Source organism: Carica papaya, chromosome 9 (assembly GCF_054855325.1).
Source record: "Carica papaya isolate Zhongbai chromosome 9, ASM5485532v1, whole genome shotgun sequence".
Classification (NCBI taxonomy): Eukaryota; Viridiplantae; Streptophyta; class Magnoliopsida; order Brassicales; family Caricaceae; genus Carica; species Carica papaya.
Window position 1 is genome coordinate 31878818 of NC_142317.1, and position 144179 is coordinate 32022996.

General features: G+C 35.4%; 6 protein-coding genes and 1 long non-coding RNA gene across 10 annotated transcripts; 4 read left to right on the forward strand and 3 right to left on the reverse strand.

Annotated features, from left to right (window-relative positions):
* Positions 1–31168: 31168 nt before the first annotated feature.
* Positions 31169–36061, reverse strand: LOC110819798 (cytochrome P450 81Q32-like). 2 transcript variants are annotated; one of them, XM_088211898.1, is made up of 4 exons: positions 35783–36061; positions 35180–35505; positions 34953–35102; positions 31169–31859 (listed from the first exon to the last, which is right to left on the reverse strand). In XM_088211898.1, exons 1-4 carry the CDS (start codon positions 35808–35810, stop codon positions 31224–31226), a joined length of 1140 nt encoding a protein of 379 aa, XP_088068024.1. In that variant the 5' UTR covers positions 35811–36061; the 3' UTR covers positions 31169–31223. The 2 variants fall into 2 exon arrangements, with proteins under 2 accessions (XP_088068024.1, XP_088068023.1); XM_088211897.1 differs by lacking the exons at positions 34953–35102; positions 35180–35505; positions 35783–36061 and adding an exon at positions 31979–34937.
* A 498-nt stretch (positions 36062–36559) lies between these two features.
* LOC110819626 (ent-kaurenoic acid oxidase 1-like) lies at positions 36560–44846 on the reverse strand. The gene is made up of 16 exons (XM_088211714.1): positions 44487–44846; positions 44036–44360; positions 43667–43816; positions 42978–43235; positions 42696–42776; positions 42438–42516; positions 42217–42323; positions 41951–42069; positions 38953–39277; positions 38725–38874; positions 38383–38637; positions 38126–38212; positions 37354–37432; positions 37125–37231; positions 36909–37030; positions 36560–36791 (listed from the first exon to the last, which is right to left on the reverse strand). The coding sequence occupies exons 1-16, from the start codon at positions 44729–44731 to the stop codon at positions 36701–36703; spliced, it is 2580 nt and encodes an 859-aa protein (XP_088067840.1). The 5' UTR covers positions 44732–44846; the 3' UTR covers positions 36560–36700.
* A 342-nt stretch (positions 44847–45188) lies between these two features.
* On the reverse strand, positions 45189–50016 carry LOC110819739 (pentatricopeptide repeat-containing protein At1g74750). Of its 2 annotated transcripts, none has more exons than XM_088211158.1 (2): positions 49789–50016; positions 45189–47938 (listed from the first exon to the last, which is right to left on the reverse strand). In XM_088211158.1, exon 2 carries the CDS (start codon positions 47933–47935, stop codon positions 45311–45313), a length of 2625 nt encoding a protein of 874 aa, XP_088067284.1. In that variant the 5' UTR covers positions 47936–47938; positions 49789–50016; the 3' UTR covers positions 45189–45310. The 2 variants fall into 2 exon arrangements, with proteins under 2 accessions (XP_088067284.1, XP_021904738.2); XM_022049046.2 differs by having other exon boundaries at positions 49836–50015.
* An 11131-nt stretch (positions 50017–61147) lies between these two features.
* On the forward strand, positions 61148–68684 carry CDPK1 (calcium-dependent protein kinase 1). Its single transcript, XM_022048936.2, has 7 exons — positions 61148–61991; positions 62450–62593; positions 62715–62867; positions 66817–66932; positions 67033–67200; positions 67722–67952; positions 68111–68684. The coding sequence occupies exons 1-7, from the start codon at positions 61334–61336 to the stop codon at positions 68282–68284; spliced, it is 1644 nt and encodes a 547-aa protein (XP_021904628.1). The 5' UTR covers positions 61148–61333; the 3' UTR covers positions 68285–68684.
* Positions 68685–92411: 23727 nt separating this feature from the next.
* Positions 92412–97316, forward strand: LOC110819812 (DNAJ heat shock family protein). Its single transcript, XM_088211207.1, has 2 exons — positions 92412–93235; positions 96609–97316. The coding sequence occupies exons 1-2, from the start codon at positions 92601–92603 to the stop codon at positions 97051–97053; spliced, it is 1080 nt and encodes a 359-aa protein (XP_088067333.1). The 5' UTR covers positions 92412–92600; the 3' UTR covers positions 97054–97316.
* A 15486-nt stretch (positions 97317–112802) lies between these two features.
* HA4 (H[+]-ATPase 4) lies at positions 112803–119861 on the forward strand. Of its 2 annotated transcripts, XM_022048902.2 has the most exons (23): positions 112803–113317; positions 113425–113519; positions 113678–113797; positions 113923–114021; positions 114108–114245; positions 114465–114599; positions 114767–114946; positions 115039–115245; positions 115338–115457; positions 115549–115668; positions 115783–115905; positions 115990–116094; positions 116226–116370; positions 117021–117185; positions 117335–117573; positions 117739–117771; positions 117954–118035; positions 118167–118327; positions 118519–118704; positions 118800–118982; positions 119080–119258; positions 119373–119505; positions 119601–119861. In XM_022048902.2, exons 2-22 carry the CDS (start codon positions 113466–113468, stop codon positions 119467–119469), a joined length of 2871 nt encoding a protein of 956 aa, XP_021904594.1. In that variant the 5' UTR covers positions 112803–113317; positions 113425–113465; the 3' UTR covers positions 119470–119505; positions 119601–119861. The 2 variants fall into 2 exon arrangements, with proteins under 2 accessions (XP_021904594.1, XP_021904592.1); XM_022048900.2 differs by having other exon boundaries at positions 119373–119861.
* Positions 119862–134595: 14734 nt separating this feature from the next.
* Positions 134596–135611, forward strand: LOC148240259 (uncharacterized). Its single transcript, XR_015816555.1, has 3 exons — positions 134596–135031; positions 135242–135312; positions 135534–135611. It is a non-coding gene; the product is annotated as an uncharacterized LOC148240259 (long non-coding RNA).
* The last annotated feature ends 8568 nt before the right edge of the window (positions 135612–144179 follow it).

The following is a 144179-nucleotide window of genomic DNA, read 5'->3' on the forward strand; positions in this document are numbered from 1 at the left end:
GTGGTTTAACTAGTTAGTAGTTGTTATTTCAATATTTATAGTTATGTATAGTTGGTTTGTTAGATTGTTGTACTGTGTGTGAGTTGTTGAGATGGAATATCAGTAACCGTTTTTCGTCTTCTCTTTTCTGTATATAAAGAACACTTGTCCAGACTCCGTTTTCAAGAATAAAGATAATTTTCTTCTTCTTCTTCATCATCTGATATTGAATTTATCATGGTATCAGAGTGGTTGATCCAGCTCTATTGAATTTTTTTTGAATTTCTTTTTTGATTACTTGTTTTTGATAACTTGCTTCTATAATGGAAGAAAATAGAATGCAAGATTTGAATACTAATGCTGGAATTGAGGGAGTAACCGAAAATAAAAATAATGAAAAATGAGTTCGAAATCCTTTGGTGTTGCAAAACTTAGAGAATCCAGGGATGATTTTGGTTACTAATCCACTTACAGGTAACAATTATTTCACTTGGACACGAGCTATGAAGATTGCTTTAGGTGCAAAGAATAAACTAGGTTTCATTAATGGTAGACATGTAATGCCTAAGGTTGATTCAATAGATTATGAGAAATGGATTCGAGTAGATTATATGGTGACCTCATAGATTTTGAATTATATTTCAAAAGATATAATTGAATCTTTCCTTTACACTAGTTCAGCTAGGGAATTATGGTTGGTGTTGAAAGAAAGATTTGGAGAATATAATGGTCCCTTATTGTATCAACTATAAAAGAAAATTGCTTATATAAATTAGGATAATATGTCTGTGGTGCAATACTTTACAAAGTGGAAAAAATTATGGGATAAATTGAATGTGTTAATGCTAATTCCATAATGCATATGTGGTGTTTCAAAGGCTGTTGCTGATATTACCACATCAAATAGATTTACTAAGTTCTTGACGGGACTCAATGACTCTTATGACAATATCAGAAACCAAATATTAGTTATGAACCCTTTACTTACAATCAACAAGGCTTATTCGATGGTATTAAGAGTGGAAAAGTAAAGGGAAGTTCATAGCAGTTATTCAGAACCTATGGAACAGAATGCAATGCTTGCAAGAACATAAAATTATAAAAGAGATAGAAATGCTAGTAAATCAGGCAGATGAGGTAGAGGTTCATTCAAGAAAATATCAGACTTACATTGTGATCACTGTATTCATGATAGTCACAAAAAGGATAATTATTTTAAACTGCAAAGATATCCTGATTAGCATAAAGAAAAAAAGAGCAAAGAGCACAAAGACGCAAGAACTATGTAAATCCAGTTGATTCGCCATTGGATATGAATAAAGGATTAGTAAATGAAGAATGAAGTGTAAAATTTGCTGAAATGATGTAGGAGGAAATAGCAAAGTTCATGAAAGGAAAGGTTGTGCAGTATGATATAATAAACTTCGCTCATTTCAAAGATTTTACAGGTAATGTTATTCTTCATGCACTGAATTCAATTAAACATTTTAAATTAGGAACCTGGATAGTAACACTGGTGTATCTAGTCATATGTGTGTGGATATAAATTTGATAACCTCACTTATTCCAGTAACCAAACCTACACCAGTTTGCTTGTCATATGCTTCCATTGAACTTGTTCATCATATAGGAACTGTGCCTTTAACTGAAAATCTTGCCTTAACTGATGTTCTTCATACACATAGCTTCAAATTTAACATGTTATCTATGAATAAATTATCTTAAACAGATTGGATAAAATTTGTTTTTTATCCAAAATATTGTATTTTACAATACCTGAAAAATGATGAAATCTTGACTGTGGGAAGAGTGATGTCCAGACTTTACATTTTAGACAGATAATCTTTCTATCTAGAGACTATTAAATCTTTTTTACTTTCTATGATTAAAATTAATAAAACTCTTTTTTATACTCCTGTTGATCATTCTGTTGCTAGTTCTGTTACAAATAATTTCTTCTTATGGCATTATAGATTAGCACACACCTCTACTACTGTCATAAATCACTTGCCTTTTGTAATAAAAGATCAAAGGAGAAATAAAGCTTGTGATATATGTTTAATGTCTAAACAGTAAAAACTTCCTTTTCCTATTAGTACTAGTTCTTCAACAAAATTTTTAAGCTTTGCATGTAGATATTTGGGGTCCTTATATAACAGTTTCTATATCTGATGTACATTTTGTTTTAACAGTTGTTGATGATTTTAGTAAAACTAAATGCACTTTTTTAATGAATGATAAAACTCAAACAATTGGAATTTTACAAAAAAAAAAAAATTACATGATTAAAACAAAATTTTTAACAAATAAGAACAGATAATGGAGTTGAATTTTTGAGTCATAAATGTCAAATATTGTTTTAAAACTCAAGAATTGTGCATCAGAAATCATGTGTTTATACTCCACAACAGAACGATGTTGTAGAGAGGAAACACAGATATTTATTACAAGTTGCAAATTCATTGATGTTTCAATCAGCTTTACCAATTAAGTTTTGGGTTATGCTATTCTTACAGCTACATATATCATAAACAGATTGCTAAGTACAGTTTTAATGTGCAAAACACCATTTGAAATGCTTTTTCAAAAACTTCTAGATTACACACATCTAAAATGTTTTTGTTGCTTGTGTTATGTTACTAACACTCATCCAAGAAAAGATAAATTTGTAAAAAGAGCCTTTAAATGTATATTCATTAGCTATGCTCCTAGACATATGGCATTTAAGGTCTATGACATGGATAGTAAACAAGTTTTTATCTCCAGAGATTTAATTTTTCATGAATATGAATTTTCTTTCCGTACTTGTCCTTCTTATCTTGTTGATACTCCATTACCAAACATTCCTTGTGCCATTGATGATTCATATACATACACTCTTAATGAGCATATACATACTTCTACTGCTTCTTTAATGATACTAATTCATATTCTTCCTTGACTCCACAAACCAAACTTGAAACTATTCTTAGAAGAAGCACCATAAATTGTATACAACTAACCTGAACGAATGATTATGTCCCAAATGTGGTGAATGAATAAAATTTGACTCATGCTAAGAAGCAGTCTAATTATGATCCTATAAATCATTTTACCTTTAGTTCTCTATATACACCTAATACCTTTCCTTATCATATAAACATATGTTTTGCATCCACATACATTGCTTTCTTGGCCAATATTACACATGTTAAGGAGCTTGATTTTTATGATCAAGCGAAAACCAGTGTGGAATAGATAGCTACCATAAAACATGAATTGAAGGCACTTGAAAAGAATCATACTTGGGATGCTGTTGACATACCTATAGGAAAGAAACCCATAGGATATAAATGGGTTTATAAAATAAAGTTGAAACAAGATGGTATAATTGACCATTATGAAGCTAGATTGGTAGCCAAAGGCTACAATCAGCTTGAAAGAGTTGGTTACATTGAAAGTTTTTCACCAGTAGCTAAGATTGTAACTATTTGTTTATTTCTTGCAGTTAAAGCCTCTCATTCATGGTCCTTATATCAATTAGATATTAACAATGTATTTTTGCATGGTTACACTGATGAAGAATTATACATGATGCCACCTAGTGGCTATTCTAAGACTGGTCCTGGTCAAGTTTGTAGACTTAAACGCTCATTGTATGGTTTGAAGCAATTATATCATTGGAATTATGAGCTCACGGTCCAATTGTTACAATATGGTTTTACTTAGTTAGCTAATGATGCATGTCTATTCATTAAGTTTTAGCCACTAATTTTCTTGCTCTTTTGGTATATGTTGATGATGTTCCTATTACTGAAACATTAGAGGTTGTTATACATGATGTTAAATGATTTTACATGATAAGTTTATTATCAAAGATATGGGGCATGCACAATATTTTTGGGACTGGAGATTGCTCGTTCAACTGAAGATATCTACATTAATAAAAAAAAAAATGCTCTTCATCTCTTAACAGATGCAGGTCTTTTAGGTGCAAAAACAGTTGTTACTCTATTTCTTAATGCTCTCAAATTATCACATAAAGATGCTGGTGAAGTACTTACTACCTGATTCAGACAAGTATAAAAGATTAGTAGGTAGACTTCTGTAGTTGGGCTTCACCAGGCTTGATATTGCATACAGTGTTTAACAGTTGAGTAAGTTTGTCAATCGCTCATGCCAGCAACACTGGGAAGCTGTTGTTCATGTGCTTAAATACTTGAAGAGTTGTCATTCAAAAGGTCTATTCTATCCATAAAATAATAAGACATCTCTTGAAGCTTTTTGTGATGCAGACTGGGTATCCTATGTAGACAACAGATGTTCTTTGATTTGTTATTTAGTATTTTTTGGAGCTTCATTAATTTTCTAGAAGACCAAGAAACAATCCATTATTTTTAGGTCATCTGTTGAAGCTGAATATAGGAGTTTGACATTAATAGTATGTGAACTTAAATGGATTGCCTCCTTGCTGTGTGATTTTCACATTTCCATTCCTTTGCCCATTCCTCTTTGGTGTGATAATCAAGCTGCATTACACATTACCGTTAATCATATTTTTCATGAACGAATAAAACATATTGAGATAGATTGTCATTTAGTTCGGGATTAGTTTAAAGTAGGTTTTGTTGCTCTTAGTCATGTTTCTTCCAAGCACCAGGTTGCAGACATCTTTATTAAGTCATTGCCAACAACATTATTTCAGCATTTTATTTCCAAGCTGGGCTTGATTGATCTTCATCAAGCTCCAACTTGAGGGGAGAATGAAGATTATTCATGCTAATGTGGCTTAGCTAGTTAATAGCTATTATTTCAGTATGTATAGTTATGTATAGTTAGTTTGTTGGCTCCTGGTCATCTTCTCTTAGTCACCCTGCGGCTCTATAGCTTCCAAACCTGCACACACACACACACATGAATACCCGTTTGGTCAAAAACACACACTGAAAGAGGAAAATGAATCCACATGGCTCGGGTACGATGCTCGAAAACCTGAACAGCCTTGGTTTTGGATTCCACCGTCACATAGTGGTCCTTGGTCGCAATTTCCTTTCTTTCCCTTCCTTTCAACTTTCTGTCTTCGAGATTCTCTCTCTTCTCCTCTCCCCTTGCGCGGTCGTTCTCTGTTTTCCTCCTTTTCCCACTCGACCACACTCTTTTTCTTCCCTTCCTTTATTTTCTTCTCCCTTTCCCTCTTCGTTTTTGAAGTCTCTCTTCTTTCCTCTCTCTTTTCCCTCTCTCGGCTTCCCCGCGCGACACCCTATCTTCTTTATCTCCCTAATCGCTCATATCTTTTTCTCCCTATCTTTTTTTCGGCTTTTGTCCCAAATGAAGAAAACCTAATCTCTTTCTGTTTTATACACGTTCCCCCAGCCGTTGGATCTCACAAGCTCGATCTGGGATATCCATTTTCTTTTAAATCTTCTCCATCCAATCTCCTCCAACGGTTCGATCTGGGCCATCCATTTTTTTTTTATTTTTCCCCCCTTTCCACTTCCCCTTATTTATGTTTTTACCCTTTTTTTCTCATTTGTTTTCATTTAAGTTCTTCAATTTAAATAAACCTCCAAAATTCTTAAAACTCTTTCATTTAAATCTAATTTCCAATTTTTATTCATTTTTGTAGAAGCCCAAAAACTAAAAGAAAAGAGTTTATTGTGTAAATACAAAAGTGAACAATAAAGTTAGGGTTTACATTCCTTACACAGTAAATTTGAATGCTCAATAGGGATAGGAGAATATTCCTTCTACATTAATTCATTAAGAAAGATAAACGATAATCATAACAAATAATAGATATTATAGGGGATTAATCTCCACTAACACTTAAAGGGGAGTCCGAGATGTGAACTACTCACAATCCTCTTGCTAATTGGGATCTAGATCTTAGTCTTCTTGATATGAAATGATTAATAAAAGAGTGAGCTACACTAGCCTAATAAGAATATCACACTAATCATTGATACGAAAAATCAAAGTTTAATAAAAATCACAAAATAACTAATGGAGCCCTTGATTTAATAAATACATTTAACTTTAAAACGTTTTATTTCATACTTACAGTTATAGATTTTTCCAAAGTCAACCTATAAAGATAAGTAACCAAATGACATTTTAATTTCATATATAAACTTAGTAATTCTTCATTTTTAACCTACTTACTGGGACCCCTGGGGGTCTATAGGGATATCTCTCTACTTGTGAACTTAGTATCTCGATTTGATAATTAACCCGACCACCCCCATACCTCGTCCGGTAATTGGCGCCAACATCTCATCCCCTCGATACCCCATCCGGTATGATGTAAACTATCTTTTTCAAACCCTTCCAGTATGGAATTTCTTAGCCCTGTCCGATTGAGGTAATGTCCACAGTAGGGTTTCTTATATACCGGGTCCGTCCATCATTTTCCAAAGCACCCAATAGGCTTTCATATATATATATATATAGATTCTCGTCGTCCAAACAACCACCAATCGTATATTACACATTCATAGATTAATTTAAACGACATCTAAGCAAACGATACAATTTACATAATCGAATAACCAAGTAACCAGATAACTAAATAATCAGTACAAGAGAACCCAAATAAACCAAATAACTGAGAACACAATTTAAACTAGCAATTTAATGCACATAATGCAATTGTAACCATCTTAAGCAACACATGAGAAAATGAATAGTAAACCAGGGCAATCGTATACTGACAAGTTCTGCCTCCATTAGTGACCTGTAATAATTGTTAGATTTTTTTTTAATTTTTACAAAATATGAGATTATTGATTATTAAGCCTCAATTTACCGTAACAGAGAATAAGGTGAAAGATTCTTACCTAGATCAATGTTTCAAAACATTGTACTACTCACTACGCCTCCTGATATGGCCCGAGTTTCATAAATTTTTCTTATAGAAATTAAAATACTCATCATGTACCCAAAAATCTAAAATCAGTGTCGAAAACACTTTCTGACAAATTTTAGGGTTCCGACATAGAGATGTCACCTTGCTCCTGCACCAACTCCGTTGCCGACGGTAGTGGTTTGCCTCAGCCTGGCCGGTTTTGGCCGATTTTACATGTATCCTTAAAAAAAACACATTAGGAAGCTTCAGTTGGTCAGAAAAACCAAAAAATCGAACCCACGGGCAGGGAAGGTCTTCGGTGCAGCAACTCCGTCGGTTCTCTTTTGCGGCTAGGGTTTCTTCTTTGGCTAACTTGCACAAAAAGGGACGGTGAACACAATGGTTAAAAACTGTGTGAAACGAGAAACGAGAAGGGGGTCATTAGAGAGGGTTTAGGGTTTTGGCCACGGCGGCTTTGCCGAGTTTTTCTCGCCGTCCCATTTACTTTGATATGGCCACAGACAAACTCAAAATCAAATTCCAAGCAAGAAAGAGAAAATTTTACCTCTTTTGACGGTTAACGGTGGCTCCAGTGCAGCAGCGGCCAATGGTCGGCCTCCTTCTCCGGCGTCTGGTTCTTCTTCTCTGACAAGGGCAAGACGGCTAGAGTTAGGATTTCTTGGAATGCGATGCTTAAATACCCATCCTGTGTCGATCTGGGTCATTCGTTTGGGGAGACGTCATCCTCTCTCATTCGTTGGATCTATCCTATTTGGAGAATGAATCTGGGCTGTACAATCATATTGAATCTGATCGTTCGATCACGTCTAAAGAGGGAACGCATCTAGGCCTCATGCGCGGGGAATGAGATTTGAGCCGTCGGATCGCTGGGCACGCGAATCACTCGGGTGGTGCCAATGTTAGCAGGGTTGGCACGCGACGTGTTCTGGTTTGTCAGGGCTGTTGACTAGACTATCCTACGTGGTAAAAATTTCTCTTTTTGCGTTTTAACCCACTGTTTTTAAATTTTCTTTCAAAAACATCTCCCGAATTCAAAATTTCACCCGTTTTTCCCAAAATTATTTCAATTCCATCCCTAATTCATTTTTCTCAAAAAATTCAATAAAATTAAATTAAAATAAATAAAATTACTTATTAAAATATTTTTTTTAAATAAGAAAAATTATTCCAGGCTAATTTTCGGGCCCTGTATCACAATTTTTCTCATTTTCTTATTTATTTAGGAGTGGATGTTACATAAAAATTATTAGAAATAATAATTTTAAATTAAGGAAACTATTTATTTTACAAAGATTTCAAAATAATAATTGGTAAATTAAGGGAATTTTTTATCTTAAAAAGAGTTGAAAACAATAATTAACAAATTAAGGAGACTTTTTGTCTTATTAAATATTTAAGACTTAATATGTCTCTTTCGAGATGGTTATGATTTATGACTTAAACCTTATTAAATATGTGTTTTGAGTTTTCTTATTTGGTTATGATTTATGACTTAAACTTCAATACATATTTTTTGAGTTTTTTTAGGTAGTCATGTGTTTGGAATTAAATTTTGTGTTAGTACCTGTAACAACTCAAACCTCACTGTTAGTGGGTGCAGATGCTACCATACTATTTTAAACTACTAAAATCAATAAATATTATATATAGTGCGGAACTACATGTTAATATACATCCCTTATAATGGAATAATTATTTATTCATAAATGTATGAGACACCAACATTAATTACAAATTTAAAACGAAAACTAATAAGGTTTTCTCTTATCGATCTTGAGACCTGTGGATTATGGATCTACAACTGAATGAACTCTTTCACTATCTCCTATTTTAGAATATTTTAATCATTTTAGTCCTTTTTAATTTTTAGGAAGCCCCTACAATTTTAATTTCATTTTATTTAGGTCCCTAAACCATTAATTTACGATTTTTCTAGTTTAATTTAATTTATTAACTCCGTTTCGAATTTATAAAAAATTTCGAGTGTTACAGTGCCTATATATACTTATGTACTTAAAATTTATTTATAACAATAATAAAAATTGAGTATTTTTATTAGTCTCATATTATTCTTTCTTTTATTTTCAATAAAATATTATAAAAAATTAGCCTATCTCTTAAATTTTTTTTTATTTTTATTAAAATTGAATGAATTTAGAAGTTGAATTTGAATTTGTCCTACAATTAAATCGATAATCAGCTTGGCTTGAATTCTATATCGTGTAATTTTTTTGAACCTTTTCGCTTTTGTGAAACTTCTATATTGCGCTCGCGCGCCCACACACACATATATATATTAATACGAGAGATACCCAACAAATATTTATTTCTTCTGATCTACTTGTCTTATTCAATTACATAAAAAATTAACGGGTTACAATAAACATTTATTTGAAGAACTAAATTGCAGTTTTGCCTCCATCTCTTAGCACTGGTTGAGATGTATAGATTATCTTCTCATCTCTGTTGAGTATTTCCCATCTGCAATTTCACATATATTATATATATGTAACAAAAGAAAATCATTATGTAATTACTAAATATAAAGTTAAAAAGAAAAACAGTATCATATTTACTTGTAGCCCGCAACCAAATGATGGAGAAAGACTGCAATTTGCTGAATATTGCTAACAAAAACAAGTTTAATTATAATTAATGATAAAATTATTTAGTTAATTTCAATCAATTCAGATGATCATAGAAATAATCTTTCTTACATCCCATTTATTTGGATTAAAAGTCATTGCATCTTCGAAGTATTCCGAGATCTCATGAGCATGTCGGATCCATTGAATTACCTTCCAACCCTTTGGTATTAAGTAGCCTGTAATTTAACATCCTTTGCAATGACATTTCAGAATTAATCATACACAAATTAGCAATTATAGTGATAAACTTAAATTGATACAATGAATACAAGAAAGTAAAGAATGGGTGCCTTTGTATTCAACATTTTGATCACCAGCTCTGAAAATGAAGCTAGTCGTTTTTTTCCAATCTTGCTAATTCTTCGAACACCTACTGTAACGACCCCGGAAATATGAAAATGAAATGAGTATTTAAACACATAAAATGCGGAAGCGATATCAAAATTTCAGTTAACATCCCTTACACGAAAACCAAAAACGTACTTAAAATATAAAAGATTAAACTAACTAAAAGAGAAACTCGAAAATAGAACTATGAGTATGACTACAGAATCTCTAAGCATCCCCTTCGTCATCCTCCTGCGGAACGGGCTCGGGAACCATGTCTTCCTGATCTGAAATGGTTAAATAAGGAGTGAGCTACACTAGCCTAGTAAGAACATCACGATATCTCACCGTCACGGCGGTAAAGGTGGGTAGAAAAACACAAAAGACCAATGGAGCATGATTTACAACAAATTTTTTTATTTATGATAAAACCTTTACCATCCACTTACCTCGGTGGAATTCATGAAACAATATAAGAAAAACAATGACATTATCACAATCATGGAATAATATAAGTTGTAAAACATAGCACTTATCACGCCTTTTGTAATTCAATCATTATATCACATATCCTTTTCTCATTTTCCAGCCTACTAGTATCCATGGGGGTCCCTAGGGGTCCCGCTACCCGTTAACCTTTAACATTCATAATCAGTTTCCAGGGCCGTCCCCATACCCCGTCCGGTATGGGCGCCAAAACCATAAACCTCAATACCCCGTCCGGTATGAGGGTGAAACGGGCCGTCCCCATACCCCGTCCGGTATGGGCGCCAAAACACATAAACCTCAATACCCCGTCCGGTATGAGGGTGAAATGGGCCGTCCCCATACCTCGTCCGGTATGGGCGCCAAAACACATAAGATCTCTATGCCCCGTCTGGCATGTGAGACCACAATCCCGGTAGGGTTCCCTACGGACCCGGTCCGTCCACCATCTCCCAGGATATCTAGTCAGGCTGACCCCATAATACAATCATCAGTCTACACAATCTTTTATTTTTCTTTTCCTCAGTCAGCATCATCAATTTACCTTTAAACAAGCAAATCGTAATTCATGCCAAACAGACAACATACAGTATCAATTTTTCAGTCATTCAACCCATAATTAATAAAAACATAGTATATGCACACAAATCTGTAAAATGAACACATCAAACCTCATTTTGCATTTAAAGCTGTAAACAGGCCAAATAACAGTAAATCACCAATCACACTAGACTCGGGCTCCATTAGCAACCTTAAGCAATTTTACACATTCGTTAATTCAAGAAATACCGTTTTATCATTTTGAACTTTAATACCGTGATAGGAAATAGGGTGAGGGGTCCTTACTTGTTTTCGGGATCCGAATACGATTCACAGTGCGCCTACAGGCCGTTCCTAATTTTTCCCTGAATTTTTTCCGGGGAACTGAAACACACTAACGGTACCTGCACGTGTTCCAAAAAAAAACCCAAATTAGGCCCAGGGCCTCTTTCGGCCCAAATCGCAACTCCGGCACGGCGGCTCCGCCGTGCTCCGGCGACGGCGCCGCCGCTGGCGGCGGCGAGTCGCCTCGGGTTGGCTGTTTTCGGCCGAATTCGGCCACACTCGCATCGGCCCCTGTGAGAAAACAACCCTAGGGCCCTCGGGGGGCCAAAAAATCACGGAAAAACGGAGCTTACCGGCGGCGGCGCTCTCGGGTGCGGCGGCTCTCCGGCGAGGTTCGTGTTTTGGTGATTCGGCTCCGGTCAACCTGTAGAGAAAAGAATGGTGATCACGGTGATATAAAAATTGCATCAAACGGAGGCCGGGAAGGGCCTCGTCGGAGGCAAAAACCGAGAGGGGGCGCGGCGGCGCCGCTGGTCTTTGGCCGCGTATTCCGGCCGTTTGGTCAGGATTTTGGCTTCGATTTGGCCATAGGAGGAATCAGCGTGGAAAAACGAGTCGGGGGTATGAAATTTACCTCGATCGGCGGTCGGAAATTTCCCCGGTGCGGCGGCGGGTGGCGGCAGTCGGCCTCTGGTTCGTCTTCTCCGGCGAGCGGCAGGCGGCTAGGGTTTGTGGTCTGGTGTGGGGGTTCTATTTATAACCCCTTGCCCTTTGATCTCAGCCGTCCATTTTGTTTTAATCTAGGCCGTCCGTTTTTGATTAAATCTGGGCCGTCCGATCGCGCCCACGCGGATCGCCAACGTGGCCCGTTCAGGAGCGACGTGGTCTTGCCACGTGGCAGGCCCCGGTTGGCCGGGACTGCTGACCGGGCCTGCTGACGTGGCTGCCGACGTGGCTTTTTTTTTTTTCCTCGGTCCGGGCGCTACAACTCTCCCCCCCATAAAGAAATTTGGTCCCCAAATTTGCCTCATTACTCTTGATCAAACAGATGGGGATATTGGGCCCTAAATTCTGATTCCAGTTCCCAAGTCGCCTCCCTGGGCGTGTGGTTCTGCCACATGACTTTCACAAATGATATTTCCCGGTTGCGGAGTATTCTGCTTTCTCGGTCCGTGATACTGACCGGTACTTCTTCATAAGACAAGTCCTCTCGGAGTGGAAGCGGTTCGTGAGCCAAGACATGAGAAGGATTCGGATTGTACTTACGTAGCATAGATACATGAAACACATTATGAACCCGGGAGAGCTCAGGAGGCAGTGCAAGTCTGTAGGCAGTGGTACCAATCTTGTCTAAGATTTCAAAGGGTCCAATATATCTGGGGTTTAATTTTCCCCTCCTGCCGAACCTGCTAATTCCCTTGAAGGGGGTGACTTTAAGGAACACCCGGTCGCCTTTCTCAAAGGCCAGGTCCCTTCTCCGGGTATCGGCATAACTATTCTGCCTACTCTGAGCTGTCTGGATGTTCTTCTTGATCTTAACTATCTTGGACGTGGTTTCTTCTACCAAATCCGGGCCAAACAATCTTCTATCGCCCACTTCCTCCCAACAGATCGGCGACCTGCACGGACGCCCGTATAGCGCCTCGTATGGGGCCATGCCGATGCTTGCTTGGTAGCTGTTGTTGTAAGCAAACTCTATCAGGGGTAGGTGGTCGTCCCAATGGCCCCCGGAGTCAAGGACACAGGCTCGGAGCATATCCTCCAGCGTACGAATTGTCATCTCTGATTGTCCATCGGTTTGGGGGTGGAAGGCAGTACTAAGAGACAGCTTTGTTCCCATAGCTTGCTGGAAACTATTCCAAAACCGAGAAGTGAATCTGGGATCCCTGTCGGATACCACTGTTACTGGAACTCCATGTAGTCTGACTACCTCCCGGATGTACATCCTTGCCAACTTGTCCAAGGGATCAGTCATTTTGATGGCCAGGAAGTGGGAAGACTTAGTGAGTCGGTCAACAATTACCCATATAGCATCATGTCCCGATCGTGCCTTGGGTAGTCCCGATACGAAGTCCATGGTGATATGTTCCCACTTCCACTCCGGAATCGGTAAAGGCTGAAGTAACCCGCCCGGGCGTTGATGTTCTGCTTTGACCTGCTGACATACCAAACATTTAGATACAAAGTCGGCTATATCTCTCTTCATCTCATTCCACCAGAACCGAGGTCGCATAGTTTGGTACATTTTCGTACTTCCTGGATGCATGGCGAACCTTGAACTATGGGATTCTGTCATGATGTCTCTTCTTAACTCACTGTCGTCTGGGACACACACTCTGTCCCTGAAACGAATCAATCCGTCGGTAGAGATCTGAAATTCTGAGTTCACTCCCTGTTCTGCATCCTTCTTGCGGGTTACTAGGGCGGGGTCGATTGACTGGGCTTCCTTTATTCTTTGGATTAACTCGGGTTGGACTGCTAGGTGGCTCAAACATGTGGCCCTCTTCAGATCTCGCAGTCGAACCTGCTGCGTGGCCCCAATGGACCTGCATTCTGAAACCATCAGATGGGCTAGGGTGCCTGCACTTTTCCTGCTGAGGGCATCGGCTACTACGTTGCCCTTACCTGGATGGTATAGGATGTCACAATCATAGTCCTTGAGGAGTTCCATCCACCTTCTCTGATGCATGTTGAGATCCTTCTGAGTGAAGATGTGCTTCAAACTCTTATGATCGGTGTAGATCTGAAAGGTCTCTCCATACAAATAATGGCGCCAGATTTTCAGGGCGTGTATGATTGCGACAAGCTCCAAGTCATGGGTAGGATAGTTCTTTTCATGATTCTTTAGCTGTCTAGACCCATATGCTATAACCTTTCCATGCTGCATCAGGACACAACCCAGGCCCAGATAGGAGGCATCACTATAAACTGTATACCCTCCTGATCCACTCGGTAGAGCCAGCACGGGTGCAGTAGTCAGTCGCTTCTTCAATTCTGAAAAACTCCTTTCGCAGTTCTCATTCCAATCAAACCTTGCATTCTTCTTTGTGAGTCGGGTTAGAGGAGCCGCTAGACTGGAGAACCCTTCGACAAACCGGCGGTAATAACCTGCCATCCCTAGGAAACTGCGAATTTCCTTAACTGTTGTCAGCCTTTCCCAACCAAGTACCGCTTCAACCTTTTCGGGGTTCACTGACACCCCTTCCTTCGATATAACATGTCCTAGGAAGGCGGTTTGCTCGAGCCAAAATCCACACTTGCTCAACTTCGCATACAACTTCTTTTCCCTGAGTACCTGTAGGACTTGGGCAAGATGACGAGCATGTTCTTCTCTACTTTTTGAGTAGACTAAGATATCATCGATGAACACGATGACAAATTGATCCAAGAACTCTCTGAAGATTCTGTTCATTAGATCCATAAAGATGGCCGGGGCGTTGGTTAGCCCAAACGGCATAACCAGGAACTCGTAGTGTCCGTACCTGGTTCGGAATGCCGTCTTGGGGATATCCTCCGCTCTTACCTTTACCTGATGGTAACCTGATCGTAGATCTATTTTAGAAAAGATCTGTGCACCCTGCAACTGATCGAAAAGGTCATCAATCCGAGGAAGAGGATATTTGTTCTTGATTGTTACCTTGTTTATCCTTCTGTAATCAATGCACAGTCTCAACGTTCCATCTCCCTTCCTTGCAAAAGTAACCCCGGCACCCCATGGGGAAACACTGTGCCTAATGAAGCCACTGTCTTGTAGCTCAGTGATCTGTTTCCTTAGTTCTTCCATCTCGATGCGACTCATTCGGTAAGGAGCTACTGAGATGGGCTGGGTACCTGGCTGTAAGTCTATGGTGAACTCGACCTCCCTGTCCCTTGGTAGGCCGGGCAGTTCATCCGGAAATACGTCTGGAAAGTCTCGGACTACTGGAATCTCTTGGATACAAACTTCTTTCTTGGGTTTACCTAGTTAGAGAAAATACAAGATTAAGGCACTCGAAAATCAAGAAGAACTTGCCATTCGGGAAATCAGTACTGGATAATTTTATTTACTTGTAAAAGGCTCCTCGTTGGGAGGATTAAATACAATCTTTTTATTAAAGCAGTCTATGGTGGCGTGATACACCGCTAGCCAATCCATTCCTAGGATTACATCAAAATTCCCTGTGTCTAACCCTATAAGGTCTACCCTCAATTTCCTATCTGCTATCTCCACGGCACATGCCCTGTAGACAACCTCTCCTAGCAATGTCTCCCCCCCAGCGGTAGATACAAGCAATAATGAATCAAGTCTATCAGGTGATACACAAATTTTGGAAGCAAGAACATGTGAAATAAAAGAATGTGATGCACCAGTATCAAACAAAATATGAGCAATGTGGCCAGAGATAGTATACATACCATGTACCACGTCTGGGTCTACGTCGGCATCCTTCTGGGTAAGATTGTAAACTCTGCCCTGGATTGGAGGCCTCCATTGATTCTGGTTTCTAGGGCACTCCCTCGCATAGTGCTGGGCACTGCCGCATATGCGACAGGTGTTGTTGAGGTGGTAGCAGGGTCGGTCCCCATGATCCCTGCCGCAGTACTGGCAGATCTTCCCACGTGCTGCCCCCATAGCCTGAGGAGGGGCCTGAACGGCAGGCCTGGGCCTCTTACTGGGTTGGACAGGCATGGTAGGCGCTGGCCTGCGGAGCGGGGCTGAGGGTCGGGAACTTCCCGCTAGCTGAGGGCGGGTGTCGAAGCTCCTTTCTATGATCTGCGCCTTTGCCAGGACTGCCGAATATGTCTCGAGCTCCATCACCAATAAGTGCTGTCTGATCGCCGGGCGGAGGCCCCACTGGAATTTCCTGGCCTTTCGGCCCTCATCCAACAATGTCTCCGGGGCATGTCGGCCCAGCTCTTGGAACTTGTGGGCATACTCCGACACTGTCATATTACCCTGGACCAATTGAGCAAATTCCAATTCCTTTAAATGTTGGATGTGTTTAGGGAGATACTCCGCATGGAAGGCCGCTAGGAACTGCTCCCAAGTAACTGGTACAGGCAGGGTGGCCCGCTTGAGCTCCCACCAGCGTACCGCTTCCCCTACCAGCATGTAGGAGGCAATGGCAGTCCTTTGCTCAGGAATTACTCCCAAGGTCTCGAAAGCTCTCTCAGTCTCTGCCAGCCAGTATTGGGCTTCTTCGAACGAGGATCCCCCTGAGAAGGTAGAAGGGTTCAGTCTCCTGTACCTCTCTATGAAGCCGGGGTCGATCAAGGAAGGAGCAGGGTCCCGGGGCAGAGGGACTGGGACCGGCTGAGGGTGAACTGGGGGACCCTGTGGTGGAACCTGCTGATGTGGTGGGGGCACTGAAAAGTGCTGTGGCGGCGCCTGCTGGTACTGTGGCTGTGGTGCCGGGTCGTACCGCGGCTGTGGTGCCGGTTGGTACTATGGAGGAATAGGCTCCTGCCGGGGTGGTACGGGATCAGCCTGCTGTAGCGGGGGCTCAACCTGCGCTAGCGGAGGAGGTCCCGGTAACTCCCTTCTCTCCTCTTGCCTTCGCTGGGCAGCTACGAGAGCCTCCACCATCTCATACAGTCTGTCAAGATCCTCCCGAAGCGAATTATCCTGAGCCGCTCGGTTTAGTGGGGGCCTTCCTCTCCTCATTCCCGTGTACCTGCATTCACGAGGAATGATTGAGTAACGATATATCGGTGAGTATTTATCTAAGGCACTATCGTGTAAGGGATGTGTCCGAGGAAATGCGGCTCTGATACCAACTGTAACGACCCCGGAAATATGAAAATGAAATGAGTATTTAAACACATAAAATGCGAAAGCGAGATCAAAATTTCAGTTAACATTCCTTACACGAAAACCAAAAACGTACTTAAAATATAAAAGATTAAACTAACTAAAAGAGAAACTCGAAAATAGAACTATGAGTATGGCTACAGAATCTCTAAGCATCCCCTTCGTCGTCCTCCTGCGGAACGGGCTCGGGAACCATGTCTTCCTGATCTGAAATGGTTAAATAAGGAGTGAGCTACACTAGCCCAGTAAGAACATCACGATATCTCACCGTCACGGCGGTAAAGGTGGGTAGAAAAACACAAAAGACCAATGGAGCATGATTTACAACAAATTTTTTTATTTATGATAAAACCTTTACCATCCACTTACCTCGGTGGAATTCATGAAACAATATAAGAAAAACAATGACATTATCACAATCATGGAATAATATAAGTTGTAAAACATAGCACTTATCACGCCTTTTGTAATTCAATCATTATATCACATATCCTTTTCTCATTTTCCAGCCTACTAGTATCCATGGGGGTCCCTAGGGGTCCCGCTACCCGTTAACCTTTAACATTCATAATCAGTTTCTAGGGCCGTCCCCATACCCCGTCCGGTATGGGCGCCAAAACCATAAACCTCAATACCCCGTCCGGTATGAGGGTGAAACGGGCCGTCCCCATACCCCGTCCGGTATGGGCGCCAAAACACATAAACCTCAATACCCCGTCCGGTATGAGGGTGAAACGGGCCGTCCCCATACCCCGTCCGGTATGGGCGCCAAAACACATAAGATCTCCATGCCCCGTCCGGCATGTGAGACCACAATCCCGGTAGGGTTCCCTACGGACCCGGTCCGTCCACCATCTCCCAGGATATCTAGTCAGGCTGACCCCATAATACAATCATCAGTCTACACAATCTTTTATTTTTCTTTTCCTCAGTCAGCATCATCAATTTACCTTTAAACAAGCAAATCGTAATTCATGCCAAACAGACAACATACAGTATCAATTTTTCAGTCATTCAACCCATAATTAATAAAAACATAGTATATGCACACAAATCTGTAAAATGAACACATCAAACCTCATTTTGCATTTAAAGCTGTAAACAGGCCAAATAACAGTAAATCACCAATCACACTAGACTCGGGCTCCATTAGCAACCTTAAGCAATTTTACACATTCGTTAATTCAAGAAATACCGTTTTATCATTTTGAACTTTAATACCGTGATAGGAAATAGGGTGAGGGGTCCTTACTTGTTTTTGGGATCCGAATACGATTCACAGTGCGCCTACAAACCGTTCCTAATTTTTCCCTGAATTTTTCCCGGGGAACTGAAACACACTAACGGTACCTGCACGTGTTTCAAAAAAAAACCCAAATTAGGCCCAGGGCCTCTTTCGGCCCAAATCGCAACTCCGGCACGGTGGCTCCGCCGTGCTCCGGCAACGGCGCCGCCGCTGGCGGCAGCGAGTCACCTCGGGTTGGCTGTTTTCGGCCGTTTTCGGCCGAATTCAGCCACACTCGCATCGGCCCCTGTGAGAAAACAACCCTAGGGCCCTCGGGGGGCCAAAAAATCACGGAAAAACGGAGCTTACCGGCGGCGGCGCTCTCGGGTGCGGCGGCTCTCCGGCGAGGTTCGTGTTTTGGTGATTCGGCTCCGGTCAACCTGTAGAGAAAAGAATGGTGATCACGGTGATATAAAAATTGCATCAAACGGAGGCCGGGAAGGGCCTCGTCGGAGGCAAAAACCGAGAGGGGGCGCAGCGGCGCCGCTGGTCTTCGGCCGCGTATTCCGGCCGTTTGGCTGGGATTTTGGCTTCGATTTGGCCATAGGAGGAATCAGCGTTGAAAAACGAGTCGGGGGTATGAAATTTACCTCGATCGGCGGTCGAAAATTTCCCCGGTGCGGCGGCGGTCGGCCTCTGGTTCGTCTTCTTCGGCGAGCGGCAGGCGGCTAGGGTTTGTGGTCTGGTGTGGGGGTTCTATTTATAACCCCTTGCCCTTTGATCTCAGCCGTCCATTTTGTTTTAATCTGGGCCGTCTGTGCGATTGTATCTGGGCCGTCCGATCGCGTCCACGCGGATCGCCAACGTGGCCCGTTCAGGAGCGACGTGGTCTTGCCACGTGGCAGGCCCCGGTTGGCCGGGACTGCTGACCGGGCCTGCTGACGTGGCTGCCGACGTGGCTTTTTTTTTTTCCTCGGTCCGGGCGCTACACCTACTACCAAGTATATTATTTACAAGTGTCATATGTAATACCGAGGCCCAAAAAAGTAGCTCATGATAAATTTTTTTTAATTTAGAGATATATAAAAAAAATACATTTTATAAATTAATTTAATGTAATTTTTTTTATATTTGGGAAAAAAATAAATTAGGGATGAGATTGAAAATAATTTTAGTAAAAAGGGGTAGAAATTTGGGTTTTATGGGTGTTTTTAAAAGAAAAATTAGAACGGAGGGTCAGAGTGCAAATAAAAAAAATTTAGCCAAGTAAGACCGCTCAATCAGCCTCCTCGACAAATCGGAGCGCCTGCATCGCAAGGCACGCTGACTCGGTGCCATGTGAGAGGCCATATTAGAGATCTCCGTGCCCCGCAATCAGATGACCCAGGAGCGATCTCGCACACGTGGATGGTTTGGATCCATTTTTTCTTTAGGCGCAATTGGACGATCGAGATCAAACGCAATGAATGATTCAGATTCGTTTTTTCCTTAGGCACGATCGCATAGACGAGATCAATCGCGATGGACGGTTCAGATTAACGCGATATGGATATAAATATTTTACATCACATTGAACTTGAACACTAGCCGCCAGTCTTCTGCCAGAGAAGAAGAACCAGATGCCGGACAAAGGAGCCGACCACGGACCGGCGCCACACTGGAGCCACCTTTGACCGCCAAAAAAGGTAAAAAATTCTCCTACCCATTTAAAATTCGATTTTGAGTACCCATATGACCATATCAGAGCAAAATGAACAGCGGATGAGAAGAAAATCGTGGACAAAACCCAGCGGAGTCGCTGCAAGCAAAACCCACAACCTCCTTCAATGAGTCCCTTCCCGTTTCCCGTTTTGTGCGATTTTTTTACTATTGTGTTCACTGTTCTATTTTTAACAGGTTGATCGAAGAAGGAATCCCAGCTGCAAAGGTGAGCTGCCGCCGCACCCGAAAACTCCACCATCGATAGGTTTTTATTTTTTGATTTTTTTCGGCCAACCGATGCCCCCTAATGTGTCTTTTCATAGGGATACATATAAAGTCAACCGAAACTAGCCAAAACAAGCCGAAGACGACCAGGTCGAGGCAAACCACCACCGCGGGTGGTGGTGCCATCGTTGGAGCACAGGGGTGCTGGAATCCTGAAATTGGCCGAAAAAGATTTTTAATACAGATTTTAAATTTTTTGGGTATTTTTAGGTACGTGAAGTGTGTTTCATCTTTGCAGAAAAATTTAGAAAACCTAGGGACCGCAAGTAGGCGCAGTAGAAAGTTCAGTATTTCGGATATCGATTCAGGTAAGAATCCCTCACCGTATTCCCTGTTATGGAATTGAAGCTTAATAATCAATAATATAGTATTTTGTAAAATTTAAAAATTTTTGAAAATAATTACAGGTCACTAATGGAGGCAGAACCGGTTAGTTATTTATTTATCATGTTTAATTGATTATTTAATTTTACATCTTTAAATACATTATAATATATTAGAATGGTTAAATGATTCAGTTGTACTTCCTTAATACATGTATAACTTGTCTTGCGTGATTTACGGTTGACTTGTGAAATATGAAATTAATATGCAAATGGAAAATTACTTGATTATTTGAATTAATAAATGGTTATCTTACTGGAAATCCTAGGATATAGTGAACGGATCGGGTACATAGAGAACCCTACCGTGAATATTACCTCAAACTGGACGAGATATCGATGGAGGGTATTTTTGGCGCTCATACCAGACAGGGTATGGGGACGGACCGATTCACCCTTATACCAGATGGGGTATTGTGGGATGGCATTTTTGGCACTCATAATAGACGAGGTATGGAGATGACTGGTTAGTTGACGAGTTTAGATATTGGGTTCACGCGTAGTTGGACATCCCTATGGCCCCCCAGAGATACCAGTAAGCAGATAAAAAGGAAAGTTGTTGTTCTTAGAATATGAGAACATAATGTTATTTGAGTTATTATCTCTATAGGTCGATTTTGAAAATCTCATAATGGTAAGTATGCAATAAATGGTTTTTCTTATGATAAATGAACTTACTTAAATTAAGAGCTCCATTAATCATTTTATGTTTTATGATTTTTACTAACCTTCAGTTTTGTATCGGTGAGTAGTGTGATATTCTTATTGGGTTAGTGTAGTTCACTCCCTCCCCTATTAACCATTTCAGATTAAGAAGATCAAGATTCAGATCTTAATCAGCAAGAGAGTTGTAAGTAGGTGTTCCCCCGGATCCTATTAAAAGTTAGTGGAGGTTAACCTCCCTACAACATTTATTTACTATTTTTATATATTATTATGATTTTTTATGAACCACTATGAAAAGGATATTTCTGTAGCTTTATTGGGCATTTTAAATGATTGTGTAAGGAATGTAAACTCAAACTCTATTATTTCGCTTCTGCATTTAATTTATGACCTTATTTTCATTTAAGTTTCGAGCCTTTATGGTTTGTATCAGAGCCGCGTTCATAGGAACCACTCCTTACACAAAGACTTAAAAATACCAAATACAAACTATCATTCAACATTTCCTTATGAAATGCAGGTATAAGAAATGAGGAGAGGCAGACCTCCACTAAACTGAGCAGCTCGGGATTGCTCACTTAAAGATGATGTCGATCGACTCTTTGAGATGCTAAAGAGACTCAGCTCCACCCAGCAGGCCCGGGAAGAAAGGAAGGAGCTGTCTGACCCTCCCTCGCTGCCATAATTTGAGCCACCCTTACATTGAAAAGATCTGGAGCCACCTCGGTTCAACCCTGGTCCTCCACCGTACCACCTAGCACCACCATAGTACAATTCGGTGCCTCCACCATACAATTCGACACTACAAGGCCACCCAATTCCTCCCCAGCACAATCCAGTTCCTCTTCCACAGGACCCAGTTCCACCCATTATGGACCCAGAATATATTGAAAGGTACAAAAAACTAAACTCATCTACCTTTGTAGGGGTATCCTCTTTTGAGGAGGCCAAGTATTGGTTGCCTGAGATAGAGAATGCCTTTACGACTCTTTGGGTGGTTCCCCAAAAAAAGGTTGTACTTGCCACCTACATCCTTATGGGAGAGGCAAGCCACTGGTGGCAGCTCAAGCAGGCCACCGTGCCTATTCCAGTCACTTGGGAACAGTTCCTAATGGCATTCAATGCAAAGTACCTCCCAGAGCACCTCCGACATTTGAAGAAAATGGAGTTTGTACACCTAGTCCAGGGTGAGATGACTGTATCGAAATATACCCGAAGGTTCCTAAAGTTGGGCCGGTATTCTCCTGAGAGCATGATGAATGAAGGCAGGAAGGTAAGAAAGTTCGAATGAGACCTCTACCCTGAGATCAGACAACAGCTGTACGTATTTGAGTTCAGTACCTACTCAATCGTTCTGGTCAAAGCATAACTAGTAGAGAAAAACCTTCGCATCTTTCCTCTAGTAGTGGGAAATCCTATACCCCTAGTCTCACATCGCAGACCAGTACCCACTGCACCAGCTCAGCAGAACAAGAGGCCTACGCCAGTGACTAAGGCTCATTCTCAGACTCCAGTGACAGAACGCGGTAGGGCTTGTCAGTACTGTAGTAAGGATCATGAGGACCAACCTTGTTATCATCTCAATAATACCTGTCATATATGTTGGATTACCCAACACTCTGAAAAGGTTGAGGCAGTACATGGATGAGAGAAATTATCCTCAATTAAGGAGATTTATAGCTTTCTAGGAATGATAGGCTATTACCGCAAGTTTGTAGAAGGATTTTCCAGTCTAGCTGCTCATTTGATCAGGCTCACAAAGAAGAACATTAAGTTTGAAAAGAATCTGGACTGCGAAAGGAGGTTTATAAAACTCAAGAAGCGGTTGACTACTGCACTGGTGTTGGCCTTACCGAGTGGGACAAGGGAATATATAGTGTACAGTGATGCCTCATATATGAGATTGGGTTGTGTTCTGATACAGCATGGCAATGTCATAGTCTATGGGTCCAGGAAATTAAAGAGTCGTGAGAAGAATTACCCCACCTATGATTTGTAATTTGCTGCCATTATCCACACCTTAAAGACCTAGTGCCACTACCTGTATGGGGAGACTTTTGACATTTTTACTGACCATAAGAGCTTTGAGCACATATTCACTCAAAAGGATTTGAACATGCGTCAGAGGCATTAGATAGAGCTCCTCAAGGATTATGATTGTAATATCTTGTATCACCCGGACAAGGGCAACATAATAACTGACGTGCTCATCAGAAAAAGTGCAAGTATGTTAGCTCACCTAATGGTTTCTGAGTGCAAGGTAATAGGGGTCGCACAACATATACGACTTCAGAACTTAAAGAGAGTTGCATTTTTGGACCACCTGACTGTCCAACCCGATTTGATCCAGAGAATAAGAGAAGCCCAATTAATCAATTCCACCATAGCCGCCCTTAAGAAATATGTATAACAGGAAACACATCTAGAATTTTGAGTCTCTACTGATGGATTGCTTAAGTTTCAGGACAGAGTGTGTGTTTCAAATGACAATGAACTAAAAATGGACATCATGACAGAGGCTCACAGCTCCAAGTTCACCATACATCCTAGAAGTACTAAAATGTATCAAAGTATGCGACTTCGGTTCTGGTGGAGTGGGATGAAAACGGAGGTAGTCGACTTCGTTTCCAAGTGTCTAGTATATCAACAGGTTAAGGCTTAGCATCAATGCCCAAGTGAGTTACTTCAGCCATTACTGATCTTGGAGTGGGAGTGAGAACATATCATAATAGATTTTATAGCAGGGTTGCCTAAGGCACGCTTAGGATATGATATGATTTGGGTAATTGTTAACCAGCTCACCAAGTCTTCTTACTTCTTGACTATCAAGATGACCAACCCCTTGGATAAGCTAGCAAAAATATATATCCGAGAGATAGTCAGATTACATGGAGTTCCAGTATTAGTGGTATCCGACAGAGACCACAGGTTCACGTCTCGATTTTGGTATAGTTTTCAGCAAGCCATAAGAATGAGATTGTCCCTTAGCACCGCATTCAACCCTCAAATCGATGGACAATCAGAGAGGACGATTTGCACACTGGAATATATGCTCTGAGTTTGTATTCTAGACTTCGGGGGTCATTGGTATGATCACCTACCCCTGATAGAGTTCGCCTACAATAACAGCTACTAGTCAAGTATCGGCATAACTCTGTACGAGGCATTGTATGGCCGCCCATACAGATCGTATATCTGTTGGAAAGAGGTGGGTGATAGAAAACTATTCGGTCCAAATCTTGTGGAGGAGACTATAACCAAGATAGTTAAGATCAAGAAGAAGATTCATATAACTTAGATCAAATAGAAAAGTTATGCAGATTTCTGAAGAAGGGATTTGGAATTTGAGAAAGATGACCGAGTGTTTCTTAAGATCACTCCTTTCAAAAGGATCAATAGGTTAGACAAGAGATAAATCCCTGGTTCATTGGATAATTAGACTGGATTGGTACGACTGCTTATAGACTGGCACTACCTCCGGAGTTATCCAAGATTCATAATGTCTTCCACGTATCTATACTATATAGGTACAAATAGTACCTCTCACACATCCTGTCCCACGAGCCTTTTTTACTCCAAGAAGATCTATCTTATAAGGAGGTACCGGTAAGCATGGTAGACCGAAAGAGTAGAGTACTCCGCAACTGAAAAATTTCATTCATCAATGTCTTATGGCAGAACTATACGCAGGAAGAGGGCACTTGGGAACTGAAATCAAGCTTCAAGGCCCAGTACCCTCAGCTGTTCGATTGAGTGAGAGAGTAACAAATTTGATGGACCAAATTTCTTTTAAGGGGGGAGAGTTGTAATACCCGGGTCCGAAAAATTGGCATGGGATAAATTTTGTTAATTTAGACATGTATAAAAAATATATTTTATAAATTAATTTAATGTAGTTTTTGTTATATTTGGAAAAAAAATAAATTATGGTTGAGATTGAAAATAATTTTGGTAAAAAGGGGTAGAAATTTGAGTTCTAATGATGTTTTTGAAAGAAAAATTAGAATAGGGAGGTCAGAGTGCAAATAAGAAAAAATTTTCCACATAAGACCACTCAGTCAGCAGTTTCGACGAATCGGAACACACCGCGTGGTAAGGCACGCTAACTTGGTGCTATGTGGGAGGCCACGCTAGCGATCTGTGTGCTTTGCGATCGGACGACCCAGGAGCAATCTTGCATGAGTGGACAGTCTGGATCAGTTTACCCTTTAGGCATGATCGGACGGTCGAGATCAAATATGATAAGCGGTGCATATTCGTTTTCTCCTTAAATGCGATCGAACGGACGAGATCAATCGCGATAGGCGGTCTAGATTAACGCAAGATGAGTATAAATATTTCGCATCACACTAAACTCGAACCCTCGCCACAGCCCCCTGCCAGAGAAGAACCAGACGCTAAAGAAGAACCAAACACCAGAGAAAGGAGCCGACCGTTGACTGTCACCGCACTGAAGCCACCTCCGACCACCAAAAAAGGTAAAAGATTCTCCCACCCGCTTGAAATTTGATTGAGTACCCCTGTGGCCATATCGGAGCAAAAAAAATGGTGGGTGAGCCAGAAACCACTGGCAAAACCTGCAACCTCCTCCGATTAGCCCCTTTTCGTTTTTCATTTTGTGCGATTTTTTCACCTTATATTCACCATTCTATTGGTTGACTGAAGAAGGAATCCCACCCGCAAAGGTGAGTTCGCAGAGCCGCCGCACTTGGAAACCCCACCACCAGTAGTGTCTTTTCGCAGGGATACATATAAAGTCGGCTGAAATCGATCAAAACTGGCTGAAAACAGCTAGGCTGAGGCAAACCACTACCGCGGACAGTGGTGTCGTCACCAGGGCACAGCGGTGTCGCCGTGCCGGAATCCCAAAATTAGTTAGAAAGGATTTTTAACACCAGTTTTGGGTTTTGGGGATATTTTTAGGTACATGAAGCGTGTTTAATCTCAGCAGAAAAATTCAGGAAACCTGGGGACCACCAGTAAGCGCAGTACAAAGTTCAGTATTTCAGACACTGATTCGAGTAAGAATCCCTCACCCTATTCTCTGTTATGAAATTGAAGCTTAATAATCAATAATATGATATTTTGTAAAATTTAGAAAACTTTGAAAATAATTACATGTCACTAATGGAGCCAGAACCGATTAGTTATTTATTTGTCATGTTTAACTGATTATTTAATTTTACAGCTTTAAATACATGATAATATATTAGAATGATTAAATGATTCAGTTGTTCTTCTTTGATGCATATATCGCTTGTCTTGCGTGATTTACGATTGATTTGTGAAATATGAAATTAATATGCAAATAGAAAATTGCTTGATTATGTGAATTAATAAATGGTTGTCTTACTAGATATCCTGCGAGATGGTGGACGGACTGGGTACATAGGGAACCCTACCGTGAACGTTACCCAATACCGAACGGGGTATCGAGAGAGTATTTTTGCGTTCATACCAGATGGGGTATGAGGACGGCCCGATTCACCATCATATCGGATGAGGTATCGAGGGATGATATTTTTAGCACTCATACTGGACGGGGTATAAAGATGACCGGTTAGTTGACAAGTTTAGATATTGAGTTCACACATAGTGGGACATCCCTATGAACCCTTAGAGATACTAGTAAGCAGATAAAAAGGAAAGTCGTTGTTTTTGCTCACTTGAATATGAAATCATAATGTTATTTGAGTTATTATCTTTATAGGTCGATTTTGAAAATCTCTTAACGGTAAATATGCAATAAATAATTTTTTTATAATAAACGAACTTACTTAAATTAAGAGCTCCATTATTCGTTTTATATTTTACAATTTTTACAAACCTTTAGTTTTTGTATCGATGAGTAGTGTGATATTCTTATTGAGTTAGTGTAGCTCACCCCCTCCTCTATTAACCATTTCATATCAAGAAGATCAACATCAAGATCTTAATCAGCAGGAGGGCTGTGAGTAGGTGTCCCTCCGGATCCTATCAAGAGTTAGTGGAGGTTAATCTCCTTACAACATTTGTTTACTATTTTCATATGTTATTACGTTTTTTTTTATGAACCGTTATAAAATATACATTTCTGTATTTTTATTGGGCATTTTAAATGATTGTGTAAGGAATATAAACTCAAACTCTATTATTTCGCTTTCGCGTTTAATTTATAACCTTGTTTCCATTTAAGTTTTGAGGTTTTACATCATATATACCAAAGAATAAAAAATTTGATATTCATAAGTTCATACTATTGAAAATAATAATTTGCAAATAATTTATAAATTAAGGAGATTGTTTGTCTTACTAAGGAGTTAAAAATTATAAATATATGTCTTTTGAGTTTTTTAAAGTGGTTTGTGTATTAACTTAAATATATATGTTTTGAGTTTTTCTAAGTGGTTAATGTATTAAATTTAAACATGTGTCTTTTAAGTTTTATTAAATAATTTATACTTTACCTTAATTATGATAATGAATTAGACTTAATTGTGTTGATATCTATATATAAGTATGTATTTTGAGTCTTTTTATTAATATATCAATTTGAAAAATCAAATTGAAATTTTGAAATAACCCATTCAGTGCTATGCAAAAGTATGGTTATAAGAAGTAAAGTTAAATATAACACATAAATATGATAATTAATATGTGTATTGTGAGTTTTTATTGATTAGTGTATTAAATTTAACAATTATTTATAAATTAAACTTAATTATGATTAATATATATATATATATATACAGAATTTTAATAATTGTGTTTACACCTATATCCATATATTTGAAGATTTATAATAACTACCACAAATTAAAAAATTAAGTCTCTATATTCTTCCTCCAATTTATAACAAATCTATCTCTGAAAACTTTTTCCAATATGTATACATGTATATATATATACACACACACACACACACACAGTTAGGGAGATGAACTGTTTTGATTGTCTCTCAGTGCATGCCTAATCCAAGAGAGAGTATATATATATATACTTTAAATTTTGTTTTGTCAAAATTTATATAATATTGCATTTGTTATTTTAATAATGCATAAAACTTTATGTAGTCAGTTTCTATTTTATTAACAAAAATTATATTCTCTCATAATTAAACTTATTTTAACCTCATAGTTATATTTATCACAACGTGTTTGATAATTTACATTCTAAATATTTTTTTTTTAATCTTTATTTTATTAAATTTAGTTATCGTTTTAATTTGAAGTTAAATTACTTTAATAATTCAAATTAATCCCTCTTCATCGATAAATATTAACATTATTAACAATCATATTACGTGTTATCCATTTGAACCCATAATATTGATTAATTGATTATTTTTAAATATCGAATTTTAAATGTTATTTGACGTAATAAAAATAAAATAATTTAATTATTTTAAAATAATAAAAATTAAAATTATTTTCTCCTTTTTACTTCTTGAACGCTAAAATAATAATATAAATTATTACGTACTTTGATTCTTATTTCTTCTTAGTTAAAATTTTGTTAATTTATTTGTCATTATTTAATATGTATTATTAATATTCAAAATTACAATACTTGACTCTAATTACCACTTTATATTATAATCTTCTTCATCACTCAAATATAATCTGATACACATTCTATTTATTAATAGATTCTAACTTGAGTTGTAACACCCAAATTTTATTATTTTTATTTTTTAATTTATTTTAATTTGTATTAGAATTTTAGTTTAATTTTTTAATATTTAATTTATAAGGTTTTAATTTAATTTAATTTAATAAAAATAATAATAATGATAAAATAGGGTAAAATTATTTTTGAGATTTAATTGAAATTGATTTTGGAAAAAATGGGTGAAAATTTAGATTTTGGGGGTGTTTTTGAAAAGAAAATTAGAAAACAGGGTTCAAAACGCAATTTAAGAAAGTTGTGCCACATCAACGGCCATGTCAGCAGCCCAGTTAGCAGCCCTGGCCAACCAGAACACGCCGCGTGGCAAGGAAGCTAACGCGGGAGGCCACGCGGGACAGAGCCATGCGGGCGATCCGCGTGCACGCGATCGAACGATCCAGATCTCATGCGTGCGGATGGCCCAGATCTCACGCACACGGACGGCCCAGATCTCACGCGTGCGGACGGTCCAGATTTATTCCCATTTTAATCGCGATCGGACGGTACAGATTAAATCAAGATGGACGGCTGAGATTAAAAGGGAAAGGTTATAAATAACTTCACCCACACCCGACCCCAAACCCTAGCCGTCAGTACCCTCGGTCTTTGCCTTCGATGAGGCCCTTTTCGATTCCCGTTCGATGAAATTTTTACACCACTGTCCTTTTCTCTACAGGTTGACAGGAGCAAAACATCAAATCGTGACTCACGCCGGAGAAGCCGCCACACCCGAGAGCTCCGCCGGTAAGTCTCAGTTTTTTGTGATTTTTTAGCCCACCGAGGGCCCTAGGGTTGTTTTATCTCAGTAACCAATGCAAGTTTGGCCGAATTCGGTCGAAAACGGCCAGCCCGAGGCGAATCGACGCTGCGGGCGGCGATATCGTCGCCGGAGCACTGCGGAGCCGCCATGCCGGAATTCTGATATTGGCCAAAAAAGGGGCCTTTGGTCTGATTTGGGGTTTTTTGGGACACGTGCAGGTACTGGTAGTGCATTTCAGTTTCTCAAAAAAAAATTCAGGGAATTTAGGGACAGTCCGTAGGCGCATTGTAGACCCGATTTCAGACTCCGAAATAAGTAAGGATTTCTCACCCTATTTTCTATCATGGTATTAAAGCTCAATAAATAATAAAATGGCATTTCGTGAATTAATAGATATGTATAATTAATTAAGGTTGCTAATGGAGTCCGAGTTTGATATATTTTCGGTCAGTTGCTGTTTTTGTTATTTTATAGTTTTAAATGCATTATGGTATCTGATCTATTTATTTTATGATTTTGAATGCATGAATCACTGTTTACTTCATTATGGCTTGATTTTGTGAATCCGATGATATGCCTGCCTTGTTGGATGCTCGTTACCGGTTTAAATATTCATGATTATGTGAGAAACAGAAAACTAAAAAAAAAATAGAAAAGGTATGTAAATTGATAAATGGATAACGTGGACAGCCTGACTAGATATCCTGGGAGATGGTGGACGGACCGGATCCGTAGGGAACCCTACCGGGAACGTGGTCTCTCATATCGGACGGGGTATGGAGACCTTATGTATTTTAGCGCCCATACCGGACGGGGTATGGGGATGACCCTGGAATTAAGTTATTAATGTTAATGATTCACGTGTAGCGGGGACCCCCTATGGATCCCCATGGATACTAGTAGGCTGGTAAAAGAGGAAATTTATTGTCTGATTATTGAAGTGCAAAAGTATAACATGTGTTATGTTACAAAGTGTATATGATTTTATGATGGTTATAATGTTATTGTTTCTATATGTTATTTTCACGAATCTCATCGAGGTAAGTGGATAGTAAATGTTTTTATCATTAATAAATGAGTTTGTTATAAATTATGCTCCATTAGTCGTTTTTGTTTTCTACCAACCTTTACTTCTGTGGTATTGAGATAGTGTGATGTCTTTACTGGGCTAGTGTAACTCATTCTTTACTTAACCATTTTAGATCAGGAAGACGTGGTTCCCGAGCCCGTTCCGCAGGAAGACGGCGAGTTAGACGCCTAAAGATTTTATAGTTCTATTTATAGTTTTTATTTCGAGTATTTTTTTTAATTAGGTTATTCTTTCATACGTTGAATACGTTTATGGTTATTTTGTAATTGATGTTAATCAGAATTTTTATTTCGCTTCCGCATTTAAAATTTTTAATACATACATCTTCATTTAAATTTTCGGGACCGTTACATGATTCTTATATAAAGTTTATTATTTACATATCTTTTTTATTTAAGATTAAAATATCAAAAATAAATCATATAAAAATAAGTAAGAGATTATTAAGAAAGAAATAAACTTTAAAAAGGAAAAACATAAATGGTTTAAAAGTTAATCATTTAGACTTTATTTATTTATTAATTTCTACACCATACATTTTGCTAGTTTAACAAGTTCATTTTGGTTCATATTCGAGAAAGAAGGTCAGCCATGGCGGCTCTTGGACGACATTTAGCTTGTAGAGGCTTGGCCCTCTGCAAGGTGAAGGTAACTCCTTCAGTCATAACCACCATCTCATCGTCAACCCTCGACCACTCAAAGCACTGAATTAACGAGCCAAGAGTCAACCCTATCACCCTCATAGCCAATCCATCACCTGGACAACTTCTCCTTCCATACCCAAATGGCATCAGAAAGAACCCATCCTTCACTCCAGCTCCGGCAGTCTTCGAAATCCCTCTAAACCTCTCCGGCTTGAATTTTTCTGGATCTTCCCAAATCTTAGGATCATGATGTATTGCCCACACATTTACCATTAATGTCGTCCCAGCTGGAATGCGAAATCCGCCTACTGTGCACTCTGCCGATGATTCATGAGGTACTAACACGGGGACTGCTGGGCACATACGCATTGCTTCATTTATGATGCAGCGAAGATATGGAAGGTGAGGCAAGTCCGATTCTTGAAGAAGACAACCCTCTGGTATGTGATTATCTATTTCCATTTGAGCACGTTTAAGCTCTTCTGGGTGGTTTAGTAACAGAGACAGTGTCCATTCCATGGTATTGATGGTCGTATCAGTCCCAGCCATCAGAAGAACCTCCACAGAAAATTACAAAGTCATTAGAACATACAAGCATTAATGGCTGACAACACAAGGAAATTTGAATTTAGCTTAAAAGTTTCGAACTTTGTATTAATTTATCAATGGAATCTTACTAGCATCAACCCTTTTATGATCTCATCACTGTAATATTCTGGCTCTGATTCTTGCAGCGACAATAGGACATCAATCATCGCCTTCTTCTTTTCTCCATCAGAATTATCAGCTTTCATCTTCCTTCTTCGCTCTTCTATCAAATCTTGCATGAACTCATCTCTCTTTTTTTGACAGTCTATCATCCTCTTTTCAAGATCCCAAGATTTAACCCATGGTATGAAATCTCCAATAGGAGCTGAACCACTCAACGTAAAGGTCTCTGCATGAAACTCACGATACCTCTTTGCTTCTTTAACATCTTCCACGTTCTGGCCATAGTAACGTTTTCCGGCTATCATTCTCATCATCATGTTGAGCGTCAACTCGAAAAGCGATGTTCTCAATTCAACAAGGTTATCTTGACTTTCCAAGATGTTGCGAATCATCTTCTTCACCTCGTCAGCTCGGATGTGGTACAACATTTGGAGGCGGGTGGCTGATAAGAGCTCGAGGGAAGCAATCCGCCTGAGGTTGCGCCAATGTTCACCGTAGGGTGCCCAAGAGATGGAGGTGAAATTATAAGCCAAGTGTTTACCGATGAGAAAGCGAGGGCGGTTGGCGAAAAAGATATCGTTTTTGGTAAAACACTCTTCGGCAGCTGACGACGACGAGACGACAAGGACTTGACGGGACCCAAATCGGAGCAAAAGAACATGGCCGTTTTGCTTGGAAATTCGAGAGAAGGTTCTGTAGATTGGTTGCTTGAGGAGATAGAGATGGCCGATGATCGGTAAACATGGAAATATGGTTGGTGGGAGGTTGTGGATTTTGTTCAGAAAGTGCTTGGTGAAGATGGAGAGTACTAGGAATAGTAGAAGGGACGAGAGATACCAGACCGCCATGATTAACCAGCTAGCTCAATGAGGGAGTCTTATGTCCATACTTAATAAGTAATATTATATTACTAACAATTAGAAGATATTTTTCCATTATTGACCAATATTTATTATCTTACCTCAGAAATTAAATGTTCAATAACTACACTCTAATTTTGCTTCTTCTTCATTTACTTTCCTTAATTATCAAATTATGTATTTATCTCCTCCCGTTAATTAATCACATTAAATTTTAAATAATAGGAAGTTATTATACTATCCCTATTTATGGAGCAAATAGACAAGGTCTACAACCAATGTACTCATATATGCGATTTTATTTTTTTAATATATATTTTCTAGAAATTATTTAAAATCTATTTCAAATTAAATTTATGTCAATTGAGGATTAAAACAAAGTATAGTGTCATGTTTTTCATCCTTTAATTCTTAATAAATATAATAATAAGTTAGAATAAAAATAGTCAATTGTGTTCTTTTTATTAAATTTTAACAAAATTTAATCCAAAATAGGTAAAATTTTAAAATTATTGTAGGATTATAAGTAAAGTGTGTGCATAGGAAAATAAATTGTGTTCTTAAATAAGCATGAAGGGTATTTTTAGATTTTTAATTAGGAAATTATCTTCGTAGTGACAATAGTAGCGAATATATTTTAAAGGAGTTTGAGAACTATGGTTTACAGCATGAAATCATACATAAAAAGATTGTTTCCGGTACTTCTCCGCACAACGGTATTTTTCAAAAAAAAAAAAAAACCATTTTAGAGAAAGTCAAATGCATACTGAAAATAACTAATCTACTAAAACTATTTTGGGATAAAGTACTTTATACCGTCTGCTATCTAATTAATAATTCTCTGTCAACTGTTTTCGATTTTGATATTTCTAAGATAATATGGTCTGAGAATGATAATATTTACTCTCATATGAAGGTATTAGGGTGCAAGACATTTGTGTATGTGTCTAAAGAGTAGAGATAGAAATTAGATGATAAAATTATTCCACGTATTCTTCTAGGCTATGGAGATGTAGAATTTGGGTAAAAATTATGAGATACAGTAAAGAAGAAAATCATCAGGTATAAAGATATGATCTTTGATGAACATAAAACCCTGTTGGACTTTGAGATATTAGAAAAAACTACAAAAAATGAAGACATTTCCCTTCTTGTACTGATTTCTCCTTCAATCAAATGTGCCACTAGTGAAGGAAATGAGACTGATTATATACAAATACCAGTAGATGTTAGTAATGATGTTGAATAAGGAGAATAACCTCTTTCACCTTAGATTTAAGAAGAATCTCAAGTTAGAAGGTCAACTCGAACACATTATTCATCCACTAAATATTTGAGTTATGAGTATGTCACGATTACTGAAGAGGGGGAGCTTGAGAATTCTTAACAAATTCATAATCACAAAGAAGAAACTCAGTGGTCAAAAGCAGTATAGGAGGAGATGAGTTCTTCGGAGAAAAATTACATTGATGATAATCCACTTGACATGTTAATTAAAGTGGTGAGTTGTGACAAACATCAGTAATGCATCAAGACGGTGAGATTGAGTGACAATTGAGTAATAGATGAGCGAACATTCCCTCATGTGACGAGGAAGAGATTATTAGTTCCAGCCCATCACCGCCAAAAAGAAGATAAGAGTAAATCGCATACGCAATCAAAAAAGATTTGTCTTTAATCTCTTGTAGATTTTTAATGACATAGCAAAAATCAATTCAGAAGATTTTTGAAAGATTTTTTGGATGAAAAAACTAATCTTCTCGACTTCTCTGACCTATAAAAGGAAAAGCCTTGGAGTAGAGACTTGCAAGCCGAAAGAAGAAGAAAACATGAAAAAAAAGAGGAGGTGTGTGTGTGTGAAATGTATCAATGCTACTTGTATTCTCCATCTTTTCTATCTCGTTTCCTCTTCTCCAATTCTACCTTACAGATTTCACGCACTTTTTTTCGACACGGTACGTAGTAGCAAATGATCAATGAATTAATTCATCGACTATCATCATAAGTCAATTCCAAAGTAAATGTGTATTTGTTATAATTAATCATATGTATTTATTATAATTAATCATAATTGAATTACCTGAAGAGCATGGTAATATGTAGTTCCTGGGATCTTAAGTGGGCGTGCTTTAAACCCTTTGAACATATCAATATAGTAACCAAGAAGCTCATCCAAAAGAGGCCCAGGTTTAATGCTAACAAAACATTCAGCAATGTTCTCAAACACCATCTGCATATTAGATTAATATCACATTAATAATAATGTTTAGAGACTTATTAAATTAGAAAAAATATTAAGATCAGTACCTTTTTGATAACCTCAAATGACCTGATGGTACCGATTTGAGCCCATGATTCAAGAGAGACCTTCATGCCTGGTTGAGCAACGAGAAGGAATTTCTTCAGAGAATTAGTATGGACAAGTGCAGAAGTGATATGGGATTTGATCCTGGCATGGTATTCCCCAGTAGCTGCCAACAGAGAATTAGGTCCAACAAGCTCCCTTGTTGAGAATCTATGGGGAAACAGAAGATGTGAATGGAACACAAACTTGGTTGCAGCTGGAGTGCAAACAAGGATAGACGGAAAGCCGAAAGCGATATGTTCTATATAACCCTGCTCTATCACCATACCTGACCAGTCACCATATTATTATTAACGATTGATGATTGCAAAAGTACTTTTAAAACGTCAAAAACTAAAGAGAAAAGCCGACCCAATTGGGCTCTAAATGCGAGAAAATGAAAGAAAAAAAATGGCTAAATGGGAATTTATTTGGTTGTTTAGCATTGATGAAATTATCTTATAAAGTGCTTTCGAAAGGCAAAAACCAAAAACAAAAGCTGACCTAATGGGGCTCTAAATGCGAGAAAATGAAAGAAAAAAAAAATGGGTAAGTGAGAATTTTACTTGGCTCGCTTAGCATTGATGAAATCATCTGGGCGACTGACAATCTTGTAATACCATATGAAAGAGAGCATCTCTCCAATGAAAGGGAAACCCATGTAACCAGGAGGGAGTTTCGAATGCTTTAAAGCTGAGTCTGTATGTTTCAGAGGTAGTACATATCGGAGCTCATTCCACCGCCATAGAATCCAAATTGCTAAAGGCAGTCCACCGATAACCCATGTCACCCACCACCAATATCCCTCCATTGTCATCTCTCTCTCTCTCTCTCTCTCTCTTCTCTTTCCCTCTTTCCAGCCACATTCACTCACCAACCCATGTACATATATATACACGTACTATCTGAGTCATTCGTGGGTAGGTAGACTTAAATTCGAAAAAATTTAAAATAATATTAAATATTGTCATCTCTCTCTCTCTCTCTCTCCCATTATAGACTAGTTAAATTGTTCTCTGTTACATATGTATTATAAACTAATCACATATTTTTTGCTTATAAATATTGAAATTTGGCTGGGAAGTATATTATTGACTGAGCACATAAGAATAATACAAATATTTTCTAAAAAGTTTTGATTGTTGCTTTTTTCATATTCTAAATGTCAATATATCTTATTGTTGTATTTGGTTCAATTAATATATTATATATATTTTTATATTTTAAATTGTACAATTTTTATATGCAGAACTTCATGTAATTTTTCTGGAACTTTCCACTTTTCCGAAAATTCAATATTGCATATATATATATACATATATATATACATGTAAGCAAGAAAATTGGACACAGACAAATATTTCTTTCTTCTAATCTACTTGTCTTATTTAAGTACATAAAGAGCTCACAAGTTACAATAAACATACTAGACTGAATATCCAGTTTATTTATTAGACTCCACAAGAAAACATATATTTAAAGAACTAAATTGCAGTAATTGCAATTTTGCCTCCACCATTTAGGACTGGTTGAGATGTATAGATTATCTTCTCGTCTGGATTGATTATTTCCCACCTGCAGTTTTACATACATTATATATATATATATATAGAGAGAGAGAGAGAGAGTAAAAGAAAATCATTGTCTAATTAGTATATATAGAATTCAAAAGAAGAAGAGTATTATACTTACTTGTATCCCACAACCAAATGATGAAGAAAGACTGCAATCTGTGTCTGAGCAAGTTTGGGACCGGGACAACTCATTTTTCCCGTACCAAAAGCTTGGTATGCATCTGGTTTTGTTGCATATTGCTGCTAACAAAGCAAGTTTAATTATAATTACTAACAAAATTAATTTAGTTAACTTACGATCAATTAAGAAGATCACAGAAAGAATATTTCTTACGTCCCATCTATCCGGATTAAAAGTCATTGCGTCTTCAAAGTATTCCGAGCTCTCATGAGCATATCGAATCCATTGAATTACCTTCCAACCCTTTGGTATTAAATAACCTGTAATTTAGCAATCATTTGCGATAAAACTTAAGAACCAATCATACCCGAATTTGAATTCGTAAGTGTAATAACACACTAAAATTAATAGATAAAGTATAAAAAAACTAAAGGATAAACACCTTTGTATTCAACGTCTTGATCACCAGCTCTGAAAAGGAAGCCAGTTGTGTTTGCCAATCTTGCTGATTCTTCAAACACCTACTTCCAAGTATGTTATTTACAAGTATATTATATATACTAAAGAATAACAAAATTAAGATACGTAGATAAATACTGTTAAAAATAATAATTTACGAATTAAGAAGATTATTTATCTATGGACACGTATATTTTAAATTTTATTAGGTGGTTCATGTATTAAGGTTAAATATATATCTTTTGAGTTATATTAGATTCATGTATTAAACTTAAATATGTGTTTTTGAATTTTTTAAATAGTTAATGTATTATGTTTAAATGTGTTTTTTATGTTTTTCTAAGTGGTTCATATTTTATACCTAATTATGATTATAAATTACACTTAATTATGGTATATATATATATATATATATGAAAGTTTAAGAGTAGTGTAAGTACCTCTATATATATGACACGTACATAGAAGATTTTTTTGCAACAATTATAAATAAAAAATTGAATTTTTTCTCTTGGTCTCTTTTTCCTTCAATTTCCCAACCAAATAGTAGTTAGAGTTAAACTATCTCTTAAAATTCTTCAACATATACATACACATACACATACACATACACATATAAATATATATATTTGTATACACACAATTATGAAAACATAATTGTTTTGGTTGCCTATATATATATATATATATATATAACTGGAAATATTGCCTATATAGATACTCTTGCAAGAAGCATGTAAGAAATCATTAAATACCTTCTTCGTATACACCATTTTTGAAACATGGTCTAGAGTAAGCAGTTCTCCCTCACTTAATGTTTTGCTTATTTCCATGTTCTCCTCCTGAAAAATCAATTTGAAAGTTTGAATTAACACATTCAGTGCTGTACGAAAGTATGGTTATTAAGAAACTTCAATAAACATATAACAACACTCTTCAATTATACTGGCAAATGAGTTATCTACTTCTAGCATGAGAAAATTAAGATATAAAAGTAGTAGTTAATTCTTACTCTAAGTTTCTGGAGAACATCTGGATTGTTAGCAAGATAAATCATAGCCCAAGCGGCAACACCAGAAGAACTTTCATAACCTCCAAGAATAAGTGACGATATGTTATCGAGAACCTCTTCATCGCTTAGCACATTTCCCTCCCCATCTTTTATTTGCCATAAAGCATCTATCAAATCCTTGTATTCACCATCTTTTCTATCTCGTTTTCTCTTCTCCAACTCTATCTTAAAGATTTCACGCACCTTTTTCCGACACTGTATGTAATAGCAAACGATCAATAAACTATGATCAATAAATTAAGCAAATGTGCATTGGTGATAAATTAACCAGAATTGAATTACCTGAAGAGCATGGTAATATGTAGTTCCTGGGATCTTAAGCGGGCGTGCTTTAAACCCTTTAAACATATCAATATAATAACCAAGAAGCTCATCCAAAAGAGGTCCTGGTTTGATGCTAACAAAAAATTCAGCAATGTTCTCAAATACCATCTGCATATTAGATTATATTACATTAATATTAATGATTAAAAACGAATGAAAATATAAATAATAAGTTCAAGTCCGTACCTTTTTGACAACATCAAATGATCTGATGGTACCCATTTGAGCCCATGATTCAAGAGAGGCCTTCATGCCTGGTTGAGCGACGAGAAGGAATTTCTTGAGAGAATTAGTATGAACGAGTCCAGCAGTGACATGGGATTTGATCCTGGCATGGTAATCCCCAGTAGCTGCCAACATAGAATTAGGGCCAACCAGTTCCTTTGTTGAGAATCTATGGGGAAACAGAAGATGTGAGTGGAACACAAACTTGGTTGCAGCCGGAGTGCAAGCAAGGATAGATGGAAAGCCGAAGAGATATGTTCTATATAACCCTGCTCCATCACCATACCTGACCGATCATATCATCACAAACAATCAACCATCAATGAGTGTAAAAGTGCTTTCGAAACGGAAAAACTAAAGATGAAAGCTGACTCAGTCGGGCCCTAAGTTCGAGAAAATGAAAGAAAAAGAAAATGAGGAAATGAGAATTCACTTGGCTCACTTAGCATTGATGAAATCATCTAATAAAAGTACTTCTGAAAGGCAAAAAGTAAAGATAAAAGCCGACCCAATTGGGCTCTCAACCCGAGAAAATGGAAGAAAAAGAAAATGGGGAAATGGGTATTTACTTGGCTCGCTTAGTACTGATGAAATCATCTTCAAAAAGTGCTTTTGAAAGGCAAAAACTAATGGCAAAAGCTGACCAAATCGGGTTCTAAATGCGAGAAAACGAAAGAAAAAAGAAAATGGGGGAAACGGGAATTTACTTAGCTCGCTTAGCATCGATGAAATCATCTGGGCGACTGACAATCTTGTAGTACCAGATGAAAGAGAGCATCTCTCCGATGAAAGGAAAACCCATGTGACCAGGAGGAAGTTTTGAATGCTTTAAAGCTGAGTTTGTAAGTTTCAGAGGTAATACATATCGGAGCTCATTCCACCACCATAGAATCCAAATTGCCAAAGGCACTCCACCGATAGCCCATGTCACCCACCACCAATATCCCTCCATTGTCATCTCCATCTCTCTCTCTCTCCCTCCCTCTCTCTCTCTCTCTCTATATATATATATATGTATATATATCTCTATCTCTAGCCACATTCACTCACCACCCCATATACATATATATATACATGTACCATCTGAGTCATTCAGGGGTAGGTAGACTTTAATGAAAAAATTTTAAAATAATAACTAAACATGGTATATTTTATTAAAAACAGCAAATGTAGTGTTTATCCATCAATTATAATGCTTCGCCAAAAATAAGCATATTCATTATTTATTAGCCTTAAATGTATTAAATTTGGTATAGTTTTCTAGTTTAGGTGCATTAAATTCAATCTCTTGTCAAAAACAATATATTTAATTTAAAAAAATTAGAATAAGATCACGTATTTCTCAAATTTTTTAACCGTAATTCTTTCTAAAGTAAAAAAAATGTATCAACTATTAAATTAAATAATAATTTTCGACTTATATTTGATTTCTACATGATTTAATAATTTTTTTGTGAACAAGAATTTTTCATAAGATATCATACTTATGCACACATTATGATATTAATTAATAAAAAATAGATTTAGTAATAATTTTTTATTTTAATAAATAAATGATGTAATAAATTAAACTTAATGAAAATATTATAAGTTAATTACTTTTTTTAGAATTTTTTAAAGTTCTACTATATCATATTTTATAACTAAATTTTATAGTGGTACATGTATCTATGACATTTTAATAGATAGAAAATTTTTTAAAAAATATTAAATAAATTGAATTATTTCTAAAATTAGTATATAAAATTTGGTTATGGTAACTACATCAAATCATATAATAAATGTTAATTATCTATCAAAACCAAGTTATGATGGCAATTAGATGATTGCTAAAATTAATTTAATACATGTAAATATATATATACATATATAATTAAATTACTTTAAAATTAATTTGCTACATGCATGTAAATTAATTACTTTCATTATAATTTAATACACACATGTAGGTGTATAGAATTAGATCAAATATATATATTATGGAAAAGACTTCATTTCATATTCTCTCCTGTGAATATTTGCAAAATTACTTTAAAACATTATCATAATTGTACATATAAAGTTTTGGCATTGAATAACCACGTGGAATGCTGTTAGCATTTTGCGACAATTACATTTTTTTTAATTTATTTAATCATAAAGTTTTCAATAATAATTGGAACAAATTATGAAATTTAATTATATAAGAAAATGTGTATTTTAATCTTTGACCATTAATATATATATATATGGTATTACATTTTTAATTATAAAATGTTTAACAGTTATAATAATGAATTATCGTATAATAACATTTTATTTTTATATAGTGTTATTATCTTTCTTATTTTTGTAGTTAGAAGACATGTAATCAAATTTATGATTATTAATATATATATATATATATTGTATACCATAATTTTATATTAAAACTAATATTATTTTTTATATAGGATAAACGACTAAAAAATTAATGATAACAAGACAAATATATGCAATTAACCTATATCATTCATATTTGAAAAACAATATAATTATTATTTAGTATAATTAAATTAATTATATATTTTTAAAAAATTAAAAAAATACACACACAGCATGTATTGAGAACTAGTTTTTATAATACATGTATATATATATATATATATATATATATATATATATGATGATGATTATTTTCATATGGTTAATTTAAGCAACTAATGGTTCCCCCAAGCATTAATTTTATTTATGTATTTGCACACAATTGAATACAATTCTATCACTGATAAATTGCAATTAGATTGCAGTAATTGCAATTTCTCCACCATCTTCCGGCTTGGGATAAGGCAGGTAGTTGATTTTTGCATTTGGGTTTATTAATTCCCACCTACATTTTCATATATATGTGTGTGTATATATATATATATATATATATATTATTAGTCAAAGAACTTATTTTATAAAAAAGAAAAGTGATAAGAGAAAATATAATTCTTACTTGTATCCCAAAACCAAATGGTGAAGAAAGACTGCTAGTTGTGTATGAACAAGCTCGGTACCAACGCATTTCATGGACCCCCCACCAAAAGCTTGGTATGCTTCTGGTTTTGTTGATTGCTAACAGGAAACATGTTCGAGGTCGTCAATAATAAGTATGATCTCCGAGAATTTTTACGTTTGAGTGAGTGAATAATCTTGAGAACTGAGTTCTATTTATAAGTTTTTAATAAATGTTACGTGAATAAGAAAAGAAAACATACTTACATTCCACCTATCTGGATTAAAGTACGAAGGATTTTCAAAGTATTCTGAATTTGTATGGGAATATCGAATCCATTGAAGTACCTTCCATCCTTTCGGTAGTAAGTATCCTAGAATATATAAAAGAAGTTACCAACATAATGGAGTGTTTCTATCAAGTTTCGAAATCAAAACAGCATTCTCACTTCCAAATAAAATATGTATTGAAATCAAAGAACGAAGACCTTCGTATTCAACATCGTAATCACCGGATCTGAAGGCAATTAGTGAAACATTCGACATTCTTATTGTTTCTTCCACTACCTGAATTTCACATGGTCATTGTTAAGTTAAAATACATAATGTGGATGGTGCAGATCTTTACCTTTCAAGATTCAATATTCAACATTTGATTTCTTAGTTCAAGCATAATTTTGAGGTATATGTATATATATATACACATATATTCTTAGTATATTTCATATATCATATATCATCACTACCTTCTTAGTATATTTCATTTGTGAAACTTGATCAAATGTGACAAGTTCTCCCTCTACTGCACCCAATTGCATATTCTCTTCCTGGAAATTGAGACCAGAAAACATCCATTACATAATGATAAAGCATATGGAATTATTATAAACATTTGCTGCATGATACAACAAAACAACAATTAACTAACTTGATTTCTGCTCCACAAAATGTATAAGCAGTTAATCCATCATGAGAATATTCTTTGAATTAAATTAGAGAATACGAAATGAAGTTTGAACAGTACTTACTCTAAGAATTTGCAGAACATCTGGGTTTTTGGCGAGGTAATATATGGCCCAAGCCGATACAGATGCAGTACTGTCGAAACCTCCAAGAAAAAGTGATACTATATTGTCGAGCACCTCTTCATCACTTAGCTTCTTTCCTTCCTCATCCTTTATTTGCTTTAGCATATCCATCAAATCCTTATTTTCTCCATCCAACTTTTTGTTTTCTTTTCTCTTCTCCAACTCCAACTTAAATATTTTCATCAACTTTTTTCGACACTGTAAAAATTTAAGTAATTTAGTGTGTTTGGAAGTATCTTGTCCTCGGAAAAAAAGTCATACATAAAATTGATATGAATTTATAACTCAATATACTATCTATGAGTGTACCACTTCCATGCATCTAGTTAACAAGAACATATTTTAACATGAATACACTGGCATATAGTAACAGCTACTTCATTACATTACTACAATTAATTCGACAAAAGTTTGTCGGTAAAGAATTTTGCCAACGACACAAACTATTGTTAGAGACCCTTATTGCGACAATTGATCTGTTGGTAAACCTTCTAAAGTAGACAAATAATGGTATCTTTGGGAGTAAGGAGCTATATCAATGGAAAAAGATTCTATAGTCATGGTTTTTGGCATTATTATAAGTCATTTTCCATGTGGTGATAATATACATATTAATTGAATTGAATTACCTGAATAGCATGATAATAAGTAGTACCCGGAATGTTGAATGGTTGTGCTCTAAACCCTTTAACCAAACCAGCATAGTATCGACCGATATCATCCAAAAGGGGCCCAGGTTCGATGCCAACAAAAATTTGAGCAATATTTTCAAACACCATCTGCAGGCATAAAGACATTAATTTCCAGTTATATATTATTACATCATTTGATTTTTTCAAAAATGTAATATTAATATTCGAACTTGAATCATCGAACTCTATAACTAAAGAGATTCATAGTTATCAATCTACACTGAAATTTATACAATCTGCATTACATTTTTTCATTATTAATTTAGAAATGAAAACATTAATACCCAATTTATATGAAGAACAGACCTTCTTCACCACACCAAATGTTGTGACAATCCCCTTCTCAGCCCATGAATGTAAAGAGGCCTTGATACCAGGTTGAACATGAAGAACAATTTTCTTGAGAGAATCAGTATGAGCAAGTGCAGCAATTACATAGCTCTTCACCCTAGCATGATGCTCCCCAGTGGCTGCTAACATTGAATTGGCTCCAACAAGATCATTAGTGGGAAATCTATAGGGAAACAAATTATCTGATCGGAACACAAACTGAGTTACAGCAGGGGAGTAAGCAATGATGGATGGAGAGCCGAAAAGATATGTTCTATACATCCCAACTCCATCACCATATCTGATTAATTGCAGACAAACAAATATACTCAACATGATTAATCATTACAATCCCAAACAAGCATGAACGAAAAGTTGTTTTAATGTAATTACAGAATATGAAGAAAATGGGGAAATGGGCATTTACTTGGCTCGCTTCGAATTGATGAAATCATCAGGACGACGAACAATTTTGAAGTACCAAAGGAAAGTGAGCAACTCGCCGATGAAAGGGAACCCCATGGAACCAGGAGGGAGTTTCAGATTCTTAGAAGCTAAAACGCGTTTGAGCGGTAAAACATACCGAAGTTCATTCCACCACTGTAAGATCAAAATCATCAAGGGGATGAACCCTAAAACCCATGTCACCCACCACGCCGCCGTGATCTCCATTTCTCTCTGTTCTTTTCTTTTCCTCTGTTCTCTAACCTCTTGTCTCTGAATCCCAGAGTGGAGCTGAATATGTTATAACTAAGAAAAGAAGAAAAGGAAAGAACTTTAAATCATATCTATCTAATTGGTGAGTAGATAATATAAATCTATTAATTGTTTTTCCTTTTTAACAAATATGTTCTTGATAACTTAATAATTAAAACAAAAAGAAAAAGGAAAAGTTGGAGGGAAATATTTGAATAAGATTAGGAGGAAGTTTACCCCATTTTATCCACTCCCATAATTCTTAAACTCTAATTCAAATTCAAGTTATTTATATTATGTTGCTTGAAGTTTTATATTTCACCAATTATATATCTTTCTAATATCTAAAAAACCTAGTGTATTTAGAATTATAAATTATGGATTTTGTTGATTTCATAGTTCTCCATGATTAGCTTCTATAGTTGGAACTGTGAAAACAAAAATGGCATCACATTGTCATTTAAATTAGAAAAGCTGCACCTAACTTAAATACAAATACTTTGATGAGTCAGCGATTACAAAACTGTGTCTACAGACACTAGATGATTACAGCAGCTACAGTAAATGCATTCTATCCACATAAGATTGGAGCAACCATCTTTTAAGAGGCTCTCCACACCCTACAAAACAACCAGAATTCCCATTCTCTATAAAAAAGGGAAAACTAAAGATGTTAAGCAGTTCCTGCACTGCCTGTCGAACCAAAGAAGTTCCTGTCACCCTGCTGCGTCGCCCCCATCCAGTGATTATATCAATCCGGGTTGGACCAATCCCAGATGCCAGCATTTCACGGCGAAACCAGGCTAGTGTCCTTGACAGTGCTGTAACTGCAGTACCCTCAGACATAACATGTAAATTGATAAGCCAATAGCTTGAGCTCTTTTCTTTTACAGCATCTGGATATACATTCTTATCTGCCGCCACCTCCCAAACTGACCCGGCCTCTTCCTTCTGGCCTGACTTATGAAGAAAATCCACCACTGCGTCTATAAGTCCTCTCTTGCTTTCTCTATCCTCACTACGCATTACATCCAAGAATCTAGTCACGTGATCGCGAACATTTTGCCCGTCAGGTCCTGATGATGGCATGGATAGTAGAAAGATGTGTGCAGGGTGGCTTGTGACTGCCATCAGCTGGCAACAAAAACCCATGTCATATGATGACCGTGCTTCTGTGCAACAACTCAAGAGTAAAGTATAGGTTTGTAGAGAAGGTCGTAGATCCATAGCCACCATGCTATGAAGTAAGTTATAAGCATCTGAAAACCTATGCACCCTAAGAAAGGTACTGAGAAGGGAATTGCAAGTTGGCACATTGGGACGCAAACCAGCATGAAGCATGGCCTGATACCATTCCCAAGCTTTTTCAACATTGCCAATCTTCCCCCACAAGTCTACTAAAAGACCATAAACAGGTTCATCAGGAACCCAATTTTTTCGTTTCATTTCAGTAAAAACTGCTTCTGCTTCATCAAGATATCCGCAATGTCCAAGAACCTCCATTATTATGCTGTATGTCACTTTATCAGGTTCAAATCCTGCATTCTTCATTTCACGATAAAGTTGCAATGCACTCTGGTAATTCCTTCCTTTGGCATGTAAAGCAATCATGATGTTATAGGTGACCAGATTTGGAACACACCCCTGATTAACCATTTCACAAAAGAGCCTGTGAGCAGCAGGTAAATGGCCAGCTTTTCCCAGGCAGTTGATCATAACACTGTAAGTAAATGTGTCAGGAGAAAGCCCAGCTGCTTGCATTCTTTGATACATGTCCATGGCAACATCAAGATATCCAGCTTTAGCATGGATATCAATAAGTGTGCAGTAAGTGACACGATCAGGTTCACACCTAGCTTCCTGCATTTGACTGAACACCTCCATAGCTTCATGTAAATAATTTGCACGACCATAACTGTGAATAAGCCGATTATATGTTACAACATTTGGCTGGCAACCATCCTGCATCATCTGATCAAGCAGTTTCTTTATGGCACCAAACTGTTTTGCACGGCCGAGAATGCCAACCATAGTTGTGTAAGTATGCCCGTCATGCTTGAAACCTGCTTGCCTTTTTAACCAATGGAAAAAGCCTAGCGCAACCATATGATCTTGAAGCTGCTTAAGCACTTGGTTTGCTTGGTATGCATCCACTGGAGAGTTCAGTTTTCGAAGAGCCTCTTCTGCAGCAGGACCCCACTTCAGCTGGTGCAATATCTTAGAAACACTTCCCACGACATGTCCACTGCTTCTGAACTGCCTGGAAGTTGGAGAAACCACAGGTAGCATTTTCATCTCTCTTGAGGCTGTACTAAAACTTTCTGTGACACACTCCGTAACCTTTGAATCAGAAGTCTGTATACCAGAATTAACACTTAACATAAAAGAACTGGAGTCAGCTCCTGACCTTGGAGGTATAGTCTTCCTGTTGTCAAAAGTACCAGCCGGCACACTATGAACTTCCCATGAATTACCTTTAGGATCATTTGGAGCTCGCTTAAAGCGTCTATAAGAAGATTTTTTGTCACCTTTGTCCTTCGAAGAATGATAGTTATTTGCTTGATTTGAAGATGTTTGAGCAGACGATTTAGGATTAACTGTGGAGATGTTATCTCTTTTGATAGCTTTAACATTTGAAGGCTTCACACTTGAAATAGATGGTCTAGTAGGATCAACCATGCAACTTTTGGGCAATCCTAGTATTCCAGTACCATCAGATAGAGGAAGATTATGGTTTAGTAAATCAGACAGGAAAGTCACCGCTGCAATGCCAGCCTTAACAAACTGGTCACCAATGGGAGTTGATGCATCTGGATCCTGTTGAACATTTTCGATTACGCTAGCATAGTTTACAGAATCTGACCTAGCAGAAGAACTGGGAACGGAAGCAAGTTTTGGCAGAGAAGTAGGGGAACCAAAGTTATCAATTTTATTAGAACCCAAAACCTTGGTAGCATCTCCTGATAATAAAGTTCCTACCCTGGTTGATGGTTTGGATGCAGCAGTGGATGGTTTTTGAATATGTAAAACCTCATTTCTTGCATGTTGCCTTCTTGAAACACATGTTTCATCCTCAGTACATGTGCATGAACTTCCATCTGCTGCACTAGATCGTGATCCACTAAGGAAAAAAGACCTTGCACCATTGGAAAGGCTACCAATTTGTTTTGCTCGTAACATAATCTGCAAATGTGATAGCACATAAAGGTGAACAATGATAAAGAAGAGGATAATACAATAAATAGCTACAGCAGATCTTCCTCAAATATGCAAAAAAGAAAACTCGTTCATTCATCCGTCCTTGTGCTTGCCCCTGAAAGAAAAAGCAACTATTCTTGATCTATATGTGAGCAATATATTCTTTACATGTAGAAGCAACTAAATTTCACCAGATTCAATACGATTTAAGATGTCACCCCATGCCTGGCAAGTGATCAATCTTGAGAAAGCAAAAGAACAGCCTGGCATATGACCACTCATCATCCAAATCAAGTTTTTCTAGGCCACTTAATCACATCCAAAAGATGTGTTTCTATATAACAGATATCTCCTCACTTTCAGCATTCCTAGTTGACCCCAAAAGGACAATATTTATAAAACCATACTACTAAATGATACAGAGCTCCTCAAGTCCAACCCCGTAAACGGAACTAAGGTTCCAAAGAGTACACATTAATAAAACAATGTTCCAACTAGCAGCCAGATTGTAATTTCTCTACGCAAATCCAGTATGTGCACCATTAAAGTACTTAATCAAAAGAAAAGGGCATCTTAGCATCTAAACAAGTTAACAGATGTTGACGAAGTTGGCGCAGCAATTAAACCAGTGTTCATAGGTGAAAGACCACGCAAAAGCAAGAACATAAGATTAAACTGAACTATTATACCTGCAACCTGCAACTATATAATTCCTTCAACAACCAAATTTGGCCAAGTACAAAATGGACAAAGAAGGAGCACTGACAGTCAATTCCTAGTAAGCATGGTAATATAAGAAAGTTAATGGATAATCACATAACACTGACTAAAACAACCACATTTCTGCAACCTGTGACCATATGAACCATACTCCTTTCCAAAATCTAGTATTGCATTTATCCAACAGAAACATCAAGGAAATCACTTCTTTTGTTAATCTTCAGTTTAAACCGTGTCATACAACATAATGACATAACTTAGTTATTCGACAAAGTATCTCTTGGTTGATAATGATGTAAATACTTTTGACCCATTGCTCTGAACAAGAAAGAAGAAAATCTTTTTTAACCCAAATTCTAACAGAATAACTTTAAGAAAACATTACTGTAGTGAGAATGGTTGTTTCCCTCTCTGTTCAAACCAAAACAAAATTTTCAAGCTATATGTAACTGTTTTCCCATTGATACAGCTACCATTCCTTCTAACATTAACACATCCCTCCTTCCACCGTAACTTATAGCGCCAATCAAGACAAAGGCAAGAAATTAAGCAGAAAAAACATGAATGGATCAGTAAAAAGAAGACGGTATTTAACTATCCAATTAACAATTGACAGGGGAACCATTATGTTCTTGTTTCCAACATTGTTCTTACCAATGCAACTTGACCATCTAAAATTAGAATAGATACAAAAATCTAAAATTACCACCACTATTTCAAACTATATCATAAAGCTCTCTTTCAAACAATCAAATCTAAGTAAAAGTGAACAAGACGCAAAGTCCACAGCAAGTCCTGCTCTAAACGCCGGATAATATATAACAAAATTACAAAAATATACTAAAAAAACAAAAATAGAAACTCAGACCATTCTCACCCCTCAAATCTACCACCAAAGTTCCTTCCTTTACCCAAAAAGACCAACCAAAACAACCTTAGGATAACACAATAACAAGAAATTCGTGGAAGAATAAAACTCTGCTCTACATCTAAAAATAAACCAATAAACGCATGTTCAAAATAACCAAAAAACAGAACAAACAACACCCATTGGTGAAGGAAAAAAAAAATGATGCTCCCATTACAAGTCAAAAGAGAGAGAAAACAGCTAATACCCAGTAAACGACTACGTTTAGGAAGAGGATCAGGAGCTGCAAAGTACCTCAAATTCGTTTTCAGGCTTCTGGGTCGGGTTTAGAGTGTGTGACAGAAAAAGAAATAGAGAGACAGACAGAGAGAGAGCGAGGCGGCTCCTCTTTTCTCTGGTGTCGAGTTGAGAGTTTTCCAAGCAAGTTGGGGAGGCCGCGAGGTCAGTAAGCCTTTTGCAAGTTTGTATTTTTTTTTTGTTTTTTTGTTTTTTGTTTTCGTTTTGAGGACACGTGTCACTGCCTTCATGGTTTGCATGTGAACGGCAGTGGTAGATATCTCTGCTCTACTTTCTGGAAGAGAGAATTCTGGGATTGATTCAGTGCGTTCAACCCCACCGAGTCATTTTGTGTGGAGAGCACGCAATTGAACTAATAGCGACTCGTTCCTGGAGTCTAATTTAGTTTTTTAATTATGACCCTTTTATTATAATTCAATTTTTAAATTCATAAAATTATTTAAATTTTTTAATTTTAATAAATATTTTTATTAAAAAATTAAAACATAATTATTATAAACTTTCAAGAACAGATATTAACTTTACCTTTCATTAAAAATATTTTTTGCAGCAAGCTCTGATAACTTCCTCCGGTAATCCTCCAAAAGTAATTGGCTTCATCTTCTTGATAGGTATTCTCTCTGCTACTTAATTTTAATATGTGTTTTGCATTTGCTCTGTAATTTCGGTTCTGTGAGTGATGCGAAACCACGAACGAAATTGGGAATTATATTCAATTTGATTTCTTATCTGCGGGTTGGCGAGATTTTTCGGTACCTTTCTTTGGTAATAGTTCTTCATCTCTGCTTCTACTTGTGTAAATAATTTGAGGTCCTGCTACTGTTGCATATTAAACGATGTAATCAATTTGCTCTTATACTCTTTCCATCTAATAGTTGAATGCTACAATGTTATTCTCTTGCGTTGATTAATTTTTCTTCTTCAGTTCTTTTGTGTAGCGTAACTGATAGGTGATTTGGTCAATAGTAATTGCTTATGACAACCCTATATAAACGCTATACTTTTGGTTTTTATCCAATGCTGTTTTTATGGTAGCTTCATCTTTCAGTTTCTGAGAAATTCTTCATGGTGTCGGCTTTTGAACCTGTTAACTGTAGTATATGGGTCAATTAGATTACTGTATTTTAATTTTCCATTGCTACTATTCCCTTACCTAGAGTGCTGAGTTTATGTCTATTCACTCGGTAATTGCAGTATCTATTCTTTTTTGCATCTACACTAATCTCACAATATCTAGTTCAAGCTACGGCATAAATATGCTTGCTACTTGATTCTAGATTAACATTTCTTTTCGATTTCTTTATCTTTCAACCCTGAAGGTTTATTTTTAATTGATACTTTTGTTAGCATTGGATTGTTAGATATTTTTTCTTGATTAGCTGCTTTAATTTTTTTCTTTTTGAGAAAAACGAATACCCATTAGCCCATTAGCATCAAGCAGGAACTTGAAGATCCCGCAAAATCAAAAGAACCACAAAATTAGGCAGCTTCCATATAAAGTAGTATCCAGAGGGATGATGCATACCCCCATTTATTAAGCATGAGCTACCATATTATAGTTACTACTAATCCAATTAATGGAAAAATTCAAAACAAGAACGCAAACAAGAGAAATTCTCAACAAGTAAGCCCAATTCAGAATTTGGAGAGGAAGAGCAATTGAAAAGTGTGACAACCTGCCTGGAATCTCCTTCAATTAGAATGTGTGACAAACCCAAACCTCTTGCCAGCTGGAGACCGAAAAGCAGAGCTTGGGCTTCAGCCACATGACCTTGTTAAAGCACTAAAAATCTCTAAAAGCCCAGACCACCCCAGAATTTTGAAGGACAAAGCTCCAACCCCTCATGCCGGCCCCACTAAAACCCTGCAATAAACCTCTCAATCGTGGCACATATAGACTTGGGCATTGAGAACATACTCATCAGATAAGGGGGAATTGATGGTGCAACTGATTTGATCAAAATCTCCCTCCCAGCTTTTGGTAACTTACATTCCAGTGTTGTAACCTCAGCCACTCTAGAGACCATGTAATCAATGATAGGTGTTAGCGACCTAGACACTGCTGTAGGGAGACCAAGTATCAGTCCTGGTACTCAACCGCGCATACACCCAACATTTTGCCCAATCTTCCTGCTACCACTGCCACGACCGCCTTAGAGAATGTAACAACGTACTTCTGGAGAATAATTGATTGACCAGAGGCTCTGCATATTTCTACAAAACCTTCCTGATAACCTGTAACTCTGTAACCATTGCCCGACCAAATACAATGCTGTCATCCACAAAGGACAGATGAGAGACCAAGGGAGCAGTACACACAATTTTTACACTATGGGAAATACCTTCTTCTTCTGCCCTTCAAAGTAAAGCTTGAAAAGACACGTGCACAAAATAAACAGATAAGGAGATACTGGGTCCCCTTGATGGAGCCTCCTACGAGGGTAAACCGTCTCACTCGGTTTAGTTCACTAATATTGAATATATCACGATGGTTACACAATTCATAATAGGAGCCACAAACTATGCACGAAAACCAAGTCTCAATAGCATATTCTCCGGGAAATACCAAGACACCCTGTCATATGTCTTGCTACTATCTAGTTTCAATGCAAAAGAGCCCCTGGCTTGCTTACATTTGTTAGATGGTGAAAGATTTTAGAAGCAATATGCGCATTATTATTATAAACCTCCCAGGGATAGATAAGCAGAAATTTTAGACGATTTCCAGCGCAATTAGTAGCAATTTTTATCACGACATCGCATACACTTGATGTATTTTTTGAGCCAAGAGACTTTTGGCTTCAGTACAATGAAAGTATTATTTACATCAAGAGGAAAGGAGCTGCTTTTAGTTGGGATGTACTTGCTGGTGAGAAAAACTTCAACTTCTGCTTCTGTTTAAAATTAAATTCTTCAGGTGCTATGCGGCATTCACAGTCGCCTCATTCTGGAGTTTCTTTAGCTTCTCTCGATTTTGGTTTTATTAGTTTTCTTGGCACTCTGCTCTTGTCGATGTGCTCACCAGATGATATTATTTTGAGGAGGCATAAGAAATTCATCTTTACGTGGGTAGTTTTTTTATGAACTATGTTCTTTGATGAAATTGAGCAAGTAATAATATATTGAATGAGATTATTTGTTCTTTTCCTGAAAATATGAATAAAATCCTAATTTGCACTGACATTTTGAGAATATATTATATTAACACTCTGTGCTATACCCAAAATATAGTTTTTTTGTAATAATATAAGAAATATAAATATTATTTTATACATACAAAAATTATATAGATGTAAAAAATTAGTATACATTAATTTTTGGTGAAGGATGTGCGAGATAAATGAGGTGGAAGAAAAAAAAAAGGGTGATTAAAAATTATATAGTGCTTAATTACAAAGTTTATAGTCAACTAAAAATTAAACACCAAGTAATATTATCACATTGACATTTCATTTTTTTATATTTAAAATATTTGAATAGATGTATATACTATCACATTAAATAAATATCTATATTGTCACATTAATTTTATTTCAATATATTTAAAATTATTTTTATACTCTAAAAATTGAATAAATAAATATTAATTTACCATTATATTTCTAATGTAAAATAATTTTAAAACATGAGAAATTAATGTATGTCAATTTTTCACTTTTACTTGTGTATAGATATTTCTTTTGGCATATATATATATATATATATATATATATATGCATGTAGATTTGAAATTATACAACATAAATTAAATAGGGCTTCTTATGCGGATAAAATGTAAGCATGTCTAATAAGAGCTATTGATATGATTTCTTAGATATTTAAAATTAATATGCTTATATTAAATATTATTATAAAATCTTTTTAATTATTTAACTATTATATTACATTTGTTATGTATTAAGTTTTATTATATTATTATTACTTAAACTTGATGTAATTAATTTGAGTTCTTAGTTTTTCATTAAGTAAACACGTTACCCTTCCAACGTGTGTAACTTAAACTTGAAGTGTTACGAAAAGAATTTATGTCTATTCTTAAGGGTGTTTTATCATTTATTACGATAATTTAATCACAACTTACTCATCTATGTATTTTGAAAATAATATTCTCATGACTCAATATAGCATTCAAACTCCAAAGAATTCTAGGTATATCGCATTCTTTCATGCCAACTTAAGAAAAAATTATAAGCACAACTACTCCTCAACAAAGTCATTCAATGATGAAAATTGACTACTTCAAGTTTATTATATTACGAGTCATGATTAGTTGTTTGATCTCTTTCCTAAGTGTATATCAATCCGTGATAACAAATTTCAATTTTTGAAGTTTAAGATTGTCACGTATCTATTCTAAATTTATATCGTAGGAGTGTGATTGATTATTAGTTAAGTTTATTATTTGATTCAAATTATAAATGAATAAGAGCTATCAATGAATATATGTATATGTATACATAAATGGTTATAAATTATTAGATTTTGAATTCAAATAGGGTTATACTCTCGTGTGTTTTCAGTTACAAGTTGTATAATACTGTATTATGATTAATGTTAATGTATCATCTAACTAATGAATACATCAACTTTTATTTAAAAATAAAATATTTGATTATACTAATAGTCATGAATAACAATTAAACTAATACAACGTAAAATCGAGGAGGAGAAATGAGTTTATGAGAAGAGAGACAATTAGAAAAACAATAGAACTCAAAGGAAAGTTAGTTTTACGAAGAAAATGTTGGGGGGGGAACAAAAAAAAAGGTTTAAGAAATTATGGGTTTGATGGAGTTGGCGTGCAGAAACACATGCTTTGTTGCAACCCCATCGTCAAACATGATGATGATGATGATGCTACTTTTCTTTTCTTTGCTTTTTTATTTTTGGTTCACTTAGTTAACTTTTGGCCTACCAACCAACAATGCCAGGTTATAAAGTTGCAAACTTTCCACCAAGCCAATCAGTGCCTTTTCAACCCATTTCATGTTTAATCCATGTATCCACACATATATATATACACACACACACAAGTAATCTATCCTTTCACACTATAATATAATCCATAACTTTATATACTTCCAAAATTTATTATGCAAAATCATATATTTCCAAAATTATTATTGTTGGTTTACATATGAGAATACTCAACATATTTATATACTATTGAACATATTCAAATAAAATCATATTTTCACACACACAATAGTTAGAACATGTAAAAAATACTTTAGGGGTTACCCATTCTGTGGGTATTAATTAAAATAAGATAATAATCTTAAATAATTTTTAATTTTTAAATATAATCTAACTCGATAATAAATATAAAATACACAAAATTAAATATTTTTTAAAAAAAGTTGATTAATTTAAATAAAATAGTAATTTACTACTCACGTATCTTTTAATTCGTCCCATATTTATTTTCCCATTCAAAGCAAATAGAGATGGTGAATATTTCTGAATTTTCCACCAAACTCCATTTGTGTCCCCAAAAAAAGGACAGAATAGACCTTGATGCAAGTGCCTTCAAAATTACCAATCACTTTGACCTACATACATATATATATATATATATATATATTCTACCTAAGTTTTCAAAGCTCTAATACTTGGAAAATCTAATTTTGATTCTCCATTTTTGACTAATTAAAGTCTCCTTTTTCTAGGGTTTGTCTTGGATTATCAACTTTCTAACTTTCAATTATCATTAATGATTTATCTATATGATCCAATACTTACAATGATTCTTTTTTTTTTTTTAATAAAATGTATATATTTCAATAAGAAAATATTATATACATATTGACAACCCAAGTGATATTCTAACGAAAATAAACATGAAATCCATAATTTAACTTAAACTAACATGCTCATAAGAACGTATGTAATATAAAATTTCACTACCATTTATATTTTTTATAGGGATTAAAAAGAGATGAAAGTACTAAATATTAAGGCATAGTTCATAATTTTATTTTTTTCTTTTATCGACACGACAAATATAAAATATTTAATTGAATGGTCAGGATTGTATGTATGTATGTATGTATATATATATATATATATATATATATATATTTATAAGAAAGATGATGATAGAGATTTATCAGTTCCTCCAAAACCCACGAAGTTACGTAGCAAATTATCCATAAATTAAGGGTTTGATAGTCTCTCATAGATTGGCTGGTGGGAGATGGAGAGGGACCTCTATGATATGCCCATGAAACTACAAGCTTTGACTTTTGGGAATCCAATAGCTACACACATTTTCTCGATATGGATTTCATTTAATTTTTAAATAAACTTGTGTATGCATGTTAATTTCAAATCATTCTTTTTCACCTGGATTTTATTGTGTACTATTCATTATATATATATATGTGTGTGTGTGTGTAACAGGGTCAAAAACAGTTTTCCTATGTCTGCAAATTGTCTGTGAAAGAGATAGGTTTTGTTGTGTTTCATGTGAATGAAATATATTTCTTTAGATAAATGATGAATTTTTCCAGAGAAAAGAAGAAGTAATTTCAGAGGGAGACCAAGAAATATACGATTTGGGACATATATCCGTGTTGAATATTTCAACCTTATATGGGTCCGTTTCTGTTATACATCTATATATATATATATATACTTATACAAGAGAAAATTATTATTACAAGGGAAATTGTACGTATCAAGTTAGGGTAACTTCTGCTATGAATTCAGTTTGATTTGTGAAACATGGATTGCTTTTTCCACTTCAAACATCATTTGAAAAGTTTTATAGTAATCATCATCATCATCATCATCAAATTTGACATTACACACACATATTTATATGTACACATAGAAAATCCAAACATCGGTATTGGCTTTCAAAGCATTACATCGTTCGAGATAGATAAAACAATAGTGTTTGACAACTGAATGCAAGATTAAACGCGTTTTCTGTAAAGTTTTTATTTTCAATAGTTTATTTATATTCTATTTATTTTATTTTAATATTTTTTAACGCTTTTTTAAATAATGATCATGTCAATAATATTGAAATTGTTTGAGATTAAAATAATCTTAATAAATTTTTAAGTTATGAATAATTAATAATTTTTAATATTTACAACAAGTAATTTAAGAGAAAATACTATTAAAATAAATTTTTTTATTAAGAATTCGAAGTTGTGGTTAAATTTTGTATGAGTCAAGAAAAAAAAAACCCTACGAGAGAAAACACGCATGAGAAGCACTAAATCTTACTTAGCATAGTAACTCCTATGCTTGACTCAATTTTTAAGTCATGGTGAGTAAGGATAAGCTGAGTTTTTATTTATTTACTTAATGTGAAAATTATTTACTAGGCAATGAGGTATACTAATCTTATTAAGTTTTTGTTAGCTAAGTTGTTAGTCTGTTGGTCTAATTACGATCATAAATGAATCTCGTTCATGTAATGTAATTATTAAGATAAATATATTATTTTATTTTATAACATTAATTGTTTATGTAAATGTAACTTGTGAGTTTAGCTTTTTTAGGTCATAACCTCACCTCTATCAAGTTTTTTAGGCGGGTGGGATTCTCAAAGAGTTTTCTTACAAACCAAAATATTGGAACATGTTTCTATTGCCCTTTTATATTCTTGTTACTAACTAAAGTCAACTTCTCATGTCTATAGTAAAAAAAACTCTTCAAACCCCAATGATGTGTATGTGTGTGTGTGTGTATGTATATATCGGAGTTTTTGAAATAGTTTGTAGTATAGGTTTACTTAGTTCATTTTGGTTCTTGATCAAAATTTCTAACATTAGGATCCATTAGTAATAAGAATTGGAGTAAGTTAGTAGACTTGGATTTCAAATGTAGTAAAGAGAAAAATATATGGAAAGAAAGAGTCAAAAGTTTATATTCTACAAGCTTTTTTGAAATTGAGGTTTGGTGCAGGTAAAATAAAAGAGGTAGGTGTTCATATGAAGAATAAGAGTCTATTAAACAATGTTTTTTTCTTAGAACTTAAAATATATTGAGTATTTTCTTTTAAAAGTTATAATATATTAACTTAATTCTTTAGGAATTCGTAACATAAATGTTGTTTTTCATGTTATAGCTATAAAAAAATTTGAATCATGTATCTTTTCTCATAGAAAAATAACAATAATTATAAAGCAAAATATATTACTAAACTATCATTTATCATCCAAATAACGAACTTAATAAGTGATTGAATGCAACTTTGAGTCAACACGATTAAGTTTACCTCTCATTCGAACCTAAATTTAGCATGTACATGTATATGTACATTGTACCACAATATGGACATATCATGTTTTATGTAGTTATAATATACTATTAGGTTCGATTTTGATAATTGGTTATGTTTGCATATATTATAATTTTTAGAGTAAAACCATAAAAAATGTCTTACATATTTTATGTTAAGATTCTTATTTAGTCTATACCAACGTTTATTAGTTTACCCAATAAAGTGATATAGTATTTATCACTCTATATGACTTATTTATATACCACCTTAATTGTTAGACTTTATATTCCACTATCTAAATCTAGTGAAAGTGAAGTACGAACATCTTGGGAGAGTATAATTACAGTTGTCGATCCTTATACTAGCCTCTAACTTTCTCTACTATTAACTTTTAAGATATTTTAGAAATTGCTCAATTTTGTCTTATTTTAGCAACGCAATGTAATATCTAAACTCTTAAATTTTTTGTAGATTATATATTATTTTAGTATACAAAGATAAATATTAAGAGATGTAGAGTGAATAATTAACTGTTATATAATAGAAATGAAACAAATATATTTCAATAACTTGATAAATTTGAACTGGATATGAATAGAAATCGTAGTTTGAAATTTTATAAATGGGTAGAGAAATATATATAGAAACAAAGAATTCAAAGTAGAAAGATTTATATTACATGGTGACGTGAATAGTTTGATGGGCTAGAAATGAATTGCTATTTAGTAATAACAATCAATATTGTGATGTTCAAGATGTTACCTTTGCAAGAAGGACGGTTGATACCTTATTCTCTAAATCATCATGGAGATAATTTTACCTTCTTAACGCTTCTCAACATCATGGAGACCACCATCCTCTTCAAATGTTATAATGATGCATGTTTATCCAAAAAACAAGACATTAAGGCTAAGTATTATTGGTTATAATCATATCGGTCAAATGATATTTGCTACCTATGATCAAATGAAAGCAAATTTTCTCTATACAAATGGGTGAAACACTAGTTTCAAGATTTAAAATAGTGATTGTAAAGGATAAAATTCTTTTAAGCGACTGTAATGAAAACTTCTTGAGGGAACAATCTAGCAATTTTTTATTAAAGACACTCATTATGTGTGTGCGTGTGCGTGTGTATAGAGACATATTGTAAAAGACTAAAACCATAACAAAAGTGATTTAGTAAATCCTAAGAACAACATCATGCAAGCACTATAAAATTAGATATATACCACATAAAAACATATCACCTTTTAATGTTTTTTTTTAATTGTAAAAATCTTCATATAAAAATTATTAAACTCAACCACCTTAGTGTAATCATTGTATAATTTTCAATATACTTAATGCCAAGCTGGTTTTTTAAAAGAAAATATAAATATATGTTTTATTAATGACATGACAAATATACACAAACAATTTTGATAACAATATAATTTTGTTAATAAATAATAAAAAATTAAAAAAAAAATTTTAAAAAAGTCACGTTAAATTTTTAATCAATCGTGATTATCCCAATTAAGAGAACTTATCTGGTACAAAATATTCTTTTTATTCAGAAACGTTATAAGATTGTTAAAATTTAACTGAATTTAACCACTATAACTTCACAAATATACTTGTGAATAAAATTATTAATTTTATCAAATTAAACATTATAAGTCGGTCATTATTAACACATAATATATTCACAAAGTGATAAAATTTACATATTTGATTATTTTGAAATTAACACCTTCAAATAGAGTATATGAATCTTAATCTGTAAATATATTAAAATTAGTGACACTATAATTTTGATAAATAAATGGTAAACAATTTTTTTTTACAGAAAAATTCAAACATATTATATCAAATTTTTAATCAATTATAACTATTCCAATTAAGAGAACTTAACCATCACAAGATATTTTTTTCGTTCAAAAATATAATAAATTTATTGTGATTTTAACGAAATTTAATCACCACAAATACATTAGTTAATAAAATTTTTGATTTTATCAAATTAAACATTATAAGTCGGTCACTTGTCAACACATAATGTATTCAAAAAAACGATAAATTTTACATTTTTGTTGAATTTTGAAATTGAAATTTTCGAATAGAATGTAAAAATCTTAATCAACAATCGGATTGTTTGTAAATAATAAATTAACTTTTGAAAAAAAAAAAACAAAGGAAGTGATCTTTGACATTTGTTACTTAGGGGGTTAAAGGGAAAAAAGTTGTGTAATTACTTTTGTTGACTTTTGTGGTGTGGAATCTTGAATTAAGGGGTAGTGATGTAATTAACACGACTTATAGCTGCTCCAAAGACTTGAGTTGTTTTGCTTGGTATTGACCAAGTCTTCACCTAATTCTCTAAACACACACATTCCTAATCCAATAATTAATCACAAAATTAACAATTACCATGCTTTAATCTCATTTTATCGTATAATTTTAATTATTTTTTAATTTCAATTATAAAAAATTAAATACAAATTATAAAAATGTGAACACAAAGAAATAATGGATAATATAGTAATTAAATTATGTAAAGCAAAATTAATTTGTTTGGTATTTTAAAAGTCAAACTGCTAACATCAACCGGTAAACAACTTCAACAACTTGATCTCAAACAATTCATACACAATCAACGGTTGATGTTTAAGTTGATCAAAAGGAAAGGAAATGTAATCAATTTATAATTTACTACTAAATCTGACTTAAGAAGGTAAATATCAGCTTTAGAAAACCTGTGTGTATATGCGTGTGTGTATATGTATATATATTCATTTACATCACAATCAAAGGAGAGGGGGAGAAAAAAGGAAAAATCATCCAGAAACCAGAAGTTGGGAGGATCTTGATCTGCTACATCTGAGATATACCCAATAAACTCTCCATATATATAACAACAAATCCATTTGGATTAATTAAGTAAATTATTAACCCCAAATCCACACTGATTAACCATTTAATTATTTATTAATTTATAAATCCAGCTTTTAATATTAAATTTTTTTTAAAAAAATTCAACTCAGTGAGCCGAAACTGAAAATTTCAAAAACCTTTTTTTTTTTTTTTTTTTTTTCAAAGAAAAGAAGAAGAGGAAGAAGAAGAAGAAGGAGAAAATTTCAAAAACCCAACATTTTCTCTACCGAACCCGCGTTTTCTCTCTTTCCTTCAATAACGGAATCCCTCGGCTTTAGCCGGATCTTCATCAATCAACCACTCTGTATTGGACTGCTTGCTTCTGTGTTGACTCACTATGGGAAACTGTAACGCCTGCGTTAGGCCAGAGCCTGAACAGGAAAACTCGCATAACAAGAAGAAAAAGAAGGTCCCACGGGAGAGGAAACCCAACCCTTATGCCGGAGGAGATTCCATTCTCTCGCCTGCTCCGATTCGGGTCCTCAAGGATGTCATCCCGCTCAGTCACCGGACCCGAATCTCCGACAAGTACATACTGGGTCGCGAGCTCGGTCGTGGGGAGTTCGGGATCACGTACCTCTGTACAGACCGCGAGACTCGCGAACCGTTAGCCTGTAAATCGATCTCTAAACGGAAGCTCAGAACGGCGGTTGATATCGAAGATGTGAGACGCGAGGTTGCTATAATGTCTACTTTGCCTGATCACCCGAACTTGGTGAAGTTGAAAGCGACGTACGAGGATAACGAGAATGTGCATTTGGTGATGGAGTTGTGCGAGGGAGGAGAGTTGTTTGATAGGATAGTCGCGAGGGGACATTATAGCGAGAGAGCGGCGGCTGGAATTGCTAGGACGATAGCGGAGGTAGTGAGGATGTGCCATGAAAATGGCGTGATGCATAGAGACTTGAAGCCTGAGAACTTTCTTTTTGCAAACAAGAAGGAGAATTCGGCTCTCAAGGCCATTGATTTTGGCTTGTCCGTGTTTTTCAAGCCTGGTAGGCGGCTCTTTTTCTTTTCCGTATTTCAAGAGATATTTTCTTGGATTTCTTCTTCCTTTATCGAGTTTTTGGGTTTTGTTGTATGCAGTTTCTGTTTCTCTCTCTTCCTCTCTATCTCTCTCTCTCTTTTTCTTTTTTAGTTGTAACAATTTCCTTCGTGGAAGATCTTGTACTGGATTTCTGTGGGCATGTATAGAGTTTGGTTCATGATATTGCTTAGTGTTTTTCTTTTCTCCTTTTTCTCTTTTTTTAAGCCTGCTTGTCTAAATTTTGAGTTTTGAATCGGATATCTGGAGTTTTAGATTTTGAGTCCATGTTTCCGTTCACCATTTACCTCCTCCTGGAGATTGCTCGTCAGGTTTAGATCGAACCTATGATGTTTTATCGACTGGTGGGTGGAGATGTAAAGTTGAATTATGGGTTTCGCCCGTTAAAGTTATCAGTTTTTGTTACAGGGGAGAGGTTTACAGAGATTGTTGGGAGTCCATACTACATGGCGCCAGAGGTTCTGAAGCGAAATTATGGACCTGAGGTTGATATATGGAGTGCTGGAGTGATTCTTTATATTCTGCTATGTGGAGTTCCTCCATTTTGGGCAGGTATTCTTCTTTCCTCTTCTGATTATCTTAGTAGCTTTATGTTTTTTGATGAACATGGTGTTGGCATGAAGTAGGAAGCTTGATAAATCTTTTTTTTTTTTTTTTCGATTTCTTTTGGCAGAAACTGAGCAAGGTGTTGCACTTGCAATCTTGAGGGGTGTTCTTGATTTTAAGAGGGAACCATGGCCACAGATTTCAGAGAGTGCTAAGAGTCTTGTAAGGCAGATGTTGGAGCCTGATCCGAGAAAGCGTTTAACTGCTCACCAGGTGCTTGGTAAGTACTTATTACTTTACCAATTCCCCTGATACTGAATCTTAACTTGATGCTGCTGGCTGATGTGTGATTAACTGAGATTTCTATCTTTCTTACCCGTCTTTATTGGCTTTTGATAATCCTTACATGAAGAAAATTATGAACTCAAGTGCTTGTAACTTCAATATTAACATCCTGGTGCTATAAAGTTTTCAATGTGAGGAAAATGCAAAATCAAGGAAGAATTTGAAGGTGAAATTTGAACGTTTCGGAGTTTCCCTATCTACTTTTTTAGAAGAAAAAAAATGATTTAGTGCTGTATGATTTTTAGTTCATTGGTTTCAGACAGACCAGGTTTTTGAACATTTATTAGCAACAAGAATGAACCTGAAAAAAAAAGGGTATGATCTTCAGTTTTTTTTTCTAGGTAGGTCTCCCATGGGAGACCAAAGAATGATGTTATCAGAAGAAAGAGGAGAGGATTTTTTTTTTTTTTTTTTTTTTTGAAATAGGATATGGAGAGAGTAACAACCTCAATCCAGGCAGTTTTAAGGAATATAGTCCTTCCTTTCTAATCCTTAATATATTAAGAGTTTGTTTCTCTCAACTTCTGGCTTTTCTTTTTGCCGCAAGAAGAAGCATAGACAAACCACTAAAGAAAAACTCTTTTGTTTAAAAGCAGAGGGCAAAATGAGCTTTCAATAAGAGTAGAATCAGAAGCTAAGAATAAACGTTTATGAGCTTTGGCTTGTTTAGAAGTTATAGTTTTTTAAACAGAAAGTTTGACTAATTTTACCCTAATTCATCTACTTGATATATATTTTTTTCCAAATAAATTTCTGATGGTAGTTTATTATTGCATCATAAATTATTCAAAACTTAAGAAATTTAAATAATGAAGAATTAAAATTAATATTTATATAGGTAAAATGAAATTAAAATACACACAAAAATGTTTCTGCATTCTTCACAATAGCTAGAGATGATGAAATCATCTTATTCATAAAAAGAAACTAATGTTCCTTCCAAGCACCTTTTAAATGACAAAATATGAACGAGATAACATAGTAGTTGTGTTGGCCCAAATCATTATCAGATTATTTGGTTTGTATATGAAACTTGATTGTTTACTAGTCAACTCATAGACCTGCAATCTAGAACAACCAAGGAGGTACCTTTTAAAGGAAAAGATATTGTAACTCTTGGATTTAGCTCAAATTCTTTCTACATCATTGATGTACAAGAGGTTCTTCATCTAACATTGTTCAACTGTCGAGAAGGTCTTTTGTACTTTAAATAGAGAAGGAAACACTTCAAGGGCAAAACTCCAACTAAGAAACACCTCATTCGGGCTTGATCCTAACTCTGGCCGTATATTATTAGCATTGTCAATGGGAATTTGGTTTTCACCTATCCAAGTCTTGGAATTACTTAGACAATATAGATATCTTCTAGTATAAAGCTATTGGTGAACAAGGCTCCTTATCTAGATTAGAATTGAGGGAATTTCCTTCTTTATAAGGGGAAGAAATTATTCTCTCCAAGTTAGATGCTCTTTAAAGGGTAGAACTCTAACAGAACATTATCTCATCTTGGTTAGTTTAATTTACCCACATAAAGATTAACTAAAAATATTAAAAATCGATTGAAAGAGAGAAATTTCAAGAAGAAATTCATAAAAACATTGCAATTATTCATAGAATACCATTTATAAATTCTGTATACACTTTTTTATAGAATTGTTTATCAAACGTTACATTACTTCTATCTTAAAAAATACTTTATTAAAAGATATTCTCAGAATACTTTAACCAATCACAACAATGTTCTACTTGGCTAAATGAACAAGATAGTGCACTTAGGGATTTAAGATTGGCTCAAGAAGAAACTTCTAGTTTTCAGATAATCTTACTAAAAATTACTTAGAAAGGTTGTAGGTAAGTGAAATTTATAGTCCCAACACATAAATAGCCATTAGAGAGAGGAAGATTTCAGAACTATACATTTAATGCTCTCTAACTGATGCTTTTGAAATTCTGAAGATTTCTGTGTGATGTCAAGAAATTCTTACATCACATCTTCACATATTTTTTCAAAAACAGGGAAAACTGTGTGACAAAAACACACGAAATAATTTTTGACGTCACATCCATCTTCAAAAATGCAGAAATTAGTGTGAAGAAAATGTGTGATGTAATTCTTCACATCATATGGCTCTGCAACTTCTCATCGGGAAGAAAGTATGTGAAGCAGTTTTTCAGATCACATTATTAAACTTCTTGTCAATGTAAAGGAGGGATGTAAATCAACTATTCACATCACATGATTGCTAGCATGAAGGTGTATGAAGCAGATATTTAGAGAGCAAATCATTTCATTTTTGCTTTTCTTCAAAGAGATGACTTTTCACATGAAAAATTTCAGGAAGAATTTTCTCAGAAACATTTTCAAATTTTATTTTTAAAATTTCAAAATAAATAAAGATTCTTGAGAGAAAAGTAAAATCAGCAACTTACATAAGATGCAGTAAACAAAATATTTTAAGCATTAAGACTTCCATTCTCTTTCTTTTTCGTCCCTATCCAAAAATTTTCAAGCTCCAGTTTTGTTACTTTATCTTTTGCTACAAAAATTATTTTGCAAAACAAACTTAGAGTGATGTTAGCATAAATTAAATTATTATTATTTTATCAAATAAGTGTATATTTTCCAACGAAGGCAAATGTCAAAGCGTGCTGGGATCAGCATGGGGTGCCATTGCTAGCCTTGTTGTTCCTGGTAAGCCTTTGTCTTGATAAATCAAGTTTCAACTTCCTTCAGAATCCCAAAAGCAGAGATTTCTAAAATTATGGCTGATGCATCAAAATGAACAAGTTTAGCAATTCTAGTTTGAAACATCATTTGTTAGATGACAATGGTATGCCATTATATATTGCCTTGGAGTTTTGAGAGGATTAGGAGTTAGAAGTTGAAAATGTGGCAGGTAATATTTTGCAATTGTTTTCCAGTCTTGAGGATTACAGTTGTTGAAGATGTCTTAGTCTTGCTCTTGCTTTGGCTGATGTGTAGTTCTCAATTGTAACTGCATCTTCAAGGACACCTACTTTGGTTCTGTCTTATGGAAATACTCAGAAATTCTACTAGATACCATATGGATGTATTCTTGCTCAGAGTGTTGTACCTTGCAAGAAGGTTAATATGAAACTCTTCTGCAAAGCATGACATCACCCGTCAGTTATTGCTATCTATATGACTTATGTTTGGATTTCTTTTCTGTTGGAGTTCAACTTCCAGACACAACGTTTCAGCAAGTTGGCATGTTTAATTTGGGACCCTAATGTAGAAGTCTTCTATTAACTTTTCACTTCTCTTATGTGGAGGATTTTTGAAGTTCTTGTTCATGGAAGTGTGCCATTGGTTAAATGTGAGAAAAAGCATCATATTTGCTCTTATAATTTTCTGTTGAATCGATCTGTGATTCCTTTCTTTGAGTTCCTTATCTTCCGTGAATTGATCTTTGTGCAAGGGCTAATGTAGTTATAATGGTCGTGAAATATGAGTGTTGTGATATGCAGTTGCCGCAAAAATTTAGTAACTTCACCAATGCAAAGTCCGAGCTGCTAAATGTGAAAGCATGTTCATGTTGACATTATCTCATAGAAAGAGATTATATTATTTGTTATCTAGGAACTCCTTAATATCATAAGAGAAATGTACTCCTTAAGAATATGATTGGCTATAATTGGAACAAATAAACTATTATTGTGGAATATTGAGAAAATACATAGTCCAATTATGAGAAGATTGAAATTTCATTACAAGATGATGAAAATTGATCTTCTAGAGAATTTCAAGTAGAATTGAGAAAATTTATTCCAACATATATCAGTTAATCTTCTTGAAGGTTGGTTGTCTTGTGCAACATGGCCATTTCTTAATAGTACTTTTATCTTTTCCCCCATTTTGGCAGAACATTCCTGGTTACAAAATGTTAAGAAAGCTCCAAATGTTCCTCTGGGAGATATTGTAAGGTCAAGGTTGAAGCAATTTTCGGTGATGAATAGATTCAAAAAGAAAGCTCTGAGAGTAAGCGTTGCAGATTTTCATCTGAAGATCTGATGGTGGATTCAGTTTTGAGTGCTTCACTATATTATGTTGATATGTCTTTGCTCTATATATGCTGCAGGTGATCGCAGAGCACTTATCCGTTCAGGAGGTAGAGGTAATCAGAGATATGTTTACATTGATGGATACGGACAGTGATGGGAAAGTAACATATGATGAACTGAGGGCTGGGCTTCGGAAAGTTGGTTCACAATTGGCTGAACCAGAGATAAGGATGATGATGGAAGTGGTAATGTCATTGATTAACTCTGTTCACATTGGATATTTTGATGTTCTGTCCAACTTACTAAGAATTTGAATGAGTTGAGTCCTGCATGCCTTCTTTTCACCTATAAAGATGCACTAAATGGTGTAACTTCATTTATTAACTTTCTTGAGTTTTCACTTCATTTTTATTTGTTTTGGATTGAAGATGCTGGCTTTGTGTCGATATCTAGCAACCTGTATGAATTATTGGTGTGGACTTTACAGGCTATAGGCGTGTACTTAGAGGCTTTTGACTATGCACTGCAAGTAGATTATTGAGATGGTCTCTAGATGCTTAGGATGCTGAGAAGTTTATCCATGCTTTTTCCTGATACTTTCTTATTTTTTCATTGGTATTAAATAAACTAAAACTAATAAACTTTAGAATGAAACGATGCTAGTAATTTGTTTTTTGAAATAGAAAGGATGCTAGTAAATTAAGATCTTGTATTTCAAGGTCAATATTCCTACTTTCCAAATATGATTTTTTTGAGGTTTGATCAGGCTGATGTGGATGGGAATGGAGTTTTGGATTACGGAGAGTTTGTAGCAGTCATAATTCACTTGCAGAAGATGGAGAATGATGAACATTTCCGCAGAGCATTTATGTTTTTTGATAAAGATGGAAGTGGATATATTGAGTTAGCTGAGCTACGGGAAGCTTTGGCCGATGAGTCAGGTGAAACAGATGATGCTGTCCTGAATGACATCATGCGAGAAGTTGACACAGACAAGGTTTTTGGCTCTTACCATCTCATTTCACTTAATTTTGTATCAACTCTTTCGTCAATGCAGATAAAGAGTTGGTTCTTTGAAATTATGATACTCACCACATGATGTTATTTCAATACATCTATTCTCAATTAGTTTTGTTTTGCAACTACCGTTTCCAGGATGGATGTATCAGTTATGAGGAGTTTGTTGCAATGATGAAAGCGGGAACTGACTGGAGAAAAGCATCTAGGCAGTATTCGAGAGAGAGATTCAAGAGTTTAAGCCTCAACTTAATGAAGGATGGTTCTTTACATCTCCATGATTCAGTAACTGGCCAATCCATCGCGGTATGAGGTTCTGTGGTTTTGTTTTCCTTTAGCTTTCTAAGTCTCCCCTCCCCGCCCCTGCCACAGACAGCCTTGGCGAGTTCTTCGTACAAGGATTGCTGCACACGGGATAAATGAAACTGAGCTGGGCACCCAAAAGAAGCATTTTGTGAATTACATTTGTTGGTTTTGCTTCCCGTTCGGCTGCAAGAAGTGTTAACTGAATGGGTGACTGGATATTGGTTATCATATTTTCTGGGGGCACCAGTTCTTAAATATGTTTCACATATTACTTTGTATATTTGTCATGTGATCAGTGTTTTGACAGTTCAATATGTATTTGAACTTCTCAAGCATTGTGCAGAAACCCTACTGAGAACATATCAAGTTTGAGGAAGTTTATTTTGTTTGCTTTGCAGTTACTAAACCCAATCTTAAAATTCCGAAATCCAAATTATATATATTCTTAAGTGGAAGCTGCCTTGTTAGGTTAAGTTGTATTTTTAGTATATATAAATATGTATATGTGGACCAAAATACTCAAAAGTATTCTTACTACCTGTAAAATATTCAAATAAATACTTGCAAAACTTTGCATGCAATTAAATCTTGAATTTTTGAACTTTGTTTGAATCAGCCTCTTGATGGATGGAATACAAATCAGACTCTGTAATCCCATAACTAGTCTTTGTTATGAATTTAGGAGAATCACATCCTAAAAACTAATCATACACTCTGCAATCTTAGTGTGCACGCAGACTGACTTTCGATATCACCCACTTGCATTGCATGATTGTTATGTCTTACGATTAGGGTTACACGAGAAAATTGAAGCTATGTAAAAACATAATTGATGAACTCAAAAGAAGTTGGCCTTTTATGGTGAGATTACACACCAAAATAAGCAACGGTCAATTTAGAAAAATTCGGGTTTGAGAAATGGTACCAAGTAGGAAGGTATTAGGCACCCAACTAGTGGTATATTGTAAAAAATAGTACTATATAGAGAACCTATTATAAAAAAACTTGAGAAAGCATTCGAGAGTTCTGTGTATTGAGAATATACAAGTGATTAGTGAGATAAACACCAAGAGAAATAATGTGTTGAAAAAAATTTAAGAAAATAGGGAAAAATCAAACAGTTGGCTTGAGAAAAAGGATGTAGGCACGAGTTGTGTGGTCTAACATCAATACACCGAGTTTGTGTTCTCTTCAATTCTCTCTTTTTATTTATTTTTAACTTATTTATTAACATTGTTTGATATTTTATTCTAACACATTTTTCACATACAGATTTAGAGATTTACTCGTAAAGTTAAACTCTTTATTATTCTCAATTCATTCCATCGTCGTTACCTTTAAAAATTTAACTAGAAAGTAAAATTTTTACGATTGATTACTATGTGGTATTTTGTATATATCTTTTATTTGCTTTTAGTAAATAATTGATAAGTTGAAGGAGATTCAATGAAATATAAAATATAAATTCAATTTTTTTATGAAAATAAAAAAAAACAAATGTTATTATATAATGTTTGGCAAATATCTTGGAATTCTTCACCTTTAATATTTTTTTAAAATATGTAAATTTTTTATTTTTTATTTTTTAAATATAAAATTTTTTATTCTACGAAAAATATTTATCATACATAGTATTTTTAAGACATGCATATTGAGTATTAATTAAAAATATTATACAAGATATTAAAATAATCATGTAGATTATAAAATGAATCATAATATCTATCATACTTAACTATCGCTATAACATAAGTAAAATATTTGGTGTATATTTTTTTGCTCATTTTCCTGTCTTCAATCATGTCTCTTTTATTATTTAATTTATTTCTTAAATCATGTCTGTCTCGCGTTGATTATAGAGATAATACTTGTATATATAACAACATTATTGTAATCAATCATATTAGCCTAGTTGGACAAGTTTTCATGGTGGCAGAACAGGTTTACAAACTGCAATATAAAGTGTGACCACCGAAATTGTACCTTCTAACAAAGCTGTCGAAGGTTCTTCTTATTACCTATACTCATCTGACAATCCAGGTTTGATTTTGTCACACATCTTCTTAGTGAAAATAGAGATAACTATTTCATTTTGAGATGCAATTTTATAAACAGGATTTCATTCTAAAAACAAAACTTGTTTTTTGAATTGAGTGATTAAAAGACCTGATGCCAACTCGCCAAAGTTTCAATCTTGGATGCCACGCAATGCAGTTGTTTTGTCTTGGTTAACAAATGCACTTACTAAAAAGCTTCAGGGTTGTGCGGCTCATGTCGAGACAACAAGAAAGGAATGAGAAGATTTGGAACAGGGATTTACTTGAGGCATAGGCCCTAGAGTATATGAGTTGAAATTAGCAATAACGCTCTACAGCAGGAAAAGTCCTCGATTTCAGCATATTATGGAAAATTGAAATCTACTTGGGATGAATTGCAGAGTCTCAATCCAACTCCATTATGCACTTACAGATGTAACTGTGATGTAGCAAAGCGGATGCAGTCCATACATGAAGAAGAAAAGATATTTGATTTTCTAATGGGGCTTGATGATGTTTTCTCAATTGTTAGATCACAGATATTGAGTGTAGATCTATTGCCAAACCTTGGGAGAGTCTACGATATTGCAGCACAAGAAGAGAAGCAACAATCAGTTGTGGCAACTCGAACTCCCTCCATTGAAGGAGCTGCATTACTTGCAAAAGGGAATGAACTAAAACAGAAGAAGAGTGACAACGGAAGCAGATGTCAGTTTCCACCTCGTGTTCATTGAGGAAAAACTAACCACAGCAAAGATGTCTAGTTAACACTTCTTGCAGCCGAAAGCGAAGCAAAACCAACAAAATATAATTCACAAAATGCTTCTTTTGGGTGCCTAGCTCAGTTTCTTTTATCCCATGTGCAGCACTCTTTGCACGAAGGACACGCCAAGGATGTGTGTGGAGAGGGCGGCGAGGGAGGACTTAGAAAGCTAAAGGAAAACAAAACCACGAGACCTCATACCGATATGGATTGGCCAGTAACTGAATCATGGAGATGTAAAGAATCATCGTTCACTAAAGTTGGGGCTTAAACTCTTGAATCTCTCTATCGAATACTGCGTAGATGCTTTTCTCCAGTCAGTTCCCGCTTTCATCATTGCAACAAACTACTCATTACTGATACACCCATCCTGGACACAGTAGTTGGAAAATGAGAAGCAAATTAAGAATGGATGTATTGAAATAACATCATGTGGTGAGTATCGTAATTTCAAAGAACCAACTCTTTATCTGCATTGATGCTTTTATCATCATTTTAGCAGTGAGCAGTGTATTATTTTTTAGTGTAAAGTATGTGGAAGCACATCAGATTTTAAGTTGAAAATTGTTGTTAAATGGGTTTTCACACTTCAAAGAAATCATTCCAATTTAGTGTAATAGAAAAAAAAAATCATATTTTCTTGGTTGTGTTGTAAATCTTGTCATAATTTTTTAATTTTCTTTATAATTCTATTTAATGATATATTTACAACTACACTAAATAATTATGCGGTGTAAATTGATTTATTAACTTTCTAGAGTTTCACTTCATTTTATTCGTTTTGGATTGCAGGTACTTGCTTTGTGTCAATATCTAGCGACCTTTATGAATTTTTGGTGTTGACTTTATAGGCCATAGCCCTGCACTTAGAGGCTGCCGACTATGCTTAGGGTGCTGAGAAGTTTACCCATGCTTTTTCCTAATACCATCTTACTTTTTCATTAGTACTGAATAAACTAAATTAATGAACTTTGGAAAGAAAGGATGCTAATAAATTAAGATCTTGTATTTCAAGGTCAATATTCTTACTTTCCAAATATGATTTTTTTTGAGGTTTGATCAGGCTGATGTGGATGGGAATGGAGTTTTGGATTATGGAGAGTTTGTGAAATTCATAATTCACTGGCAGAAGATGGAGAATGATGAACATTTCCGCAGAGCATTTATGTTTTTTGATAAAGATGGTAGTGGATATATTGAGTTAGCTGAGCTACGGGAAGCTTTGGCCGATGAGTCAGGTGAAGAGGATGATGCTGTCCTGAATGTGATCGTGAGAGAAGTAGAGACAGACAAGGGTTTTGACTCTTACTATCCCTTAATTTCACTTAACTTTGTGTCAACTATTCCATCAATGCAGATAAAGAGTTGGTTCTTTGAAATTACGATACTCACCACATGATGTTATTTCAATACATCCATTCTTAATTTGCTTCTCATTTTCCAACTACTGTGTCCAGGATGGGTGTATCAGTAATGAGTAGTTTGTTGCAATGATGAAAGCGGGAACTGACTGGAGAAAAGCATCTACGCAGTATTCGATAGAGAGATTCAAGAGTTTAAGCCCCAACTTTAGTGAACGATGATTCTTTACATCTCCATGATTCAGTTACTGGCCAATCCATATCGGTATGAGGTCTCGTGGTTTTGGTTTCCTTTAGCTTTCTAAGTCTTCCCTCGCCGCCCTCTCCACACACATCCTTGGCGTGTCCTTCGTGCAAAGATTGCTGCACATGGGATAAAAGAAACTGAGCTAGGCACCCCAAAGAAGCATTTTGTGAATTACATTTGTTGGTTTTGCTTGGCATTCGGCTGCAAGAAGTGTTAACTGAATGGGTGACTTGGATATTGGTTATCCTATTTTCTGGTGGCACCAGTTCTTAAATTTGTTTCACATATAACTTTGTACATTTGTCATGTGATCAGTGTTTTGACAGTTCAATATGTATTTGAACTTCTCAAGCATTGTGCAGAAACCCTTCTGAGAATATATCAAGTTTGAGGAAATTTCTTATGTTTGTTTTGCAGTTACTAAACCAGATCCTAAACTTCCATAATTCGAATTGTATATATTCTTAAGTGGAAGCTGTCTTGTTAGATTAAGTTGTATTTTTAGTGTATATAAATATATGTTTGTATATCAAAATACTCAAAAATATTCTCACTACCTGAAAATATTCAAATAAATATACTTGCAGAACTTTTGCAAGCAATTAAATCTTGAATTTTGAACTTTGTTTGGATCAGCCGCTTGATGGATGGAATACAAATCAGACTCTTTAATCCCATAACTAGTCTTTGTTATAAGTTTAGGAGAATCACATCCTAAGAACTAATTAAGCTGGGAGAGCTATACTGATATAAACCGCAAACTGATGTAGTCTACCATGTTATGCAATCTTGGTGCCTACGCAGACTGATTTTATACTAGCTCTCTTCAATTAGTCTCAAGCAAAACTTGCATTTTCGATGTCACCATTTGCGTCGCATGATTGCCTTGGTGTAAAAATATAACTAACGGATTTAAAAGAAGTCAGTCATTTAAAGTGGAATTACACACCAAAATAAGCACCAATCAATTTAGAAAAAATCGGGTTTGAGAAATAGTACCTTTTAGGAAGGTATTAGGCACCCGCCTAGCAACATATTGTAAAAAATAGTGCCGGGTAGAGAAGTTTGGTAAGCATGTACCAAGAATAACTAAGCATATTGTCAATGAAAAAAATTCGAGAAAAATTTTGAGAGTTCTTTGTATTGAAGATATTGGTTGGTGAGGTAGGTAGGCACCGAGAAAAATAATGTGTTGTAAGAGATCAAAGAAAGTTGTGAAAACTCAAGCGGTTGGCTTGAGGAAGAGGATGTAGGTACATGTGATGTGATCTAACATCTAGAAACCGAGTTTGCATTCTCTTCCGTTCTTTTTTCTTAATCTATGTTTAACGTATTACTTAACATTACTTAATATTTTATTCTAGCACACATTCCACATACAAATTTGAAGATTCATTCATAAAGTCAAACTCTTTATTATTTTCAATTTATTCTATCATCGATATCCTTAAAAATTTGATTGGAAAGCGAGATTTTTCGCTTTTATTCGTACATTCCATACATATTATTCAATAAAAATATTCATATAATAAAAATTCTTCTACTTTACGAAATATATTGAATATAAAAAAAGTTGAATAATTCTTTAAAAGTTTAAAATTTTAATCTCAATTCATTTGTCCTTGTGTTATATTAGAATTTGAGCCAGTAATTATTTTTAGATATTCGGGAGATAGCATCAAAAGTTAATCTAATATTCAGCGTTAACTAATTATTAGTAGACTCTAATATTTTTAGAATGAAGATCGTCTATATAGTTAATAAGCGGATATGGAGCATGAGCATAATTAAGAAGATTTACCCCGAGTACTGGTGATACCATTTTTCATCTCCCTTGCTCACACAAATTTCACAAAGATGATAATTTAAGAAGCATTTCTCGCTTTTAAGTATCGAGCATTTAATTATCATTTCTATATTTTGTGGTATTGCATTGAAAAATGGCTTTAATGGAAATCATCATATCCACTTTGCAAATCATCAATAAATTTAAACTTGTATTTCCAATCACTTAATCAAATTTCATAACATGATTAGTTCTGGTTGAGCCATAAGTCAATGCACTACCATAAAAACAGTAATAAAATAGATCATATAAAATTTCATATAGAATTGAAGCAATATAATTCCGATTCTAGTAATTTTAGTGCAAATTTTGAAACATATTGATTCAGTTCCGCGTAAAATTCCATATGTGGACTTAATTTTTTTTTTCTTTTTCATATGAATATGATTCTTGCAAATCATCCCTTATTTTTCTAATCTCTTAATATAGATCTATTTTATACTTAATATTTAACTAACAACAGTCGTCACATACGTAATAAGCACCGAGTAATATATCATACGTAACATCTTATATTGATATTTAATATTAATTTAATTATAAACGTATATGGATTAAAAATATTATACAATATATTAAAATAATCATGTTGATTATAAGATGAATCATAATCAAAATTTTGTTGAATTCTATATCGAATTATCACGTTTACTATTGATATGTTCTAGAAACGATTTTAAGGTATGAGTCTAATCAAACTAACCTAAATTGAATGAGCACACCAAAAACTTACAAAAAATGAAAAAAAAAATGAACCGAGAAATTTAAAAGATTCTAATTCCTATAATACTTAAAGATGTATATAGATAGGAAATTAGAATATTATAATACTTCAACAAATCTAAATAAATTTCAAGTACAAAATAATAATAATAATAATAATAATAACCAGAAAAAAAATTCTTTCACGTTCGAAATTAAAGTGTTCTTGTTCTGCATCACTTTTGATCTTGTTCCAAACAGATTATGATGATTCAAGATTTTGGATAGTTTCTTGTTCCAAATAGATGATGATGATGATTCAAGATTTTGGATGATCTTGAACCAGAATATCCTCCAGAAGAACCAAGAAATGAAATTTCTGGCTCACCAGAGAAATTTATGGAGCATGAACCATGACTCTCTAAGTTCAGTTATACTAAGCAAGCTGATGAGACGACAACAGATTCAAGATTAACTATACAAAAACAGGTTCAAGAATTCCAGAAAGAAAAGAAAGAAAGAAGGAAAACTGATCTCTTCTCTCACTTCCACGAAGGAAGAGGGAGCCGAAGTTGAAAAACCTTGCAGGAAACGGTGACGTTTTCTATTTGGAGGGGCTGGGTTTGAAGAAATAAAGGAGAGAAAGGCTCAGGCTGGGACTATTTCCGACCTTGTTTGGTTCATTTTTGGTGTTTGGCCGGTGGGAAAAAAAAAAAAAAAGATGCAGAGGAAAAGGAAGAGAGAAAAAATTGGCATGGATCTTTTGGTTCTGAGGAAGGGAAGGAAGGAGAAACTATGTACATATATACATATATAAATTGAAAGTTTTCTCAGAAAGTTTGAGAAATAAAGTTCTTCATTGAAACTTTTAAACGATATAATGTGTGTGTACATATACGTTCATATGTACATATTTCCTATATAGTATAATTCAATTAAATTATTTTTTTTATTTTTTATTTATTCTTTCTTGTTGTCTACTCTTCCATTTTTTTTTTAAAGTTAATAAATAGAATAAAACAAAAAGATAAAAGATTACTTTAAAAATTAAAACTTTTTTCTTTATGACATTTTGGGTCATTATCCTTTTTAATTGTATAGACAAAATTAAGGTATAACACACCATCAAAGACATATATAAAAACTTTATAAATTAAATTTCTCATTAAAAAAAATTTTAAAAATTAATAACTAGAGAAATTTTCCTACCAAAAATATCACAAATTCAAAACTTCAAAATTTTAAACATGAAATAAATTATTCTATTTATAACCATATTAACTTCTAACACTATATAAGTCGAAGTAGGAGTTTGAAAAATAAAATTGTGATTCTCTTTTTATAATTTTTTTTTATTTAACAAAATAATTTTTATTTTCTCCAACAAAAAGAACATACTAAAAAACAAAATAAAAAAACATTGGAAGCTTGTAATTAATAAAATACCACACAATAGAATTGACAATGGCTATACAATCACCTTCCTAATAGCCAGTGATGTGGTTTTTCTTGTTAATTTATGATAATAATTGTTCATCAACTTGTCAAGAGATATGAAATCTGTAACGACCCCAGAAATATTCAAAGGAAATAAATAATAATTAAAGTGCAGAAGTAAAATAAATGTTTAAGATTTACATTCCTTATGCAATAACTTAAAGTATCAATTAGTGCTACGAAATTCACTCTTTTGAAGGAAATACAAAGAATAAGGAAATAAACGGAAAATAAAGAAAGCTAGCATTCTACTCGCAACTCTCTTTGCGGATTGGGTTCTGAATCCTGATCTTCTTTATCTGAAATGGTTAAATAAGAGATGAACTACACTACCTCAGTAAGAATATTACATTATATCACCGACACATAAATGAAGGTTGGTAGAGAAAAATCAAAAACAACTAATGGAGCACTAAATTAAGTAAATTCATTTATCAATAATAAAACTATTTACCGTCCACTTACCGTAGTGAGATTTGTGGAAAACAATAACATTATATACATCATGATTTCGAATATACTTGGCAACATAGCTCATATTATACTTTCATATTCAAATCATCAAACAACAATTGCCTATTTTTCATCACCAATCTACTGGTATCCATGAGGGTCCATAGGGATGTCACCACTACGCGTGAACCTTTTTCTTTAACATTCTTAATTACGGGCCGTCCTCATACCTTATCCGGTATTAGCGCCAAATTACCAAATCTCAATATCTCGTCCGGTATTAAGGTGAAGCGGACCGTCCCCATATCCTGTCTGATATGAGCACCAAGTTACCAAGTCTCCATACTCCGTCCGGTATGAAACACGTTTACAGTAGGGTTCCCTATGTACCCAGTTCATGCACCATCTCCCAAGATGTCTAGTAAGGTTGCCGTTTCATCCAGTCACTTAATCATAGAAGTTTTTCGTTTACTATTAACCTCCATTTTTTCAATTCAACTATAAACACGTAAAACAACAATACATGCATTCAAAGTTATAAAATAAATCAACAAAGCATTATCATGCATTTAAACTATAAAAATAATCAACAGAAATCAACAGAGACTAGTTTCCGATTCTGGCTCCATTAGCAATCCATAATTAATTATGAACATTTTTTAAATTGTACAGAATACCGTATTTATTGTTAATTAGACTTTAGTTCTCTAACACAGAATAGGGTGAGGGATTCTTACTCATTTTGGTGCCCAAAAAGCTAAGCTGTTCACTGCGCTTACAGACGGTTTTTCGGTTCTCTGAATTTTTCTTCAAGAATCAAAATGCGCTATAAGTACCTACAAATGTCCCAAATAACCCTAAAATTAATCTCAGGGCCCACTTTGGCCAATTAAAGAATTCTGGCACGGTTGCTCCTCCATGCTCCGACGACAGCACCGCCGCCTATGGCGGCGGTCCGCCACGGGTCGATTGTTTTCGACCATTTTCGATCAAATTCAGCCGATTCTGCATCAATTCCTGCGAGAAAATACGTTAAAGGGTCTTGGTTGGCCGAAAAAATACAAAAAATCGAAACTCATCGGCAGTAGGGCGCTCTGGTGTGGCAGCTCCTTCGACTCACGTTATGGTTGGGTGTTTTGCTCCGGCCAACCTGTAGATAAGAAAACGGTGGTCACAACGGTGAAAAAATTTACGCAAAATAAAAACTAGAAAAGGCCTCATCGGAGGCGTTTTGTAAAATTCTTCGCGACGGCGACACTCGACTTTGCCCAGATTTTTCGGCCAATTGGTCAGTTCTTTTACTCTGACTTGGTCATGGATGTGTTTAAAATTGAATTTTGAGCAAAGAAATTTTTTTTTACCTCTTTTGACGGTCAGAAAGGGCTCCGGCGCCGCGGCGGATGGCAGCGGTCTCCTTCCCAACGGATGGGTCTTCTTCTCCGACGAGGGGGTCTAGCGGCTAGGGTTAGGGTTTGGTGTGAGTGGGATTATTTATATCGTCCGTATGTAATCTGGACAGTCCATCGCGTTTGATCTGTACCGTCCGATCGTGATTAAATAGGAAGTGAATCTGAACCGCTCATCGAGATCTAATATGAACCATTCATCACGATCCAATCTGGACCGTCTGATCGCGTTTAAATCTGACCATCTGATCGCATTGGGGAGGAAACGCATCTAAGCCTTTCAATCGCGGGCACGTAGATCGCCCGCATGGCCTCCTGCGTGGCACCGCTTCAGCGTCCGCTGCCACGCAGTGCGTCCTGATTCATCGGGCCTGCTAACCGGGCATCCGACATAGTAAAACTTCTCTAAATTGTATTTTTATCCCAGTTTTTTATTTTTCTTTCAAAAATACCCCCAAAACCTAAATTTTCACCCCTTTTTCTTCATATCTTTTTCAATTTCATCATCCATCAAATTTATTTCATTTTTATTCCAAAATAAAATTTAAAAAAAAATTTAGTTCCTCAAATATGTCTCTCTCACTCTCAATCAAACAGCTGGAGGTATTTGGCTATGAAGTCTGATTCTAGCTCCCATATGGTGTAACACCCAAGTAAAATAAAAATTTTATTTTATTATTTTTATTTTATTTTATTTAATTTAATGAAAATAATAATAATAATAATGATAAAATTGGGTAAAAATATTATTTAAATTTAATTGAAATTGATTTTGGAAAAAAGGGGTGAAAATTTGGATTCTGCGGGTGTTTTTGAAAAGAAAATCAGAAACTGGGGGTCAAAACGTAATTTAAAAAAATTGTGCCACGTCAGCACCCACCTCAGCAGCCACGTCAGCGGCCCGGTCAGCAGCCCCGGCCAACCAAGACTCGCCGCGTGGCAAGACAATGCTGACCAAGGAACGGGCCACGTGGGCGATCCGCATGCGTGCGATCGGACTGCCCAGATCCGTTCCCGCACGCACGGACGGCCCAGATTGCATCGCGATGGACGGCCCAGATTTAATCCCAATTAAATCGCGATCGAACGGCCCAGATTTGATCTTGATGGACAGTTGAGATTAAAAGGCAAAGGGTATAAATAACCCCACCCACACCTGACCACAAAAACCCTAGCCGCCAGTGCCTCGTCGGAGAAGAAGAACCAGACGCCGGAGGAGCCGGCCGCCGCCACCCGCCACCGCACCGGGGAAGTTTCCGACCGCCGATCGAGGTAAATTTTCTCCCCCTTGCTTGTTTTTTGATGCTGAGTCCGCCTATGGTCAAATCGGAGCCAAACCACCGACCAAACGGTCAGAAAACCCAACTGAAGTCCAGCAGCGCCGCCGCGCCCCTCCTCGATTTTTGCCTCCGCTGAGGCCCTTCCCGGCCTCCGTTCGATGCAAATTTTATACCACTGTGATCACCGTTCTTTTCTCTACAGGTTGATTGGAGCCAAACATCAAAACGCGACTCACGCCGAAGGAGCTGCCGCACCTGAGAGCATCGCCGCCGGTAAGTCTCAGTTTTTCGTAATTTTTTGGCCCACCGAGGGCCCTAGGGTTGTTTTATCACAGGGACCGATGCGAGTGTGGCCGAATTCGATCGAAAACGGCCAAACCGAGGCGAATCGCCGTCGCCGAAGCACGGCATAGCCACCGTGCCGAAATTCCGATATTGGCCGAAAGGGGCCCTAGGTCTGATTTGGGATTTTTTGGGTCACGTGCAGGTACCAGTAGTGCTTTTCAGTTTTTCGAAAAAAATTCAAAAAAATTAGGGACAGCCCGTAGGCGCACTGTAGAGTCAATTTCAGACCGCGAAATAAGTAAGGACCCCTCACTCTATTTCCTATCACGGTATTAAAGCTAAATAAATAATTAAACTGTACTTTGTGACTTTATAGATGTATAATTGATTAAGATTGCCAATGGAGCCCGAGTCTGACACAGTGTTGGTCTGTTATTGTTTGATCTATTTTTCAGTATTAAATGCAGCATGATGTCTGATGTATTTATTTTATGGTCTCGTATGCATGAATCATGGTTTCTTTTATTATGGTTGATATTATGATTAACCCGATACTGTGTTGTCTTGTTTGGTGTCAATTACTGGTTTACATGTTGTGTATGATTGGATGATTGAGACCAAGAAAAAAAGGCAAAAAAGGTTATGTGAATTGATAAATGGATAATGTGGACAGCCTGACTAGATATCCTAGGAGATGGTGGACGAACTAGATCTGTAGGGAACCCTACCGGGAACGTGGTCTCTCATACCGGACAGGGTATGGAGGCCTTATGTGTTTTGGCGCCCATACCGAACAGGGTATGAGGACGGACCGTTTCACCCTCATACCGGACAGGGTATTGAGGTTCATGGTTTTGGCACCCATACCGGACGGGGTATGGGGACGACCCTGAAATCAGGTTGTAATGTTTATGGTTCACGGGTAGCGGGGACCCCCTATAGATCCCCATGGATACTAATAGGCTGGTGAATGAGGAAAGTATGTTGTTTAATGATTGAAATGCAAATGCGTGGTAAGTGTTATGTTATACAATTTATATGATTTCATGATGATGATAATGTTATTATTTTCATATGTTGTTTTCATGGATCTCACCAAGGTAAGTGGACAGTAAAGGTTTTTATGTTAATAAACGAGTTCGTTATAAATTATGCTCTATTGGTCATTTTTGTTTTCTACCCACCTTTACTTCCGTGGCGGTGAAATAGTGTGATGTCTTTACTGGGCTGGTGTATCTCATTCCTTATTTAACCATTTCAGATCAGGAAGACATTGTTCCCGAGCCCATTCCGCAGGAAGACGGCGAAGGGGACGCCTAAAGACTCCATAGCTATATTTATAGTTTTTATCTCGAGTATCTCTTTTAGTTAGTTTTTTCTTTCATGTTTTGAGTACGTTTTGGTTATTGTGTAAGGGATATTAATCAAAAATTTTATTACGCTTCCGCATTTGACATTTTTAATACATATATTTCATTTAAATTTTCGGGGCCGTTACATATGGCCTCTCTCAGAGTGTGATTCTGCCATAGAACCTTAACAAAGGAAATTTTACAATTTCGGAGTAATCTGCTCTTTCGGTCCACAATGTCGACCGGTACTTCTTTATAGGACAGATCCTCATATAGTGAAAGAGGCTCGTGGGCTAAGACGTGAGAGGGGACCGGATTGTACTTACGCATCATGGACACATGAAATACATTATGGACCCTAGAAAGTTCTTGAGGTAGTGCTAGTTTGTAGGCGGCAATACCAATTCTGTCTAAAATTTCGAATGGTCCAATAAATCGAGGATTCAATTTCCCCCTCTTGTCAAACCTACTAATTCTCCTGAAAGGAGTGATCTTAAGGAATACCCGGTCGCCTTTTTCAAATTCCAGATCTCTCCTACGGGTGTCTGCATATCTCTTCTGCCTGCTCTGAGCCGTCTGAATGTTTTTTCTGATCTTAACTATTTTGGATGTAGTCTCCTCTATCATATCTGGGCCGAACAACTTTCTATCACCCATTTCCTCCCAACAAATCAGTGATTTGCATGAGTGCCCATATAACGCCTCATACAGAGCCATGTCAATACTTACTTGGTAACTGTTGTTGTAGGCGAACTCTATCAATGGTAGATGGTCATCCTAATGGCCCCCAAAATGAAGAACACAAGCTCGGAGCATATCCTCAAATGTGCGGATTATCCTTTTTTACTGTTCATCAGTCTGAAGGTGGAATGCAATACTAAGGGACAGTTTTGTTCTCATGGCTTGCTGAATGCTACATTAAAATCGAGAAGTGAACCTAGGGTCCCTGTTGGACACTACGGTCACTGGCACTCCCTGTAATATGACTACTTTCCGGATATATATTCTTGACAACTTATCCAAGGAATTGATCATTCTGATGGCCAAAAAGTGAGAAGACTTGGTAAGCCGCTCAACAATTACCCATATGACATCATGTTCTGAGCGTGCCTTAAGTAATTTTGTCACGAAGTCTATGGTGATATGTTCCCACTTCCACTATGGGATTAGTAATGGCTGAAGTAGCCCACCTAGGCGTTGATGCTCTGCCTTGACCTACTGACATACCAAATATTTAGAAACAAAGTCAGTTATATCTATTTTCATCTTGTTCCACCAAAATAGAGATCACATACTTTGGTACATCTTAGTACTTCCGGGATGCATGACAAACCTTGAGCTATGGGCCTCTATCATAATGTCCCTTTTAACTCACTGTCACTTGGAACACACACTCTGTCCTGGAATCTGAGCAACCCATCGGTGGAGACTCAAAATTTTGGATTAACTCTCTGTTTTGCATCTTTCTTGAGGGCTGCTAGGGTGGAGTCAGCAGACTGAGCTTCCTTTATTCTCTAGATTAACTCAGGCTGAATAGTCAGGTGGCCCAAACATGTGACTCTCTTTAGATCCTGAAGCTGTACCTGCTGTGCGGTCTTTATCTGCCTCCATTCTGAAACCATCAAATGAGCTAATGTACCTGCACTTTTCTTGCTGAGCGCGTCGGCTACCACGTTGCCCTTACTCGGTGATACAAGATGTCACAGTCATAGTCTTTGAGAAGTTCTATCCCCCTTCTCTGACGTATATTGAGATCCTTTTGAGTGAATATGTGTTTCAAACTCTTGTGATCGGTATAGATCTGAAATGTCTCTCTGTACAAATAATGGTGCCAAGTCTTCAAGGTGTGTATAATTGCGGTAAGCTTTAAATCATGCGTGGGATAGTTTTTCTCACAACTCTTCAACTGTCTGGACCCATAGGCTATTACCTTCCCATACTGTATTAAAATACAATCCAAACCTAGGTAAGAGACATTACTATAAACTGTATATCCACCGGATCCACTCAGCAAGGCCAACACAGATACAGTAATCAATCACTTCTTAGTTTTGAAAAACTTCTTTCATAATTCCTATCCTATTCAAACTTGACATTCTTCTTTGTGAGCCTAGTCAGATGAGCAGCTAGACTAGAAAACTCTTCAACGAATCTGCGATAATAACCTGTCATCCCTAGAAAGCTACGAATCTCCTTAACTGATGTTAATTTTTTTCATTCGAGCACTACTTTCACCTTTTCGAGGTTCACTGACACTCCATCTTTTGATATGATGTATTCCAGAAAGATAGTCTGCTAAAGGCAAAACCCACACTTACTCAACTTTGTATATAACTTTTTTCTAAGAACCTGCAAAATTTGAGTCAAATAATGAGCGTGTTCCTCTCTGTTTTTTGAATAAACTAATATGTCATCGATGAACACAATAAAAAACTAATCCAGGAATTGTCTGAAAATCTTGTTTATCAAGTCCATGAAGATGGCTGGAGCATTTGTTAGTTTAAATGGCAAGACCAGAAACTCATAGTATCCGTACCTGGTTTGAAAGGCTATCTTGGGGATGTCTTCGATCTTGATTTTTACCTGATGGTAATCTAAACGCATGTCTATTTTGGAGAAGAACTAGGCACCCTACAATTGATTAAAGAGCTCGTCAATCCTGGGGAGGGGATACTTGTTCTTAATCGTGACCCTATTTAGACCTCTGTAATCAATACATAACCTCAATGTCCCATCAGCCTTTCTTACAAATGTGATTCTGGCACCACAAGGGGACACACTATGTTGGATGAACCCATTGTCCTGTAGTTCAGTGATCTATTTCCTCAGTTCCTCCATCTCAACACGACTCATGCGGTAAGGAGCAACCAAAATAGGCTGGGTGCTTGGCTAAAAGTCTATGGTGAATTTGACTTCCTTGTCCACTGGCAGTCTAGGTAGTTTATCCGAAAACACATCTAAAAAGTCTCGGACTATCGAAATCTCTTGAATACAAATTTCTTTCTTGGGTTCGCCTAGTTAGAAAAAACAGCTGAGTTAAAATACTTGATAATAAGAAAATTTTCCATGAGGGAAATAAATGTTAAACGTTTCATTAATTTATAAATGACTCCTTATTAGGAGGCTTGAATGCAACCTTCTTACTAAAACGATCTACAGTGGCGTGATACGTCGCTAGCCAGTTCATTCTTAAGATTACATCAAAGTCCCTTGTGTCAATTTCTATTAGATCTACACTCAATTTTCTATCTGTTATATTTATGACACAGGCCCTGTATACAACTTTTTCCAGTAGTGTCATACTCTCAAGAGTAGACACGAGCAACACAGAATCAAGTGTTTCAGGCAGTACATTTAATTTTGATGCAAAAGCATGTGAAACAAATGAATGCGATGCACCAGTATCAATGAAAATATGAGCAAGATGGTTACAGATAGTGTACATACCATGTACCACGTCCGAATTGGCTTCTGTATCCTACTGTATGAGATTGTAAGTTTTGCCCTGAACAGGAGGTCTGACCTGATTTTGGTTCCTCGGGCACTCCCTCGCATAATGTTGGGTACTACCATATATACGGCAGGTGTTGTTGAGGCGATAGTAGGGTCGGTCCCCATGATCCTTGCCACAATGCTGACATATTTTGCCACATCCTGCTGCTGGAACCTGAGGGAGAGCCTGAGTCATCAGCCTAAGTCTCTTGTTTTGTTGAACAAGTGCAGTAGGTGCTAATCTGTAGTGTGGAACTGAGAGCTTGAAGTTCCCTACTGCTTAAGGGAAGGTGTGAAGGCTCCTCTCCGCTAGTTGTGCCTTGGCCAGAACAGCCGAATAAGTGTTGGGCTTGAGCACAAACAACTGTTGTCTGATCTTAGGATAGAGACCCCACTTGAACCTTCTAACCTTCCTGCCTTCGTCCATCATGCTCTAGGGAGAATATCAACCAAACTCTAGGAATTTACAAGTATATTCTGATGCAGTCATGTCCCCTTAGACCAAATGTCCAAACTCCATCTCTTTCAAATGTCGGAGATGCTCTGGGAGGTACTATGCATGAAAGGTCGTCAGGAACTGTTCATAAGTGACTGGAAAGGGCAGGGTGGCCTGCTTGAGTTGCCACCAGTGGTCTGCTTCTCCCACTAGCATGTAGGTAGCAAGAATGAGCTTCTATTCGGGGACCACCCCGAGGGTCTTGAAGGTCTTCTCTGTCTCAAATAACCTGAAATCGACCTCTTCAAAGGAGGATCCCCTGCAAAAATAGAATGATAGTCTTTTATACATTTCTATGTAGTATGGATGCATCATGAGAGGAGCTAAGTCCCGTGGATGAGGGACTGGGTTGGGCTGATGATGGACTGGATGGCCCTGTAGTGGTACTTGATGATACGGTGGAGGCACTGGATTATACTGTGGTGGTGTCAGGTGACGTGGTGGCTGGGGCACCGATCATACTGTGGTAGTACCGGGTGGTACTGTAGAGGAGCAGGGTCATATCAGGGTGGTTCGGAATCTTTCCGCTGCAGGGATGGCTCAACTTGTGGCAACGGGGGAGGGTTAAGTAGCTCCCTCCTTTCCTCTCAGGCCTGCTGGGCAGCAATAAGTCTTTCCACCATCTCAAATGACCAATCAACATCCTCTCTAAACGAACCCTCCCAGGCTGCTCAGCTTAGTAGGGGTTTTCCTCTCTTTATTTATCTATACCTGCATTTCATAAAGAAATGTTGAGTAACAATTCATTATTTTCGGTGTTTGTTAAGTGTTTTATGTAAGGAATGAGTCAGAAAAACGCGGCTCTGATAGCAACTGTAACGACCCCGGAAATATCCAAATGAAGTAAATGATAATTAAAGTGCGGAAACAAAATAAATGTTTAAGGTTTACGTTTCTTACACAATAACTTAAAGTATCAATTAGTGTTACGGAATTCACCCTTTTGAAGGAAATACAAAGAAATAAGGAAATGAACGAAAAATAAAGAAAATTAGCATTCTACTCGCAACCCTCTTGTAGATCAGGCTGTGGATCCTGGTCCCCTTAATCTGAAATGGTTAAATAAGAGATGAGCTACATTATCTCAGTAAGAATATCACATTATATCACCGACACAGAAATAAAGATTAGTAGAAATCATGAAAAAAACAAATGAAACTCTTATTTTAAGTAAATTCATTTATCATAAGTAAAATCATTCATTGTACCCTTACTGTAGCAAAATTTTCGAAACTGACCTATAGAGGCAATGACATAAACAATCTCATAATCTCATGTACAATTAACCAGAACAACAACTTTTATTTTTTATCTGCCTACTAGTATCCATTGGGGTTCATAGGAATGTCCCCACTGCGCATGAATCCTTATTTCACATTTTTCATTGACTGGTCATCCCCATATCTCATCCGGTATAAACGCCAAAAATACCATCCCTCAATACTCCGTCCGATACGATGGTGAAACGGGCCATACCCCATCCGGTATAAGTGCCGAAGTACTAATCGTCCATACCCCGTCCAGTATGAGGCAACGTTCACGATAGGGTTCCCTATGTACCCGATCAATCCACCATCTCCCAAGATATCTAGTAAGGCTACCATTCATTTACTCATTTAATCAAGCAATTTTCTATTTATGTTTAATTTTCTGTTTACGTTTAACTGTGAACCATGCAAAATAAGCAATACATGCATCAAGGGACACAAATGAATCATCATACCAATTCTAGTATGTTATCAGACATTCAAAACTGTAAAATCAATCAATCAATCAACTAAAATATGACAAATAACAATAAATAACCTGTAACGCCCAATAATTTCTTGATTTTTATTTTTATTATTATTATTAATTTTATTTAGTTTATTTTATAATTTTATTATTATAATTGATTTATTTAATTTAATTTAAATTTTTCTTAATAAAAATAAAAATAATAATAATGATAAAATGAGGTAAAAATATTATTTAGATTTAACTGAAATTGATTTTAGAAAAAAGGGGTGAAAATTAAGATTCTGGGAGTATTTTTGAAAAGAAAATCAGAAACCGGGGGTCAAAACGTAATTTTAAAAAATTGTGCCCCGTCAGCAGCCACGTCAACGGCCCAGTCAGCAGCCCTGGCCAACCAGGACTTGCCGCGTGGCAAGACCACGTCGACTCAGGAACGGGCCACGTGGGCGATCCGCGTGCGCGCGATCGGATGGCCCAGATGCGTCCCCGCGCGCACGGACGGCCCAGATGCACGCACACGGACGGCCCAGATTCAATCAAGTATGAACCGCCCAGATTTAATCAAAATGGACGGCTGTGATTAAAAGGCAAAAGGATATAAATAAAACCCCCACACCTGACCACAAAAACCCTAGCCGCCTGCCCTCACCAGAGAAGACGAACCAGACGCCGGAGGAGCCGGCCGCCGCCGCCCGCCACAGCACCGGGGAGTTTTCTGACCGCTGATCGAGGTCAATTTCATACCCTTAGCTCGTTTTTCAATGCTGAGTTCCCCTGTGGCCAAATCGGAGCCAAAATCCCGGCCAAACGGCCAGAAAATACGGCCGAAACCCAGCGGCGCTGCCGCGTCCCTCTTCGGTTTTTACCTCCGATGAGGCCCTTCTCGACCTCCGTTTGATACAATTTTTATATCAGCGTGATCACCATTCTTTTCTCTACAGGTTAATAGGAGCCAAATCACCAAAACACGAACCTCGCCAGAGAGCCGCCGCACCCGAGAGCACCGCCGCCGGTAAGCTTCAATTTTTCGTAATTTTTTGGCCCCCCGAGGGCCCTAGGGTTGTTTTATCACAGAGACCGATGCAAGTGTGGCGAAATTCGGCCGGAAATGACCGAAAACGGCCAATTCGAGGCGAATCGCCGCCGCTTGCCGGAGCACGGCGGAGCTGCCGTGCCGGAATTGCGATATTGGCCGAAAGGGGCCCTGAGTCTAATTTGGGATTTTTTGGGACACGTGCAGGTACCAGTAGTGCGTTTCAGTTCCCCGGGAAAAATTCAGGGAAAATTAAGGACAGCCTGCAGGCGCATTGTAGAGCCGTATTCGGACCCCGAAACAAGTAAGGACCCCTCACCCTATTTTCTATCACGGTATTAAAGTTCAATAAATGATAAAACAGTATTTCATGAATCAACAGATGTGTGAAATTGTTTAAGGTCGCTAATGGAGCCCGAGTCTGGTGTGTTTGTCGGTTAGCTGTTGTTTGACCTATTTTACGGTTTTAAATGCAGTATGAGGTCTGATGTTTTCATTTCATAGTTTCGTGTGCATATATTACTGTTTTATTGATTATGGGTTGAATGACTGAGAAACTGATGTTGTATGTTATCTTGTTTGGCATAAATTACTGGTTTGCTTGTTTGTGTGTGAATTAATGATGCTGACTGAGGAAAAGAGGAATGAAAGGTTATGTAAATTGATAATTGTATAATGTGGTCAGCCTGACTAGACATCCTGGGAGATGGTGGATGGACCGGGTCCGTATGAAACCCTACCGGGATTGTGGTCTCTCATATCGGACGGGATATGGAGACCTTATGTGTTTTGGCGCCCATACCGGACGGGGTATGGGGACGGCCCGTTTCACCCTCATACCGGACGGGGTATTGAGGTTTATAGTTTTGGCGCCCATACCGGACGGGGTATGCGGACGGCCCTGGAATATGATTACAAGTGTTAAGGGTTCACGGGTAGCGGGACCCCTATAGATCCCCATGGATACTAGTAGGCTGGTAAATGAGAAAAAATATGTTGTGTAATGATTGAATTGCAAAAAGCGTGATAAGTATTATGTTATAGAGCTCATATGATTTCATGATAATGATAATGTTATTGCTTTCGTATATTATTTTATGAATTTCACCGAAGTAAGTGGATAGTAAAGGATTTTATTATTGATAAAAGAATTTGTTGTAAATTATGCTCCATTGGTCTTTTTGTGTTTTCTACCCACCTTTACCTCCGTGACGGTGAGATAGTGTGATGTCTTTATTGGGCTGGTGTAGCTCATTCCTTATTTAATCATTTCATATCAGGAAGACATTGTTCCCGAGCTCGTTCCGCAGGAAGACGGCGAATGGGACACCTAAAGACTCCGTAGTTATATTTATAGCTTTTATTTTCGAGTTTCTCTTTTAGTTAGTTTGTTCTTTTATACTTTGAGCACGTTTTTGGTTTTGGTGTAAGGGATGTTAATCAAATTTTTATTTCGCTTCCGCATTTGACATTTTTAATACACATATTTTATTTTAAAAATTCTGGAGCCGTTACATAACCGGTTCAGGCTCTATTAGTAATTTTTAATTATCGATATTTTTAAATCACGCAAAATATCATATTATTTATAATTAAACTTCAATTCTATAACAGGAAATAAGGTAAAGGATTCTTACTCAATTTGGTTTCCGAAAAGTTAAGTTGTTCACTACGCCTACAATCGGTTCCCGGGTTCCCTGAATTTTTCTTTAGGAATTAAAACGCACTATAAGTACTTACAAATGTTCCAAACAACCCCAAAATTAGTCTTAGAGCCCACTTTGGCCAATTTCAGAATTCTGGCACGTCGGCTCCATTGTGTTTCGGCGATGGCGCCGCCACTCGGTGCGGCGGTCTGCCTCGGGTAGACTATTTTCGGCCAAATTTGGCCGATTCTGCATCAATCCCTGCGAGAAAATACGTTAAAGGTCTTGGTTGGCCCAAAAAACACAAAAAATCGAAACTCATCGGCGACGGAGCGCTCCGGTGTAGTGGCTCCTCCAACTTACGTTGCAATTGGGTGTTTTGCTCTGATCAACCTGTAGAGAAGGAAACGGCAGTCACAGCGGTAGAAAAATTACGTAAAATGGGAACTGGGAAGGGCCTCATCGGAAGTGTTTTATGAAATTCCTTGCGGTGGCGCCACCAGGCTTTGCCTACGTTTTCTGGCCAATCAGCTGGTTCTTTTGCTCCGATTTGGCCATGGATGTGTTTAAAATTGAATTCTGAGCAAATAAAATTTTTTTTACCTCTTTTGGCAGTCGGAAAGGGCTTTGGCGCAGCGGCGAGTGACGGTGGTCTCCTTCCCAGCAGCGGGGTCTTCTTCTCCGACGAGGGGGTCTGGCAGCTAGGATTAGGGTTTGGTGCAAGTGGGGGTTATTTATATCCATTTGCATTTAATCTGGATCGTCCATCGCGTTTGATATGGACCGTCCAATCATGATTAAATAGGGAGTGAATCTGGACCGTTCATCGCGATCTAATTTGGGTCATTCATCGCTATCCAATGTTGATCGTTTGATCGCGTTTAAATATGATCGTCCGATCACGTTGGGGAAGGAACACATCCGGGTCGTCCGTGTGCGCAGGAACGGATATGGGCCATTCGATCGCGGGAATGCAGATCGCCTAGGTGGCCTCCTGTGTGGTACCGTATCAGCGTCTGCTGCCATATGGCGTCTCTTGATTCATCGGACTTGTTGACTGGGCATCCGACGTGGCAAAACTTCTTTAAACTGTATTTTAACTCACAGTTTTTGATTTTTCTTTCAAAAATACTATAAGAACCCAAATTTTCACTTATTTTCCCTGAAATTATTTTCAATTTCATCATCCATCAAATTTATTTCATTTTTACTCCAACATAAAATTAAAAAAATTAAAAAGTTACATTTATATAAATTTAATTTACATTAAATTCAAACTTGGGCATTACAAAATCCGAAAAATATGAATTACAAGATGGTAATTGAAGATAATATTTACATAGACTTAAAGATCAACCAATACCTTATAAAAATCATCCAAAATTTACTTTAACCAAGAAATTTGAATGATTACATCCTTTTGCCTTTTGTAACATGAAAATTTAATGAAACCATTAATGAATAAATATGCACACTTTCCAACATATAGTATTATTTTTTAGTGTAAGCACATTAGACTTTAACTCTCTATTTGGGTCATGGTAAATGGTAGAATCTTAATGTATGGCATTTTACGGGTGTGAGAAAATCGCGTTTGTTTCAACTTCCAATAGTAACAAATGGTATCTGGCTGGCAAATTTTGGGATGAATTTTTAAACCACCAAATTAGTGGTATTTGATGGGCATTCTATTTGTTTTCCATTATACCTCCATCTAATTTAATTAATTATATATATGTCCTGACAATTAAAAATTTATTAAATTAATGTAATAATTATTTATTTTATTAAATATAAAATTTTAATTTAATTATGAATAATAATTATTTATTTAAATACAAATATAATTATATTAATAAATAATTTTTTTTCCTTATATACTTCTTATATACCATTTATTATTACATATAATATGTATAGGTAAATTAGTAATTTAGTAAAAAAAAACAATCATACCATCTTATCATCTAAATAAAAATATATCATTAATATACCATCATCTAAATGTAAAAAAAAATTATCATTACAATCATGTGTTATTGTCATGTTATTACTGTCATTAATATACATTAATTAACAATCACTGAAATTTATCTAAATAAAGTTTAAGTTAGAAATTGTTGTTGTTAAATGGGTTCTCACAATTTAAAGAAAATCATTCTAGTTTAGTGTAATAGAAAAGAATCATCTTTTCTTGGTTGCATTGTAAATCTTGAATTTACTTTTTAACAATATTTAATAATGTTTTCACAACTATACTTAAAATAAGATTAATAAATATTTAGTAATTATTATCAAAGTTACTAAATAATTACTTTTACTTTATAGTTTGTATTTATTTCATATAAAAATTAATTTAAAAAATATTAAAAGAGAGAGAGAGAGAGACAGAGAGAAATAATGTATCAAAGTTGTTAACCGCACGTTTAGGGGTCCAGATGAATGACACGTGTCCCCACCACTAATCATCTCATATCCGTCAGACCTCCCTCCTTTTCCGTTTTTTTACTTTCTCTCGAACCAAGCACCAAAATAAACTAATCTCTCTCTCTCTCTTTCCCCTTCTCTCCGGCCGCCGCCATAGCTATCGTCACCATTCACACGCAAACACTCTGCACAAAAACACGACACATCTCTCATACGCACACCAAAAAAAAGAGGGAGAAGGGGACGGAGGGAGAGAGAGAGAAATGGGCGTGGATTACTATAACATACTCAAGGTGAACAGAAACGCGAGCGACGACGATCTGAAAAAAGCGTATAAGAGGCTTGCAATGATATGGCACCCCGATAAAAACCCCTCCGGAAAGCGCCCGGAAGCGGAGGCTAAGTTTAAGCAGATCTCAGAAGCTTACGACGTCCTCAGCGACCCCCAGAAGCGCCAGATCTACGATCTCTACGGTGAGGAAGCTTTGAAATCCGGCCAGTTTCCGCCCCCCGCCGCCCCATCCCCTTCTCGTGGTCCCCATTTCTACAATCACCCTCACCATAGGCAGCCTCATCCCAATCCCTCGTCATTCCGATTTAACCCCAGGGACGCCGAGGATATCTACGCCGAGATGTTCGGATCCGAGACATCTGCGAGTAGTAGTAATGGTGGCGCTGCGGGTGCAGCTGGGAGAGGGAATAGGACTTTTAGGAACGGGTATTTTAGGAGTAATAGCAATTATACTTTTAATGCTAATAGTCACAATTATAACAATAATGGTGGGGAGGTGAGGAAGGCTGCAGCTCTAGAGAATGTACTGCCTTGTAGCTTGGAGGAGCTGTATAGAGGTGTCAAGAAGAAGATGCGGATTTCCAGGAACGTTTATGATGCTTCTGGGTACGTCTCCTTTCTCTCTATGTTTTTTACACACACTTGTTCTTGTGATTTTTTTCTTGGGTTAATGACATGGGTTTTATTTTCTGTTGCATAAAGAAATTTAGGGATGACACAATTTTTTAATAAGTGAAGAATGGTCAAAATTTGACAAGAATACGATTTTTATGTTTTATTCTGCTGCATTTTTCGTTCTAATGATTGGTGATGAGATTATGGTGTTGAGAAATATTTCACGGGTTGCAGGAAAACAATTTTTATATTGACAGGTAGGGGGTTTAGGCGGGTTGTAGATTGTACAGTGAATTTTGAAAGCGTTTTTAATAAAAAATTGTTGATGTTTGGTAAAAATAACTGTAAAAAGTCTTATCATTTTGAAAAGATAGAAAAGTTTTTTGTTTGGTAAAACTGACTTTTGAAATTTTAAGTATGAATTTTTAATAAAACCCAAAACTATTTTTCTAAAATTTGCATTTGTAGCTTTTGGTTTTAAACCTATCAAAGGTAGATTTTGGTTTTGGGTGTTGGTAAACGCATTTTACTTTCAACCCATTTTACACAGCTTTATTGCCGTACCTAACGTAGGAAATTGGAGCTTGGTAAAGTACAGCAATATATTTGCATCTGAATTTTGGTTGGACCTTATTAAACCCAAAGCTTTGTATATTACCATTTGAGAAAAAACAAAATGGAAGATTTATCAGCTAGATATCTTGTAGGCTTGACATAGTTGATCATGGATGGGCAAAAGTATTTTTCTTGACAAACTTGAAGAGCTTGAAGCTTAGGCTGAGCGATTGATGCTGCTTCATTAAAAAAGAGATTTGTTTGACTACTTCTATCGTACTATTTGTATGTAGCCAAGGAGAATTAAAAAAGTAATAATCTCAAGTGGTTTTACAACTTACACCCTTCCTAAAGATTGATTTCCTTTCCGCAGAATATTAGTCTAGTATTAAGAAGACTAAAAAAATGGGGACTTTATTAGCATCATTGTCTCAGCAAGATTAATGGCATATATTGATGTGTCAAACAGTTTTACTAAAAGTTGTTAGACTTGTGATTGGAAATGTCTTGATCAGTAATCAGAACCTTAAACCATATTCATCTTACTTCTCCGTAGAAAAAAAGGCAATTTTCTATAACAATTTTCAAGCAAAACCCCTTCCCTGATTAAGATTTTGGCATTTTTTAGCGGCAAGATGGCGAGCCCCTCGATTTATTAAATGGAAAATTTTAAAAACAAAACGTAGCAGAGTTCTTGGATGACATGAGATGGTTTAATAAGTTAAAGTCTAGTTCTTTGATGACTTTTTCTCCACTGCTGCTAAAAGTATTTTCTACAATGATTGTCAAGCGAACCTTCACTGGTTCAAATGAGACAGTAAGCCCCTGGATTTATTAACCAGGAAATAGACAGTAAGCCCCTGGATTCCTAGATTGAACATGGAGACCACTTTCAATCTTTGCACCATTACAGCTAATCTGGCTAAGTGACCTCCATGAAACAACTTCAACCATTTGATAATCCCAAAGCAAACAAGGCCCAAAAACCACTGAATATTTGTAAGCCTCAAACAATAGTAAGACAGACTATAGTTTGGTGCTTTAGCTTATTAAATTGTCATATGCCATCCAAGAACTTATTGGGGAAATCATTCAAAAAATCACTCATTCTACATTGGTTGTCTTACATAACTGCAGCTTCATGCTTGCTTCACTATTGCTGTAAAATTGGATTCCCTGCAGTTATCTTGCCTGCATAATTTACTTGAGTTTTTTTGAGTCTTGCTGTTTATATGAACAATATCCAGGGAAACGCTTGGACTTTCATTGGTGCAACTGAGTGTTTCATAGATGAATGTGAATTATCACATCTTTTTAAGGTGATAATGAATTTGGCAATTAAGTGCTCCTCAGTTTTCAGGATAGGACATTATACATTATCTAGAGATATTGGCATGGGAAAAAAGTGAAAGTATTTGTGAGGGACTATGAGTAAATTAGAAAAATAGAAAAATAACATGTAACGGTAAAAAGGGCAAGTTTATATGAGGATAGTTTTGTTTTTTTTTTTTAATCATAATAAATTAGGAGAGAAAGATCCGGGATCATCATATCCGACGGTTACAAATTTCTACTTTATATCCTATATTTAAGCATGTACTCAAGGAATAGAGTATGGAAAATTACTAAAATTTGAATATAATCTTTCTTTTACTTCTCACCGATTCTCAGTTTCTCTCTCTCTCTCTCTCAGCTTTCTTCCTTTTTCTTCTTATTTCCTTCAGATCTGAATTATGTATCGGGTTCGTGACATTATTTTGTATATAGTTGAAAATAGGGCAATCATATCAGGGTGAAGACTGCCTAACGGGGAAGGCGAAACTCGGCTTAATTATGTAGAATAAGAAGGTTCTGTAATGGAAGTATTTCAAGATCTAGATATATTTATACAATTATAATCTGTTATATATTATTAAGAATATTTAGCTTATTAGTTACTATTAATTATAATCTTATTATTATTATTGTTATACGTTTATTATTTCTTATTTAGTAGTAATCTTATTTTGTTATTCTTTTTGTAATTAGGTATCCTAGAAATTATGTTAATTAATCACCACATAGTGCATGGGGGTGATTCTTCATTTTTAAGAAGACTTGCTAAGATCCTCCCATTGATTGAAGCTATTTTAAAACCCAGTAGTTATGATTGTTTTCTCAATCCATGTGACTGCAGAGGGGAATCTCTCTACGTCTCTCTCTCTCTACATATCTTCTCTAAACCTTATTCACTGTGCTACATTAGGAAATTTGTGTCTGGGAAAAGATTCTTGTGTAATTTTGGTCTTAGATGTCGATCCAGATGCAAACTTTCTGTTGTTGCCTTTATCTCGATAAAGCCCTGCTGTTTGTTACTGGATAAATTTTTGTTATAATGTTTATTATGTGTATAGTCGTCTCTGATATCTTTTCATTATAGTATGTCATCTGATCAAACCTTTTAAAACCATAAATAGATCCAAACAGGGCCATATCATATTCACGAACATCAGTACAAATAGGATAGGTTCTCAGGGAAAATTATATATTAAAATAACTTTTTCTTATTCAATCAGATGTTTTCTGTTCCTCAATCACCTCGTGTGATAGGTAAAAAGTCCAGGACCAACATATGATTATATGTCCAGAACAGAAAACATCTGATTGAATAAGAAAAAAGTTATTTTAATATATAATTTTCCCTGAGAACCTATCCTATTTGTATTGATGTTCGTGAATATGATATGGCCCTGTTTGGATGGTTTTTAAAGGTTTGATTGGCGGTGTTATCATCTGTATAAATTTCTCTCTTCTGTGCTTCCATTTGCAGTAAGTTAAGGACACTGGAGGAGATTCTGACAATTGAGATAAAACCTGGGTGGAAGAAAGGCACAAAGATCACATTCCCTGAGAAGGGTAACGAGGAGCCTGGTGTCATTCCAGCGGATGTCATTTTTGTGGTGGATGAGAAACCGCATGCTATTTATAAGAGGGAGGGTAATGATTTGGTAGTCCACCAGGAGATAACACTGCTGGAGGCCCTTACTGGTAAGACTCTTGACCTGACAACACTTGATGGAAGGAGTCTGATGATCCCACTTACTGACATTGTCAAACCTGGTGCTGAGATAGTAGTTCCAAATGAAGGAATGCCAATTTCAAAAGAACCTGGGAGGAAGGGTAATCTGAGAATAAAGATGGATGTTAGATACCCATCAAGGCTTACTCATGAACAAAAGTTGGATCTAAAAAGAGTTCTTGGAGGAGTTCCATGATGATCAACAACAGCTTTTTTATCCTATTATAGTGCAGTTGCTGGTGGATGTAAATAGCATATATGCAATTATAGACTGTGAATGGTAGGAACTTTTGGGGTTGAATGGGGAAGTCTCAATGATAAAATTAAACATTGTGATTGTTGGATGGGGGCTCTGCTATTAACTGGAAGTGATTGGTAGGTAGATTTTACCCAAGCTTTCTTTGCTTGTAATTTTTTGTTCATGATATTTATGCAGCAGCAAAATTAGAATGATGGTAATTGGATTTGAGTTTTTCTTAAAGAAATTAATTGATTATGTTATTATTCTTAAAATTGTAACTTACCTGACTAATCTGGAGCAGGAAGTGTATGAATTCTTTTTATTTGAAATGGGTAATTTAAGAATTAAATTATTTTTTATATATTAGATGTCATATGGATCAAGTAATAATATCATGCATCAAATGTAGTAACATATGATAAATGTATTAATAAAATTAACAAAACCTAACATAAAAGAGATCAATTTGTACAATTTCTAAAACTACAAGAACCCAAAAAAGTAAAAGAACAATACCGATTATTTACGATATTAATAAGAAACTAATAAAAATATATTAGTGCGTACAATTTTTAAAAATATAAAAATTAAAAAAGACGAAAAAGAAAGACGAACGAAATGAAATGAAATGAAATGAAACGAAATAATACAAAGTATCGAAATTATTTAACTTAGTGAAAATTATTTATAGTCCTTAGGCTAATCAATAGAAAATATCAAAGAGTCTGTTTCAACTATTTTCGTATTTAAATTATTTCTTAATCTTACGTTGTACTAAAAAATAATTTACAAATTTCAAACTTTTTAAAATTATGTATTTGTTTCTCTATCAATGATTTTTTTTTTTTTTTTCTAAAACAGAAGAGCATATATACTTGTTTTATCCTGTTTTGAGCAAATATTTGCAACTTTATTCCTTCAAATATATATATATATATATATATATGAGAAACTTTTATCTTTACTTTTCACTTTTATGACAATTAATAATTTGAAGAATTAATAATGTTTAGTTGTGTTGGTAAAAATAAAACTTAATTAAATATAGAAATTAAAAAAAAATAAATAAATTAGAAAGGCTTAATAATTATGATATTATTTATAATAAAATATACAAAAAACAATACTTAAAATTTCATTGTTTTATATAGTTTAATTTTATTTTGAAAAAATCTTAGAAAATAAATCAAATACAATCAAATATAAATTTTGGTATTACTTTAAGTTCTATGACAATTAAAATATATCATGAATTATGGTTAAAAATTATAATTTTGTTTAATTCAAAAAATAAGCTGTAATAAATATAAATAATCTCAATATATACATATATATATATATATTTGGTAAACAAAAGTTGATTTAGGAAAGCCACTAAAAAAAGAAAGGAATTACTTTAGGAAAGGGAGAAAGGTAGAAGGACAATAAAATAAGTGAAAGTAAGAAGAAGAGGGATTTCCACTTGGAACATAAATGTTGAAAAGCAACCTTCCACTTGGTACAACACATTTTATTCAAAAGTTTTTAAAGCCTCTTTATTTGCAATTTTCACCACCTTTTTTATCCTTATTTGTTATTCTTTATTTATTTAATTTTTTTTAAAAATTTTTTATGTTTTTAACTTTATATGTGTTTTGAACTATGGAATTTTAAAAATTACATATGATTTGTGAAATATTTTATTTTATTTACCTAAAAAAAAAATTTATTTTCTTATTTGTTAACTGTCTTTAAATGCTAAATATCTTTATTAGAAATGGTATTTTGCACCCAAATTCACTCAATTCCATTTATTTAAATCTAATATGATAAAAAAATAATAATAATAATTAAAGTTTACGTTTTCATCAGTTTAGATCTATATTAATAAGAAAAGAGATGTTGGTCGAGATTAGTTCAATTTTAATGTTTTAAAATATATATGTACATTTATAAATTTTGTTATTATTACAAATATGTTAGTATATGGTCCTTTCTAAAATTTTTATTAAGTTCTTGGTGGTAGCAAATTTTAGACTTTCCTTAATGCTAATAAACTTGTTACATAAATTTATTCTTCTTGGGAAACAATAAACAAATACAACTCATAGTAATTATTCCATTAAAGTTCCAAATTCATATTGTGATTTATGAATTTAAAGGTTTAAAAATTGATTATTTGAGTTTAAACAAAGTTTGTTTTAGTTAATTTATATAATAAAAAGTTATACAATTACAAGTAAGAGTAAAATTAAAAAAAAAAAGTATATATGTGTATATGTAAAATATAGTTGTTGAGAAAGTAGGAGGCAAGCACAACATGTGAGAGTGTTGGAATGGCATTAAAGTGTGGGAGGAGGTGTTGGAACTTGGAAGATTTAAAGGGGGCCTTGCACAACTCATTTATTATACTTTAGAATCAATCTCAATTATTCATTTATATATATATATATATATATATTTTTATTATATTTCAAAATCATATATGTGTGTGTATACATATACATATATATATGTATATATGATGATGATTTGATTCCTATGAAATGGGTAAATTAATTAAGGACAAGTTTTTCATAATTTCAATTCAATTCAAGATTCCTTTTTATTTTATGAATTTAATAATAGATGTGAGGTAGCAAAGGGGAAGATTGAGATTTCTTTCCATTACTTTCTCATCAATGATCAAATAAAATATTATAAGAAAAGGAAAGAGGAAAAAGGAAAAACAAGAGATAAACCATTTCTCATCCACTCAATTTCTTTCACAAATTGCAACTACAAGATTGTGGTGTGAGATTTTCTCCCTTGTTTTCTTTTTAGCAATAGATTTCTTTCAAGAAACTACTAAAAAAATTTTCTCCAAATAATCTTATAGATTTTGGAATCATTCAACATCTAAGAATAATATTTTTTAAAATATATATATATATATATATATATATATACAAGACAAAAGTTATTTTTGTTTTTAAGCAAGACTCTCAAGATTCTTACTTTGTGAAATAAATAGATAATCAATAAAATGAGGATGCAAGTTGAAGAACGATGTATTTCTAATATTTGGGTAATTTGTTGTTAGGTATTTGGATACTTCAAAATTATGATAAATTTAAAAATATTACTCATATTTTTAGTATATTTGGATCTAAATATACTAATTAGTGGTGTTTAATCTTCTTACCATTAATTTTTTATATAGTATTTGAAAAATCACGTGGGTTTTATTAGGTCAAGACCTGTTTGTTAGGGGTGGACCGAATATATGTGTCCAATCTTTCAAAAATTGTTGAAATATATGGGGATTTAAATATTGAAGGTAACTCTTTAATAATTGGTTACTATGTAATCACGTACGATGATCATTCGATAAGTAAACATAAAATTTTATATTCCTAAGTTTTTCAAGATAGTGCGATCTAATAAGTTGAGTTTATTATAACATTTTATCTTCTATTATATGTCGTATCTATTAAGAAATTACGTAAAAACATCTTATATGAGAATTTTTTTTAAAAAGATAGCATGAGATAAATAATTGAATTTGATTTTCTAAAATATTTAAATTGTTTTAATTTTATTTAGAAAAAATTCATGTGATTTTTATATATAATTTTTTTTGTCTTCTAATTGAAATATGTAAAATTTTAAAAAAATACATAAATTTTAAATTTATTTAAAGAATAAGCTAAAAGTAAGTTCCTAAATAAATTCAAAAGTAACCAAAATTAGAAGAAAAAAGTACAACTAACATTAGAATAGAGGTAAGAAACATTGATAACAAGTTGTTTCCATGAATCCAATCAAGAATTGTTAGGTAAGCCAAACAAGGAATAAGGATTAAAATTAAAATAATTAAATATAAATTCGTCTTCTTTTTAAAATTTAAATTTAAATTTAGTTGTTCGTATAATTATTTTAATTAAAAAAAATTTAATTATTAACTAATACATAATTTTCATTAATTATTAGGACATAGGATGGGAAATATGAAGAATTGAAAATGAATTGGAGCACTCCAAAAAAAGGGAGGCCAAACAAACAAAATGTTGCAAACGTGATTGATGACAACCTAGAGGGCCCCACCATCTTCCAAGAAAATCCAACGGCGGAGATTCGTCAAACATAGGGAATCAATGGTTGAAAAAATAGATAATACGGTAGACTGTGTCACATGTTGTCAAATTAAGTTTCCCTTTTTAATACTATAAACACACACATTCGCTTTTGTTACGGATGGTACGGGCTCTGTACCTTATTAATAATTAATAATAATTTATTAGTTGTTAATTACGTTTTTTTGGTTAGACATCTGAACACGAGACATGTGCCCGCGTGGTGGAGTGGGTCCCACTCCCTGTCACATGCCACGCTTGCACATGCAACCCATTCTCTTTATTTATTTCTTAAATATTATTTTTTGGATTTTTTTTTTATTTACATCAATAATCACAAGATGAGTAAAAACAAAATTAAAAAAATTAAAAATTTAAGAAAAAGATTTTGTAGATGGTGAAGTTGAGGAATCATGAGTGTACGGAAAAAAGCATATAACATGAAGAACAGCCTAAGAAATGATAGGAGTAGATTCTCTTCATATTTTTATTTAATTAATATATATATATATATTAAGGTGGAGTTTAGTTTAAATTTTAATTTTATTGATCAAGATTAGTATTAATGAAAGAGTGTGGTAGCGTTGTCCCTCTCTAAATAAAGGTAAAGTATCTCTTTTAGCTAAAATATAAAAAAAATTTAAAAATATATATATAAAAAGAGTTAAAGGCAATTTCTAGCATCGAAAAAAGTCATCATCGATGAGAAAGTAGGAGTTCAGACTTCTTGAACTTTGCTCATTTCTTTTCAATCGAGTGGCCATTGCTCTTCTCGCGAGAGAGGAAGGTCGGATAGGCAAATAACCACATTGAATTGGACTAAAATAAATTTACTATGAGTAAATAAATATTTTATTAGCATTTACTCGCCTCTATAAGTTTTAGTATATTTCTAATATTACTTCCATCCAACTCATAAAAAAACATTTATAAATTGGTAAGAACAATCATCTTTTAAGAATAAAAGTTGATGTATGCAAAGGGAGTGAGAAAAAAACCGAAATTGAAAATTAAAAACGTACATTAACCTTTTTATAATTGGTGAACTACACATAATATAGATATGTAAAATAGTTGAGGGAATCTAAATCATCTTAAGGGTATTTTGATTTTTTTTTTCTTAAAAATCTAATGAGATATATTTGACAATAACAAATTTCAATTAAAATAAATAAAAAAAATCGTAAAAGTTTAAAATAAATTTCATGTACATTAATCAAATATAAACTTAGATAAAACCACCTGAAAGATCTTGGCAGTCAGTTTGTTAATATGTTTATATAGAATGACACAAAAAATATTCATTTATCAGATGTGAAATTAATTTCAAATAAAAATTGACTATATATTTTACAAAAAATTATAATTCGATGACCATGTATAGTTAAATGGTAATTTATTCTCATTTTTAGTTTTCGATACTGATCGTATTAGTTAAATAATTGATTTTCGCCTAAAAAATGTCACGAAATATTTGACAAAAATGGAGCACAAAACAAATTCTTGGACAATTAATTTTTGTAGATCATCTAAATATTTTAATTATAATAATATTCATGAATTACCTTTCAAGGAAAAGAAAAAAATTAATTAAATTAATCTTGACCTAATCAATCTCATTTAACATCCCATTTAATAACATTTTTTATTGACTGAGAACACCAACAGAAGAAGCTTCTCATAATAACATATTTTGTACATTAAATTCATAAATTAAACATATTATTATAGGGTAGTCTTTATATCCATATTTTAATTTTCATTGTAAAAAACATATTATTCTAAAGTTCTTAGAAATAACTTTAGAAAATAAAAAATAAGCACTCTAATTCTAGTCTTTTAAGTTCTTTTTTTTTTAATATATATATTTTTGATTCACTTAATTGCTGTTTTGATATATAAATAATATATCAAATTAATAATATATACATAAAATGGTATAAATAAATAAAAAATTATAGTTATTATGTAATCTTGTAAACTATTTTTTTTTTAATAAAAAAAAACAACATGAATTTACATTTTACAATAAACCCTTTAACTAAATATACTTGATTGTTTATTTTTTTAAATAAATATTTACTTATTTTGACTAATAATTTTATTTTACATCATTTTTTCACTTAACATATTTTTCATTAATTATAAAATTTATTTTAATAAAATACTAACATTGAATTCAAGACTAAATTTTTATTCATTTTTAAAAGATAAAAAATGAAAATAATAATAATAATAATAGGTTATTTTAAGTCACATTTTCTTTCTTTGTTTCAACAATCCTAAAGACTCTCTTGAAAATAAGTCATCATTCACCAACCAAACTTGCGAAATTAAGTCAACTATTTCTTTTGACTATTCAGATATTGTTGACTTTGACTAAGTAAATACTGATTTAGTGATTAATTAAATTAGGGAAAGTTTATATAAGTAAGATATTATTCCATAGATTATGGGTTAACCAAATATGTTTAATCTAATTAAATTTTATTTTACAAAAACATATAATTTTGTTTGGTCATTAGACACGATGACCATGATGATGTTGACTCGTTGACTATTATATATATATATATATATATATATATATGTACATACATTATAATACAATCTCCTGAAAGAAGGGTGGGTGATCATGTGATAATTGTTGTGTGAGTTGTTTATCTCCTGTAATGGTGCATAAATTGATAATTAAAATTTGTTAATTTATAAATTTATTAGTTAAATATATATATATATATATATATATATATATATAAGATGGATACATATGTAGTGGGTGGGAGCAGTCAAAATGATGTGGAGAGGTGTAAATAATAAGAAGAGGTTGTTGATGGGTGGTTTAACAGCAATTTTCACTTTGGAAAAATCACCCTCCTAACACCTTTGCTAATCAAAGTCTTGGAGCTGGGACTTCAACATCACCTCTTAAAATGAAGTTGGATACATATATATATATATATATAAATACCTTTTTACTATTTTTTTAAGTAATATATTCTTGTAGAAAATTCAATCAATATTTATATAACATAGTACAAAAAGTGTATTTTAAATTTAAATGTGACTATTTAAGAAGGTTCGTTTTTTTTTTCGATAGATAAAAAAAATATTATTAATAAATAAATAAGTTTGATATATGAGGAGGTAAAGAGACAAATGTACGCCGTACACGCACATCAACATTTTTTCTATACCCTAAAATGCTATAAAAACGTGTACAAATATACAATTATGTTTGTTATTATCGAAGGTAGAAGTAGAAACCAAACACCTAAAAACCCTAAGATGTGTGTAAGTGTTGGCTTGGTTTAATACAATAATTCAAAGGGAGTCTTGTGGTCAATGATAAATGAGGGTGTTTTGTTAAATAGGTATGTAGCTGTGAGAATGAAATCACTCCAACATCTTAAGTTGAGACCACTTTGGAACTTTAGCAATATTCATTATTTGTTGATGTTTTCTTTCTACCATTCCATTCTGTTCAAGAGTCTCAACACAAATATTTTGATGAAACACATTTTGTTAGGTAGAAATCACTCATTTAAAATCTCTCCAATTGTCACTACAAATCATTTTGATTTCTGTATTGAATTGTGTCTTTATGAGAGTATAAAAGCCTCACTGGGTTATTTTAGTCTTAGATTTGAACTTTAACAGGTAAACCCCAGTACATCCACCAAATCATCCACAATTGGAAGAAAATAACGATAGTAATCATGTGATGCTTCTTTATACGATCCCTAAATATCATAATATATAAGATCATAACAATATTTAAATTTATGTTGACTAATTAAAAATAGAAGTATGTGAAGTTTGACAAGTGGACATAAATAGCAAAGTTTATATTTTGCATCATTTAAAACATGTGTAAGAAAGTTTGACATAGATAATAAGGAATGTCTAAGGCGATAATATCAAAGGCCAAAGTATTCTCAGTTTAGGTATGAGAGAGTTACGACATACAAGGTTTTGTTACATTCTGTGAGAAGAGCTTCAATCTGTTGTAAATGTTATAAAACATTCATTACTTCACACTTCCAATTGTTTTCTAAGTTAAAAGGTTCTATGTCACACAAAATTACAGTGAAAAAATGAGACAACATTTGGAATCATTAGCCAATCTTCTAGTAGATATGAGATTAAAGTCAAAACATGTTATGATATTAAAGTTAGAACATGGAACATAAGATATTATTCATGACTAGTATATCTATTGTCTTCACCGTGCTAATATGGGAAACATTCATGTTTTCACCATTTAATAAGGCAACTATAGATGAAATATCGATTGTAATAGTTATATATAGACATATGTGGACATAATATAATCTAAGGCACCAGTATCAATAATCCAAAGAGCGATTGTGCATTTTTTCGGTTCTATTGAATAAACAAAAAATTGAGAAACATACAAAAAAAAACCAAATACACTAATGTCTTGACAAAAAACGAGAGACAATTATACCAAATGCATTGAGGATAGTTCGGTTGTAATAGTGCCATCAGTTGAACATTTGTTTTTGCATGATGACATGTTGTTTTTCAACATTGTTCTGTTTGTGAATAAAATATGAGTAGACTTGGTTAACACTTGGTAACTTGACTTTGTCGTGAAGCTTATGTCTATTTGGATATCCATGTAACTTCTAGTAAGTCTTTACAATGTCTGGGTATGCTACAATAAAAACACATAAGCTTGTTGTGGATTAGCCTTAAAACACTGTTTAACCAAATGACCTGTGATTTTATAGTGAGAATAATTATGTCTCTCACCACTTGTGCTAGGTTCTTTTATTTCTCTATTTGAATCCTTAACGCTAAAAATTAAGGCTTCGCTGGTTGAGCTATCCAACGAGATCTCCCTATGTTTATCTTTTTGTTTGACAATTGAATTATACTTTATTTAGGCCAGGAAATAGGTTTATCAATAATATTTATGCTTTAATAGCATTATATGTTTTGTTTAACTTTATCAGAAATTTCATTACCTATTCCCTTTATTAAGATTCAATTATAATTCTTAATCATCCACATATACAGTTTTGAATTGATTCATTATTCAATATCTTATCAAACGATGATTATAGTTCAGTTTCATAAGATAAATACTTATGGTATGTAGCACCCGGGGAAAATGAAAAAAAAAAAAAAAACGCGTGTTCCACGTCAGCAGCCATGTCAGCAGACCTGGCCAACCAGGACCTGCCACGTGGCAAAACCACGTCGACCGGGGACGGGCCACGTTGGCGATCCGCGTGCGCGCGATCGAACGACCCACATCAATCGCGCGCACGGACGGCCCAGATTAAATCAAAATGAACGGCTGAGATCAAAAGGCAAAAGGGTATAAATAAGACCCCCACACCAGACCCCAAACCCTAGCCGCCTGCCCTCGCCGGAGAAGACGAACCAGAAGCCGGCCGCCGCACCGGAGGAATTTCCGACCGCCGATCGAGGTAAATTTCATACCCCCGACTCGTTTTTCCACGCTGATTTCCCCAATGGCCAAATCGGAGCCAAAATCCCGGTCAAACGGCCGGAAAACAGGGCCGAAAGCCAGCGGCGCCGCCGCGCCCCTTCTCGGTTTTTGCCTCCGATGAGGCCCTTCCCTGCCTCTGTTTAATGCAATTTTTATACCACCGTGATCACCATTCTTTTCTCTACAGGTTGATCGGAGCCGAATCACCAAAACACGAACTTCACCGGAGAGCCGCCGCACCTGAGAGCACCGCCGCCGGTAAGCTTCAGTTTTCCGTAAATTCTCGGCCCCTCGAGGGCCGTAGGGTTATTTTATCACAGGAACCAATGCGAGTGTGGCCGAATTCGGCCAGAAACGGTCGAAAACGGCCAACCCGAGGCGAACCGCCGTCGCCAGAGCACGGCGGAGCTGCCGTGCCGGAGTTGCGATATTGGCCGAAAGGGGCCCTGGGCCTAATTTGGGATTTTTTGGAACACGTGCAGGTACCAGTAGTGTGTTTCGGTTCCCCGGAAAAAATTCAGGGAAAATTAGGGACAGCCTGCAAGCGCACCGTGAAGCCGTGTTCGGACCCCGAAACGAGTAAGGACCCCTCACCCTATTTCCTATCACGGTTTTAAAGTTCAATAAATGATAAAACAGTATTTCATAAATAAACGAATGTGTGAAATTGCTTAAGGTCGCTAATGGAGCCCGAGTCTAGTGTGTTTGTCGGTTAATTGTTATTTGGCCTGTTTTACAGTTTTAAATGCAGTATGAGGTTTGATGTTTTCATTTTATTGTTTAGTGTGCATATTGTACTGTTTTATTGATTATGGGTTGAATGACTGGGATATTGATACTGTATGTTGTCTGTTTGACATAAATTACTGTTTTGCTTGCTTGTATGTGGATTAATGATGCTGACTGAGGAAAAAGAGAATGAGAAATTATGTAAATGGGTAATGGTATAATGTGGTCAGCCTGACTAGATATCTTGGGAGATGGTGGACGGACCGGGTCCGTAGGGAACCCTACCGGGATTGTGGTCTCCCATACCGGACGGGGTATGGAGATTTTATGTGTTTTGGCGCCCATACCGGACGGGGTATGGGGACGGCCCGTTTCACCCTCATACCGGACGGGGTAATGAGGTCTATGGTTTGGCGCCCATACCGGACGGGGTATGGGGACGGCCCTGGAATATGATTTCAAGTGTTAAGGGTTAACGGGTAGCGGGACCCCTATGGATCCCCATGGATACTAGTGGACTGGTAAATAAAGAAAAATATGTTGTGTAACGATTGAATTACGAAAAGCTTGATAGGTATTATGTTATACAATTTATATATATATGGTTTTCATGATGATGATGATGTTATTGCTTTCGTATATTGTTTTATAAATTTCACCGAGGTAGGTGAATGGTAAAAGTTTTGTTATCGATAAAAGGATTTGTTGTAAATTATACTCCATTGGTCTTTTTGTGTTTTCTACCCACCTTTACCTCCGTGACGGTGAGATATCGTGATGTCTTTACTGGGCTAGTGTAGCTCATTCCTTATTTAATCATTTCAGATCAAGAGGACATCGTTCCCGAGCCGGTTCCGCAGGAGGACGACGAGGGGGACGCCTAAAGACTCCATAGTCACATTCGTAGTTTTTACTTTCAAGTTTCTCTTTTAGGTAGTTTGATCTTTTATATTTTGTGAGCACGTTTTTGGTTTTAGTGTAAGGGATGTTATTCAAATTTTGATTTCGCTTCCGCATTTGATATTTTTAATATACATTTCATTATGAATTTCCGGGGCTGTTACATGGTATCTTGATTCTGCACCAGACTTGTAATATCTTTTTTTTTACCTCATAGATGTTAGGAATGTTGCATTGTGTAGTGAACAATAACTGCATAAAATATGTTACATTTGATGTCGACTGACAATTTATTTTATATATATGTAATGGCTTTGTCATTACGTCGTAACCAATATGCTATAAGTAGATTTTCTATATCTATAAGTTCCTTCAAGCTTTCGTTAATAAGCCTCAGTTTGGTTTTTATTCTCAAGGCACACTTCATCAACTATGTAATACCCCGGCCCAGAATTTGACCCGAGATTAATTTTAACATTCTAAAAATGTATATGAATCTATTTTTGAAATTAATAAATTTTAATTTAATGTGAAATTATGGAAAAAAATAGGTTGAGGATAAAATTAAAAATAATTTTGGAAAAAATAGATGAAAATTTGGGTTTGAATGGTGTTTTTAAAAGAAAAATCAAAAATTATGGATCAGAACGCAATTAAGAAAATTTTTGCCACGTAGGACCGCCCAGTCAATAATCTCTACGAACTGGAGCGCCCCGCGTGGAAAGGCATGCTGACTCGGTGCCACGCTGGAGGCCACACTAGCGATATGCGTGCCCTGCGATCAGACGACCCAGAAGTATTCTTGCCCGCGTGGACGGTTCAGATCCGTTCCCTCATCAAGTGCAATCGGACGGTCATGATCAAACGCGATGAACTGTTTAGATTCGTTCTCTCTTTAAATGCGATCGAATAGTCGAGATCAAATCGCGATGAACAGTTTACATTTATTTTTTCTTTAAACGCAATCAGACCGTCGAGATCAAACGCAATGAACGACCCAGATTAATGCGAGACGAGTATAAATATTTCGCATCACACTAAATTCAAATCCTAGCCGCCAGCTTCCCGTCAGAGAAGAAGAACCAGTCGTCGGAGAAGATAGCCGACCACTGCTGCATTTGAGCCACATCCGATCACCAAAAAAGATAAAAAAATTTCTATCCGCTTGGAATTTGATTCTGAGCACCCCTATGGCCAAATCGGAGCAAAAAGAACGGTAGGTGAGCTGGAAACTGTGTGCAAAGCCTAACAACGCCACCACGAGTAAAACCCACAACCTCATCCGATGAGCCCCTTCCCATTTTTTGTTTTGTGCGATTTTTCTACCGTTGTATTCACCGTTTTATTTTCTACATGTTGATCGAAAAAAATTCACAACTGCGAAGGTGAGCCAGCAGAGTCGGCCCACCCGAAAATCTCCACTGCTGATAGGTTTTCGTTTTTTGGTTTTTTGGCCAACTGGGGCCCCGTAATAAATTTTTTTCATAGGGATATATATAAAACCGATCGAAACTGGCCAAAACTGGTCGAAACCAGCTAGACCCGGTCGAAAACAGTTAGGCTGAGGCAAACCGCCACCACGGACGATGGTGTCGTCACCAGAGCACGGCGCTACCGTCGTGTCGGAACTCCAAAATTGCCCTGAAAGGGTTTTTTACCGATTTTGAATTCTTAGAGTATTTTTAGGAACATGAAACATGTTTTAATCTCTGCAGAAAAATTCAAAAAACTCGGGGACCACTAGTAGGCGCAGTAGAAAGTTCGGTATTTCGAATACCGATTCGGGTAAAAATCTCTCACCTTATTCTCTATTATGGAATTGAAGCTTAATAATTGATAATATGGTATTCTGTGTATTTAAAATTTTTTGAGAATAATTACAGATTACTAATAGATGCGGAACCGGTTAGTTGTTTATTTGTTTGTCCTGTGTAACTGATTGTTTGCTTTTACAGCTTTAAATACATGAGAATAAACTTGAATAGTTAAATGATTCAGTTATACTTCTTTGATGTATATTTATTAATTATCTTGCATGATTTACGATTAATTTATGAAATTAAAAATTAATATCCAAATGAAAAATTGATTGGTTATGTGAATTAATGAATGATTGTCTTACTGGATATCTTAGGATATGGTGGACGGACCGAGTACATAGAGAATCATACTGTAAATATTACTAACATACCGGACAGGGTATCAAAAAAGTGTATTTTTGGCGCTCATACCGGACAGGATATAGGGACGGCTTGATTCACCCTTATACCAGACCGGGTATTTAGGGATGATATTTTTGACACTCATACCGGACGGGATATAGGGACGACCGATTAGTTGACAATGTTGGATATTGGTTTATGCGTAGTAGGACATCCCTATGGATCTCCATGGATACCAGTAGGCAAATAAAATAGAAAGTTGTTGTTATTACCCACTTGAATATGATATTAGAATGTTATTTGAGTTATTGTCTCTATAGGTCGATTTTGAAAATCTCACAATGGTAAATATATGTAATAAATAGTTTTCCTTATGATAAATAAATTTACTTAAATCAAGAATTCCATTAGTTATTTTTATGATTTTTACCAACATTCAGTTTCGTGATATTCTTACTAGACTAGTGTATCTCACTTTTTCATTAACTATTCCAGATCAAGAGGACCAAGATCCAGATTCCGATCAACAAGAGCATTGTGAATAGTTCACCACCCGAACTCCCTTCAAAAGTTAGTGAAAGTCGTCCTAAAATGCTCAGTTATTTGCCTTTTGTTTATTTCTTTAATTTTCATTTGTTCTTTTACAAGAGAAATTTTCGTAACTCTATTGGGTATTCTAAATTATTGTGTAAAGAATGTAAACTCTAAACTTTATTATTTCACTTCCGCATTTAATTTATGATTTTATTCTCTTTTAAGTTCCAGATCTTTACAAACTTGCTTAAGTGTGATAGTTGTTTGAATTTAAGAGCTGCATTACAAGTAACACACTTGAGTTCTTGCTTGCTTCGATATAATATGAATTGTTTGGATGAGAATGACTAAAAAGGTTTGTGCTTGATGAAGTTGGATCTTGATGGAAAGCTGAGCTTGCATTTGGTTGGAGCTTTCATCTCTATGCCTACTCTGCTATAATGAAAGGTTTTGCTAAAATGGAGAAAACAAAAAGCATATCTAGATTGATTTAAAGAAGGCAAAAGACGAAGCAAGGTAGAAAAGAGAAATGACAACTTTGAAAAACCTTAATAGGGTTTTGCTTCCTTTGGGTCGAAAAAAATTATATTATTGATGAATAAACAAGCCTTATATATATGTGAAGTTAAAAAAGTAAATGTACGCTGTAAACACACATCAACATTTTCTCTATACCGTAACATGTCATGCGCACATGTACACATATACAATCCGCACGTAGTCCTTGCAGGAATCCGAAGGCAATTCAATCTGCACTCGCGGATAACCCTATATTTTGACACAATCAATACAAATTAGAAGACAAAAGTCAAGTGGACAAATGAATTTAAGTGAATGATAAGGACGTACTTTAGCCTCTTAATTATTATTAACTATATATTGCATATTATTAATTATATAATGACTAAGTTGGGAATGACAATGCATATTGGTGCAAGAAATTAAAAAAATTTACATAAGACGTGTTTGGTAGGAGATCTAAAACAAATTAGACGTGCCATCAACATTAATTTCTTATACTAATCAATTAATTTTCTTTCTTTTTTTATTTTATTTTTCTAAATTAAAGATTAAGGTGTCCTATTTTTTTGGTACTCTATTCCTAATCCTTCAACTTTCCAAAAATTTAATATAATGATTTTAATTAATAACTTAAAAGTGAAATATATATATTTACATGATGCATTTAATCCATCTACTAAAATTTAGAGCAAGAACAGGTGAAGATTTGGAGCCAATTGAATTCACCAACTTTAGACTTCTGCCATCTAAAATTAAACAATTAGAAAAATATTTTATTATTATAAAATTTTATATAGAATGATATTTGAATCAAAATTATAATTTTTTTTTAAAAACTGACGTTAAAATGTAAATTTTTTTTTTCTATTTCCAATTTTCTTCCTACTTTAATATACAATTAAGGAGTGGATATATATATATATATATATATTAAATATTATGAAGATGGTAACTTTATCTGTTTCCGAATTTACAGACAGTAACAGTTTTGAAATTCAAGTATAAATCTTTAATCAATTAATGAACTTTATTGATAAAAAGTTAATTTTCGTAAATTTCACCTATTTTTTTCCAAAAAAAGATATTTTGATTTCATAGGATTTTTTTAGTTTATCCTAAGGGACACGTGGTTGAGAAAGAAGGCGAGTAGGATTTTCTTGAGAGCAGTCAAGAAAAGAGGAAAGCTTTAAAAATTCCATCTTTATATATATATGGATTGTTGATTAATGGCTGCTAGTAATAAATACAGAGAGGACTAAAGACGCAAAGGAGATACATGTGCTGCTTATTGTTCTCGGCTCTGTCTGGGTGTCCTCGTCTGCTGGAAATTATTATTTTAACAAAAAGTTGAAGTTTAAAAACGAAAGCTTTCTGAAAAAAAAAAGAAAAAGAAAACAAAAATCAGAAACGTTACACAACAGAACTCAACGTGGGTGTGGTAAATTCAGATTTGTGAACAATTTCCAACCAATCGGTGGAGGCAAGCAGCAGCCTGAAAAGTCGGTGTACAAAACTAGGACTGCGCCACGTACAACCATGTAAAGCAGGAGGGTGAACTGGAGGAATTGTTGAAAAGTTACTTTTTACTGTGATATGGTGGGATTAGAGTTTGGAAAAGGATCGTGGCGTTACTAATTTATATATATATATATGCACATATTACTGCCACTGCTCTTTTGAGCGGTTTCTCTTTTTCTTGGCTCTTGCGGATTTGCTGTGTTTGCTGTTGGGTTGTCCTTGTTTTGGTCTCAGGCTACCAACTTTTGTGCTCAAAATCTTGTCTTTCTATCTGGGTAGTGGTTAATTTTATCTTTCTTCTTCTGGGTTTTCATGATTATTCTTCTTCTGGTTTGTTTCTGTAATGCGCTTTGATCTCTGATGGTGTTTTTTTTGTTCTTAGTGAGAAGAAGTTGAAGTTGTGAGGAGCAGGTTGAGAGAAAGATGGGGGATAAGAGTGAAGTTTTGGAGGCTGTGTTGAAGGAAACTGTGGATTTGGTAGTAGATCTGACAAATTCAGAAGCTTTTTTTTGTTTTTTTTCTTCTTTGTTCTTCTCTCTTGTTCTGTGACTATGTGTTAGTGTTTGTGTTGTTGTTGATTTACTTCTGCTTGTTCTTGTCGGTGTTGAGAATTCTACATTTTTGGTTGAGTGCAGGAAAACATACCAATTGAAGAAGTGTTTGAGAATCTTAGATGTAGCCGGGAAGGTCTCACTACTGAGGCTGCAGAGGAGAGGCTCGCCATTTTTGGCCACAACAAGCTTGAAGAGAAAAAAGTGCTGTCTTTTTATCTTTCCCTCTTTACTCTTTAAAAAATCCTTTCTGGTCTTGTTAATCCAGATTTCTGTTCTTGTTTACTTCCCTTTACTTGCTCAAAGTTTGTCATCTGGGTGTTTCTCAGGAGAGTAAATTCTTGAAGTTTTTGGGCTTTATGTGGAATCCTCTCTCATGGGTCATGGAAGCTGCTGCAATCATGGCAATTGCTCTTGCAAATGGAGGAGTGGGTGCTTCAGCTTTTTGAGTCCTATCAATTTTCTTTGATACGTTATTTTTTGTTAACTTCTTCAATTTCTCTATCTTCTGCAGGGAAAGCCTCCAGATTGGCAAGATTTTGTTGGTATCATCACTCTGCTTCTTATCAACTCCACCATTAGTTTCATAGAGGAGAACAACGCAGGTAACGCTGCAGCTGCTCTCATGGCTCGTCTTGCACCTAAAGCGAAGGTATCAGATTCAATCAACTTATTCTCTGTTAACAGTTCCATAATCTTCAATCTTAGTGTTGTATTTTTGATGAAAAACAGTCAGTGTTATATTCATTAGCTATCCTTTTATGCTTTTTAGTGTGTGAGATGGGTTTCTTTTCCTTTTTTGGCAGTATATCTATTTACTTTTTTTTTGTTTTGTTGGATTCTCTTATTTATGATGAAAATTACTGTAAAGGTTCTACGAGATGGAAGGTGGAATGAGCAAGATTCTGCCGTTTTAGTTCCTGGGGACATAATAAGTATCAAATTGGGAGATATTATACCAGCTGATGCTCGTCTTCTCGAGGGTGATCCTCTTAAAATTGACCAGGTTGATTTTCTGTATCCATTTTTTTAATTATTTATTGACTTGAATTAATCTCATTGGGGTTAATTCATGGAGTGGATACGAGATTACTAGTATTTTTTACCAGCTGTCAATTAGTCTTTCTTATTCTTTTAAAAAGAAAACAAAAATTAGAAAGTTCCTTTTTGCAGTCTGCTCTTACTGGCGAGTCTCTTCCAGTAACAAAAGGGCCTGGAGATGGTGTGTATTCTGGTTCTACTTGCAAGCAGGGAGAGATTGAAGCTGTGGTTATTGCCACCGGTGTCCACACCTTCTTCGGAAAGGCTGCTCACCTTGTTGATACCACTAACCAAGTTGGCCACTTCCAAAAGGCAAGGACTTGGCGTGGAACATATTTATGAGGTTCTTGTGGTGTGTATTTATTGATCCTGATTTCCGTTACTTCATTCCCATATATATGTAGGTCTTAACTGCAATAGGAAATTTCTGCATTTGTTCGATTGCCATGGGAATGATAATAGAAATCATTGTTATGTATCCCATTCAAGATCGGGATTATCGCCCTGGAATTGACAACCTTCTCGTGCTTCTCATTGGTGGAATTCCAATTGCCATGCCCACAGTCTTGTCAGTGACTATGGCTATTGGTTCCCATAGGTTATCTCAGCAGGTTGGCAACATTCCCTGGGAATGTTTCAATTGACTGTTCATATGAGGTTTTCTAGTTACATGATGGAATGAATATGTGGGCAATGATTGCAGGGTGCTATCACAAAGAGAATGACTGCTATTGAAGAAATGGCAGGCATGGATGTGCTCTGCAGTGACAAGACTGGAACTCTGACATTGAACAAACTTACTGTTGATAAAAATCTTGTTGAGGTCAGCTAATTTTCTTGTGTGCATGTTATAGGTAGAATTCTCAAAGCAATAAAAGGTTGAGGTCTCAATCTGAACCTTCTTGGATTCTTAGGTCTTTGCTAAAGGAGTCGATGCAGATACTGTTGTTTTGATGGCGGCTCGAGCATCCAGACTGGAAAACCAAGATGCAATAGATACTGCTATTGTGGGGATGCTGGCAGATCCTAAAGAGGTACTTGGTTTTTATCATACCTTCCTTCTCGAATACATCTATCTATTTATTTGTATAACAGCTTCATTGTTGATCTGATCTGTTTCATTTTGTTCCCTTGTTGCATCCGAAAAGGCACGTGCTGGCATTCAGGAGGTGCACTTCCTTCCTTTCAATCCTACTGATAAGAGAACAGCTTTGACATACATTGACCGTGATGGTAAAATGCACAGAGTCAGCAAAGGTGCACCTGAGCAGGTAACTACACTTTATTTTTATTCATAACTTTTGCTTAATTAATTTGTATGTCACTCTAATTCCTCTCTGCAATACGAATTTTAGATTCTCAATCTTGCACACAATAAATCAGACATCGAGCGAAGAGTTCATGCTGTGATTGATAAGTTTGCAGAGCGAGGTCTGCGATCCCTTGCTGTAGCATACCAGGTATTGGAAGTCTGTCTTCTCTGATACTGCAATAAATTTAAAAGCTTTGTTTTCCCCTTCCAGATGTGAACCGATAAGTGCACCACTTAGTTATAACTGTTATTTTTTATCTGTCATTTCAATTGACACAGGAAGTTCCTGAAGGAAGGAAGGAGAGTCCTGGTGGCCCTTGGCAGTTCATTGGGCTCTTGCCTCTTTTTGATCCGCCTAGGCATGACAGTGCAGAGACAATAAGGAGGGCTTTGAACCTTGGAGTAAATGTTAAAATGATTACAGGTGGGTCTACTTTGAAATTGGAAGCTATTCTTAGGCTTGCAATGTAGTGATTGAACCATTATTGCATCTCCATTGAGAAAACTAAACTGCATTAACTAACTATGAATCATGGATATGGTGCGCCATTCAGGTACTCAGATGGGACAAGGTGTCCCATAGGACATTGGATGTGCAAAGAGGTAGATACTTCTAATAGGATTGATATATGCGGGCATGTATTCACGGTTGAACATAGGCAGCTAGAGATAGGTTGCATCGGTAGGGGGGAAGGGCTCTGATTCTAATGCCCTATTAACAAAGCTGTTTCCATTAATTGTACTTTTATTGTTGTTGATTTGTACATATGCACCCAGTCAAAAACAGTCTCTCATGGAGTTCATGTTTTGAGGCACAATATATCACAGGTCGAAGGGATAGTGAATTTGTATTAATTGCCGAGATACTTCCTGTTCTACCACTTTTTCGGAAGGGAATTGCTACATATTTGTTTATTTATACTGATTTGCATATTAATTTCTCTGCATTAATATCTTTCATTATGTTATTATGATGGATGATCATCATCATTTCATTATTTTATTTATTAAATTTTCAACCTTTTAGTTCTTCTAGCATCTGTTGCTGTTACTGACTGCTGTTTCATTTACCAGGGGATCAACTGGCAATAGGAAAAGAAACTGGACGTCGCCTGGGAATGGGAACCAATATGTATCCTTCATCTGCTTTGCTTGGACAGGACAAGGATGAGTCAATTGCTGCTTTACCCGTTGATGAACTGATAGAGAAGGCTGATGGCTTTGCGGGTGTTTTCCCTGGTAAATTGTCTTGCTCCTCTTAATTGGTTTTGTTTTTTCAGTTAATCTAGCTTCAGTGGATGTAGGTTTTTACTTGTCCTTCTACAATACCTAAGTATGGAGGAAACCTACTTATTTGTTATATTGATTTGCTTGGTTTATTGTTTTAGAGCACAAATATGAGATAGTAAAACGGTTGCAAGCTAGGAAACATATTTGTGGAATGACTGGTGATGGTGTCAACGATGCTCCTGCTCTTAAGAAGGCTGACATTGGCATAGCTGTTGCTGATGCAACTGATGCTGCCCGTAGTGCTTCTGATATTGTCCTGACTGAACCTGGTCTGAGTGTCATCATTAGCGCTGTATTGACCAGTCGAGCTATCTTCCAAAGGATGAAAAACTACACGGTAATGCATTATTTCTCATGATAGTGCTGAACCCAAAAGTGTTAATGTTTTCTTCTTATGAATTTAACGAATATTGAGAATTGTGTTGAGTAGCCCTTGAATCCTTCTCATCCTACTTTTCCTGCCAATTGTTAGTTTTCTTATTTTAGTGTTTTCCTTCGACAGATCTATGCAGTTTCCATAACAATCCGTATTGTGGTATGTTTGATTTTTCCTTTTTCAATCTTTTCCTTTCTTGTTATTCTCAGAAAAGGTTGAGAGCCTGTGGGGAAGACTGATATTATGATCACTAGTTATGAACCCTTGGTTTTCACTTATTATTTGAAATGCATTTTTTTTTTCGAAGATTTGATGCTTTTGCTTGCTTGACATGGTAACAGCTCGGGTTCATGCTGCTGGCCCTTATATGGAAATTTGACTTTCCACCATTTATGGTGCTTATTATTGCCATACTCAATGATGGTAAGTTCTTCTTTCAAGTGCAAAATCATAAGTGAGGTATAGGTTACAGCAGGAATATAATGTTGGGGCATAAATATTTTTTCCTATTTTATCCTGGAATTTACTTGGTTATTCTCCATATGAAATTTCAGGTACCATTATGACGATATCAAAGGATAGGGTGAAACCTTCTCCTCTGCCAGACAGCTGGAAGCTGGCTGAGATTTTTACCACCGGTATCATTCTTGGTAGCTATCTGGCGATGATGACAGTTATATTCTTCTGGGCAGCGTATAAAACAGATTTCTTTCCGGTAAGATGGTCTACTTTCTTTCTTTTTTCTATTTAAAAAAAGAAGATGATCAACCTTCTTTTGTTCAGTGATTAAGTTCTTCGTGAAAAAATTGGAAGATATGCTTCTGTATCAGCAGTTCTAGATAAAATTTGTGTTTTATCTTGAATGAGAGGGCCTGCGGTAATCTTATTTCTCTATTTATATGCCAGAGAATCTTTGGAGTATCGACCCTTGAGAAAACTGCTCATGATGATTACCGAAAGCTTGCCTCAGCAGTATACCTGCAAGTTAGCATTATCAGTCAAGCCCTCATCTTTGTGACACGATCCCGGAGTTGGTCTTATGTTGAGCGTCCTGGGCTATTACTTGTTGCAGCTTTTGTGATTGCTCAACTGGTGAGCCAAGGAGTTGCTGTATTCAAATTGGATTCATTATATGGTTGGAGAAATTCAGCGTGCTAATTATTTTTTTTTTATCTTTTGCTGAGCAGATTGCCACTCTGATTGCTGTATATGCAAATTGGAGCTTTGCTGCAATTGAAGGGATTGGATGGGGTTGGGCTGGAGTCATTTGGTTGTATAACGTTGTATTTTACATCCCGCTCGACTTCATTAAGTTCTTCATACGCTATGCTTTAAGTGGGAGGGCGTGGGATCTTGTTATCGAACAGAGGGTACGTATCACCCATGCTTTTTCTATTTTGTTGTGGCTACATTCAGCGGGATCTTTAATTTGGTGAAATTGTTATGATGGATTTCTTTGTAATGTAGATTGCCTTCACAAGGCAAAAAGATTTCGGAAAGGAACAGCGTGAGCTTCAATGGGCACATGCACAAAGAACGTTGCATGGGTTGCAACCACCTGACACCAAGATGTTCACAGAGCGAACCCATTTCACAGAGCTAAATCAGATGGCTGAGGAAGCCAAGAGGAGAGCTGAAATTGCAAGGTAACAATCTATTTGGGTCTGGATATTTTGTTATAGCGATTCCATCTTATGATTCTTTACTTTTTATGCCTCGTTTTAGGTTTTAATTTGTATTGTGTTCATTGCATCTTGCAGGTTGAGAGAACTCCATACGCTGAAAGGTCATGTCGAATCGGTTGTTAGATTGAAGGGCCTGGACATAGACACAATTCAACAAGCATACACAGTCTGAAGATGGTCTCATATTAGAAGAGATATTTTATTGGTGGTGAGAGTATAAGGCATTGAATCAAATATTTTGTTGTGAGTTAGAATTAGAGCATAGCTGTTAAATTGTGCTACTCTGTTTCCTTTTTTCTCCAGTTTTCATTTCTCAGAGGGCTGTGATTAGCTTTTAAATTCGTTATCATCCTCCATCCTCCAATCGCCCAAAAATTCCCACCCGATTCCCGCAACGGCAAAAGATTATTGTTAGAGGGGATTTCATGTTTATATTAGTAGAAGGAAGATGGGCTGTTAAGTCTTGTTGTATTAAGAAGGAAGGCATGTTTGCTAGGTGATTTACCCTAAACCTAATTTCAGTTGAAGTTGAGTAATAAGAACTCAAAAACATTTGATACTTAACGGGGTGTTAAAAGCTGTGTCTAGCTTTTTGTACTACTTATTTCAAGTGTTTTGTTACAAGAACTTCTCTCTAGTTAGTGTTTCTATTTGTTACTGACTTACTACAAATTACTTTAAATTTTGTTGAAAAATTTATTGAGTATATAGAGTTTCGTAATTTTATTGGTGTATTATGAGTTAAAGATAATCCATCTATAATTCTTATTTTAGTAGAATCAAAGATTTAATTTATTAATATTTTAATAGAATTATAGTAATTAAATTGAATTTATTTTTTAAAAAATTTATTACGTTTTTGAGCGAACGATAGATTTCGGGATAAATAATTTTTTTTCATTCATTCGAGTTATCATTCCGGGTTAAAATTCGAATTAACTTTATCTAACAAATAGAGGCTGATTAATTAGTCACCTAAATTCAAGGGGTGACTAAATTACTCTATTTATTCAATAACAATAATAATAATAATAATAATAATAATACACTTTAATTTTTTTCTCAAAATTTATTTAAAATAAAAGTAAAAATTTAAACCAAATAAAATTATGGTACTGCACAAAATATTTTCTCTTTTATTTTATTTTATTTTCAAATAGTTATATTTTTATTCTCTTTCTAATGATTATATATAAACTCAGTCTCTTTATTTAGAAAGACAATAAGCTTATAATTTTAAAAATTAGTTATATAATTTATAAATTAGAGTTAGTTAAAAATTAAATTTATTTTTATATTTAAAATTTTAAACATTATGTAAATTATCAAAATTATTTTTATGCTTAAAAATTAATCAATTAAAAACTAGAATAATTATTGTATGTATTATCATATTAATTTTATTCTTATAATTTAAAATTTGAATGGATAATATTTAAAATTTTATCTTTATATAATATATATACTCATAATTATCACATTAATTTCACTTTTATATTTTAAAATTTAAATTTTATTTTTAAATCATATATAATTATAATTAATATTAATATATTCTTTTTATTTTCATTTATAAAAAAATAATAAAGTTATTCTATAAGTCGTTATATATGTATGTATATATATATATATATATATATATATATATAAAATATAGTTGATTAGATAAATATAAATTTTTGACCAGTTAGGTTTTAAGTGAGGCAATAATGTAATCATATTTTTTTTAAAGAGTAATTATTTCCTACATCTTTTGAAAAATGATTTAATAAATTAGCCATCATACTTAGAAGATTTAATCAATTAGAAAATGCCACAAATCATGTAATTTTTACTCCATTGTAAAAGCATGTAAATATCAATAAATTATAAATAATATGTTATGATTAAACTTTGAATCAGTAAGTATAAATTCTTTTGAAAAGAATAAATAAATTAATGAATTTTAAATTTACATTAACTATATTAATGTTAAACTTTGATTCTCCTTTTATTTCTTTTAACCTAAATATACATGAGTGAAAAAACATAATAATAATAAAAAAAAAGAAGAGTTTTACATGAGTGAAGCCCTAAAGGGAGAATCTCAATTTTGAATACATTAAGCTTAAAAACTTAAAAGGTGGTAGGTAACAACATGGTATATATGTGTGCTTGGTTAAGTTGCTTTAGAAAAAGCTAGTGAGAAAATGAAAAAAACAAGGAAAGAAGTCTTACTAAAATGAGAATTAGCCAAAAGAGGAAATTGCTTAAGTTGTTTGGGAGCCTCTTTAAGCAATCTATACCCATCTAAAGATCTACACAAGGATCTCTTTATCTCTTTAGGAAAATGAACTTTTAACTCTATTAAGAATTGTTACGTATTCATAGAATTAACATATATTCCACGAACAAACATAATTTTTCAAGATCAATGTGTATAGCAATACATATTGTAAAGGTTCAGAACCTTAAAGAAAAATATATTCATAAATTTAATGCAGAAGCGATTAATAGAGTTAGAGATAATTTTCAATGGCTAATAGGATTACGAAAATGTCCTTTCTAAAAAACAATCGAAAATTAAAGAAATGAAGCGAAAAATGAATAACTAAACATTCTAGGACAACCTTCACTGACACTTGAAGAGAGTCTGTATAGTGAACTACTCATAATCCTCTTACTGATCGGGATATAAATCTTGATTCTCTTGATATGAAATGGTTAATGAAATGGTGAGTTACACTAACCTAGTAAGAATATCACACTAATCACATATACGAAAAATTGACGATTAGTAAAAATCATAAAATAACTAATGGAGTACTTAATTTGAGTAAATTTATTTAATATAAAGAAGATCGTTTATTTCGTACTTACCGAAACGAGTTTTTCAAAAATAATTTATGAAGACCCATATCCATATCACTTTTTACTTCCATACATAAGAGAACGAGAAACAATAACTTTCCTTTCTTACATGTTTACTGGTATCTCTAGGGTCCATAAGGGTGTTCCCTCTACTCATGAACCCAATATCCAATTTTAACAATTAACTGGTCGTCTCCATACCCCGTCCAATAATGGACACCAAACATTCCATCGCCTAGATACCCTGTCAGGTATGAGGGTAAACCATATTTTTCAAACCTTCCCGGTAAGGGACTTCCCAGCTCCGTCCGACTGAGGTAACGTTCATGGTAGGGTTCCCTATGTACTGGGTCCGTCCTCTCTTTCCTTGGGTGCCCAATAAGTTTTTCACATAAAGATTCTCATAGCAAACAACCAACAAATTTATGCCAATATCTCATATCACATTCACAGATTAATTAAATTACATTCATGCTGACGGTATATAAATAAAATAATAAGATAAGTTGATAAGACTATTGAAATATAAATTAAGGACCTGTGCTATATGGAAATAAAGCAAGTAGGACAGTATAGAAAAATAGATACGAATCAAGACAATTGTAAACTAATCGGTTCCAGTTCCACTAGTAACATGTAATTATTTTTAGGATTTTTTTAATTTTTCACAAAAACACAAAATTATGTGAGGGATCTTTACCCGGATCGATATTTTAAGATGTCGAGCTGTCTACTGCGCCTCCTAACGGGTATTGAGTTCCTTGAATTTTTCTTGTGGAATTCAACAAACTTGTCACATACTTAAAAATACTTCAAAAATACAAAATAAGTGTTCAAAACTCATTTCGGCCAATTCTGGGGTTCTGCCACAGTGGCACCGCTGTGCTTCGGCGTCGACTCTGCCGCCCACGATGGCAGTTCGCCTTGACCTAGCTGGTTTTAGCTGTAACGCCCAAACAATTTGGGCATTTTTTGTTAGTATTAATTTTATTTAGTTTAATTAAAAAAAAAAGAGAGCGCCACGTTAGCGGTCCAGTCAGCAGCCCTGGCCAACCAGGACCTGCCGCGTGGCAAAACCACATCGAGGGAACGGGCCACGTGGGCGATTCGCATGCTTGCGGATTGGATTGCCCAGATGCGTCCCGCGCGCATGGACGGCCCAGATCAAGCGTGCGTACGAACGACCCAGATGCAATCGCACGAACGGCCCAGATGCACACGCACGGACGGCCCAGATTCAATCAAAAACAGACGGCCCAGATTTAATCAAAATGGACGGCTGAGATCAAAAGGAAAAAGGATATAAATAAAACCCCCACACCTGACCACAAAAACCGTAGCCGCCTGCCCTCGCCGAAGAAGACGAACCAGACGCCAGAGGAGCCGGCCGCCGCCACCATCCGCCGCACCGGGGAGTTTTTCGACCGCTGATCGAGGTAAATTTCATACCCCCGACTCGTTTTTCCACGCTGAGTTCCCCTGTGGCCAAATTGGAGCCAAAATCCTGGCCAAATGGCCGAAACCCAGCGGCGCCGCCGCGCCCCTCCTCAGTTTTTGCCTCCAATAAGGCCCTTCCCGGCCTCCGTTTGATGCAATTTTTATATCACCGTGATCACCATTCTTTTCTCTACAGGTTGATCGGAGCCGAATCACCAAAACACGAACCTCGCCGGAGAGCCGCCGCACCCGAGAGCACTGTCGCCGGTAAGCTTCAGTTTTTCGTAATTTTTTGGCCCCCCGAGGGCCCTAGGGTTGTTTTATCACAGGGACCGATGTAAATGTGGCCGAATTCGGCCGGAAACGGCCGAAAACGGCCAACCTGAGGCGAATGGCCGCCGTGCCAGAATTGCGATATTGGTCGAAAGGGGCCCTGGGTCTAATTTGGAATTTTTTGGAACACGTGCAGGTACCAGTAGTGCGTTTCAGTTCCCTGGAAAAAATTCAGGAAAAATTAGGGACAGCCTGTAGGCGTAATGTGAAGCCGTGTTCGGACCCCGAAACGAGTAAAGACCCCTTACCGTATTTTTTATCACGGTATTAAAGTTTAATAATGATAAAACGGTATTTCTTGAATCAACGAATGTGTGAAATTGCTTAAGGTCGCTAATGGAGCCCGAGTATAGTGTGTTTGTTGGTTAACTGTTATTTGGCCTATTTTACAGTTTTAAATGCAGTATGAGGTCTGATGTTTTTATTTCATAGTTTCATGTGCATATTTTACTGTTTTATTGATTATGAGTTGAATGACTGAGTAACCGATGCTGTATGTTGTCTTGTTTGGCATAAATTACTGTTTTGCTTGTTTGTGTGTGAATTGATGATGCTGACTGAGGAAAAAGGGAATGAAAGGTTATGTAAATTGATAATTGTATAATGTGATCAGCCTGACTAGATATCCTGGGAGATGGTGGACGGACTGGGTCCGTAGGGAACCCTACTGGGATTGTGGTCTCTCATACCGGACGGGGTATGGAGACCTTATGTGTTTTGGCGCCCATACCGGACGGAGTATGGGGACGGCTCGTTTCACCCTCATACCGGACGGGGTATTGAGGTTTATAGTTTTAGCGCCCATACCGGACGGGGTATGGGGACGGCCCTGGAATCAGGTTGTAAATGTTAAAGGTTCACGGGTAGCGGGACCCTTATGGATCCCCACGGATACTAGTAAGCTGGTAGAAGAGGAAAAATATGTTGTGTAATGATTGAATTACAAAAGGCGTGATAAGTATTATGTTATACAGTTTATATGATTTCATGATGATGATAATGTTATTGCTTTTGTATATTGTTTTATGAATTTCACCGAGGTAAGTGGATGGTAAAGGTTTTATTATTGATAAAAAGATTTGTTGTAAATTATGCTCCATTGGTTTTTTGTGTTTTCTACCCACCTTTACCTCCGTGACGGTGAGATATCGTGATGTCTTTACTGGGCTAATGTAACTCATTCCTTATTTAATCATTTCAGATCAGGAAGACATTATTCCCGAGCCCGTTCCGCAGGAAGACGACGAAGGGGACGCCTAAAGACTCCATAGTCATATTCATAGCTTTTACTTTCGAGTTTCTCTTTTAGTTAGTTTGATCTTTTATATTTTGAGCACGTTTTTGGTTTTAGTGTAAGGGATGTTAATCGAAATTTTGACTTCGTTCCCGCATTTGACATTTTTAATACACATATTTCATTATAAATTTCCGGGGTCGTTGCATTGGCTGATTTTGGCTAGTTTTGATCGATTTTGGCCATATCCCTACAGAAAAGCACGTTAGGGGTCTCGGTTAGCTAGAAAATCACAAAAAAATCTAACCTACTGATAGGGACTTCCAGGTGTGACGGCTCCACCGGTCCTCCTTCATAGCTAAAGTTTTTTCTTCGGCTACCTTGCATAAAAAAGGACAGTGAATACAATGATTGAAAAATCACATAAAATAGGAATTAGGAAGGGGCTCATCGGATGGGTTTTGGGGTTTTAGCCCCGGTGGCTCCGTCGGGCTGTACCCGCAGTTTTCGACTCACCCGTCATTCCTCTTGCTCCAATTTGGTCATAGGGGAACTTGGAATCGAATTCCAAGTAGGTAGGGAGAATTTTTACATTTTTTGGCGGTCGACAATGGCTCCGGCGCGGTGGGTTCGTCGGTCGGCCTCCTTCTCCAACGTCTGGTTCTTCTTCTCCGGTGGGGGCTGACGGCTAGGATTTCGGTTTTTGTGTGATGTGAATTATTTATAACCATCCTGCATTAATTTAAATCTGCACCTAGTAACTTTTTATTTTTTTTTTTTTACTTTTTTCGGCCAACTGAGGCGCCCCCTAACATATTTTCTCGCATGGATGGGTATAAAACCGACCAAAACCAGCCAAAAAATGGTCGGACCGAGGCAAACCACCACTGCAGTTGCGGTGTCGTTGCGCCAGAATTTTGAAATTGGTCGAAAAAGATTTTTAACATTGATTTTAGATTTTTTTGGGTATTTTTAGGAACGTGAAGCGTATTTTAATCTCTGCAAGAAAATTCAGGAAACTCGGAGACCACTAGTAGGCGCAGTAGAAAGTTTAGTATTTCAGACACCGATTCAGGTAAGAATTTCTCACCTTATTCTCAGTTATGGAATTGAAGCTTAATAATTGGTAATATAATGATTATGTAATTTAGAAAATTTTGAGAATAATTACAGGTTACCAATGGAGTCGGAATTGGTTAGTCATTTATTTGTTGTCCTGTTTAAATGATTGTTGAATTTACAGCTTTAAATATATGATGGTGTACTGGTATGGTTAATTGATTCAATTGTGTTTCCTTGATATATATATATTGCTTGTCTTACGTGATTTACAGTTTATTTGTAAAACTAGTAATTAATTTGCAAACAGAAAATTGATTGGTCATGTAAATTAATGAATGATGGTCTCACTGGATATCTTGGGAGATGGTGGATGGACCGGGTACATAGAAAACCCTACCATAAACGTTGTCTCATACCAGATAGAGTATCGAGGATTGATATTTTTGGCACTCATACCGGAGGGGGTATGGGGACGGCTCGATTCACCCTCATACCAGACGGGGTATGGGGACGGCTCGATTCACCCTCATACCGAATGGGGTATTGAAGGATGATATTTTTAGCACTCATACGAGACGAGGTATTGGGACGGCCGGTTAGTTGATAATGTTGAATATTGTTTCACGTATAATGGGACATCCTTATAGGCCACCAGGAATACTAGTAGGTAAATAAAAAGAGAAAGTGGTTGCTATTACTCACTTGAAAATGGAATATCATTTGAATTATTGTATCCCTGTAGGTTGATTTTGGAAATTTCGCAACAGTAAATATATGCAATAAATGGTTTTTCCTTATGAAATGAACTTAGTTAAATCAAGAGCTCCATTGGTTTATTTTATTATTTTTACCAACTTTCAGTTTCTGTATCGATGAGTAGTATGATATTCTTACTGAGATAGTGTAGCTCACTCTTTCATTAGATATTTTAGATCAATACCCAAATCCTGATCAACAAGAGGGATGTAAATAGTTCACCCTCCGGTCTCCCTTCAAAAGCTAGTGAAAGTCGTCTTAGAATGCTAAACATATTGCCTTTTATTTATTTCTTTGATTTTGTTTGTTCTTTTAGAAGGGTCGTTCCCGTAGCCCTATTGAACATTCTAAATTATTGTGTAATGAATGTAAACCCTAACTATATTATTCTGCTTCCGCATTCAATTGATGTCTTTATTTCCTTTTAAGTTATGGGTCTTTACAACGAGCAATTTTTATTTTTTTATAGTTGCATATTTTGTTAGATAGTCGTAACTAACCACTTATCTAACATATTGTGGTAACTGTGTAACAATTACCACTAATAATTAATAATTAATTATTATTAATTCAAATTGGATCGGGTTCCATCATGGGTGTCCGACCTGATTAAATTCAAGAAAAGTAATATCAAAGAATGATAAATAAAGTTTTAACCACTATTTGATACTTAGAGTTATTTTAGATGTTTATGTAAGAATAATGATAATTTATGTGAATCTATGTTGCTATCATGACTATTTAAATACATTTTTGTTATATTAGTTTTAACAACTTTCACAGAGTTAAAGTCTCACAATTTTATATGTTCTTTTATGATAAGTTTATTCTAAAAACATTTTTTTTCCTTCCAAAGTGTTGTAAAAGTTCAATTCATTTTTATTTTGAAGATAGTATGATATTTTAAAACCTTGTTTATGAACCTTCATTATGAACCTTGATTTGAAAATTCATGTAAAACTTACATATTCAACTAAGACTTTTTCTATAAAGGCCCGGAATTTAAATGAAAATAAATTCATAAATTAAATACAGAAATGATTAATAGAGTTAGGATTTACATTACTTACATAATAATTTTGAATGTCCAATATGATTACGGGAATGTTCTTTCTAAAAGACAAACGGTAATTAAAGAAATAAAACGAAGAACGAAGAACTAAATATCCTAGGACAACCTTCACTAGCACTTGAAGGGAGTCCGGATAGTGAACTACTCACAACCCTCTTGATGCTCGAGATCTGGATCTTGGTCCTCTTGATCTAAAATAATTAATGAAATAGTGAGCTATACTAGCTCAGTAAGAATATTACACTAATCACAGATACAGGAAACTGAATATTAGTAAAAATCAGAAAAATAACTAACGGAGCCCTTGCTTTATTTAAATACATTTAAACTTGAAGATGTTTATTTAATACTTACCATAGCAAACTTTCCAAAGACAACCTATGAAAACTCATATCCGTATCACTTTTCACTTTCACATATAAGAGAATAAGAAACAATAGTTTTCCTCTCTTACCTGTTTACTGGTACCCCTGGGGGTCCATGGGGATGTCCCCCTTACTCGTGAACCTAATATCCAATTTACAATTAACTAGTTGTCCCCATATCCCGTCTGGTAATGGGTGCTAAGCATTCCGTCACCTTGATACCCTTTCCGGTATGAGGGTAAACCATATCTCCCAAACCTTTATGGTAAGGGACTTCTGTAAGGGCCCCGAAAATGTAAAAAGAAAATATATATAAAGAACAAAAGTGCGGAAGCGAAATAAAAGGTTCTGGTTAATATCCCTTGCACAATAACTTAAACGTACTAACAATACCAAAAATAAATCTTCTAAAAGAAAATATTGGAAATAAAAGACTATAAGAGAAACTAATAAACATCTAGGTAACTACTCGCCGTCTTCTTGTAGATCGGGCTCTGGAACCAAGTCCTCCTGATCTGAAATGGTTAAGTAAGGAATGAGCTACACTAACCCAGTAAAGACATCACACTATATCACTGTCACAGAAATAAAGGTTGGTAAAAAACTAAAAAACACCAATGAAGCACAAGTTTCAAGTAAATTTATTTATCAATAATCAAACCATTTACCGTCCATTTACCTCAGTGGGATTTATAAAAATGACCTATGGAAACAATAACGTTATAGATATCATAAGTTCATACATAATCTGTAACATAGTACATGTCATACTTTTATATTTCAATCATTAAACAACAGTTGCCCCCTTTTTTATCAGCCTACTAGTGTCCATGGGGATCCATAGGGGGTCCCCGTTGCACGTGAACCATTTCCTCAACAAACTTAATTCCCAGGGCCATCCCCATACCCCGTCCGGTATGGGCGCCAAACAATAAACCTCAATACCCCGTCCGGTATGAGAGTGAAGTGGGCTGACCTCATACCCCGTCCGGTATGAGTGCCAAAATATTTAAATTCTCCATAGCCCGTCTGGTATGAGACAACGTTCCCGGTAGGGTTCTCTATGGACCCGGTCCGTCCACCATCTCCCAGGATGTCTAGTGAGACTATCAACTTATCCATTTATCAATTCACATACATTTTCTCTTTTTTTCTTAGTTTTCTGTTTCTCACATAAATATGAATACTTTAAACAAGTAACGAGCATCCAACAAGACAAGCATATCATCATATTCACAAAATCAAGCCATAATGAAGTAAACAGTGATTCATGCATTCAAAATCATAGAATAAATAAATCAGATACTATACTGCATTTAGACTGTAAAATAAATTAAACAGGAACTGACAGAGAAATATGTCTGGTTCGGGGCTCCATTAGCAACCGTAATACTTATGTATATCTATTTAATTCAAAAAATATAGCTTTATAATTTATTAAACTTTAATCCCGAGATAGGAAATAAGGTGAGGGGTCCTCATCTGATTCGAAGTCGAAAACTAGATTTTTTTTCACTGTGCCTACAGGCAGTCTTGAGTTCCCTGAATTTTCTCTCGGGAACTGAAACGCACTTACGGTACCTAAACATATCCCAAATAACTCAAAAATAAAGCCGAGGCCTATTCGATAAATTTTAGAATTCCAGCACGGCGGCTCCATCATGCTCCAGCGATGGTGCCACCGCTTACGGCGGCAATCCGCCTTGAGTTGGCTGTTTTTGGCCGTTTTCGGCTGAATTCGGCCAAACTTGCATTGGTTCTAGTGAGAAAACATCCCTAGGGCCCTTGGTGGGCCTAAAAAAATACTAAAAACTGAAACTTTCCGGCGGCGGGGCTCTCCGGTGCGGCGGCTCCTCCGGGTCGAGTCACGATTTGGTGTTTTGCTTCGGTCAACCTGTAGAGGAAGGAACTGTGGTCACAGTGGTGTAAAAATTACATCGAATGAGAATCAGGAAGGGCCTCATCGGAGGCAAAACTGAGAAAACCTGCGGCGGTGCCGCTGGGCTTCATCGGCATTTTTCGACCAATTGGCCGGTGTTTTGGCTCTAATTTGGCCACATGTGGGTTTAGAATCGAATTCTGAGCCAAGGAGAGAATTTTTACCTCGTTTGGCAGCCGAAAAGTGCTCCGGTGGGGCGGCGGGTGGCGGCGGTCGGCTCCCCGGCGGCTGGGCTGTCTTCTCCGGTGAGGGCTCTGGCGGCTAAGGTTAGGGTTTAAGTGTGGATGAGATTATTTATAACCTTCCGCTTTTAATCTGAGCCGTCCATCACGATTTAATCTGGACCGTCCGATCGTGATTAAAAAAAATGAATCTGGACCGTTCATCACGATGCAATCTGAGCCGTCCGTGCGCGTGCAATCTAGGCCATCCGTGTGCGCTTTTGATCTGGGCCGTCAGCGCGCGCGGGAACGGATCTCAGTCGTTCGATCGCGCGCGCACGGATCGTCCACGCGGCTCCCTTCCGCGTGGCCTCCCACGTCTGCGTCTCTGCCACGCAGCACGTTTTTATTGGCCAGGGCTACTGACCGGGCTGCTGACGTGGTGCAATTTTTCTAAATTATATTTTGACCCCTGGTTTTCAAATTTTCTTTCAAAAATACCCACAGAATCCAAATTTTCACCCATTTTTTTCAAAATTGCTTTCAATTAAATCTCTAAAATACTTTTACCCCTTTTATTATTATTATTACTATTATTATTTCTATTTAATTAAATTAAACTAAATTAAAACCATATAAAAAATTCATATATTCATATAAAAATTACAAAAAAATCAAAATAATAATACTAATAATAATTGGGGTGTTACAACTTCACAGCGCCGTCCAACTGAGGTAACGTTCACAGTAGGATTCTCTATGTACCGGACCCCTCCGTTCTTTCCCTGGGTAACCAGCAAGTCTTTTACATATAAATTTTTATCAATAAACAACCAACAAACACATACCAATATTTCATATCGCATTCACAGATCAATTAAATAATATTTTTGCAGACAATATGACTTGTCATAATAAGAGATCGAGTAACTACATAACCAAATAAAGTAGATAAATCAAAAACACCATTAAACTATAAATTAAGAACGTGTACTATACAAAAATCAAGTAAATATGACAGTACAGGAAAATAAACGAAAAATCAAGACAATTGTGAACTAATCAGTTATGATTCTACTAGTAAGTAACTTGTAATTATTTTTTAGAGTTTTCTAATTTTCATAAAAAAAGAAATTAGACATAATTAAGGCTCAATTTACTGTAACGGAGAATAGGATGAGGGATCCTTACTCGGAACAGTATTTCGAGATGTCGAGTTATATATTACGCCTCCTAACGAGTACCAAGTTTCTTAAATTTTTTATGTGAAATTTAAAACATTCGTCACGTACTTAAAAATACTCCAAAAATATAAAATTAGTGTCTAAAATTCTTTCCGGCCAATTTTGGGGTCCCAACACTGCGCTAGCTCCACCGTCCATGGTGGTGTTTCGCCTTGACTTGGCCGATTTTAGCCAATTTTAATCGTTTTCTTTCAGAAAAACACGTTATGGGGCCTTGGTTGGCCGAAAAATCACAAAAATCGAACTTACCAGGGGGGGGGGGGGGGGTGGGGGGGGGGGGGAACCTCGGGGTACAGCGACTATGCTGGTCCTCTTTTGCGGCTGAGATTTTTTCTTTGGCTAACCTGCATAGAAAGGATAGTGAACACAATGATCAAAAAATCACATGAAACGGGAATCGAGAATAGGCCCATCGGAGAGATTTTAGAGTTTTGGCGACGACGGCTCTACTGGACTTTGCCCGTGATTTTCAGCTCACCCGCCGTCACTCTTACTCTGATTTGGCCACAAGGGTGCTCGGAATTAAATTTCGAGTGGGTAGAGGGAATTTTTACTTTTTTTGACAGTCGGTGGTGGCTCTAGTTTTGTAGTAGTCGGCGGTCGGCCTTCTTCTTTGGCGTCTAGTTCTTCTTCTCCGGCAGGGGTTGGTGACTAAGGTTTGGGTTCTCGTATGATGCGAAGTATTTATACCCATCTCGCGTTGATCTGGCTTGTCCATTGTGATTGATCTTGTCCGTCCGATCGCGCATAAGGAGAAAACGAATATGGACTATTCATCGCGACTGATCTCGATCGTCCGATCACGCCTAAGAGAGAAACGAATCTGGGTCGTCCACACACGCAGGATTGATCCAGGATCGTCCGATCGCGAGGCAGTAGATCGCCCGTGTGGACTCCCGCGTAACATCGACGTTAGCGTGCCTTGTCACGCAGCGTGCTCTGGTTCGTCAAGACTGCTAACTGGGCGGTTCTATATGACTGAATTTTCTCTTTTTGCACTTTGACTCCCTGTTTCTAATTTTTCTTTTAAAAATACTCATCGAACTCAAATTTTTACTCATTTTTTCTAAAATTATTTTTAATCTCGTCCCTAATTCATTTTCTTCTTCAAAATTTCAATTAAATAAAAATAAATTAAATTAAATAATTTTTTAATAAAATAATTTAATAATAAAATATATCTCGGACTATTTTTCGGAACCCGAGTATTACATTTTAGATTTTTAAGCTTCATTTCGATCTTCTTTTGTATTCTTCAATTCTAAAAATTGAAGAAGAATTTAATAGTTATAAACTAAAAATGACATTAATCTTTAACTTATTGAGTCATGGTTGTTGGTTTTGTTTTTGTATTTCTTGACAATGCCTTCGATGTCGTTTATAATCTTCTACTTTTCCATTTTTTAAGATTTGTTTTTTTATGTTTTGAGCAATGTACATCCCCCTTTAAGACTATTAATGGCATCTTACTAATGAAATTCTCTTTTACTTTTTTTTTTAAAAAAAAAAAATTAGAAAAAGATGATGATGATGAAGAATTTTCAAAAATCAAACAAGCTTTTAAGCATCAAAACAATCAAGAAAGCAAATCATCTTTACAATAAAATTCTCTTTTACTGAAAAGAAAATGGTGATGATGATGAAGCATTTCCAAGAATCAAATAAGCTTTTATGCATCAAAACAATCAAGAAAACAAATCATCTTTACCAAGCATCAAAGTAATGGAGACGAGTTCCATAACATTACATCCATCATAACGAATTTTAACAAATTTGACAATTTATTAGAAAACTACAGAGATATCGAGTACGCAAACTCTATTCAAAATTCATCTCAATTTTTTCTTTAATTTTTTTTTTAATATAAAGTAACTAATAATCAATTCTTTCATTCTTTCTTTATCAATCATTTGTCATGAAATAATAATAATAATAATAATAATAATAATAATAACAACAATAATAATAACATTATTTGATATCGAGTGAATATTGATTCAGAAGCTCTTTTAAAGGAATAGAAAAAGAATTTTTTTAAAAAAGTTTTTGAGAAGAACTATGTATATATAAAATTTGTATCCTATGCCTCGAATATAATTTGATTTTTCTAACACTATTTAACCTTTTAATTTGAGATCATGGTTAGACTCTTTACCAAAAGAAATATATATATTTAACCTTTTAATATATATTTTTTTGTCAATAAATAAATCAAACATTAATATATTATTTTTCTAATTAAAGACTTACTGCTGTTGGTAAAGAAAACTCAATCAAACAAAAACTTTTGATTTGGATTCAAACACTTAGTAAAAGGTTATGATAATTGAATTATGCATTTTGGTCAAAAATGGAAAATTGGCTAAATTAAATATTGAAACATTATTATATTTTTATTTGATTCTTTTAATTAAAATGTTTAATTACAAAAATATGCTGCTAATCTTTTATTCATGTTATAATTTGTTTACTTATTTTTTAAATGTTGATTTTTAAGGGAAAAAAAATCATTCAATTAAATTATTTATTAAAACCAACAGATTTTTATACAGTAACTGTAACACTCAAAGATTTTTCTTTTATTTTTATTTTTATTTTATTTTATTTTAATTTGGAATTTTGTTTATTTTATTTTATTTTAATAATTAATTTATAAAGTTTTAATTTAATTTAATACAAATAAAAATAATAAAATGGGGTAAAATTATTTTTGGGCTTTAATTGAAATTGAATTTGAAAAAAATGGGTGAAAATTTGGATTATAGGGATATTTTTGAAAAGAAAATCGAAAATTGGGGGTCAAAATGTAATTTAAAAAAATAGTACCACGTCAGCAGCCGCGTCAGTAGCTCGGTCAATAGCCCCTGCCAATCAGGACACGCCGCGTGGCAGGGACGCTGACGCGGGAAGCCACGCGGGACGGAGGCACGTGGGCGATCCGCGTGCGTGCGATCGGACGGTCCAGATCCGTTCCCGCGCGCATGAACGACCCAAATCAAAAGCGCACATGGACGGCCCAAATCTCACGTGTGCGGACGGTTCAGATTTGATCACGCACGGACGGCTCAGATCGCATTGTGATGGACGGTCCAGATTCATTTTTAATTTAATCCCGATCGGACGGCTCATATTAAAAGGGGAGAGTTATAAATAATCACATCCAAACCCAACTCCAAACCCTAGCCACCAAAACACTCGCCGGAGAAGATGACCCAGCCATCGGAGGAACTGGTTGCCGCCACCTGCCGCCGTACCGGAGGATTTTCTGGCCGCCAAACGAGGTAAAATTTCTCTCCTCTGCTCGTTTTTCGATGCTGAACCTCCCTGTGGCCAAATTGGAGCCAAACCACCGGCAAATTGGCTGGAAAATACCGCCGAAGCCCAGCGACACCGCCGCGGGTTTCCTCAATTTTTGCCTCCAATGAGGCCCTTCCCGGTTCCTGTTCGATGTAATTTTTATACCACCGTGACCACTGTCCTTTTCTCTACAGGTTGACCGGAGCAAAACACCAAATCGCAACTCGCGTCGGAGGAGCCGCCGCACCCGAAAGCCCCGCCGCCGGTAAGCCTCGGTTTTCTATAATTTTTTGGCCCACCGAGGGCCCTAGGGTGTTTTATCACAGGAACCAATGTAAGTTTGACCAAATTCGACCGAAAACGGCCAGAAACGGCCAACCCAAGGCGGATCGTCGCCAGAGCACGGCGGAGCCGCCGTGCTAGAATTCTGAAATTGGCCGAAAGGGTCCTTATTCTGATTTGGGATTTTTTTGGGGACATGTGCAGGTACCAGAAGTGTATTTCAGTTTCTGAGAAAAAATTCAATGAATCTAGGGACTTCCCATAAGCGCAGTGAGAACCTGATTTCAGACTCCGAAACAAGTAAGGATCTCTCACCCTATTTTCTATCATGGTATTAAAGTCTAATAAATGATAAAACGGTATTTTATGAATTCATAGATATGTATAATTAATTAAGGTTGCTAATGTAGCCCGAATCTGATATGTTTTTCGGTCAGTTCCTGTTGACTTATTTTACAGCCTAAATACAGTATAGTATCTAATTTGTTTCTTATGTGGCTTCGTATGCATGATTCACTGTTTAATTTATTATGGTTTGATTTTTGTGAACTCGATGTTATGTTTGCCTGGTTTGGTGTTCGTTACTGGTTTACGTATTTATGTTTGATTGGATAATTAAAATTAAGCAAAATAGAAAAAGGTATGTGAATTGATAAATGGATAATGTCGATAGCTTCACTAAATATCCTTGGAGATGGTGGACGGACCGGGTCCATAGGAAACCCTACCGGAAACGTGGTCTCTCATATCAGACGGGGTATGGAGACTTTATGTGTTTTGGCACCCATACCGGACGGGGTATGGGGACGACCCATTTCACCCTCATACCGGATGGGGTATTGAGATTTATGATTTTGGCGCCCATACCGGACGGGGTATGTGAATGGTCCTGGAATTAAGTTATTAATGTGAATGGTTCACGTGTAGTGGGGACCCCCTATGAATCCCCATGGATACTAGTAAGCTGATAAAAGAGAAAATTTATTGCTTGATGATTGAAATACAAAAGTATGACATGTATTATAATACAGATTATGTTTGAATTCATGATATTTATGATGTTATTGTTTCCATAGGTTGTTTTCATGAATCTCATTGAGGTAAGTGGACAGTAAAAGTTTTTATTATTGATAAATGAGTTTGTTATAAATTATGCTCCATTGGTCCTTTTTGTTTTCTACCAACCTTTACTTTTGTGATAGTGAGATAGTGTGATGTCTTTACTGGGTTAGTGTAGCTCATTCCTTACTTAACCATTTCAGATCAGGAGGACTTGGTTCCCGAGCCCGTTCTGCAGGAAGACGGCCAGTAAAAGCCAAAGAATTTATTAGTTTTTCTTATAGCATTCATTCATAGTATTTCTTTTAAGTTAGTTTATTCTTTCATACGTTTAATTTGTTTTGATTATTGTACAAGGGATGTTAATCATAATCTATTTTATTTTGCTTCCGCACTTAGAATAGATATATACATTTTTTTTTTTAATTTTCGGAGCCGTTTCAGTAACCATAATATTAGAGTTTGATAATATATTCATCACGTATATCAAATATATTTAGTTAAAATCAATTTTAGTCTTAAAAAATCTAAATGTGAGAATTAATTGCAACACTTCAAAAATCATATGCCAATTTTTTGTTTAAATAAAAAAAAACAAAACTTGAATTGTAAGAATTGGAGATGATGGTGATGATGATGATGAAAAGAATATTGGAGATTATCACAAGACAAGTTGAGGTGAGTGGTGTCAATTTTAATTTCCTAAAGTGGATAGTTTAAAAGAGACGGGAAGGTTGAATGATTATAATAAAGTAGAAAAGAATAGGGTTCTTATGTCATCTAATTGCCCCATCCACTCACATTTATTTCATTTTTCATTATTATCCATGATTAATTTCTTGATTTAGACAAGTTCGTAATTTGCTTATGGACTAAAATCCTTAACCAAAAATTAACCATTCATTTGGGTGTTAAACTCTTTATATCCACACACTTATGGAAATTGATTAGTTGATCACAACTTCAAATTACCATTGATCCATCTTCATCCATATAAAAACCACTACTATGATTTGTAAATGTACAATAAATACTATTATTTTTACAAAAAAAAAAATTATAACTATATAAAAATTTTATGAACAAACATATTTTTATAAGTTTGTTGATTAATCAACTGTTGATGATTTAAAAATAATATTTTTTAAAAAAATTGCTTTGTGATTATCTTATTCTTATTAATTAGGACAATAATCCAAATTTCAATCATTTGTTCTTGAAACTAACAAACAAAATATGATCAACGTAAATGCGAAAACAATTAGTAATAGAAAGAAAAGACGCATGAAATTTACAATTAAAATAAACTTAACTTAATTAAAAAAATGAAAAGCCCTAATTGCAATGAGGATAACTAAGTTTTTCTTTTTTCAAACAATTACATCATTCCAATAATTTCTAATAATTGATTTCTTTGGTTTATCACGCTACAACCCCACATAAAGTTTTTTAACCTAGTCCTTGGGTCTTATCTATATCTCGTTAAGGCCATAGGATCTATAGTGCCAAAAGGTGTGAAACACGAGCTTGCATGTTCAGAGCTATCTCATAAACTTGCTTCTATTAGAGATAAAGAAGATAATTCCAAATATATATATATATATATATATATATATATCGTTACATTATTTTTACGTATCTAAGACTAGTTTAGATGGAATGGAAAACATGGTATCCCAAGTTTTATATAAACTAAAAGAATCCATACTATTAACTATCACTATAAGTTTTTTACTTAAAAGTATATTAAAACAAAGCTTTTCTCATTTATATCAACCATCATAATTGAGAGATACTAAGGACTTTTTGCTTGAGGAGCCTTTAATTGTACTGGTGTTTGAACATTATCTCATATGTAGAAAATTTAATAGTTTCAAATAAAATGTTAGGAATTGCTTATGTTTAGACCTTTAAAATATAAAAATATATTTAATGAGTCAAAAATCCCATCAAATGCTTAGAATTATCCTTGATAAGGGACTTCATGCTAACCTTTGTGACATGTCATATGAGGTTTAACATTTTTCACTGAGGATCACCTCTGGTTGATATATTAGAGATCTCAATTTGCACATGCTCAGGAAGAATGATGTACATCATATACCTAAAGCACCCATGGATTTTACCTCCTAAGATGAAGTTCTGATATTTTCTTGATCATCAATTTATTGCTTGCCATTTTCTTTTTTGAGAGCACATACGGACTTTGGACATTCCTATTGTGTCTAAAGCGAAGACTAAAAAAATCTAAGAATAGAAACAAAATTTTCTAAGCCTAGGTAGGGGAAACAAAGTCAAAAGGACTTTAATGATACTTGTCTTGGTGATTAAATGTGCATGGAGCATGTGTTTGCATGCATTGCTTTAATACTTTCTTTGTAGGTATTCAAAATGACTCACTCTAGACTTAATAATAATCATATCTATGGATTATATTGAGTCAATAATAAAATATAACTAATCTCTTGTTTTTCTTTCTTTCCATGCTAAACATTTTACACTAATCCAAGCCATTTTCTCTCTACTACTCGCTGACTCTCTCTCACTAGATCTCTCTCTCTCTCTCTCTTTCTAATATAAGTTGTGCAATATAATATATTATATATAAATTATGAAGTGCAAAACAGATTAGAAAAAGATTATAGAATAAATACTAAAGGACCAATCATCTAATAATTTATAAAGCATGATATTCTTGTTCGATTTTTAAAAATAAAAAGGAAGTATAATACAATGAGATAGAGGAGACAGTTCAAGAGCAAAATATAATTTGCTTTTGTAAATTTAGATCCAAGAGGCAAAGAGCCATATTCTCTATTGTCATTCATTGACCGAATATTTCTCTTCTTTGTAATATAAAACTATATGTATGTATATATATATATATATATTTTTTCTCATTTCTTTTATTCTGTCTATCTTCTCCGACGTCCCCCAGAAATCCTTCCAAGTAAATAATTATTAAAGAAATACATTATGGGACAGTAATATATGTGCATGTATATTATATACGTAGTTTAATCAGTGAATCGCACCTAATCTACGGTGTTTCCTTTGACTATATATATATATATATATTTATATATTAGTATCATATATTATATATTAACTATATTATTTCTACATATGAGATAAAAACTTATGGTGCCGAATCTTGCAGCTACTTTCAGATCCGATCACATGCCGACAAATGGAACAACTAAGTGTCTGTTTGGGACCAGCCACTGAAGATATATATATATCAACAGTTCAATAATATATATGTGTGTGTGTGTGTGTGTATATATATATATATATCCGGATCCGGAGCTGTGAACATATATACATGTCTGCCTTTTAGGAGTGGAGGATTCAACCATCAACGAAAGTCGTATTTGATTTTCATTTGAAAACATATATAATATTATATATGTGCATTATTGATAGGGAATATATACATATATATATATATATATATCTATATATACTCTGGTATTAGAACAGAGTCTTCTTCTAATTATTCTTTTCTCTTCCCAAGGTTGATTATTCCTCGAAGTGAGTAGGGGCAGAATTACTACTAGAGGAAGATACGTGTGGGAAAGTAATTAATTGAATTTTAAGCATTAAATTCATTTTTAATCACGAAAATATTAGTCATAACATATATATATATAGATACATTTATAAAATTGCAGATTGGTGTTATGGCATTGAATTGTATTTGTATGTTTTAATTAATTAATATTTTTTTAAAATTATTTACAGTGCTCCCACTTCTTTTTTCAAAAAGAAAAACATTCTTATCTATTTCTATATGAAAATATATATCTAAATCTATAAATATTGATATTGATAATAATTTTTTATTTATAAAATATTTAATAATAATTAAAATAAATTTTTATAATTAATAATCTTCTCATTTATATAACTCTTACTTATTCATATAAGAGAATATATGTAATACCCGAAATTAATTTTAAATATTTAAAATTAATGTATAAATTTAATTTTTAATTTATAAATTTTTATTTAATGTAAAAATTAGGAAAAAAATAGGTATATGATGGAATTGAAAATAATTTTGGGAAAAAAGAGTGAAATTTTAGGTTATGAATGTGTTTTTAAAGAAAAATCGAAAAGTGGAGGTTAAAACGCAATGTAGGAAAAATGTGCCACGTAGGACCGCGCAGTCAGCAGTTCCGACGAACTAGAGCGCGCCGCGTGGTAATGCACGCTGACGCAGTGCCACGCTGACGATCCACGTGATCGCGATTGGACAGTCCAGATTTGTTCCTGTGCCGTGGACGGTCCGGATCCGTTCCTTCCTTAGGTGCAATCGGACGGTTGCGATCAAACGGGACGAATGGTTCAGATTCATTTCTTCTTTATACGCGATCGTACGGTCCAGATCAAATCGCGATGAACGGTCCAAATTTACTTCCTATTTAAACGCGATCGGACGGTCCATATCAAACGTGATGGATGGTCCAGATTAAAAAGAAACGGATATAAATATCTCATTTTACACCAAACCCTAATCATATCCGCCAACTCCCCCGCAAAAGAAGAAGAATCAGTCGCCGGGAAGGGAGCCGACTACTGCCCGTCACCGCACTAGAGTCACCTCTGACCACCAAAAAATGTAAAAATTCTCTCAGTCGCTTGAAATTTGATTTTGAATACCCTCATGTCCAAATCGGAGCAAAAAGACTGACGAAAGAGCCAAAAATTACGGGTAAAGCCCGGCGCCACCGCCACAGAAAAAATCAAAAATCACCTCCAATGAGGCCCTTCCCGATTCCCGTTTCGTGTAATTTTTTCATCATTTTATTCACCATTTTATTTCTCACATGTTGACCAAAGAAAAACGTCCAACTGCTAAAGTGAGCCGATGAAGCTACCGCACTGGAAAATTCCACTACTAGTAAGCTTATATTTTTCAATTTTTTTGGGTCAACCGAGGCCCCTTAACGTGTTTTCTTGAAGGGATGAGTACAAAATCGGTTGAAATCGGCTGAAACTGGCCAGAAACGGCCAATCTGAGGTAAATCACCGTCGTGGACGGCTGTGTCGTCGTCGAAGCACGGTGGTGCCACCATGCCGGAATTCTAAAATTTATCAGAAAGGGTTTCTAACACCGATTTTGAATTTTTTTTTTGTGTGGTATTTTTAGGTACTTGGAGTGTGTTTTAATCTCTGAAAGAAAATTCAGAAAACTCAAAGACTGCTAGTAGGCGCAACTCAAAGGTTAGCATTTCACACATCGATTCTAGTAAGAATCTCTCACCTTATTTTCTATTATAAAATTGAAGTTTAATTATAAATAATACAGTAATTTGCGTAATTTAAAAAATATTCATAATTAATTACATGTTACTAATAGAGCCGGAACTGGTTCATGTCTTAACTAATTTGTTGATTTTACAGTTTCGAATGTATGATAATACACTGAAATTGGTATGATAATTCGATTGTATTTTCTTGATGGATGTACTGCTTGTTTTGCATGATTTACAGTGAAATTGTGAAACTAAAAATTAAATGTAAATGAAAAATTATTTGATTAAGTGAGTGAATGAATGATAGTCTTACTGGATATCCTAGGAGATGGTTGACGGATTGGGTATATAGGGTGTAACACCCACCAATTTTTTTTTTAATTAATAAATATAATTTTTTATTTAATTTATTTTATTGTATTGTATTTTATTTTATTTTAATGTAAAAATAGAGTAAAATTGATGGAGGATTAAATTGAAAATAATTTTGGGAAAAAATGGTGAAAAATTAAGTTTTGAGGGTATTTTTGAAAGAAAAATAAAAAATCGAAGGTCTAAACGCAATTTAAAAAAAATTTGCCACGTCAGACGCCCGATCAGAGCCCGACCAACCAGGACGCGCCAAGTGGCAGAAGCACTGACGCGGGAGGCCACGCAGAGGGAAGGGGGCCACGTGGGTGATTCGCATGCACGCGATCGAACGGCTGAGGTTAAAAGCGATTGGACGGTCCAGAGTGAATCGCGATGGACGGCTCAGATTGGATTACAATGAACGATCCAGATTCACTTCATATTTAATTGCGATCGAACAGTCCAGATCAAACATGATGGATGACCCATATCAAAAGTGGATGGGTATAAATAACCCCCATTTGCACCAAATCCTAACCCTAGCCGCCAGAAGCCCTCGTTGGAGAAGACGACCCAGCTGCCGGGGAGCCGATCGTCGCCACCCGCTACCGCACCGGAACCCTTTCCGACCATCAAAAAAGGTAAAAACTTCTTATTTTGCACGAAATTCAATTTTAAGCTCACCCATGGCCAAATCAGAGTGAAAAGACCAGCCAATTGGCCGAAAAATACCGATAAAGCCCAACGGCGCTGCCGCAGGGAATTTCACAAACCACATCTGATGAGCCCCTTTCTGATTCCCATTTCGCGTAATTTTTTCACTGTTATGATCACCGTTTTCTTCTCTACAGGTTGACCAAAGCGAAACATCCAACTGTAACATTAGCCAGAGGAGCCGCCGCACCAGAGAGCCCCGCCGCTGGTGAGTTTCAATTTTTCGTATTTTTTTGGTCAATCGATGCCCTTTAACGTATTTGCTCGCAAAAATTGATGTAAAATCGGTCAAATTCGGCCAAAAACAGCCGACCTGAGGCGAACCGCCGCCATGCCGGATTTCAAAAATTGGCCGAGTAGGCCCTGTGACTGATTTTGGATTTATTTGAAACATTTGTAGGTACTATAAGCGCGTTTCAGTTTCTGGAGAAAAATTTAAGGAATCTAAGGACCGCTCGTAGGCACATTAAACTGTTTAGCTTTTCAGCGTCAAATTAAGTAAGGATCCCTTACCCTATTCCGAACATAGAATTGAAGTTTTAAATAAATAATAATACGGTATTTTGTATAAATTAAATAGATGTGCATAATTAATTACGAATTGCTAATGGAGCTCAAATCAGAAATTGTTCTCTATTGATTTATTTTATAGTTTAAAAGTATGATAGTATCTGATTTATCTACTTTATGATTTAAATGCATGTATTGCTGTCTTACCTGACTACTGATTGCATTACCTGATGCATGTTTATTTATTTATGTGACTATGTTTGATTTGGTAATTGAGACTAAAGAAAAACAGGAAAGTTGTGTGATCAAATAAGCAGATGGAACGACAGGCTTACTAGATATCCTAGGAGATGGTGGACGGACCGGGTACATAGGGAACCCTACCGTGAAGGTTGTATCATACCAGACGAGGTATGGAGACTTGGTAATTTGGCACTCATACCGGACGGGGTATAAGGACGACCTACTTCACCCTCATAACGGATAGAGTATTGAGGTTTAATGTTTTGACGCTCATACCGGACGCGGTATGGGATGGCCATGTAATTGAGATTGTTGAAGGAAAGAGTTCACGTATAGTGGGGATATCCCTATGAACCCTTATGGACACTAGTAGGCTGGTGAAAAGGAAAACAGTTATGATTTGGTTTATTGTTAATGGATATGGATTTATGATATGTTCTATTTTGCTGATTGTTCATGAAGTTATTATCTGTATAGTATTATTGTCTCTATAAGTTATTTTTATAAATTTCACTATGGCAAGTGAACGGTAAATGGTTTTATGATTGATAAATGTATTGGTTTAAACTTAATTCTCCATTAGTGGTTTTCAATTTTATACCAACTTTTGCTTCTGTTCTGATGATATAGTGTAATATCCTTACTGGGATAGTGTAGCTCATCCTTTATTTAACCATTTTAGATCAAGAGGACCTGGTTCCAAAACTCGATC

Coding starts and splice junctions, on each gene's coding strand:
- LOC110819798 (XM_088211897.1), bottom strand. CDS start 32,860: ATGGCGGTCTGGTATCTCTCGTCCCTTCTACTATTCCTAGTACTCTCC. Junction 31,860..31,978: donor TCATAAAAGGGTTGATGCTA/GTAAGATTCCAT, acceptor TTTTCTGTGGAG/GTTCTTCTGATGGCTGGGAC.
- HA4 (XM_022048900.2), top strand. CDS start 113,466: ATGGGGGATAAGAGTGAAGTTTTGGAGGCTGTGTTGAAGGAAACTGTG. Junction 115,458..115,548: donor TTGATAAAAATCTTGTTGAG/GTCAGCTAATTT, acceptor TTGGATTCTTAG/GTCTTTGCTAAAGGAGTCGA. Junction 118,036..118,166: donor TATTGCCATACTCAATGATG/GTAAGTTCTTCT, acceptor ATGAAATTTCAG/GTACCATTATGACGATATCA.
- CDPK1 (XM_022048936.2), top strand. CDS start 61,334: ATGGGAAACTGTAACGCCTGCGTTAGGCCAGAGCCTGAACAGGAAAAC. Junction 61,992..62,449: donor GTCCGTGTTTTTCAAGCCTG/GTAGGCGGCTCT, acceptor TTTTTGTTACAG/GGGAGAGGTTTACAGAGATT. Junction 67,201..67,721: donor TAAGGATGATGATGGAAGTG/GTAATGTCATTG, acceptor AGGTTTGATCAG/GCTGATGTGGATGGGAATGG.
- LOC110819812 (XM_088211207.1), top strand. CDS start 92,601: ATGGGCGTGGATTACTATAACATACTCAAGGTGAACAGAAACGCGAGC. Junction 93,236..96,608: donor AACGTTTATGATGCTTCTGG/GTACGTCTCCTT, acceptor TTCCATTTGCAG/TAAGTTAAGGACACTGGAGG.
- LOC110819626 (XM_088211714.1), bottom strand. CDS start 44,731: ATGGAGATCACGGCGGCGTGGTGGGTGACATGGGTTTTAGGGTTCATC. Junction 39,278..41,950: donor CATTTGGTTTTGGGATACAA/GTAAGAATTATA, acceptor ATGATCGGTCAG/GTATGGTGATGGAGCAGGGT. Junction 38,638..38,724: donor CATATTACCATGCTCTTCAG/GTAATTCAATTC, acceptor TATTACATACAG/TGTCGGAAAAAGGTGCGTGA.
- LOC110819739 (XM_088211158.1), bottom strand. CDS start 47,935: ATGTTACGAGCAAAACAAATTGGTAGCCTTTCCAATGGTGCAAGGTCT.